The following is a 144179-nucleotide window of genomic DNA, read 5'->3' as shown; positions in this document are numbered from 1 at the left end:
AACCAAACTGCTAGTCGTAAATTGCTTGAGGCATCGGCCAGGAGTCGAAATGTCAACCAAGAAATACATGGACGTCTATGGGAGCCGCTGGGCTTTGAAGTCGGGGTCCTTTTCGCTGGCATGTTCGGGCCCGGAGGCGCCAATGGCGTCATTGCCGGAGTAATGCTATAAGTATTGCGCAGGTAGGCTAGATACGACTCATTGGTGGAAAGAGGAATCGAGTACATCTAGAGACCACTTTCCTATAACTTTCTATATCCTGTCACCTCTGCTCAAAAATAGTTGCGTAACTGAAAAACTTGTCAACCACAAAATATATAAAAATTTCATGGTGCCTGTAAAGTTAATAAAAGCCAAGACGGCAAATCTCAGCAGAGAGTGTCATTGTTGAAAAATTGCAGTAGACCACTCAATATTCACGGTACCCGCCGGAGCCTCTAATAAACAGCCGTCTACATGATGTACTGAAGAATATGACAACGCCTATCGACGCAGAAGAGCCCCCTGCAAGAGGCTCTCCAGCAACCACATTGCTAATTGGTTAAAATACAATTTCTACTGCGCATTTAAAAAAAAATTCGAAAGCGAAGGAGGAGGATAAGCAAAATTTAAAAACTTTGAAATCCTCGTCATCGAAGGCCTTGTATAGATTCATAGAATGCCATAAGAGCTCTCCACTCTCTCACCTCCCTACTTCAACTGTGGTGTCACCACAAAAGGCTTATGAAACCCTGCAGCGTGTTCCTCAGGGACTGACGTTACGTTTCGAAGCGCAGTGAAACGTCCCTTTGTGCACAGTCTCAGCCTGTTCAGATTGTATCAAGGATGACGCATCAAAGCTCCTCTCAGTCTTAGCAATGTGGCATCCTGCAGCTCCACGACAAGACGGTGTCTGTGTTGGTGCCATTAAATTTTTGCCCAGGATTTTACAAGAGAGCTCTTAGATATTGCCAATGCTTCGTTGCAAAATGCATGCATTCCAAGCATTTGGAAGATAGCGAAAATTATTTTTGTTTATGTACGATGCAGGAAAAGGATACGTCGTATGTTGTATTCGGCCAATTGCGCTAAATTCCAATTTAGTCGAAATGATAGAAAGACTAGTGCATCGTGGCATCACAAATGTTCATGACGTTAATGGTCTCAGCTCCGCCTAGCTTGGTTTTCATCGCGGATGCTTTATATGACCTGCGCATGTGTATATAAATAGTAGAATTCGGCTCAACCCATGCAGAGGGGAAGTTTCAGCTTTTGGAACTCTAGATGTAGCAAATTCTTGTGGCAATGTAGGAAATACTATATCACTTAACAGACTTGCACAGTTACATCCCCCATCCCACATTTATGGGTGGACGCCTGAAAATCTGATACAGATACTTTTACTGCACAGAGGGAAGGAACCCTGTGTTCGTATACATATTAACAGTCAAGAAGTGTGCCGCAAGGACTGGTGCTATCACCGTTGCTTTTTAACATTATGGTTGTGGGATACACTGATATTCCTCCTTGTCTCCCGCGACAGCGCCGATTGCGACTTCCACGTGCGCGCTGGCCTCCGGGAATGGGGAGAGAAGGCACTCTTGCGACTCTGCTCATTCTCGCTCCGACTCTGCTCATTCTCGACTCTCCTCATTCACGGCAGCGCACTGCCTAATTCGGAGAGGGTTGCATGCCAGAGCATGGCAGCAACAATTTTCTCCTAGGGAGGCAATGCCCGAGGGGATAAAACAAGGAACTCGTGGCGGGGAACGCTCTCTCGCTGCAGGCCTACACTTGACTGCCCCGAGGAATCCCTTCGGAGCCCGCCGGTCCCTGAACCCTACGCTGGTAGACATCAACGACATGGTGAGCTACTGAACGTCCATTTTTTTGGATAGAGCACTCTTCCACTGTGTGCTTTGCTTCGCGTTAGGATAATAAACTTTTTCCTAGCGTGCCCTGCTGTTGCCTATTTGATCTGGACCCGCCGTGGCTGCGACTCTGCGCCATGGGTTGGGGAAACATGTCGCGCACGAATAATGCCTGCGTTTAGCTGGCACAGAATTCCGTCTGAACGCAGTGACCCCATATATTTGCTCCCAACGTGGGGCCAAATAGGCAATTGAGCAGTGAACTTTGTTCGAGCGAACCACTAGCGTCGTTCCAACAAAGTATGACAGCCAACAAGCTGACTTTCAGTCTTTGTTCATGCTGTGAGACCTAGCGGCACCAAGCCAGGGCTTCCTACTAGACGCGCCTTCGGAAGGGCTTGAATTTGCGAATCTTGGGCGTTCCACGCTGAATAGCCGTGAAACGTCACCTGACGCGATGGCAGAACTTAGGGTTGGTAGGGGGAGCTCCACATCGGGCGCCTCGCCGTTCCGCGGCGCGGAGAATGAGGCACTAAGGCCTCATCCTTCGACGCCAACAGCGCCTGCGCTCAACTTCGAGGGCATTAGTCCGTAGTCACCCGAGGTGCTCTTGCAGAAAATGCAGGTTATGCAGAGTCTAGCGTGCATTTTGGAAAACAGATTGAAAATCACGGCCCAGGCACCACGTGTTAGAATATACTTGCCTACCTACACCGGGTACCATGACAGCACGGGAGCAAATGAGTACTTCGACCATCTGCTGCATTATCTGCAAGAATCAGGAATTGCAGACACCAAAATGCTCGCGCGTGTAGTGACTGCTTCTTTGACGGAGCAAGAGGCTCGCGGTACCGAGTAGCTGGCTTCCAAGGGACACCAATAGAAGAGTTTCGCGCAAGCTTCCGCGACGAATTCCTTCCCGCAAAATATGACTGGCGTTTGAGGAGGGAAATGGAGCTCCACACCCAGCACCCAGACGAGTCTCTGTTAGAGTACGTCCGAGCGATGGACAAACTTAAACGCCTCGCTGACCCTCGCACCACGAATACCGAGAAATTTGATCGTGCCACGAGGCAAGTGCACCCGACTTTCATGGCCTACCTGAGAGTAGTAAGCTTAAGAGATTTGGAGGAGTTGGCTGCTGAGGCGAAGTGCATTCAGAGAGGCATCCTCTCTGCGTGTGCGTATGGGCCGCCACCACCCCATCGCTGCCACTTGAGCTGCGCTGCGCATGAAATAGCAGCTCAGCGCTCAGTCCACCCAGAGCTGAAGCGTCAGCACAGTTTGCTGAAGAGCGTGTCCCAAGGGGTTTGGAGTTGTCTGACCGCTCTTTGGACCCATTCAGCTACGCGTTGCGAGCAGCAAACGCTGCCGCAGAGTGGAACGATCATAGGCGACATCACGAGGCCGACACGCGGCGGCACGAGCGCCCCTCGCCCTCCGCACCGCGAGTTCAAGACGACTGAACGGAACGTAGCTAGCAGCGCCTAGCCTGTTGGGGCCAGGACAACCGTTGCTACCAGTGCGACCAGCTGGGTCACTTCTGCCGCGAATGTAGTCACCTTCCCGTCCGTGACCAAACAAGGTAGGGAAACCTTCAATCGACCTTCAATTTCGCGCTTCGTACGCAGAGAACGCGGTTTGCCTTTGGTATGTCGCGTAGAAAGTTCTGTTGACTTGTCAGCGCCGGTCATTGAGCTAACGATAGCTCGACAGAAATTGACCGCGTTACTGGATAAGAGAGCAAGCGCTTCTGTGTTCGGTGACGAGCTGTTAAAGCATCTCCGTGAGAACGAAATTCGGTTGAGAGACTGCAATACCACATTTGGCCTCGCGAGCGCCACAGCGCGATCAAGCAGTGCAACTAGGATAGTTATTCGCTGGCAAAGACACGTGCGGCGACAACGCCTCGTTCATCTTTCTTGTTTATCCGCTCCTGTAATTCATGGACGAGACTTCCTAGCCAAGACAGGTATTGTGATAGACATAAGCAGCAGAGGCTACCGGGAGCGCACGTCACGCGTCTTGAAACTTTTCGCGAAAGCGCCCCCGGAATCGCAGACTATTCAGACTCCGAACATGGCGCGAGTAGGGGGAGGCCGTGACAAATCCACCCCACCAGCCCGAAAACTAGGAGGCAAGCGGGGAATTGCCGCTGAGAGAGAGAACAGAGAGGAGGCTGCCGCGGTATAAAACTGCTCTGCCATGCAGGGAAGGTCAGAGCACCCCTTGTTGTCTGGAGTGAACAGCGTGTTGGAGAGAGAGAAGGCACGGCTGTTATCGCTCCTTTACTGATTCAACGCGACATTCATTGACCGCCCTGGCCTCACTGCCCTAATCAGGCACAGAATAGACACGGGTGGCGCGCTGCCTTGGAAGTGCTATCCTAGACCAATTAGCTTCTCTAAGAGAAAAGCACTGGACAGCGCCTTAGACGAGCTTATCACACTGGCGTTGTTGAGAGGCCTAAGAGCCCTTGGGGCTTCCCTATAATCTTACATTCAAAGAAAGACGCTATCTATCAACATTGCATGGACTACCACAGAATGAATAAGGTTACGAGAAAAGATGTGGTATGCATCTTTTCTGGTTGGATGGTTGGTAGACGGTACGTCTACCAACCATTTCTTCCCTAGTGTCCAACCAAGGTGGGGCGAAGGACTTTAAAAAACTCGATGCTGGCTGCGTATACAGTCAGGTTGAACTGAATGAGCGTGATAAACGAAACCCTGATTTCACTTGTCAGAGAGGCCGTTTTCAATTCAAGAGAATGTATCTTGGCTTCGTAGGAGCACCCGTTACACATCAGAGCCTAATGGACCGTGTTCTGGGAGAGGCGCTCGCATACCTGGACGACATCCCGGTGTACTCGAAAACTTCCGAGGAACACCAGTGCCACATGAGGGACGTCCTAGAGAGGCTGGGAGCAGCGGAAATCGCTTTGAAGCCGAACAAGGCACAGATCGCCGCCACCCGAATGACACTGTCAGAGTTCACGATCGACAGAGACCGCATTCTGCCGTACGATGATAAGCTTGAGGCTCTGCTTTAGTTTCCGTCAACCACAGAGCTTGCTGGTATGAGACGCTTCCCGCAAATGGCGAACTTTTTTCGCCAGTTCATCCCAGATTGGCCAGCGCAGCAGGAGCCTTTTACAAAGCTTTTGAAGGAAGCCGAGCGCTGGAGTTGTGGTCACGAGCACGTAGATCGATGCACTGCGTAACCTCACCAAAGTGCTCGCTGACACAGGTGACTTGCAGCTACCGGACCTAAACAAAGAGATTGTGATTTAAACGATGCATGCGACCTGGGCATATGAGCCGTGTTGCTTCAGGAGCATGAAGGCGTTCTACATCCGGTAGCATTCGCGAGCCGTTCGCTGACACCGGCAGAGAGTACTATTCGGTGACGAAGGACTGTCTCGCGATAGTTTTGCTCGGCAATGTTTCGACTATTACGTCGACGGGGTGCCATTTGTGATCGAGACGAATCACATGGCGATACGATTCACAAACGACTCAGCAAGCCAAGAGGCGCCCTAGTGCGATAGTCTTTGTTGATGCAGCGTTGCGACTTTACCGTGCCCTACAGCAGAGGGAACAAGAACGCTGTGGATTTCGCACTCTTGCAAGCGCCGGTGAAGAGTAAGGGACAGACCCGAGCCGTAGCCCACGCAAGGAACACGAACCAACCTTTCATCCAGTGCGAGAGCGCGACCCACGTAGATTACGCGAGTTCCGTGGGGATCGTGGTCATCAGAAAGGAACTGCTCGAAGTTAAGCAGAGAGGTCCGTTTGGTCGAAAGGTGTTCGACAGGCGCCGGGGGAGCCGTGCGGCAAGGCTGCCGCGCACACGGAGACAGATGGTTTAGCGGACGGTGCGGAGCGCTTTGAAACAGCTGGCAGTCCTGTGAGCGCGATGGATTCGTATCTGCTGGATTCTGACGGCGCCCTGCTGAGGCATCTCCCCTCCGAGAACGACACAAACGAGGCGCTCAAGTTGGCGATACCGTGAGCATTGAGAGCAGCAATGGTACGCTACGTTTAGGACTCGTGCATCGCAGGGCATGCAAGCGGCCTCAAGACTTGCACTAACATGTGTCGCTTTACTACCTAGCTTGGCATGAAAAGGGACGTAATACGCTACGCCCTCTCGTGCCATCTGTGCCAATGTGTGAAGCCCCGAGGCGGACGACCACCCGGCCTCACGCACCGAATTAACAGCCAGACGCCCTGCGAAATCGCAGCTTGTGACATCATGGGACCATATTTTATGACACCGAGTAGGAGCAAGTTCTTGCTGGTAGTCAGGCATCACTTCAGCCTGTGGATTGAACTTTTCCCCCTTTACAATCTCACGACACGAGCGAGTGGAGAAGCTGATGGACGTATTCACCAGGTTCGGATTCCCAGAGCAGCTGATAATGGACATCGCGTCCCACTTCGCTGCAAATGTGTTCGTTGATACGTGCGCTGCACTCGGCATTAGGCACAAGAAAACGACCACCTATTATGCTCAGTCGAACCCCACGGAACGAGTCACTCACATCCATCGAGTCAATCATCGAGTCAATCGAGTCAGGCATCAATCGAGTGATCAATCGAGTCTATCGACAAGCACATGCTTGTCGCGTACTCTGAGAGGCGCAAAGACTTACTCCTATCTGCCAGATATAGTTTTCTTTGCGTTCGACCATGAACCGCTCAACTGGGTATGCACCGTCTTCTCTCAATTGGTGTAGACAGATGCTAAATCAGAGGACCGGATTCTATCGGACAGCAGGAAGATGCCATTCGCTTCTTCAGCACGAGCTGAGTACGTGACGCTGCGGTGCGCTTAGATGACGTAAGCCTTAGGCAAGGCTCGCCACAACCTTATCAATGATAGCGCGCAGAAGGAAACACAGTACGAACGCGCGCACCGGGATGTTCACTACGAAGTGGGCGTTCTGGTGCATCAACGCCAGCACATTCTCAGAGACGCAAGCAAACAGTTTGCGGCCTTGTTGGCGCCGAATTGGATTGGGCTTTTCCGCGTGCGAGAGAAAAGTCTTTCCACGCTCCTTTACAGGCTGAAGGACTTGCGGTGGAATCGACTGCCAGACGGGTGCACATATGCGACCTGAAACGCTACGTGCAGCGAGATGAGTGGGTAGAGGACAAAGCCCGACCCGCGCCGCAGTCGTATAACGAGCGCTGCGATCAGCCGGCGAACCCCACGTCCCGCTATAACATGCGCCCTGGCTAGACCCAGTACCTGAGGGCAACGCAGCAATGGACCTGGCCTCCAATCCATCGCGGCCGGCGCCAAGGAGGCGGTTGACCGAATTAACGAAAATGGCGCAGCTCCGCGCACTCGGAAGACCGAGACTGGGGACAAGAGGCCTTGCGACGGTGTCATCGCGCGGGAAAATAAGCCTTCGGAGCGAAGCAGCTGATCGGGGTAGGCGTGGCGCGGCCGTCAACTGATGCACGTGCGGGAACCGAATAACTTCGAACCCGGATCCCTGGATGGCGGAGAAAGATCAAGTAATGTTGACCCTGCTTCTGCGTTAGGGAGGCTTCTTAAGTAAGAGAGGATGTGGGGTACACTGGTATCCCTGTATCCCTCCTCGTCCCCCCCGTCAGCGGCGATCGCGACTTCCACGTGCGCGCTGGCCACCGGGAATGTGGAGATAAGGCACTCTTGCGACTCTGCTCCTTCCCGCCCACAACACTGAGGTGATGTCACGGCAGCGCACTGCCTACTTCCGAGAGGGTTGCATGCCTGAGCATGTCAGCAACGATCTTCTCTAGGGAGGAAATGCTCGAGGGTGCTAAAAAGAGGAACTCGTGGCTGGGAACGCTCTCTCACTGCTGGCCCACACTTGACTGCCCCGAGGAACCCCTTCGCGGCCCGCCGGCCCGCGAACCTTACTCGGGTCGATAACAACGGCTTGGTGAGATACTGAGAGTCCATTTTTCGAATAGAACACTCTTCCGCAGTGTGCTTTGCCTCGCGTTAGGAATATAAACCATTTAGCCAGATTCCACAAGTCGAATCGTTTAAATATCTGGCTGTTACTTATCAACCAGGTTTAGATTGGCGCCTTCGTATCAGTAACAATGTGCTTAAAGGACTACGCGCTCTAGGTCGGCTGACACGAATCGCCAATAAAAATTTTGCGATTCGCTCCGGCACATTATTGTTGCTATACAAAGCCTGCGTAAGATCAATACTTGAATTTGGCTGCATTCTGTTCTCTGGTAGCGCAAAATACAGGGTTCAATCCTAATCTTATTGGAAAAGCGCGCTCTACGTCTCTGCATTGGTCTTCCAAAATCAGTTTGAAACGCCCTACCTAATCTGGAAGCCCGTATTCCTGGTCTAAATTCCAATTTCAAATACTCATGATGCGAACATTCCTCTGGTTGTTGGACCTGGTGACCGATGTCGGTGCTCCTATTTTTTGTGTCTAAGCCGGCCTTATTATTTTCTCAGCTTTGGTCATGGCGACAAATTACGTAGCACAGTACCTTGTAGCACTGATTGGTGTTAGTATCTGTTCTTTGTAGTGGGTAGATGATAGAGAGAGAGAGAGAATCAACTTTATACAGAGCCTGCAGTCGGTATGGCTTTCCTAACATGGTTGCCGAATTTCCGCCTCCGTCAGCTGCCAGAAAGCTGCAGTTTGTATCTTTTCGCAGGATTTTGCATGGAGCTATTTTGTCCACATCCCAGAATATATTCCTATATTCTTTGCGGATTTTTTGGTTCTTGGAATGGCCCTGCACTTAAATTCATGTCATGTGTCGAATGTTATGATTCTCTTTCATTGCTTGTCAGTTTTAGTCTCCCTTGAAACTTTAAAAATATTTTTTGAGCCATTTTCTGCCATTTTTTATTTCATGCATGTTGAAGAAGGTCCGTTTTGCCTGGGTTTGTGGCCATGCAGGTAGTCATTCAAACGAGGTGGCTGATTACTTTGCAAGGTCGGCTCTTGACGGGTCAGTGATACTTCCCCACCCGAATTGGAGTCTGCTGGTGATTTCCAGGTTTCAGCGGTTCCAACACATATCAGCCAGGTTACGCGATACCTTACAAAGTACCACTGCTTATCAGCACTTAGCATTTACTTGGAACAAAGAGCGTCCGCAGAATTTTTTCCAAGGAGTGGCGCCCGTTGGTTGTTGGCGCCGGGGAGGGGAGGTGGGCAGCGGTATGTTCGCAGCAAAAACGCACTATTTACGGAGCAAATTTATTTATTTATTTATAAGTAAATAAGTATAATACACGCAAGGAAGAAAATTACAAAAAGCTAATTAACGCGCACCTTGGAGAGATACAGTGCAGTTTATTACCAAACAAACAATTAAAACGAATGAAATTGCAAAAAGATACTATCACTTCGTGGAGAAGAGTGCTCAGTCTTGCTGCATGCGGGTTCTCGTCTCACTCGAATTGATGACTAGCACACAGCACAATATGTTCACAAACACGAAACCAGTCACACTGCCAGGCTTCCTTGAACAGCAAAGGCGGACGCCTCGGATTTGTTTGGCGAATTTCGTGACGACACGGGTGATAAAGGTATTTCTGGGATTCTTTACACGTTCTCGGTGCACACTCATCCTACAAAGGCCGTCAGCCTGTCGTTTGTCATCGTTGAGCGTAGGCAGGTTTTCACTCATTGTACTGGAGGAGCGTTCAACCTTACTGGTAGTAACTGGAAAAGCCAGAGCCACCTCAATGGCTTTTGCAACACCGAGGAAGAATGTCTTGGCCTAAAGTAGAAGCTCGCAGTAAGTTAATGGGTCTCCAGTTTTGTTGCACCATGTCTCGTACCAAGAGATGGCCTCTTCCTTGAAGTTGCCGATGCCGTAAGAGCATTGGAGTTATTTGACGAGGGCAGCGAACTCAATATGGCTCAAGTGCTTCATTTTTGATGAATTCCGGTGGAGAAGTTTGAAGCTCCTGTCATTACGTTCAGAAAAGTGGCGTGCTACAGGAGCAGTGAGAGAGTCCAAGTACAGCACTTATATTGCCACACGGTGGTATTCCTCCGGCGAGTGAATCCCGCAGTTTCCTCGGTGGGCCTAACGAGAGAATCGTCTTGGTAAAGATATTACCACATTTAAGTGACTGGCTGCCTCCCTCTGCATTTACGATGTAAGAGAACAGCGTTTCTCCGGCGGCCCCGAAAAATACGTTGCAGCTCATTGATGTGGTCATGCACAGAATGGAAGTCCGTGGATAGACCTTGCTGTATATTCGTACCCGGTTAAAGCCGAGCGCTGTACTTCGCTACAATCTGCAAGCAGACGATGAAAGATGAGTTTGTTGTTGCGCAGTAGAGGATGTGAGTTCGTTGTCTAGTTTCAGCGTTCGAGCATGATTCCGTTGACGGAAGCTCCTTGAATTCTTCGACTTAGGCCCCGTAATGCTGAGACAAGGTCCTAATAGACTTGCATTTTCCAGATCATTGTCGCACACAACATCGGAGTGTTGGGCACCAATTTTCTCTTGAGTACGCCCTCGCGGAAGAAGTTTATGATTTGTTTGAATATCCCAATTGTGTTTCGAATTTTAAACACGTCGTTAAAATCGTTGATGACGAGATTTAGTTTGTGACTTGCGCAGTGGAAAAATAGTGCCTTCGCTAACTCGTTCTGTATTATTTTGTTCACTCCATCTTCTTTTGCAGCCATTGGAGAGCATCTATCGTACCGCTGTCCAACGAGGTTCGAAAGAATCAGCCCGGCATTCGTCAAAAGCTTCAAGATTGCAGCGGTGACGCCAAACTGTTCTAATTGCTCCAGCTCTACAAATCCCAAAATCTGCTCTCGAACGCACACTTAGGCTCCCGCCTTGTCAATAAAGCGAACGTCTATGAACCTGAGCTCATTTTCCTAAATATTTCCAGTTTTGTCGACAAGAACAGAAAAATCACACGCTGTGCTAGATTCGGCAACTATCTGGTCTCTCAGGATGTCTGCAAATATTTTGATTATCTCATCCTGGGCGCGGACAGAAGTTTACTTGGCATTGCCTGCAGAAGCGAAGAGCTCCTGAAGTCATCTCCAGCTTCGACACGAAAATCAAGGAGATTTATAAAGGTTCCACTATCGGAGTGCTTGCTGCGAATTAGCAAGTTATGCGTCGCGCAAAAGACAATGGTGGATACTACTGGAAATAGTTTCTCACGATTCCTTTCAACTTCCTCGTGCATTGCTCTGTTCAGCTGCTGTACAGGGGGTAGCTTTTTGCCTTTTATCACATCCATAATGTTCTCTGAGGCTGTGATTGCCTGTTGGTGTCAGTGTGATTTTACGGGATCTCTGCACGTATCTTGAATTTTTCTGTAGTTACTGAAAGCGCGCACGATAAAAATACCTTGAGAATCCCGGTGAACAACCGGAGGAAACGTGACACAAAAACGACTAAGGGAGCATTTTGCTGCCGCTGAGTACGCAAGCCAAGAGGCGTAATCTCCCAGCCATTGGTGGCGAAAAGGCCTCTTTCCAGGTGTTACAACCTTCTTAAATTCGTAAGTAAAATTTGGCGATCATTGCTTAGCAAGAAGACATAACTTCAAAAAGTCCAGTATGCCAGTGTGTTAGCTTTTCCCAGAACTGGGCATGTGATATTCTTGAGGCAAGTTAGTTATTTTCTTGCTGTTGTCTCCGCACTTGAGTCCCATGCAAAGAGAAACGGAATCGTCTCAGCTTACTGCGTCACTGGTGCTCAGTGTTGGCGGTGTACCTTCCATGAAGTTGACGACATCAGCTACTGTCCGGTGAAGAAAGCTTGCATCACTCATGTCAAATACTACACCGTCGTCACGTGTCACGCCAGAATCTTCAGGGACGCATTTGGATAACGCTTCTTCAGACAGCCGCTGACGCTTGAAGAAGCGTCGAAAGTCCATCATTCGGCACAATGCGAGACAAAGCTGGCTATACAGTTTCTCGTGGTTGATAGTGTTAGAAAATATATACACATTGATTGGAATAACAGTTCAACGCTTACGCTAAAATAAAAAAATGGCTATAATTCAACGAAAACTTATTTACAGGATAAATGCACGCTCCCAAATTCGTACACATCGCTCGACCTTGCACGCACATCCGCACAGTGGAGCAACCGCACACACACTGCTCGCCGCTCGTCGCTCTCTCGTCCGCTGCCGTGGTTGTTCTCTGGTCCGTTGACAACCGGCCGCTTGAAAACACCAAAGCACCAACACAGAGGAACGCAAACGTGCTAGGGCTTAATTGCCGCAATGTCCCCGAATGCGCACTTTAGGGGTAAAAGGAACGCTGCGCGGCTTCCGAGGAGAAGGGACCCTCGCCTCTCCGGTCGTAAAATTTGTTTTGTGTGTTTTGTGGGGTTTAGAGTTTGGCATCAGTGGTTAGTATAGCATTTAGAATAACTGGAGCAGTGCAAGCCACACGTATTTTTTCTGATGTTTTGATGTATGTTGAAGTATGCGCATACGTCCAGGCATTCTCAACAATCGTAGGATCCGTTAGGAATACGTTTCGTTTTGTGAAAAATTAAGTCTGGATTTAAGAACACTAAAAGCGTGTTGGCGTTGATACATTTCGATCCAACGTTGACTGAAGTAGCAAAATTCTCGGGCCCAATATTAAAAGAGTGTTGCCAAAGCTTAGTCATACATAGGGCTGGGGCAGCAGTGACTTCATTATCCAAATGTAGGTAGTGCCACTCGACGACACCTCCAACGATGACTCTATATGTCCGCTTTTTCCCAAAATACTCGATTCAAACAATTTCAAGAAGGTACTTGCAAGCATTTTTATCCGGGAGCGAGAAATCTTCGGCAGTGCTGAAACCTATGTCCTTTACTTCCGCCTTTCAAGAAAACAGTAGCTTTCTTTCTAAAAGTCGAGGTTTGAATCTTACAGGGATGTGACGGTCAGCACTATGCAGGTGGAGGCAGTGCACGCGTTGTAAGTGAGCAGGGTCAGCTCTTCCATGGTGTGAGGTGCACAACAAATCTTCACTGGATTTTTTAATGTGGTGCGTCGGCAGTGGTGCGTCGACAGCGGAGCACTGCGCGTGCCAGCGCCGCGTTGCACGAGTGCACGTCCGCATAATGTTTGCGTGGCGAGACGGCAAAGGGCGAGGTGAGCACGAAGAGCGGAGAGCTGACGTGTCAGAAAACCGAGGTGTGAAGGCAGACAGCGCAGCGGTCATTCACGCGTGGAGGTGGCAGCCGTCGGTCTTTCCGCCGTATTCAAGAATAAAACTTAAGTTGTGACTTAAGTTTGTGACTTAAGTTCTGAGTAAAGTACGAGTGGCGAAGAAAGTTTCAAAAACGGCACTTAAGCAACATTTATGAAAGTAGCGCTTCTAGATGTAAGTAGGCACCATGGGAACGAGGCTAAGCAATAATTTCTGTATATCTTATAAATTCATGAACAAATAAAGAGCAGAAGCGCCAGAACAGCACTGCTAATACATAGTACAAGTCTCAGGTAACGTTTTAACAACAACAAAAAGTTTTTTGGCTAGCTTTGGAGAACTATTTTTGTTTGTCTGGCCACAGGCAAAGACGTCACTATAGTAGCGCGCGTATCGACGTCGTAGTCTTTCCGCTCGCGCGCGTCCATTGGCTGCATCATCGCCAGCATCGCCAGCTCTTTTTCTCTGCTTTATATTGTTATCGCGCATTTTAATTGTAAATTCCCTGCTTGTGGCGTATATATTTTTGGTATTATATTTATTAATAGTGTGTAGTCATTTTTAGTGCGTTTTGTTTACTGTACTGCTTCATTCTTTGGTGCTTTGTTGCGACACGCGCGTGATGGAGAAAACGGAGAACAAAATAACTTCTCCGGAGTGGAGCGAGCTCTTCTTCTCAACCTCGTTGACAAGCACAAGGCCGTACTAAAAAAGAAGAAAACCGATGCCGTGTCAGTCGCAAGGAAAAGGAAAGAATGGGAGATTATAGAAACTCATTTCAATTCCCATCACAACGTGCGCCCACGGATATGACTCCAGCCGAAGAAATGCTAGGAGAACCTGAAAAATAAGTGGGGAAAAGAGAAAGCGGGCGACACCCGGGAGATATTTAAGAAAAGTAAGTCCTGTTTTCTTTCATCTGTGATTCTTAATTTTTCCTGACGAATTCAGAGGTTCTCTCCTAGATTAGAGAACTGTTCCGATTGTTTGCTGCGTGCATTTTATGACTAGCTTTCCCCTCCGCCCCTCGGAAAAAAAACAACTACAGAGAACGTTTACGAGATTCTAATCTGAGCGAAAGCATGAATTTTTGCTACGTAGAAGACGACGGTGAGCAGGCAGTGCCGCGAGACGGAACAAATAAATGTCGAAGACGACGCTCTCTAATCCACGGCGCGAGAATGTGTTGCAATTTAACAAGAGGTGCGTTCGCTCCGACGTTAGCGTAGTGGTCTCGCTCAGCAGCCGTAAAATATCTGCTCCTGCAGCCGCTGGTTCGATTCCCGTTTGTTGATAATTTGACCTCAAACTCAGCTCAAGGCAGTAACTCCCCCACTTTGAGTGGGGGGTCCAGGTTTTCGAGTTTATTTGTTCTATGCTTTCTTTAAATGTTTATTCAATTTTAATAATATTTTATATTATCCTACTTCCCTGTCCGAACCTCTATTTCAGATGGACATAAAACTTATTCAATTGAATTATATATATATATATATATATATATATATATATATATATATATATATATATATATATATATATATATATATATATATATATATATATATATATATATATATATATATATATATATATATATATATATATATATATATATATATATTGTTACGGTGTGGGAGGCCACGGGGTGGCCACGGGCCCGCCCAGAGAAATATAGCAGCAGTACGGAGGAGAGCCGGCGAAGCACGACCGGCGGCGGCCAAGCTTTCTCGTTCTATCTCCCTCGTGCTAGAGCCGCGCGCTCGCCGCTCGCGCTCGCTCTCCGCCTCTTCTTTTATTCCCGTATCACCTTTCCACCGGGGGGGGGGGGGCGGAGAAGTCAGGCCGTGCTTTGATGCAGGGTTTCCTGGGGCAATGCAATGTGGGCTCGCAGATAGGAAACGGTCACACTCTTCGTTGAATTCGAAGTGTGTGAGCTGGGCGAAGGTGTCTGCAGTCGCCGAAGAAGGTCCCACACCGGTTAGGCTAACTTCAGGGACTTTTATGCATATTGAGCGGCGTTCCGTTTATGGGACTGCATTGCGTGGGGAAGGCATGGAGCCAGCAGGCGACGACGGCACTGATGAGGACCCGGTAGCTAAGTCGGGGTCACCGCAGGCGCCGTAGACATATCGCTTCATGTTTGAAACATGCTCTGGGAAAATGTGGTGCACACCGCATGGTCGATGCTCTGGCAGGTCTTCGAGGCGGTATGTCACGGGGCCGAGTCGGGCAACGACACGGTAAGGGCCGCGGTATCGGGGCAAGAGCTTTGCGGCACGGCCAGTCGCACGGATGGTGCGGCGAACGAGGACCAAGTCACCGGGCCGGAAGGGGGGATGTGGTGGTGCTGCCGCGTTGGCCGCTTGCACACGCGCGTGAGCCGTGAGGAGGTTGCGCTGGGCGTCGAGGCGGGCGGAATGAAGTCGTTGAGCAGGTTCAGTTGGTGACGCAGTAGGATGGGGAAGGCCCAACTGCGCGTCGAGAGGGATGGAGGGCGTTCTGCCATAGACGACTGAGAACGGCGTCACATGCGTTGTTTCTTGCGCTGCAGTGTTGACTGCAAAAGCTGCAGCAGAAACAAAACGATCCCAGTTTGTGTGGGACGGAGCGACGTAGGTTGCGAGTATATCCGTGAGGGTATGGTTAACACGCTCCACGAGGCTATTGCACTGCGGATGATTGACGGATGTAGTGGAATGCGCAATGCCGAAGGAGCGGAGGGCTCGCTCGAATTCATGGGACATAAAGCAGCTCCCACGGTCCGTGATGAGGCGCCGGGGAACACCGTGCCGAAGAACGAGATGCTGTTCCACAAACGCGACGGCATGAGCGGACGACGTGTCTGGAACGGGCAGTGCTTCGACCCACTTGGAGAAGTAGTCGATCGCAACCAGAACATACCGGTTGCCGGCACGCGTCTTCGGAAACGGGCCCAAATGATCCAGTCCAACCAGCTCGAAAGGTGAACTTGGTGGCGAAAAAGCCTGCGGGGGTGGCTTGGTTACACCTGTGGACGGTTTTCTGTACTGGCATGTCTGGCAGGACGCCACGTGTTCCTTGACATCTCTGGACATATTAGGCCACCAAAACCGCTCCGACACTCGTGCGTAGGTCTTGCTGCGACCAAGGTGACCAGCCGTGGGAGCGTCGTGTAAGCCGCGCAAGATTTGCGACCGCAGTGTTGCCGGCACAACTGGCAACCAGACGGGTGGTCGACCACGGAGCCGCTTCACATGACACAAGAGGTCGTCCTTCATTCGATAGACCCGGCGTAGTTGGCGGAGGCCTGCGCCGGCGGCGGTGCGAAGGGAGTGGATTATGGCAGCGATGGCGGGATCTTGCGTTTGTGCAGTCCTCAGGTCCGTCAAAGCCGTCACGGAACATGGGTGGCGAGAAAGGAAATCGGCATCTTGATGGGCAGAGCCGCGCCGATGCACTATTGTGAAATTGTACTCTTGAAGTTGCAGGGACCAGCGTGCAATCTTGGCATTCAAATGTTTGGCGGACTGCAGCCAAGTGAGAGCGTTATTGTGACGGTGAAGTGACGGCCGTACAGGTAGGGACGGAACTTCTCGACGGCCTAGACAACGGCGAGGCACTCGAGTTCCGAAGAGTGGCGGCGGCGCTCAACGTCGGAAAGCTGGCGGCTGGCATAAGCTAGGACTTTGTGGTCACCAGACTCGTCTTCTTGCAGGAGGACAGCGCCGAGCCCATCTTGGCTGGCATCCGTGTGGAGGACGATAGGGGCCGATTCGTCGTAATGGGCCAATGTAGGAGGCTCGAGGAGGGCGTGCTTGACGTCAAGAAACGCGAGCTGTTGGGCCTGCGCCCAACTCCACGGTGCATTCTTCTTCAGCAGGGCGGTCAATGGAGCGCTGCGCTTGGCAAAGTTCGGAATGAAACGACGGAAATACGAAGCAAATCCAAGAAAACTTTTGAGCTCCTTGGCGGTGGTGGGAGCTTTGTAAGCTGTAAGCGCTTTTTAGCTTTTCAGGGTCGGGACGGATGCCATGCCGGCTCACAACGTGACCCAAGTACGTCACCTCCGCGAAACCGAAGAAACATTTTTTTGGTTTTAAGCGAAGCCCAGCAGAGGTAAGGGCTCCGAGGACGAGTTTGAGGCGTCTCTGGTGTTCTTCAAATGTAGCCGCGTAGACAATTACGTCATCCAGGTAGACCAACGCCATAGTCAACTTCAAATGGCCGAAGACTCGGTCCATGAGACGCTGGAAGGTGGCTGGAGCGTTCGAGAGACCGAAGGGCATACGGTTGAACTGGTAAAGGCCGTCGGGAGTCACGAAAGCCGTCTTTTCCGCATCATCGGGGTGAACAGGCACCTGCCAGTAGCCCGAGAGCAGATCTAGCGTGGAAAAATAACGGGCCCCCTTCAGGCGGTCAAGCGCATCGTCGAGGCGAGGCAGCGGGTACACGTCGCAATTAGTAATAGCATTTAGCTTCCGATAGTCAACGCAGAAGCGGAGTGTTCCATCCTTCTTGCGCACAAGGACGACAGGGGAGGACCAAGGGCTACAAGAAGGGGCAATGATTCCCTGGTCAAGCATGTCGCACACGTGCTGCTGGATGACTCTCCGTTCGGCTGGCGCTACACGGCGAGGTTGGTGATGAACGGGCCCGCGGTTTTCGGTGTTGATCCGGTGTTGAGCCCAGGAAGTGCACCCGAGTTCACCGGCGCTGAGAGCAAGGCAACTGCGATGCTCGAGCAGCAAGGTCTTCAGAGAGGCGAGCTCCGCGCAGGTCAGGTTGGGTCCAAAGTTAAATTCTTCCCATGATAGGATCGCCGGCGCTGGAGGGTGGCGAGGCGGGGCTTCAGGTTGCAGAGACGCCACTGGTGACCCGGGGTCCAAAACTGAGGCTGTACCCAATTGCGTGCCGGGAATCAGCGCGAGAGGTACGCTGCTGATGTTGAGTATAAATACGTGGGCCTCTCCTTTGAGCACAGGCAGAAGGCTTCGAGGGGAGGTCATCTGACGGGCTGGAGCTGAACACCGGATGGGTTCGAACAGCACGTCTGCTGTGACCGGACTGTCAAGCTTGGCATACACCCACGTTGCCGCACCCGGTGGCAGGGTCACGGCGGACGCCACAGTCACGGTAGTGACGTCGAACGGCTTGACTCTACACGGCCACTTCGTCGCGAGGTCACGCAGAGATGCTGAGGCACGCTTGGTCGCCGACACCAGGGACTGCCACAGGGCGACATTGAGGCTGGAAACCCGGCTAAGCCAGCCCGGCCCACAGAGAGTTCGGCTCGCCCGTGGTTTGGTTCTAGTAAAATTAAGGACGACTCCGGCTTGCTGGCACCACCCGCACCCGAGGACCACTGGCCAAATAGGGCTGTCTGCGACAACAAACTCGGTGGAGATGGTATTTCCGAGTGCTGTCAGGTTGATGACGACACGTCCGACTTGCTCCACAGGGGTGCCGTTAAAAGCTAAGAGCCGGGTTTTGGCGGGTGGCAGAAGCAGGTGGGGCGCGTTAGCAACAAACGATTTGTGCAGTACATTGACAGCCGCTCCAGTGTCAACCAAGGCCTTTACGTGCCGGTCAAGCAGGGCGACGTCGACGAGCACGTAAGGAGCATCAGTGGTAATCGGAGCCGACGAAAGGAGGGGACGCGGAGAACGAAGGAGTGTGGGGACGGACTTTATTCGGCGGAACGGTGCCCCCGAAGTTCCGCCAAATCGTTTCCCGACGTTGGAGGGTCGGCACAGTCCCTCGCGTAGTGTCCCCGCAGGCCGCAGCGGAAGCAGGTCATGCAGACGTCGTTACGCAGGCGTCGGATAGAGGCCGCAGTTGGGGCTGCGGACCGAGGAGCCTGCACCCGGACGCTGCGCTCGGCAGACGGTGGCGACCCCCGCGTGGCCAGCAAAGTCAATTCCGCCTCGATGGCGAGCGCCATGGCGGCGCGGACGGAATCAGGACGGCCAGAGCGGACCAAGCGCTGCACCTCGGGGAGTCGGATGGCGTCGACAAACGCCTCGGTGCCGACCAGGGCCACGGCGTTCTGAGGCGCTCCCGGCAGCGACTGCAGAGCCAGGCGCTCAATGGCGGCGGCGAGGTCCTGGTACGTCTCCCCGGGCTCTTGACGGCGGGCTCGCAGGCGGTGGTACTGCACACGGGGTTGACCTGAGGCACCATAGTGGTCGGCGAGGAGGCCCGCCAGAACAGTGTAAGAGCCCAGCTGGTCGGGCGGCACGTTCTGCAGCAGCTCGGTGGCGCGGCCCCTCAGTTTTGCAACGAGCATCCATGCCTTCATTTGCTCGTCCCAGCCTCTCGCCGCCGCAATACCGTCCAGCTGGATGCGGTAAGCATCCCACGAGATGGTGCCGTCAAATGTGGGCAATTCCACAACGTCCAACGAACACTGCGGCGAGGACGCACCCGCGCCGAGCACGCCATTGGCGGCCACGACCGCAGGCCCAGCGACGGCAGAGCCGTAAACAGCGGCGGCGGGGACGCCCAAAGGCACCTGACCTGTGCTCGGCTCGGCTGGCACCAGGCGACGGAGTTCGCGCCGGAGAGCTTCCATCTCCCCAGCCTGGGCAGTCAGACGGGCCTCCCATGCGTCCATCCGTTGGGTGACTGTATCCAGGAGGCGCTCAACACCGGCGTCCGGATGCTGCGAAGAGCCGAGCCTCAACGAGCGCCTAGGTCTAGCGGCGCCGGCCGCCGCGTCGTCGGCGCTATCGGCTGGTGGTGGACTCCTCTCGTCTGGCACGTCGGGTGCTTGATTCTGGGAGCGGGTGAGCGGCATGATCCCACCGCTGCCACCAAAATGTTACGGTGTGGGATGCCACGGGGTGGCCACGGGCCCGCCCAGAGAAATATAGCAGCAGTACGGAGGAGAGCCGGCGAAGCACGACCGGCGGCGGCCAAGCTTTCTCGTTCTATCTCCCTCGTGCTAGAGCCGCGCGCTCGCTGCTCGCGCTCGCTCTCCGCCTCTTCTTTTATTCCCGTATCAATTCTTCTTTTATTCCCGTAGCAGATTGGTAAAATAAACGAGGGACTCGTTTTGACAAACTTATGAAGGGAGCCAACAGTTAACGAAACCAAGGTGCATAGGGGAATGTTTATTTTACTTTTATTTTTTAAATGTGTAGTGCTAATCAGTAGGTTAATAATACTTAGATTAATCTATCCCTTAAAGAAATTTACTTATAAAGCAGAAGAAAAAACAATCATGCCGCCTGTGGTTTCCGAACCCACGACCTCCGAATATCGCGTCCGGTGCTCTTACCAACTGAGCTACGGCGACGGCTGTCCGATCTGCTGCTCTCGTGGGTATTTATGTTTTACGCGTGTAAGCGAACCTTGAGAGTGTTCACCAGCGCCACCCTCGTCCATAGCGGCAGACATAGCACGTCCTATGTTACCGCGAGTGTGACATGAAACGTCACCTAACGACGCGGGCGGAAACTGTGCGAGAGCCCTGTTATGCTACCTATGGCATCAAGACTGCTAGAACCGAGACCCTCCTTAAGTAATTAGCAGACAAGGTAAAGGAAATGAGGGAGTCGTTTTGACAAACCTATGAAGGGAGCCAACAGTCACCGAAACCAAGGTGCATGGGGAAATGTTTTTTTTTTATTGTGTAGTACTAATCAGTAGGTTAATAATACTTAGACTAATCTATTGCTTAAAGAAGTTTACGTATAAAGCAGCAGAAAAAACAACCATGCCGCCGGTGGGATCTGAACCCACGACCTCCGGCGCCGGTGAACTCTCTCAAGGTTCGCTTACACACATAAAACATAAATACCCACGAGAACAGCAGATTGGACAGCCGTCGCCGTAGCTCAGTCGGTAAGAGCACCGGGCGCGATATTCGGAGGTCGTGGTTCGGATCCCACCGGCGGCATAATTGTTTTTCTGCTGCTTTATAAGGAAATTTTTTTAAGCGATAGATTAATATAAGTATTATTAACCTACTGATTAGCACTACACATTAAAAAAAATAAACATTCCCCGATGCACCTTGGTTTCGGTGACTGTTGGCTCCCTTCATAAGTTTGTCAAAACGAGTCCCTCATTTCCTTTACCTTGTCTGCTAATTACTTAAGGAGGGTCTCGGTTCTGGCAGTCTTGATGCCATAGGTAGCATAAGAGGGCTCTCGCACAGTTTCCGTCCGCGTCTTTAGATGACTTTTCACGTCACACTCGCGGTAACACAGGACGTGCTACGTCCGCCACTATGGACGAGGGTGGCGCTGGTGAACACTCTCAAGGTTCGCTTACACACGTAAAACATAAATACCCACGAGAGCAGCAGATTGAACAGCCGTCGCCGTAGCTCAGTTGGTAAGAGCACCGGACGCGATATTCGGAGGTCGTCGGTTCGGATCCCACCGGTGGCTTGGTTGTTTTTTCTGCTGCTTTATAAATACATTTCTTTAAGCGATAGATTAATACTGATTAGCACTACACAATAAAAAAAATAAACATTCCCCCATGCACCTTGCTTTCGGTTACTGTTGGCTCCCTTCACGCACACGCACACGCGCACGCACACACACACACATATATACGTGCACATGAGGAGTGATCGACTGCATTAAAAGGGTTTGCCCATACTATTTCAATGCTGCTAGTAATCATGGTCATAAACAAAGCTCAGTCAATGAACAGTTTCTCTTTTCACCTGATGGATTTAGGTTACATAAATAAAGCAATTATTTATTTATTTCAAGCACTTACAGCGCCCATGAGGCATTATTGTAGGGGTAATATAGCTACATACAATACCACATGCAAAGAAGGTATTTGGAAACATGTCAGCAAGGTGACAACAATAATATAAGTAGATTAAAAAAAATACGTAACATAGATCCGCACAGCGCTGCTAAAACGTTCGAGACCTGGAAGAAATACATCGGGTCACCATTTCAACCGCACTTTGGAAATAAGGTGCACAAACCACATCATTCGGAACCTTATTCCAGTCCAGAATTATGTTAAGGAAAAATGAATACTTAAATACATTAATGCGGCATTGATAACTCTTAATCTTTTTCGTGTTGTCTAGTCTCTCCGAAGTGTAAGATGGCTGCTTTAAATAAGTGTTTTTATTAATACCGGTACAATAATTGTAAATGCTATGCAAGAGCTTCAGCCTGCAAATTTTTTCTTCGGGTTGCCAAAGTCTTCTACACAATACGCTCGCGAAGTTCTGAGCTCTTTATATAAAAATTATAATTCCCGGTCACAAACCTTGCAGCATGTTTCTGTACCATTTCTAACTTGTCAATGAGCGTACCCGTGAAAGGGTCCCATATACACAAGCGTATTCTAATATTGGCCTGACATTTGTAAAATATAATGTTTCTTTTAGTACCTGGGGAGAGCTTTTTAAATTCTGTTGGAAAAAATATAGAAGGCGAGAAGCTTTGGCAGTTATCATGTCAAAGTAGGCTATCCAATCTAGGGATGCTGTGAGTATAACACCAAGATACTTAACCTTATCTATAGTTTCTATAGTGTCATGGTTTAAGAAGTGCGATCCTAAAATTTTCTTTTTTTTGTTTGTAAATTGCACATGAAAACACTTAGATATATTCAGTGCCATGTCCTACTTCATGCACCAGTCACCAATTTTTCAAGGTCAGCCTGTAAGACGCACAAATCATCAAGGCACGTGACTGGGGATACAAAACGCAATCGTCCGCATACAGTCTGACAGTGGATCTTAGGCAGACAGGTATGTCATTGATGAATATGAGGAACAGTAACGGTCCGAGCACAGAACCCTGTGCACTCCAGATAAAACACCCACAGGCGATGATGACGCACCATTTATTACCACCTGCTGCTGGCGTGCGCTTAAATAATCTTTCAGCCAACCGAACAGGTAGTAAGGAAGGCCAAGGCGTGATATTTTTTGGAGAAGGTGGTGCTGCACAACATCAAAAGGCTTCTTCAAATCTAGAAAAATGGCGTCTATCTGAAAACAGTTGTTTATCCCGGATGCAATGTCATGAATGAACTCAGTTAGCTGCATTGCACACGTCAGTCCTGATCAGAAGCCGTGCTGCGCTGATGTGAAAAAACTGTTATCTTGAAGGTGTTTTACAAGTCCAGAAGAGATTATGTGCTCCAGGGTTTTGCAGCGAACAGACGTCAAAGAAATGGGGCGGTAATTGAAGACCTGGCTGCGATCACCTTTTTTGTGAACTGGCGTGACATTGGCTGTTTTCTAATCTTTAGGTAATTTCGCGATCTGTAGTGACTTGTTGAATAAAGCAACCAAGAACGGACTAATACTCTCTGCGCAGTGCTTTAGAATAAAGTTACGAATGCTGTCAGGACCTTCTGCGTAATGCGCATTTTGGTTTTGTAGCAGTGATTTGACACCTTGTTCGGATATAACCATATCTGGCATTGCATTCAGCTGTTCCTGCTTTTCCGTAATGTGTCTGAGGACCCAGCTGAGAAGACGGAATGAAAATATACATTGAAACATTCTGCTCGTGCTATGTCATCTTTCAATAAACGTTCGCCATCCTTGATGGCCGGAATGCCAACAACATCCTTTTTGTTTCATTTGATAAATCGCCACATTTCGTTTGGGTTCGTTTTTAATTTTTCTGCCAATGAGGATAGGTACAAGCGCTTTGCTGTCTTTAATTCGCTCTTAAGGTTTGCAGTCAGGTTTTTCAGTCGTGCTTACAAAGATGAGATTTTTGTTTTACCAAACATTTTGTAAACCTGAGCTTTCTTTCTATTTGATGCACGCATGCTTTTATTGATCCATGGTTTATCCACTCATTTATTAGGTGACATCAACCTTCCGGGAATAAACTGATCAAACGAGAAACAAGAGATTATTCCTGAATGTTGTACACAGTTCGTCTACATCACAGGAAATAGAACTATCTCTGAAAACCGCAAAAAATGAATCAAGTTTCCTAGCTATGGCTTCGTAGTTACATTTTGCATACATGTAAACTTTCCTATGACATTGCTTCGGCACTTCTATTCGTTTGCATACGACTGTTGCCGCTACCACTTCATAATCACTAATTCCAGGTGTAGATACTACGTTTTTACATTATCACTTTGATTAGAAAAGAGCAAATCTAAGGTATTGCCACCGTTCAATCAAACACGCGTAGGAAAGTCCACAAATTGACGCAGCCCGTAAGCAGTTACAATTTCTTACAGTGCACAATGATGTGCAGGACGACTCCCTTCTGGATAATGGTTGTTCCATGTGGTGTCTGGCAAGTTAAAGTCGCCCCCTCACAGGATAGGTTCAGAAGCTAGAATGTTCAGCGAGCGGGAGAGGTGAGTAAAGGATCTTTGCTAGTGGAAGTAGGCGGCTGTAGAACGAGCCCACGGTAAGACTGTTTCCGGCTGAAAGGATTAATTTGCACCATACAAATTCTGATCGGTCATCACCACAGTCCAGAGGCACACTCTGTATTCGGTTATGCACGGGAACAAAGACGCCCCCGCCATGTGCATTATGGTCCTTGCAATAAGCTGTGTACCGAGACGGGAAAACTTCAGCGCTTGAAATATCGCAGTCGAGCCAGGACTCTTTGCCAATGACAACATCAGGCTGTGAAATGTGAGCTAGGAAAGAAAAAATCCAGAAAAACCAGTGTCCTTAAATTTTGAAGCGGCAGACAGCAGGCGCTGCTTGTCCTTAAAGTGAATAAACTTTAAAATTATCGGCCTTCTCTTTTCACTGGATTCTTTGCAATTCGGTGGGCTCTTTATATTGCAGTCAGACTAATGGTTATGCAAAGGTGTTTTTCGCAAATACTGAGAACATTAATCTCTGATTCATCCCACGTTTCTTTAGCAGTGTCAGGGATACCATAAAAAAGTGAATTATTCCTGTGCGAACGGTTCTCAAGCTCGCCTTGATTAACTAGTACATTACGCATTGCAACTGCTAATTGATTACTCTGCGTTTGTAATTCTTTCACCTCAACTGTTGGTATCGGAGTCAAGGTTTCTATTAGACTATCAACTTTCGAGGTCTGCTGCTTGATTTTACCCTCCGTCACATCCTGCTGGATTTTCACGGACTGAAGTTCCTTAAGAATATTTTCGTTCTCTTCTAGCATTTTTGTTAGACAGCCCATTACTTAAACAAGCTCCTGAGCCAACATTTCTGATCGAGGACCGGGCTTTCCTTCCACATCGCCGGATAGCGGCAGGTGCGCCCTTAAACCTTCCAAAATATCAAGTGATTCACATGCTCCAATAATAAGAGATATGCACTCAAACACAACCACCCAAAATAGTCCCCTGGGTCCCGGTGCCGACCTCGTAAGGCCGTGAATTGGCCTGTAGGAGTAAAACACACCAACCTGTAGAAACAGGAGACATAAGCGTACTGCCCGCATGTCGGCACCGGAACCCAAGAAGACTGTGTGCGGCCGATGCTTAAGAAGGCTGCTGGTCGACGAAGTACGGTGATAACTGTCGGTGGCTCCGCCTAGCGCACAGGGCATCCACGTCGCATTCAGATATGGCCACTTGATAGGGTTGGTTCTAGTTTTGCACTGCTCCATGCCGACGCTGATGATTGGGAATTCCAGATATGAAGGCGAGGTAAGATGAAACTGCGCAGGCTCCTCCAGTAATGCCACTTGTCCTGTTGTGCCAGCCATGCCGCTTGCCTACAGCCTATGAAGCCAGTGAGCTCAGCTCCACTGGGCTGTACATTAATTACGCCCTAAAATTGAAAAGAATTTGAAGACTCAGGGGGGGGGGGGCTGCCCGCTCTGGAGAAAGGTTGGAGGGAGGAAACCGCAACTACTTCCCCCCCCCCCTGTAAGGGAGTCCCTGGTTGAAGGTGAAAACTAGGCACATGGCAATCGAACCACGAGGCAGTGAAGGTTTCGCTTCAAAAGTTAAATGCAGTCTGATGGCGAAACGCAAAAGGCACCCCTGTGCTGTTGTGAGATGTCAGTGCATGTTAAAGATCCCCAGGTGGTCGAAAATTATTCCTGAGACTATTACAGCACCTCTTCCTTTCTTCTTTCACTCTCTCCTTTATCCCTTCCCATAGGCACATTTCGGGTATCCATGGAGATATGTGAGACAGTTACTGAGTCATTTTCTTTCCTCAAAATCAGTTGTCTGTCTCCCTATGCATTCCCAGAGTTGTCATGAAGGCCAAAGTCGTCCATTAATAACGCTGTGCGACGAAATGGAAGCTTACAACCTATGCGACGAGCTGTTTCGCGCCTAGGTAATGCTTTACAATGGTTAGCACGGTAGCATAAAATTCTAAACAGGTGCATTAAGGAATTTCCTGTTGCTCATTCAGTTACAACATCACCATCATCAACCGAACTACACCCACTGCAGAGCAAAGGCCTCTCCCATGTCTCTCCCACTGACCCTGTTCTGTGACAGCTGCGCCCACCGTATGCCTGCAAACTTCATAATCTCATCTGCCCAACTAACCTTCTGCCGCCCCCTGCTGCGCTTGCGTTCTCTTCGATGCCACTCCATCACCCTTAAGGACCAGCGGTATCTTGCCTTCGCATTAGATGCCCTGCCCAAGTCCATTTCTTCCTCTTGAATTCGACTGGGATGTCATTAACCCGCGTTTGTTCCTTCACCCACTCTGTTTCTGGTCTTTTGACGTTACACCTAACATTTTGCTTTCCGTCGCTCGCTGCGTTGTCCTTAACTTAAGCTGAACACTTTTCGTTAGCCTGCACTTTTCTCTTGAGGGACAGTGGTACACTGCCATTCATTATCTGAGAAAACCTGCCATATGCACTCCATTCCATTCTTATCATTCTATAATTTCTGTCTCATGATTCGGATCAGCTGTCACTAGCGGCCCTAAGTGAACCTAATCCTTTTCCACTTCCAGCACCTCGCTGCCAATTGTGAACTGTGAGGTGCCGGAACAGGTACTGCCAATTTTCTTGCCGTGCGTTTTCACCGCCACAGTTAGTATCTAGCTTTCAAGCACCCGCAGTTTGGAGTCAGCATGTTTAAGGTTGTTTCACCCGGAGAGTATTACCAAACATACGCAAATATCGTGCTTCTGTCAGAGCAAAAGACTCCTGCTTGCGCGAATAAACATGTATGTTTTCGTTGCTTCATAGCGCTTAAATTCCAAAAACTACTTTGGCGTTCATATCGAATGTGCTTAGTGTTTGTGAATATTCATCGAGGAATTTTTCCAGTGGTTGTAACAGCGCTTTCTACGATAACCTAGGCGGCGGCTCAGCCTCCCCCAGCCAGCTCACTGAAAAGCTGCAAAGAATAGGCGCTGTCGCATCCCACATGGGGGTTCGCTTGCTGAACCCCTTCGACAGTGATCGCCACCAAGCAAACCCAGGCGGCGAGTCGCAACCCAAACCATCGGTGGCCGCCCTGCTTTCGCGCACTCAAGAGGCTTCTATACCAGGAGCCAGTGGTATGACCTTTATTTTATATGTATATATATATATATTGTGTTTAATCTCCAAAAACATATTTGAAATTATTTTTTCTGGAATACATATTCTGTGTATGTACTGCTTTTTTGTTTTTATGCTTAGAGGATAAGACGAAAAAACACTCCGGCAAAATGAATTGCAGCATCCCTGTCTGGCACTTGTGCCTTACCATTTTTGCCGTTGTAGGCTGCTTCTGTGCTTATTTTCTTTTTTCTGAGCATATGAGCTCTTTTGTTATTATTAAACTGTGCATAACAGCTGTAGCCATGCCCACTTTTCCGTGACATCTGTGTTGTCCTGGCCTGTCATTACAATATTGGCCTCTGTGGCCAATGTTATCAAAGCTACAGCTAAGGGGTGCGAATGCACTGGCCGAACATATTTTCCAACGTGGTTGTCAAAGAAGCATGATTGGTAGTGCATGTGACAAATGTATTCCGGAAATGTTTCCCTTCGAAGCAGGCTAAGTGCATGTTTTATGCCTCCTGTTTTGTCACATAAACAAACTATAACTGAATCATTGATTGAGTTATTGCACGACCTAAACTGGTAAAATCTCACCTAAAGGACATTGAAAGCAACAAATACAAGCGTACAAAATAGCGCACAATGCATTTCAAGTACCCACTTCATTGTAAACCATTCAAAGGCTAAGGTAGCCTACAGTACTAGCAAAGATTGAAGTGTTTCTTTATCTAAAGCGACATTGCAGTGAATTTGCCCTCGTTTCAAGGTCTAATAGCAAGCACTTCCTTCGCATTAGGTGATGTAGAGGACCCGCTGTGGTCCTGGCACTATGAAGAGGGTAGCCCGCAGCAAGATGAGCAAATGGAAGAGGAGCTAGTGGCCACGGCAGCCGCATCGGCAACCGCAGCACCCTCGGTGCTTCCTGCTGCCTCTACAGCAAGGGCAGCAGGTACCAGCCGCATGAGCTCACAGAGGCAGTCGCCTGCGGTGCCACCTGCGCCAAACGCCTGTTTAGTTCCGGCAACACCGGCAGCCGCAGCACCCTCAGTGCTTCCTGCTGCCTCCGCAGAAAGCGCAGCAGGTACCAGCCGCACTGCGGGCACGCATAAGCAGTCGCTGGTCGAGCAGGAGCTAGCAGCTCGTCTTAATGATGTTTCTGCTGAGAGGGCAAAAAAGTGTAAAGATCACCGGCTGCGGAGGCGACTCTTACGAGCAGACCACCGCGACAAGCTTGCACAGCGAGCGGCAATCCATCAGCTTGAGATGTAAAATCTTAAACTTAAGCATGACGGGAAACGGTCTAAAAGGATTCTTTTGGAGCTGCAAATAAAAGCAGTAAAGGGGAAGGGTGGTGTTGGAGGTGGGGCAGGTTGACATAATATGAAAAATTAAAGCACTGCAACTATGGCCAGGTCGCCTGACGGAAGAAATGAAGGGGGGGTATACAAATAAGGAGCCAGATGAAGTCGATATAATGCCAGACTCTGCGGTGTTCTTTAACGTGCACTGACATCGCATAGAACACAGGAGTCTGCACTTTTCCCCCTAACGAATGCAGCTGCCACAGCCAAGAGGCTAGCCCCTGGGGCCATCGCAGCAGGTGAAAAATTTGTAACCTCTTATAGGAGCTGTGAAAGGGGCTCTAATAAAGTTACGATATGCCTGGAACGTTAAAGCACGCCAGTTCATGAATATTGCGTACCAAGAATTTTTTTAATGCGCTTTGTAGCGGATGAGCTCTCCGCAGTCAAAATTTGAATTCTCTCCTCTCATCACACTTTGCACGCTGGAAGGTCGGCGCTCCTTCGCCGGCCCCACTTCCGGGGTGCGAAGCTTCCTGACCCACCAGAGCTACGCGGCTTACTGGCCGCGGCTATAGTAGCTGCCCAACGTCTGAAAGAATGTAACCAGTAGCCGTCTCTCAACATGTATACGCATGTGTGAGCGACGGAGAAGGTTGCGAGCATGAAAAAGTCGCCGGGAAGTGCTGGCCAACTTTGGCGCGTTATTGTGGGTTCTCTGCAGCGTGTAGAGGTGTATTACTTGGCTCGCATGTTCATGACAACCCAATGTAGTGATTGAGAAAGTTGATGTGCTCTCCTCGGAAGGTGTTTCACAGCGCCTTTAAGTCTTGCTTGAATTTCAACCTCATCCAGCTTCTCTTGGTTGCTTTTTACTACAGAATGTTTCCGGTGTTTAGGATAGTCAAGCTTCCGCATTTCCTCAGTTGTTATGGCGCTCGGCTGCTGACGCGAAAGCCGTAGGTTCGATCCCAGCCGTTGAGATCGAATTTTGGTGGAGGCGAAATTCTAGTGGATTGTGTACCGTGTGATGTCAGTGCACGTTAACCAACCCAAGGGGTTGATATTTACGAACCCATTCACTACTCTGTCCGTCATAACCCGACTCAGTTTGGGACATTAAACCCCTTAAATATAGCCAGTTGGTATATTCAGTTTGTAGTATGGTTTTATGCAGGGTAAAAACATGCAGATTCTGTTTTTAGCTGCCACATGGTGTGCAGTATGGTTTTAGTAATGTGTTCTGTTTAAACCAAATGTTTTGTCACTATTTTTAATCAGTAGAGTAAAAGAGTGCGGCACTCCTGCCGTGCGGTATTTCATGAGGACGTAACTGCCACTTTGAGGCCAACTTGGCACTCTCTACGGGGTTGGTTGACTGCACTTTTTAAACCTTCTTGTGGTCCAGCCACTTATTTCCCGGTACCACGGCGGTAGACTAAAAGATGGTTTAAAAAGTGCCTCTGCTACATTTTCTGTTTGATGTTTTGAAGTGTGCGTAGTGCTATTTTTTGCTAATTCCCAAGATTCCTGCATATGTAAATGAATGCTGTTTTGAAATCTACTTTTCGTCCTTTGTTTTGTACAGTCGTTTTGTAGCAATGTTTTTCTTGTTATTACTTTTGCATAGCGCATAGGTTTCTTTACAGCTTTGCACCATGTATGATCATCTGTTGAATCTAATGTACAGTAATGCCATGCTAATTTTACCCCTATTGAAAGGGGCAGTTTTTCTGGGACCAAACTTTTGGATTGTATTTATGTGTCATTCAAATGCAATGTATATGTACAGACAATGGACAGTGTGAAAATGCTTATAGCCTATTGGGACATGTATTATTGTCTTGTTATTATAGACAGCGATGACAACCAAATCCCAAGTGCCTCTACCAGATGTCCTTCCCCTTGTATTTTGATATTGATAGTCTCAAAGCTCCTGGTGATTACACTAACGCTCCCGTGTTTCCTAATTTCCTCGTGCCACTATAGCAGGCTTCAGCCATAAAGCTTTATTTAAAAAATTATTTGCTTCCTTTTCTTCAAAATTCATTATTACGGCCAACTCACTTTTTGGACATTTTTGCTGGGGAACACTGTCAAGTTTTTTCTTTTGTGTGATGTTCCTGCCCCAGTGCTGACCGCAGTGGGTATTGCATAAATAACCAAATAAAATGCAGCAGCAAGTGCACATGGGGATTTTCTTCATTTTGTAACAGTGCAATTTGCAAAACTCCCTTTAGTTGTGGAAAACACTGTGTTCACCAAACCATGACATATGCTGAACAATTTTAAGAGAATTTATAAACTCTCAAACTACACCTAAAAGAAATGGGTGGGATGGTTTTCTCAGGAGGAGAAGGGAAGGCAGGGAGGTTAACCAGTGAATAATCAGTTTGCTACCCTGCACGGGGGGAAAAGGAGTGAGGGGAGTAAAAGATGAAGGAGAAAAGACAGTTGCAGGAAATTAAAGTCACTATGTTAAGTCACAGCGTTCAGCAAAGTCAGCCTATCGTGCAGGCCAGAAGTCTTCAAAAAACGGAGCAATGCCTTGGAGGCCTCCACGGGCGGCGACCGCCGCGGCCAGTGGCCGAGAATCTTCGTTTCCTTGAGTGGGCGCAGGTCTAGATGCCCCATCGCACGGCAGAGAGACTGTCTTTCGGCGCTGTAGGCAGTGTATTCACAAAGAATATGGGCTATAATCTCATCACACCCGCAGATGGCACATGCAGGGCTGTCACACATACCTATTAAGAAGTAGTAGCGCTTAGTGAAAGCTACACCAATCCACAGGCGACGCAACAAAGTTGCCTCACGTCGCGGTAGGCCAGATGGAAGCCGAAGCTTTCGATCTGGGTCTAAGGTTTTCAAACGCGAATGCGGGAATTGACCTGTATTCCACGCGGCAAGCGTGATGTCCCGCAACAGTGCTGCGTCGGCTCTCGAGATAGGGATGGACACACAATCGCCCTCATGGTGAGCAGTTCGCACGGTCTCGTCCTCACGGTGGTTGCCTGCGATGCCGCTGTGTTCTGGCAGCCATTGGTAAATAATATTGTGCCCTTTGTTGATGGCTGTGTAGTGGAGCTCTCGGATTTCGGCGACAAGTTGTTCATAGAACCCATGACGAAGAGCAGATTGTAGCGCTTCGAGGGCTGCTTTTGAATCAGTGAAAACAGCCCATTGCTGGGGTGTTTCTTCACTGATATGACACTTGAGAGGTTCATTGATTACCATTGCCAACATTACTGGACCCATATTGCCAGTCTTCACCGACGACAACCGCGTCATTTTCCTATTCTTATTTCCAAGTTGACCAGTTCAGTCTTGCACTGGCGTCTGCTAGCCATCCTGATTAGCTTGGTTTGTAGAGAAACTGCCCCAACGGGCAGTAGTCATAGGTTTTGTCCTTGTACCGGGAAGAATTTATGCTTTGGTTGGCCATTAGAAAGATAGAACAATGTCCTTTTCACACTTTGGTACCCTTGGCCGCAACGAATGCAATTTTGTGTGATACAAAGCTTTGCACTGGCATTTTCTCATATCCATAACATAGAAGATGTACGTCCGGGAGGTCACATGAAATTAGGGGCTTGAGCTAGTGGCTTGCAAAAACCGGTTCTGTGTCTACCCTCCTAAATTTCCGGCACCACTCATGGATGGGCACAGTGAATAGTTTTTTCTAAGCTTGCCTGACAATCTGGTATCGTCACGGTGCTGGCACAGGTGTTTTTAAACGTCAAAATCTAGGCTCCAACTGCCGTTCTTCCAAGTGACATTGAAACTTGAAGGTTTCTTGGAGACAGCTGTCTACAGAGTGAGTGACATAATTCGCCATATCTTCGTCATAACTTATCCGTGCTTTGTCCAACAATTTACATACTCAAGAGTTCAACAAAGCATTCTGTGGTCTGGTATTGCAATAGAAGTGAAGGAATGCAGTCACTGACCATAATTTTTTGTAGCTTTGTGGCTAGGTGTAGGTGCATGCTAATCAGCGATTCCTGCCTTGCTTGAATCTATATGTCCTTAGAGGATTTCGCTAAGGAGTTTGAATGAAATTAGCATTTATTAGATGCAGAAAGAATTATGGTACATACGCAGTCATATGCCGCCGAGGCTATAAATGTCTGAAGGCTTTAACGGGACGCTCCGTGGATCCTTTACATATCTACAACAAGCAAGTAATTAATAGGTTTAATAAATAATAATATTATTAAAAAGAAAAGAAAATATTTTTGCTTGCCTACCATCGATACTGAAGCACCTGAGTTGGGCCAGCAGGAATAAAGGATAGCAGGCAGAATAGAGAAATGAAACGAACGAGGTGAGGAGACAGGAAGAGGGCATAGGGGGAGAGGTAATGTGCACAAAAACTATTTACACAATAATAAATATGTACAAGTTGCGCGCGTGATTAGTTCATGGTGAAGCAATTAAAACACGCACATCACAATGTTCACTACAGCTCGAGTGGGGCGCTCAGCTGTTGGTCGTCCAAGGTAGCACTCGCTGAGCATTCGGTCACTGCGCGTAACTACCTGGCGGGCAGAACAACAAATAAAGAAATAAAAACTGGTGTAGTGTAACAGTGCATAGAAAAATCATAGAATTATGATACCCTACAATACGATACATTATGATACAGATATAAGATACAGAAAATGATACTGTACAGTCTCAGTATAACACTACTAATATTGTGAAAACAAAAATACACAAGTGCAAGAAAACGGTTTTTTCGCAGGTAATAATGGCAAAACTGCAAGAACCGGAGAAGTGCACAATGCATATGTCGCACTATTCATGTCGGCGCATGTTAAACAACTGCAGTTGGTTTAAATTATTCCCAAGCCTTCCATTACAGCCTCTTTAATAACTCATGTTTTTCAGGGCATTAAACACTACAATTTAAACTTTTTATACGAATTTTAGGAAATATTTGACACATCATGTGCAATGCAACAAGAAACAACATTCTATGGGTAATAGTGAAGTCTTGAAGGGAAGGCTAGGATGTAGAGATTTATGTAGAAACAAGGCAAGGAAAAAGATAGTTGTCCTTCACACATCACTTCTGCAAGCTGTATATCTAGCATGATGATGCCTCTGAGTGAAAGTACTGGGCAATGATCCTGTCTCTGGTTGTAAAACCACTTGCCGAATCCAATAGTGGCACTGCGGCTGGCGGCTGGGCAGCTACAGAGACAGGAACAGGCGCAGTACAGTCACGAGTGGCATCGTACAGTAGAGCGGGTGGGACGGGGTCATTGAGCAGCCGGCCCAAGTTGTGCAGCGCCGCACATGCCGTAATCACGATAGGCACCGTGGCCGTCTTGATTTGTATTGTCATGTCGAGGCATGGAAACCTTCTCTTCCATACCCCGAAGGTTCGCTCGATGGTGCATCGTGTTCTTGTTTGTGACTTGTTGTACTTGTAGAAAAAAAACGTTTTCTTTATTGAGAGCTGCCTTTACCTTTGTTAAAACTAAAGCTTGAACTTTCTTGTACTGTGTACTCCCTGGTGAAACATCATCTCTCAAAGGAGTCATCAGGTATGGTCTGCATGCATAGCCCCTGTCACCAAGGAGGATGCCGGGAATTTCCGCCTGTTCGTAAAGCTCCCTGGCCCGACTGTTATCAAAAATGCGGCTGCCATGAGCCGAACCGGGCAAGCTGGCAACGAGGTCCAGAAACTGAAGTTTGGGAACTGTGATTACCTGCAAAATAAATAAATTAGCACGAGTAAGAACGACTTGACCTTCACTGCGGCCAGAATGTTTTTCTGGAGTATGGAAGTAAATAGTGTTGGGCAGCTCAATAAAAATCTGTGCCTGTGTAAACCACTTGCAAAGAACATCAACACCGCTTGTTTTGAGCAATTTATATTCGTGAACACTGGATAAGAAAGTTGCAGAAACAATGCACATTTGTCTCGTACTGTTATGTTATTTCAATGTCTCATAATACTGAAGACATGTGCTACATAAGCAAAATAACTCATACAGTAATAGGTTCCCTCTGCATTGAAAAGAATTAAAACGAAGGCTTATTTGTGATGGAATAGCACCAGGTAATTATTGTCAAAGCTTACCCTCCTCAAAAATAAGAATTAAGTTTGCATACAACACAACATTCCTATGGCCTGTACTCAGCTGCAAATCCGGAAAAAAATGCCAATTTATACATTTTTCACAGAACTGTTGGTTAGCAGCAACATATTCTTTTGTTATGCTATTATTGTTGTGGTTATGAGCAGCAACAACGTAACCATGGTGAAATTACTAATTTACCTTATCAGTACCAACATAACGTGAGAAGGCGAGAAATTTGAAAACACAATTACGGTAGTAACCCAGCCTCGGCCCCTGTTTGCGCCAGGGCAACTGAATGGCTGGTTTCTCCAAGCATGGTGTCGAAGGCTGGCTGACATACCGTCATTAGCTCATGGGAAAAAAGAGATCGCACTACTGCAATAACTTGGAACCGACTATAGCGCGAAGGATATTCCGAAGCATTAAATGGTGCCTCCCGCCGAATACTGAACATTATTTTTTCTCACCTCGCCGAACATAATTTTTTCCTCGCAGCACTTACCCAACATTGATGAAGAAGTATCCTTTCCTGTTGCGGAAGACTTCTGCGTCATTTCCTCGCGGACTCTTTATCGGGATGTGGGTGCCGTCGATGCAGCCGGTCACGCCAGGGATCTTCGCCGTTCCATAAAATTCCTCCATAACTCCCGGGGCTTCGGCAGGGCTCGGAAATTTCACGAGCTCCGCGAACAATGTCTCGGCTATGACGTGCGATATGCGCGCAATGATCCGCGACAATGTCGGTTGAGACACGTTCACAGGATCGCAGGTGACGATCTGGAAGGTCCCCGTGCCATAGAACCACAAGGACACGAGCAGCTGAAGCAGCGTCGGCACCGGGAGACCGCGTTCGTCGGTGTTGGCGCGCAACGGAAGCCTCCCAAGCAGCTCCAGCATCGCTTGCTTTGAGAAGCGGTACCTGCTCAAGAATTCGGCGTCATTGTGTATCTCCATTGGGTTTTGCCAATCCCTGAGCACCGGCCGCGGAGCGAGCGCGTACCTGTACGCTCTGTCCTCGGCGATTTCGGCGGCACGAGCACAGAAACTGACAAGTCCGAAAAACTTCGGTAGGACTCGGCCATGTCGAAATGCGCAGTGTCACTTAAGCTAGCAGAGAGCCTAGCTTAAGTTTTCTGGTCGATAAGTGCGCCTTTGATCTTGGCCTAAGTGAAAGTGCTGTTTATGAAACGCTTTAAACGCCGGAGAGTCACTTAAGTCGTACTTTAAGCTTAAGTGTCGTACTTGAATACGGCGGTTAGCAACCATCGCAAGGAGCCTGTCGTTACCGCTTCCGAAACAGTTTCGCTCAAGTTCTAAGCAGGGAGCATTGTAGCCGTCCGTAGAACTTCTTTCATTCCTTTCATGAAGGCACAGCAAGAACCGAGAGATGCCGCCGTTAGGTTTTTCATTTTTCTGGAGTAAATGAATAAAAAGGATGAACTAAAAGACTTTTTGCGTTGTATATACGCTGTGAAATTCGCAGACGAAGTCCAGAGGTCCGCCCGAGAGTCCAGGTGCTCCAAAGCTTCGCCATGGTGCCCTTGAAGTGCACTCATGCCCATTAATGCTTGAAAATTTGTAAGCTACTTCGCGAACTCAATGAAGAGCCACGCCACCGCGGCTATTGAGAACTGTAAGATAAGGCGAAAAACTGCCTCTGGCATATGAAATGCGTCAGTGTAGTGGCGCATCACCAGTGACTGACCATCTGTGAACATGATGGGCGCTTTAATGCTTGCAGACATTGCAAACGATCATGATGCAGGACACTTTAACAGCTAACACAGAGTTCTAGAATAGCGAATGCGCGTTTGCGCGCAGTAAACGTCAGCATTTCACGGGACAGTGTGCTTTATTTTACACGAATCAACGACGCAAACGCAGGCGAGACAATAACTATAATGATGGTGGTGCAATCTGGTTTGGGTAGAGTGAACCATTTCTGCAAAAAAACCAGTGGACTTTCTTAGTAGGAGGTACTGAATCGTCCGAGAACGCAGGCCAGATTTATCTACCGTCCAATTTTCTAGAAGCACAAAAAGACAAAAAGCAAGAACCCCGTACCAGATTTTATAGCCAGTTCACTTGCCGAGACACGCAGCAACACCGAAGAATTCACCCGCAAACCCGAGGCTCCGTTCAGAGCACGACGCCAAGGTGGCTGTTACCTCATTGGAGTTGTGCTGCATCTGCTACAGATAGTATAGATCGGAGTTACCACGTGGCCACCAGCTGGTGGCCACGTAGTAACTCCGATCGGCGTCTGCACTTCGCGAATCCAGATTCGCGGTGTTACTTTCCCTTGTTGCATTGCTGTGTTACCCGAGCCCTCCAAAGACCTCATACTTTGTTTGGATTTCCTTCAGGAGTACGGTGCAGTTATCACCCTCCAGGAGCTAATCGTGTCGTTATGCACCCAAGCCCCTGTCGACGACGATACCGAGCCACGCAGGGCTAAGCTGTGCGTCTGTGACGACCACGTTTTGATCCCGTCAAGACCAGCATGTTTGCTACAGTAGATTGCGACAACAGCACTAAAATCCTTTGCATCGCTGAAACCAAAATGTCGCTGCTCCTTGGTCGGCAAGTATGTGTTGCCCAAGGAATTGTTGAACTGAACAATGGCCGAACCGAACTCTTGGTGACCAATTTTGGCGGTGAACCTGAGTGTTTGCCTGGCAGAACAGCTATTGCGTATTTCGAGCAACTCAGCAAATTCGCGGGACAGCACGCTTTGTCCGGAACCCCGGCATCAGAGGAGGAACCGGCCACTCCCATAAAAACTGACGTGAACCCAAGCCTCCCATTTGATCAGAAACTCTGCTCAGAAAGCGTTATCCAGTCTTTCTGCGACGGCTTTGCCTCGACCTCCAAGGTTATGCAGACACCGCTCACAAAGCACTGAATTATCATTAATGCCAGCCAACGGCCGTTATGTCAGCCGCCTTACCAAATCTCTTCGAAGGAGCGAGATGCCATTCGCCATCAAGTTCAAGAAATGCTTCAGGACGACGTGATAAAGCTGTACACGAGCCCGTGGGCGTCGCCTGTTGTTCTAGTGGCAAAGAAAGATGGAACACTACGGTTCTGTGTTGATTACAGACGTTTAAACAAAGTCACAAAAAGGGATGTTTATCCTTTTCCGCGTATTTATGACTGTCTGAACCGGCTGCGCCGCGCCAAGTACTTTAGTTCGCTACATTTACGAAGCGGCTATTAGCAAATCGAGGTGGACAAACGCGACCGGGAAAAGACCGCCTTTATTACACCGGACGGTCTGTGCGAATTCCGGGTGCTCCCTTTCAGCCTGTGCTCGGCTCCTGCAATCTTCCAGAGGATGATGGACACCGTTCTTGCCGATCTCAAATGGCAGTCCTGACTCGTGTACTTGGATGACGTCATATTCTCTGACACGTTCGAAGAGAACCTGAGACTCCTGCGCGCTGTGATCGAAGCAATTCGGTTGGCCGCTTTTTTCCTGAAGCACGAAAAGCGTCACTTTGCTTTCGAAAAGTTGAAGTTTCTCGGCCACATCGTGAGCGCTAAAGGGGTTAGCCCAGACCCCGATAAGACTGCTACCGTGGCAATGCGCCAATTATCGGCGTTTTGTCCAGAACTCCTCCCAGATCGCTGAGCTTCTCACCCGACTCACGAAAGATTCTGAATCATTATTCTGGGGCCTGGAGCAACAGCAAACCTTTGAAGACTTCTGCACTCGTATCCAAAGTACGCCCATCCTTTGACACTTCGACGAGTCAGCCGACACTGATCTACACACAGACGCCAGCAACATAGGCCTCGGTGCGGTCCTTGTGCAGAGGCAGGATGGTCTCGAACGCATCATCGCATACACGAGCCGCACTTTTTCACGATCTGAGGCGAACAAATCCACCACCGAAAGAGAATGCCTGGTCATTGCGTGGGCAGTAACCAAATTTCGCCCGTACCTATATGGCCGCCCTTTCAGGGTCGTCAGTGACCACCTCTCGCTGAGTTCGCTGGCGAACCTCAAAGATCCCTCGGGAGGGCTTGCAAGCTGGAGCCTTCGACTTCAAGAATTCGATGTCGCCATCGTCTCTAAGTCTGGTAGGAAGCACAGTGATGCCGACTGTTTGTCTCGTGCTCCTATCGAGGACAACCGAGCTGACCCCGACAACGATTCTGTTTTTCTTTGCGCCATCTCCACGTCTATTTTCATTCAACACCAAAGAGACGACAGCAAACTACGGCCCCTCATTGAGTATCTAGAAGGAAGTGCTCTGTATCCCCCGCGAACCTTTACGCGCGGGCTGTCTTCGTTCTGTTTAAGTAACGGCATCCTGTATAAGAAAAATTACAGTCCAACAGAAGCTGTCTATCTACTCGCCGTGTCTACGGCCCTTCGCGACAAAATCCTGCAGGCGAGCCATGATGACCCATCTTCTGGCAATCTGGGTTTTTTTCGATTTTTGGCACGAATACGGCACAAATACTACTGGCCCAGGGTTGCTGCAGGTGTGAAACGTTACGTAAGAGCTTGCCGCGAATGGCAGCGTCGCAAGACGCCGCCGACTAAGCCAGCCGGCGTACTCCTGCCTATTGATCCTCCTCAGGTCTCCTTCCACCAAATCGGCATAGACATACTCGGCCCATTTTCGGAGGCCTCGCTGCGTAACCGCTACATTGTGGTCGCCACCGACTACCTAAGCCAATACTGTGAGAATAAACCTCCTCCCCGTGGTACCGCTGACGAAATTGCGAACTTTTCCGTTCAAAACACTGTGCTTCTTCACGGTGCACCCACCATCGTTTTAACTGACTGGAGAACAGCATTCACCTCGGCTCTTACGGAGGAGATAATGCGCCTGAGCAGCACCAGTCACCGCAGAACGACCACTTACTACACTCAAACGAACGGCCTCACCGAACGGCTCAACAAGACGATCGCCGACATGATTTCTATGTATGCCGATGCAGACCACTGGAACTGGGACGCCATACTCCCTTACGTCAACTTTGCCTATAATACTGCGGTCAAGGAAACGACACGCTTCACTCCATTTCGTTTAGTACATAGTCGCGAAGTCACAACCATGCTGGATGTAATGCTGCTTCAAGCTAGCGCTACCCCCCCTGTTATGGGTGCTGCCCATTTTGTTCGTTACGCTTAGCCCGCCCGCCATATCGCTCGACAGCGCATCTGGCACCAGCAAGTTCACGACGCTCGGGGCTACAACCTCCGCCACGGAAATATGCCTTATCTGCCCGGCGAACAAGTCTCGGTGTGAAGCCAAATCCGCATGCGGGGACGCTATGAGAACCTTCTACGCAGATACTTTGGCCCCTACGGGGTGCTCCGCCAGCTCAGTCAAGTTACCTACGAAGTTCTCCCCCAAGGAACAGTTCGCTCTTCTAGACGGCCACCTCCGAAGTGGTCCACTTCGGTCGGATGAAGCCGTACCACGCCCGCTAGCCGCTCTCGCGTGTCTACACCACACGCCAGACACGTGCGACTACCCTTGTGGTCCTGCCTCCAATTGCTACCACACCGAGTCGGTGTCTTTAAGTCTTTAGGAGAGAAGAGCAATGCCACACTGCTAACTCCTCTATTGGCGCAATACCGTGGCTAAATTGCATTTCCTGGCAGTTGGCAAGCTTTGAGCTATATCGGGGCTTTGTCTTCTTCATCTCTCGTGCTGCCTACTGCCTTGCGCGTCCCAACGTCTTGCACGTATAAGTAAAGCAAGTAAACCAGCCCTGCTTGCGTCAACTGTTTCTCGGGGAGAATATGCAGAAAAAAAGATTTTTAAAGTGCATGTAGGGTCTCACTTCATGGAAATGAATGCAATGCATCCGTATTTTTGTTTGAAATAAAAGCTGTCCATCTGCCATTTTCATCAGTCGTTTTTGCCTTACGGTAACTCGTTAGGGAGAAACGACACGCTAAATCGTCTTCTGGCGTGCGCCGCACAAGCCGTAAAGTCCGGCGTCCGTTAACATGGTAAACGGTAACGACACGGTAAACGAAATGCTATAACTCTCTAATTACTTCGAAAGCGTAATTTTCCAAAAGTCACTCGAGACACGTTTGGTTTAAAACACAGAATTTTTCGATAGCTCACCCCTATCGTAACACAAACCTTTTACATGGTGTGGGTCGAACAGTGTAATGCACATTTCATACCGATCACGACAAAATACCTTTGTCATACGAAAAGCGGGCTGTGTTGATCGTGATCGGTGAGATCCTAACCAGGCCTCAATATACCCGGTCGCGTTTGAGCCGCGTTTAGAAATAGTTGACTGCCATCAGAGCATTGGAATCAAACTGCCTGATTGTGTTTTAGCCGCAATCAGGAGTTGTTGATTGCCATCGGAGCATCAGAACCGAGCTGCCCGATTGCGTTCTAAACCTACTATGTGCTTTTTACGTGTCAAAGGGTGCTAGGAAACGAACAAAAAAACAGAGAAGCCTCAAATATAAAAAATAGAAGTTGTTTTAGACTGCAGTACAACAAATGCCAATACGTTTTATTCAGGCATAAATTCTCATATGTGTGTCAATGCCGCCACAATGATGTGTTTCGGAAAATTTCAGGTGATCGGCATTGATAGTTACGTTTTTTAGCGATAATATCGAATTGAAATATGTTTTCTGGAATAAATATTATACACTAAATTTTTTCTGGCAACTTGGCAGGGTGGCAACTTGGCGCTAGGGTGGTTCTTATTCCCGATTCTTGGACCGCTTTATCAGCGATCATTTTCCATCGCGATTGAAATTCGGATCCCAGTCGAGGACTCGATCACAATCGAATGTGCCCACGTGAAGGGTTATAAGAAATTCGTTGCGTATACTGTTATCTACGCAAGCATCGCGACAGTGTGCGATCACTGTCAAGCTAAACTTTATCAATGGTGCGTACCGCATATAGGTACGGTCTCGAAGAAAAATAGAGACAATCATTGATAACAGTCACTGCTTTATATAGAAAAAATCAGTTTATGTCAGCTCGCTTCCGCAAGAGATTGAAGCTAGTTAGGCAGAATGTTTCATGAACGATATGTTAACACGCTTGTCTGCGACCTTATTATAAATAACTGTCAACAGCAAGTTTATTTTTCTTTCCTATCTTTTTTGCTGCGATATATTTCCCTTCTTTTCTATCTTTTTTTGCTGCGACATATTTTCCATCGCAGTTTTCCTTCATATTTTCCTTCGCCGAAATTGATATAGAGCTGAAGCACGCACCTGAAATATCGGAGAATGAAATTAGAGGTCTGACCACCCGCCCGGGGCGCTGGCGGCAGTGTAATAGCTCAGCTGCAGGGCCCTACACGAGTGTCCGCTCTTTACGTCAGTATGTTTCTCTATGGCGGCCATGCGTGACGTCACGCGTATTAGTCGTTGTGCGCATGTGCCGATACCATGTAACCACAGAGACCCCACAAGTGCGCCGCGCGCTCCGTCACCCACGCCGCTCTATCACCCAAACCACGCGTCGCATTCGCTGCATTGCGTATAAACGTCGGGAGATATAATGGGCGGCTGTATCACAACGGTTGATGTGGATGCAGAGAAGGATAGTCGAGCCGATGCTAAACGGCGGTATAGAAAAGAGAATATTAACTCCTCCGATCCTAAGGTTGTCGCCTCAAACATGCCTACTCAACAAGCAGAGAATCAACCTAAAAAGGCGAAGAGAGCAGCGGAGACTCCCGAACAAAGAGAGAAACAACTTGCCATACAGAGATTCCAGACTGCCGAGCGCAACAGACGTGCATATCCGCCGAGACGGAGTCCAATGTCTCATTGCTAAACATACAGTGACCACAACAAACTCAGCCAGGAAAACGTACCTCTCATTACGCATATCCTGCTTTGGCCAAGCTAAGCCTCAGCCAATTTTCTGCGAGGATGTCAAGGATCTGCCGCATAGTCGACGATCCTGAGGAAGGCAAGGCATGCGTTATCAAACACGCTATGCCATATTTTAACAGCAACATTGAAGTGCTTTGTCTTATAGCACTGTCTTGCAGCAACCGGTATATCTACAAGACAGGCCAATACCTGAACGAAAGGTTACGGAAGCACCGGACAGCTGTAGCAGCTCTGATGGCAGATGGCCATTTGCTGCCCCATTACATGAAGTGCAGAATCAAGAAAAAAGGAAAAAAAAAGAGGAAGTTTGTACACATCTTTTTCACTGCACTCGAGTACTGAAGCGGCTCGACAAGCAGGTAGACAGACTGAAATTTGAGGCTTTTTCTATTAAAAAAGAAGACAAGTACCTGAGCATCCCGTTAGTAACACTCACGACAGAAGAAATAGCTTAGAAAAATTGCGCGCTTGAACGTATTGCGAATTTGGTTTTTGCCTGTCTATTGGCGTTTGCGTGCTATTGAGTTAAGGTAAAAATTTCCGAGTTTCCCGAGGATGCGTGAATGAACATTGTGCATCTTTCACCTACCTGCATGTGTAATAATCTTCAGTTGATGTCTACGGTTTGTCCCGTCGGTTTCATTTCTGTTCCTTCCGAAGTATCACAGCGTTTAGGGCCCATCTGGGCCCCATCTGGGCAATGTTGGCTTGGGAAACATCTTTTTAATCCAGCTTGGACCGTTGTGGGCAAAGACAATTTGGTCTGGCCCATGACAAGCCAATTAAGGCCCCATATTGGTAAATATGGGGCAATGTGAGCCCATGCTGCCAAGTTCAGCCCGCACAGGTCCCTTGCCGGCATCATTAGGGCAAACTTGAAAACGAGTTGAGCTCAGTGCCGGAAAACAAGGGGCAAGCCCAACTTGGGCAGCCCGTCGATCACCCCATTTCGCTCAAAATGGACTCCAAAGAGGCTAAACTAGTTTTCATCCCAAAGAAACAAAAATGGGCCCTTATTGGGCTGTGATAGGGTTGATTTGATGCAGAACTGGGCTATACACAGAAATATGATGGGCAGCCCTAATTTGAACAGCCCATCTTGGGCCCCGCTTGGACCCTTGTTGTTCATCATACGGGCAAAGGCAATTTGGGCTGGCCCGGGGCAAGTCATGTAGGACCCTATATTGGCAATTATGAGGCAATGTGAGCCCATGCTGCCAAGTTCAGCCCGCCACAGGTTCCTTGCCGGCAACATTAGGGCAAACCATAAAACGAGTTGGGCTCAGTGAAGAAAAACTAGGGGCAAGCCCAACTTGAGCAGCCCGCCTATCACCCCATTCAGACCAAAATGAAATCTAAAGGTGCTAAACTAGTTTTCATCCCCACAATAAACCCCAATGGGGCCTTAGTGGGCTGTGATTGTGCTGATTTGATGCAGACCTGGGCTATGCACAGAAACATGACGGGCTGCCCTTATTTGGACAGCCCATGTAAAAATCAACAGGGTCCCACCTAATTGGAGAAAGGGCTAAACCTAATGTGCATGCTAGGTTTAGCCCATCAAAAACCCGTGTGGGGCCAGCTGGGGTACCACGTGGGCATGTATATCCCTTTGCCCCTTTAGGGCCAATGTGGGGCCCGCTACAGTAATACATACAGTAATACTTGAACTCCGAAGAAGAAAGTTCGGGTTAGAGTTTCTTGCGCTTTTATTAGAGAACAAATTTGGTCTGGACCCCTCATTATACCTAAAGCCGTTATCTGCCAGACAAACTCGACATTACCACCCTAGTTTTCTAACTCCTATATTCGCCAAAACAGACACCTACAAGTTTTCATTTTTCCCACGAACTATAATAGATTGGAATCAAATAAACCAACCATTTCCCCATGAGGTCTAATGAACTAGTGCTATTTCTGTCTATTTTCCAGAGTTATTTCTTTCTTATTTCGCTCACTTGTACGCCCACCCTGCTTGGACTTAGTGTCCGCAGTATTTTATAAATAAATAAATAAAATAAAAAATATGCTTCCAAGGTGTTTCTGTTCGCAATATCTTCAGGCGCATCATCAGCTCTTGCTTACCCCACTGGGGCCTCACGAGCGATTACATGGGAACATGTATTGGTTTAATTAGCCTCTACGGGTCTCATGTGGAACCCAAATGAACTGGCCAAGCTCGGCTTGCCCGTGAAATTTCTTCTCATAGCACTGGTCGACACCAAGTTAGCCCATGCATATATCTATCAAAGTGCCATGTATACGTATTACATGGGCACATGCACCGGCTTGCCCCTCCAGAACCCATGAGTGACTCACTAGGGTATTATGTGGGGCAACCAAGTTGGGCCTGCCCGCGTTCTTTCTCCAGGCAGCCCAGCTACTTCACCGAGACCCCATGCGGGTATAACAGGGGACGAACCCAGCTTGTATAGCCCGTGCAGAGCCCATGTGACACCCGTTGCGGTATTACATGGCCGCTCAAGCTTTCCTACGATCTTTTAGAACCTTAGATTGACTGAAACATTATGTTTTGCAGCAAGCCCCTCGCTAATGAAACGAAACGCCAACATGCAAATTTTGTTAACTATGCACTGCATTATAAGTGGCATGAATTCAATTTACATGAAATTTGCAGAATACCGGCAGTTGTCAGGATCACGCACTAACTCTCCGCAAAGATATTAGATAACAGCCATATTTTCTCCCTCAACAGTTGACACGGTAAACCATTAAGTCAATGCATAGAGTAAAAATGAATAAATTTGTAGCATGATCTGCATTCAGCTGTGATTTTTGTCTTGTAGTTTAAACAAGAGTGTACTCCACTACCCAGAATTTTAATGAGCAATCAGAGCTGATATAATCTCTGAGTTAAAGATGCCGCACTGATAGCTCAGCAACTGAACAAAAACAGCAGATGAACAGAAATAGAGAGGGATGCCCCTTCGGATGGCGCAGATGATTACTGCTACAGTAACTACAGCATAAGGTGCTTAGAGACAGTGTGCGACAGATGCTAATCAGCTTGAGTATATTTTTACGCAGGAAACAATATAAGCATTCTAGGCATGACAAAAGTGCAGAATTAACAGCTCATTTGCAACACTCAATTGCATGACAATGTTCTTCGAGGCTAGTTCACACCTTATATTCAGAATGTACTCATAGATGTTCGCATTGTAGAAAACCAAAACATGAATCATATTATATGTTAAAGTTTATCCAAGAGAGCCACTGTGACAGGTGCGCTGGAGAGTAAGTCCCTATATAGTTTAGTAAGGCGGACACTATAGAGTCCCCTACAAATTAGACGAGTGCTACGCAACGAAGAAGCCAGGCTGGAAACCAGGTGTGAAACTGGTCTTATTTTTCTTAGCGCGTGGCTCAGCGCAGCCGGATTCAGCGCCTGTTGCAAGCCAAGACGGCGCAACACTTATGATGGAAATTTAGTGCCGGTACACTGTCATAGATCGCAAGACAGGTAGCCATATTTCTCGACAGCTGCTGGCACCAGACGAACTATATATTACACGTAAGTATGTACTTTCCTGTCATAGGTGTTTCAGTGAGTTTCTAGAGTTGCAATGTGCAGTCTGATTCAAACCATCAAGAATAATAGAATAAGTCTGGCAATTGCAGAGCAAGGCAATGTCCTAGCAAAGCAATGACATAGTTGTGAACAAAAGAATAAAGAAAAAGTTATAAAGGCAGCAGCGAAATAAGGAACTGTTTCTTCTGTATGCATAATAAATACTATAAACAGTTGTAAGTAGCTAATATGTACAGTAGGTTCCTCAGTAAAACTTCATATAAAGCAAGTTGTGTGCAATATATAATTGTGAGGAAAAACAATAAATATGCGCACAAAAATGTTCAGGCAGCTTCAGTGTAGAGTAGTTTGCAGTGATGTTTTAGCTTGTTAAAATTTTTGAAGGCCCAAAACCGTCATCTAGACAGTCATTTTATTTATCATAACTTGATGCTCTCTGAAGTGCTGAATGGGTTATAAGATGCATAATGGCGTCCCATGAAGTAACATGAATTTTTTTAGTATGAATGCTAATGTACTGTAAGCTGGTACTACATGTTTGTACTCAGTCGACCAATACCTGCTGAAGGTGTCTTTCGATGCTACAGATTCTGCATAGAAAGTTTCCTTCACAGTCATTCGTACTATGTAAAGAATTGTAAGGCGCATCGGCGGAGCACTGTCACATTGGAAAGCACAAAAGATAAAATGAAGGCATCATCGTGGCATTTATACATACTTTCATTAAATTTTCACAATGCAGGAAAGGAAACATATTGATGGGAAAAAGATGTTTTGCCTTGAACATTGCCTATAGTGACATGGCAAGAATCAATTAACACCAATAGGATCTGTGAATTTCCAATTTGCCATATCTACACTGCAAATTTTCATATTAACGCGTCAAAAACACGAAAAATATTTAGTCCCTCCAAAAGTTGTCCATAATTCGCTAAATTTGCTGGCCAGTGGAGCGAAGCCAGATCACAAAAAAATTAACTCAAGGGTGCAATTGTGATCAGTATGTGCTGACCAGTTTGCAAATCATTGATTATAGTCATCTCTTTCATGAGCAAATACTTCCAGAAAAGAAAATATGGATCAAAGTAAGGTAGAAAGAGTTAAGTCTAGTTAATATGTGCACTTGTCTCCACTAACTACTATCCTGGGCGCTTAATTTTGCCCATGTATGTCATGTAGTAGAAAAGCTTAAGATTCCGGCATGGAATCCAGATATGGTAACAGCATATTTATAGAGGCAAATTCCAATAGCAACCCTTTGCTCTGCAATTATGATGCACGTCATAGGGCTCCAGCAGGTTTTAACATAACTGGAACCTTTTAATATAATTTAATCCATAGCCTAAGCATCAATTTTTCGCTATCAGAGCTCCTCGTAATACACATATCTGATTATACATAAATATCATTCTATAAAGAAAGATTACCACTTCTGATGGGAACGAAGAAGTACAGACAGGAGTTGCAGTAAAAAGATAACTGAATTTATTACCGTGATTAAAGACAAACAAGAAGAATTCAACAGATGTACACACTGCATTTGAACTAACAGAAAAACAGAAAACATACAAAAGATATTGCTTTCTAAACACATACGGTAGACTGCCGCTGACATATCCCAACTCCGTGCGGGACAATGTAATATATCGCTTGCTAAACAATTTTTACATTCCCCATAATGTGGAACGTTTTACAGATTTCACATTGCAACTAGGCGCCTCCACTACCAAGCAGATGTGTAGCACCGTTGGTCAGCTCAAACCCGTAATGCCAGCAATTGTTTTGCCAGAAATCCACCCCTTTTTACTGTTTCAATGCCTGTCCTGTGCTATCGGAGTCCATGATTTAAGCTGTATCCTGACTATGCGTTTTTCAAGTGTTAGGTTTGTTCTTCGGTTCTTGGCTTTGACACGTTTGACTTGAGCGTCAGCCACGTGCTTCGTCAATCTTCATAAGATTTCCAGTCCAAAAAGCATCTGGTGTTTACTCATTGCTTGCCGCCATATATTTTTGTCGAAGAAAAAAAACTGCCCGAGGTGCCGCCAGTTCAACGTTTCTGAACGTGTGGTGTGAGGTGTAGCAGCGGGAGTGGCGCAGAAGTTTCGGCTGTGATGCCAAGCGAGGAGATTTCCGTCGGAAAAAATCTGAACGCTCTTTGGAAGGCAGTGAACTTACTCCAAAAGGGTGCGTGAATACAGCCTCTCGGGCGGCTGTGTGCGGGTGGATACTCTGGGCATGGGCGGCTGTTCCAGGTGATGGCATGATGCGGTTGTATGCAAAGTGTGAAATTTCACTCGATGACGAATGTGTGGTGGGCCTCAGCAGTGATGAAAACAGCACCACCAATGAGGACATCGATGCAAGTGGGGAGCTTCTACATAATAAGTTTTCATTGTGGAACTTGTCCTTTTTTGTTTCAGACATTATATTTGGTGGCCGGGAGGTCGACTTACATTTAGTTTGACTTACAACAGTAAATACAGTACGTGGCGGAAGATAAAGTGATGAATTGGACATGGCGCACAGGGAATGAACAAAGAACCCGCACTGAGCACAAAAGCAGGGAGCACTGAGAGTAGGAACACGGGCCTCTGAAACACTTCGGTCACCTTGTTGTCACTCTGATAATGCGCAGCATGGACCTCCGGGCGCCAAGCACAATCGCATGTAGTCAGATTGGGGCAAATCAGGGCACAGCGATTGGAAGAGGATGAGGCACAAGAGGAGCACAATATCAGGTTGAGGTGGGTCGAAGGTAGCCTCCAAGAAGGCCAGAGTGATCTCATAGGTGACGACAGTTACCTAGCACAGCACAGAGAGCCTGATGCAGCGAGATGGCCACCAAATCAGAACAAGGTAACTAAAGGTAAAAGAACCATGTGGCTGAGGCGGTTGTAATAGTCCTGCTGTGATTTGTTTCAGGCGAGTAGTCGGAAGCAAGCTAGATGGTCGGCTTTGTTGGAACAGGCAATCACGTCGTGGGAATATTCAGAAAGTAGAGCAGTGAAGGTAGGAAGCAGTGCCCACTGGAAACTGGGGCTCTTAGCCATACAAAATAAAGACTAGGGAGGAACCACAGCGCCATGAAGGGAAGAGTTCGTAGCAAAAGTAAAGCAAGGGAAAGCAATATCCCCGTCAGGAAGATCCAGTGAAACGTATATTGCGAGCATATAGGCAAGAGTGCTGCTAAGGCGCTAGGTAAAGGTATTTGTGCCCATATTGTGTTCGATGGTAGCACGGGCTTTGCATAAGCCGAAAGGTATTACCTTAAATTCATACAGCCCAGCAGGCACAAAAAATGTCGTTTCTCACTGTCTTGTTCATCCATGGCAATTTGCCGATAGCCAGAGCGAAGGCCAGGGGAGGAGAAAAATTTGGCACCTTAGAGACAATCAAGGGTCTCATCATTTCGTGGCAATGGCTACACAACTTTTTGGTTAATCTTATTGAGATGTCGGTAATCCGAGGAGAACAACAATGCGTCATTTTTTAGAGGATAATTGATTAGTCCGAAGGACTGCGGGAAGGCTCAACAATTTTCGTGGCAAGTGTTTTTGCTACCTCGTTGCAGATAATCTGGCACTTGGGGTGGGACATACGATAGGAGTGCCAGCAGTCATGTGGGGCACCACCAGTTCCTATGTGATGTGTGACAGCTTGACCGAGGGCAGCTTTATGCACATTAAAAATGTCCAAAAAAGACGAGAAAAATGTGAAAAGCAGGGCAGATTAGGCAGGTGAGGGGTCAGTAACTTGCATTGTAGTGAGCACGTCGGCTGAGAAAGGGAAATGCTGGCGGGTGGCATCGGGGCCGCGAACTAGGGTAGCATCTATTGCAGCGACTTGGCAACAAGAAAGGCGCGAAAGCATGGTCACACAGATTCCAGATGGAAGTACTAAAGGGCAGAAGCTGAAATTCAGAATTGGTATGAACAGTGTGTTTGCTCTGACAGCAGCGAACGTAAGCGGCAGCGCAACGTTGCAGATGAGCAGCAAGCAAGAATAGGTGCAACAATATATTCGCCATCCGGGACTGGCAGGAATGGGTACAGGGCAACAAAGGATTGTCTTCAGAGATTAATAGAGGTGAGAAACCCACAAGGCAGTTATTGAAGAATGAGACCTCAAGATGACCATCCTACAAGCAGCTAGTGAGGAGTGAATGTTCCGACTGGAAATCTAAACCGAGAATCAGATCATGGGCGTTCATGTGTCAAACCGCCAAACAAGCTGGGGTGCCGTGACCAGCAGTAGCAACACGTGCGCTGCAGTGTTGCTGCACAACACACAGACAAGATGTCACAGAAATAAGGATATTGAAAAGGCAGGGGTCAAGGTTGGAGCTCATCAAGGACTCATGCACGCCATTATAGATGAAAGCATATATACGGCGTCATATCTGGGGCCTGCATCAGCTAGTTTTCCAGATCGGAGCAAGATGAGGGGACTGTGGAGATTCAGAGCAACATCCTAGAAGCGACAACAAGAGGAAAACTCGGCGAAAAGCGTGCCTATGAGGTCTGTAGTGAAGCTCGTGGTGAGAAGCGGCAGAAAAAGTCTGGGCGGGAGCTAGACATAGGCACGATAGGCAGAGGCATACAACTGGGATAGGCACATGGGCCTCTAGTTCACGTCTCACAATCCTCGCGACTGTGTCTGCGAGGGCAGGCATTTCAGAGAGTGGACGTGGTGGTAGCTGCTGGTCCTCAGAAGAGGTTGCTGCTGTGTTTGGACGCCGAGAAAACAGCACTCCTTGATGGTGTCATTGATAATGCAGACTTGCAGGCAAGCAAATGAAAAGCATTATCCCCAATGTCATTGCAGCCCACGATGTCTGATTCAGTAAAAGAAACAACCACTTTGTGCCGAAGCGCCAGGACATCCAAAGAATAGGTATGCAGCCCTCTGTGGAGAATACGGCACGGGACGTATGTTGTTATCTCGAGGTTAGTCTCCATGCATCAGGTCTTGCAAATAATATGCGTAGTTTTTTCTCATAGGTGTCCCAGCTCATGAGCTTATTTTCCTGTGTTTTATCTTACACCCTGGCACTGCCGGTAAGTTAAAAGATGACATTCGCTGGCATCAGAGTAGTGTCCCACGTGTTATAGGTGACGACCGGCACGTATCAGCAGAGCCAGTCATCAACATCCGTGTCATCAGTTCCAAAGATGCCGGGGTAACAGGGTGACACCATGACTACGAAAGGAGCGCCAGCTATCCTCTGTGGCTCTGTGCCGGTCTGAATACTTCAAGCTTCATGGCGCGATCGTACACCCGACTCCTCCACCAACAATGTTAAGTAGCGAACGACACAGTTATGACCCTGACACAGTGCACAGTCAAAGAACACAGAGCCTGCACTAAGCACGAAAGCACCGAGTGATAAAAGCGGTTATGCGCACCACCAAAACATTTAATTCACTTAGACATCACTCTGAGTATCATACACAGCAATATGAAAAATGAAGACAACATGCTATATACGTTAACAGAAAGGTCACATGCACAGAGCCTGTATTGTGGACAAGCCTCAGCACCGCACGACTGCAAATTGCCTACACGTAGCGCATGAAGTGGAAGAGGAGAAATCATGCAGCATCACTTGTACTAGATAAGGAGGAGCTATCACGGTAAAGTAGTAACAAACTCGGCAATTTCCACCCTCACAAGGGGTATTGAACATCGATTTTGTGCAAACTGATGCTGTCAAATAATTGCAGGAGCAGAACGTATGATGGCTGTGCTCACTGAAGCTTTCCAGATAGAGATAACAACCCTAAGAGAGGAGGGCTTTGATTTCTGGCGCGAATAACCTTCATAGTCCCAGCTACACCAACAAAGCTTAGGCTGCGCTGCAATTTGAGCGAAGCAACGCTCCACGCGCATCGGCCAGCTACCGCGGTTAACACTAAGCATACAACCCACATTGCTTAGCGTGTCGCCTCTCAGTTTGCTATGCAGCTGTCCTACGTTTCACAAGGGGAAGTTTTGGGCCACTTGGTCAGGCATGATGTAGCGGAAAAAAAACCGTAACTTCAGACAGGACGCAAGACTGAGAAGTGGTCGTACGTCCTGTCTGAAGTTGTGGTTTTTTACTCTACACCCCATCAGTGTGTTCAAATCAAACACACCTATGTAGGCCAGACCGAGATAACATAACTGAGAACACGAACAAGAACACGTCCTCAGCTCAGTACACATTAGAAAGACATCAAGCACGTGCCTGTAACCTAAATAGTATAGGTAACATGTGTACTCTGTAATTATCACTACAACTCATGAAGAAGATACACAAAAGTAGCTACAGTGTTTGAACAGAATACTAAATGCTTTTTTACTGCCTGCAGTCGCCAACACTCAGTTAAGAAAAAACTCAGATAAAACAGCTATGACATAGCTATGATCTACCAGCTATGATATAACAACGCTCAAAGTACACAGCTACTACATATGGTACACTTAGCCTAGATACACTTCCGCTAAAAATGATAATGCAGCGGAAAAACAACACTAATACGCTTCTACCATGATAGACTTCTGCTGTCTATGTAGATGGAACATGATGCTCAATACAAACTGCAATCTAATCTTAGCTATTAATTACAATGAAGGAGAGGAAAAAATAAACCCAGACTTCCACACAACTTTCACACATTTCCAGCGGAACGAATCCACAGGCCACATCCTTACATCATGTGAAGCATTCTCTGTGCGGAAAATCTTGAGCTTTTCTGATGGAACCGGAGCAGAGAAGATGCTTGCATGAAGAAACCCATGGCCAAGAAGAAACTTCGGAGTGACCTATGTCACACGGAAAATGCTGCTATTGCTCAGTAAGCAACACGAGTCCTTCTCTACACCTACATTCAAGGATGATACATCTGCCGAGCGCACAGTTGGTGGGAGTTCTCTTGGTGCATAAGCCAACACGGACAATCTGTAGCCCAGCTGTTGAAGTGGCTTTCTGCTGATGAACCACAACCGTTTAACTCGCCCTAAACAGTTGTCAAATAGGAGCGCACTAACATTGTCAATCGGAGCATAAATTAAGGCCTCCTCCGCGATGTGACACAGCATGTGTACATTGTAGTTCAGAAACCCAGGTCCATAATGAACCTCACACTGCTGTGAAAAATACGTTAGGAGACCTGAGGCATACTTATTCATCTTTGTCGACAGAACATCACTGAGCAGAATACGCATCCTCTCATGAAGGCACAGCAAGTGTTTGTATTGGTTGTCGGCCAGCAAACCGGGTAGCACCACAGGGCTAGTGTAGAGAATGAAAGACTTAACTCTACGGCCTTCCATCTGTTCAATTCATCAATGCCTCTGGGCTGCCAAGTATACTGCTGCACTACTAACTCCTGTAGTGGCGACATGCCGCTGCTACACTACATTTCCTGGCAGTTGGCAAGCCTTGAGCCATCTCGGGGATAGATGCTTTGTCCTCTTCATTTCTCGTGCTGCCTGCTGCCTTGCGCGTCCCAACGTCTTGCGCGTATAAGCAAGTAAACCAGCCCAGCTTACGTCAACCGTTTCTCGGTGACAATATTCTAACGGCAGACCAGCTTGCTGCAGTCTTTCACTCATAATGCTCTGCGGCTGCGCGCTGAGACGATGTGGCAATGGTCCGGATGTCCACGACTGCAGCAACTTACGAAGCATTCCCAAGTAGACCGTGTGCATGCAATCCACCGGAAAGTGTTTCACCATGTACACATGCATCTCTGAAAGCGGACGTGCAGCGTGGTGATGGCCAGCGTCGGTCATTGTGCGGAAAGAATCATCTCTGCGATTGATTCCTGAAAGCAGCATACATTGGGAATGTTTGCCTGCGCCAAATGTTTTCTCTTTTCTGTGTGAATCGGTCACAACCGTAATAACCAGTGTGTCCCTTGGTACATTTGGCATAAGAACAGGCTGGTGCATCACAGATTACTGCAGCAAGGGAAACACTGTGACATACAACGTTGATGATGACAACGAAAGCTTCCATACTTTTCGTTTCTTACAGATATGGCCGCAAAAACGATGCAATATTTGTAGGGTTGTTTTTGCCATAACAGATAGAGACAACTAATGGTTGGCTGTCAACTGCATTCGCCACTGAACACAGCAAACCCAGAAGCCCAGCGAAGCGCTCTTGAATATCGGTAATCCGTCGATGTTCATGTGGAGGTAAGCTTTAGTACCTGCAGCATCGCGAAGACAGTTCTTCACTCGTTCAATAGTCTGACTTCGTAGGCCAAAATACACGGAGACGTTATGAACATCAGCTTTTTGCTCAGTCGTCAGTAATGTTCCAGCGTCACGAGGTAGCGGATGGCCAATTGCGACGCAAAAGCAGACAGAGGTCATTAACTGCCGTATGGATAAGGGAATGCTTCCGAGCTATGTCCGCTAGATCTCGTGCAGCATCTGTCGTTGATGGGCTTGCTTCTGTGCTTTCTTGCGCGGTAGACGGATGCTCCTGGGACTACCACAAATATTCGGCACTTTCATCAGAATCGGCTGGCGAGTGACAGCATACAGAAACACCGATTCGTCCTGGGACTGCTTCAGAGCATTCTTCGGGCCTTTTGCTCGTGTCCGCATTGTCGGCAACGATTTCACTTGCTTCGCGTGCCGTCGTAGAAGGCCCAAGAACGCCCTCGGCGGGGGAGCAAATGTCGCGGTAAAAATTCGCTGTTATAGGTAGCGCTCTTTCAGTCTCCCTCGTGCTTTTTCCTGTGTGTGACTTTTGTGCGCAATTCGTACCTACAAAAGTATGCACCAACTCGCCCAACAAGAAGTTCTTAAAAATTCGCTGACCTCGCGATTCAGCCGCCGGCATTTCTGCCACTTACTGGCCATTCCAAATGAGAATGAGTGCGATCGAGAAGACTCAAGCGGAGCATGCAACGAGCTAGAGCTCTTCGAAGGTAGGTGAGTCGACAGGCTCTGCTGCTTAGCCGGCTCAGTGGTGAGTGGCTCGCGCGAAAAAATAAAAGCGGTGGAAGCGGAATTTCGGAAGTACGTGTCGGTGGACTGAGGTGCCTGGGAAGCGAAATTAAGTGGCAAACTGAAATTCAGCTTTGGAATGTTTTCGTGCATTGTTTATGCTCACAATTAATGAGCAAAATTCAGGTCACTCGACTGCACGGTGATGGCGGTCGTAGGCGGACTTCTGGGAAGCTTGTGAGGCACGGAGTCAACTACGGGCTCTTTGGCGCGCCAGCGAGGCCTGGGCGATGGCGTCCTGATCGTAAGCAGTGGTGACGACTGAAGAAGACGGCATGAGTATGTCCAAAGCCAAGATGGGGTGCCGACCAAACAAAAGGCAGAAAGAGGAATTGCCGGTTGTGTCATGCCTGAAGAGTTATTTGCAAAAGTCACATAAGGCAAGGCAGCGTCCCAATCTCGGTGGTCTGGCGAGACGTACATTGCTAACATGCAGGTGAGCGCGCGGTTGAACCGTTCCGTAAGCCCGTTGGTTTGTGGATGGTAAGCTGTCGCGAGCTGGTGCTGCGTGGCACACGAACGAAGAATGTCATTAATCATTCGGGACAGAAAATAACGACCACTGTCGGTGAGCAGTTGACGAGAGGCGCCGTGGTGAAGAATGACGTTTTGGAGAAGAAAATCGGTGACATCGGTAGCGCAGCTGGTAGGCAAAGCACGCGTGATGGCGTACCGAGTCGTGTAACCAGTAGCGACAGCAATCCACTTGTTGCCGGAGAGGGACCTGGGAAAAGGGCCAAGAAGGTCGAGGCCAACACGGTGAAAAGGTTCCAGAGGTACGTCGATGGGTTGTAGGAGACCGGCAGGCAAAGTGGAGGGCTTTTTCCGACGTTGACACAGGTCGCAAGCGGCAACGTAGCGCTTGACGGAACGATACAGGCCAGACCAAAAGAAGCGGCGCCGCACTCGAGCGTACGTGCGGGACACGCGAAGGTAGCCGGCTGTCGGCAGATCGTGCAATTCTTCAAAGGCAGAAGAGCGTAGATGTTGGGGTATGACGAGCTGCAATGGAGGACCATCGGGGCGTAGATTGCGGCGATATAAAATTCCATTCTGGAGCACATAAAGTTGCAGAGACGGAGATCGGTTTGCAGAGTGGAGGCCATCAAAGATAGGGCGTAAAGATGAGTCGTGGCGCAGTTTGGTGGCGATGTCGGTGAGAGCAGTGATAGCTAAGAGGCAGAGAAGGGTCTCAGCGTCTTTTAGGTCAGGTGGTTCCACAGGGTACCGGGATAAACAGTCAGCGTCCTGGCGGCGACGACCGGACTTGTACACTACAGAGTATGAATATTCTTGGAGGCGCAAAGCCCAGCGACCATGGCAACCAGTGGGATCTTTTAGTGAAGAAAGCCAACAGAGAGCGTGGTGATCAGCGACAACAGCGAATGAGCGGCCGAACAGGTACGGGCGGAATTTAGCTACAGCCCAGACGAGGGCGAGACACTCGCGCTCAGTAATGGAGTAATTTTGCTCTGCGGCGGATAGTAGGCGGCTGGCATAAGCGATGACACGGTCTCCCTGTTGACGTTGGGCTAGCACGGCACCGATCCCATATCCGGAGGCGTCGGTGCAACCTCTGTACGAGACGACGGGTCAAAATGGGCTGAGATGGGCGGAGAGGTTAGCAATTGAACGAGGGAGGAAAATGGGTGCTATTGAGCAGGGCCCTAGTTAAAGGGGGTGTCGTTCGTAAGAATGTCGGTGAGGGGGCAAGCGATGCCGGCAAAATCTTTCATAGAGCGGCGAAAATACGAGCACAAGCCGACAAAGCTGCGCACATCTTTCGACGACCTAGAAAAAGGAAAGTACTTGAAGGCTTGAATTTTGACTGGATCTGGGCGGACACCAGAAGCATCAACCAGGTGTCCGAGAATAGTGAGTTGGCGGCGACTGAATTTGCATTTCGATGAGTTCAGCTGGAGTCCGGTGTTACGGAACACTCTCAGAATACTGGAGAGGCGTTCGAGGTGCGTGGAAAAAGAACACTGCAAAAAAATTCCGTACCTATAACGTAGACTATGTACGTTTTAAATACAGAACCACTTCTGCTTTCAATGAAACGTAGGGAATGACCGTATATTCAGTCCAGTATTGAAGGAAACGTCCGTGTTCCTCTGTAGTCGTTGCAGGGAAAAATACTAAACATTGAATTTAAGGGATCAAAACTTAACACGACAGGACGGTTGACCCCATCGACAATGTGTTGCACCAACCGCACTAAATAACTTGCTTAAAGGCAGCAAAAACAGAAGATGCTTATGATGTGACGCCACTTTTACATGATGAACTGCTGGCCCGCAGACTATAGGCATCACATGACGTCCGATTTTTTATTTGTCTGGTTTACTCTTAGCCAACAATGTCCGCAAACTAGCATGGCGAACGACCGTGAGCATCTCTAATGTGATTAACACAATGAAGAGCCGAGGAAGGGTGATAACGCATTACGTTGCTTCAAGGTTGAGTGATTGGTACAAATTGTGAGCAACGTTAAATAACAAAGGCCTTAATTTGCTATCATGTTAAAAGCTGACTTGATGAAAAAATTTTTCGCTACATTGCTAGCCACATGATAGAGTAACATTTAATAAAAATGTTTCTGCAACATTTGCTTTCTGTGAGAAATGCTGCGTAATGAGGTCAACTGTTTGAAAACATTTAGACCCAGACAATGGTTGGACAACTTCCCCAAAGTGAAACTGAACACCAGCTGAAAGTACATTGCAAACATGATGAAAGTGCACAAGTTGAAAGCCGAATTTCCATCTGCCATTTGGTAAGGAAATAAACAACTGAGTAAACCAAAAGCATGGGCACACAAATCTGTGAATGCAGTGCAATGTAGCAGTTACATCTTTGCTACACAACCATTAATCAAAAACACCAACTCCTTCATGGATAACAAAAGCACCGACACAACAACATATTGCTCAACGCAATGTTTAATTTAGTAGGTACCCATTGCCGCCCATTCATGCCTGCTCTTCCTGCAGATAAATGAAACGCCACCAAAAAGCAGCGAGCAGCCATAATTGCTGCAGTGACAAGGAGGATGTGCACCATCGATGCTGTTCCCCCATCCTGAGAAGGAAATAATAGCAGTTTTTTCTGGAAATACTCTGAAAGCACGAATTTTCTATCCATCGTTTACTTAGCTTGCACTGACACGACCCATTGTGTATTCGGTACCTTTGACAAACAAGGGGCCAGCCGATAGGCACACAAGACTGTAGAACCTTGCTAACTTGCAAAAAATCAATGCACAGAAAGAAAAAGCTGACAAAAAATGAGGAATTCCTTATTTGCACTTTTTATACAATACCAAGAATGTGGCTAAGATATGGCATGCACATTGTTTTTTTCTGCTCACTTACAAACTTTCCAGCCTGTGCTAGCATATTACTGTGATGTAAATAATGAAGCATGCCAGCACTGTACAATATGCTGTAACACTTATGAAATACTCCCCTTCAAGGCTACCGCATGCCTCTTACATGCGGTAAAGTTTAAATCTGCCAAACTAGCTAGTCTGCAAGATGAGACGCCAAGACTCTGACATCTGGCGATGTGTACCTCCCATTTAATTAGAGTGATTGGAGATGCTCCTTTTTGATGGCATTTCAGTTGCTGGGTGTGGAAGGACCAGATATGAAGGGCAACAACTAGACACCAACTTTTTAAGCAACATCACAATAAGCAATGTGCCTTAGCTTTCCTTCTGTCCAAAAAGGTGTTTCATTTTCTATGTTCTGTGTTCACATAACCGCTTGCATGTGCACATTTTGTCTTGCTGGGAGGTGCTTTCCTCTGTTAAACTACAGTTTTAACTCTGGCCTCAGTCTTCTGCGCCTTCTTAATTTTTTGCTAGCGTTCACCTTAAGTCGCGTACAAACTCACGCAGATCTCCACTTTTCTACGTTTCCAGCTGTCACATCTTCTCTGCCTTCGTCATGTCCACCACTGCATCCAATGCCTTCAAGTCTGCTGTGTATAATCATTTTAATTAATCTGCCTACACATGTATTTATGTTAGTCGCTCTCCTCTCTTCGATGCCAATTGGCCCTGAGAGTAAATAAGTGAAATGGTAGTCTAATCTAGGTCTGAGCAATCACGCATTATGTTGAGTTTATTTTAACACGTTGGCCAGTAGAGAGTGGAAGGAAAAAAAGCTGCTAAGTGGAGCTCGACATGCCTCTCGACCCCTACACTGGAAAGCAGCAGACACCAAGGCATACGTAATCACTAACGACAACAGAACATGACAAGTGTGAAGTAATTCAGTAACGTTCGTCGCATTAACCACAGTGCATACTCGCTGCTCAGTAATTTATTACCTCATTAGACATTCTTCAAAGAGAGTGTACAATTATGTGTTTTGTTTGAACATGGCACCACAGTACAATGACAATCATTAACCTTGTGCCAACACAACATAAAATGAACTTCTGCCCAGTAAATGCATTGGTTACAGTGCCACCACGGCACCTGTTAAGAAAATAAGCTCAAAATATTAGTGACATTAAGCTGGTACTACATGTTTGTACTCAGTCGACCAATACCTGCTGAAGGAGTCTTTCGATGCGACAGATTCTGCATAGAAAGTTTCCTTCACAGTCATTCGTACTATGTAAAGAATTGTAAGGCGCATCGGCGGAGCACTGTCACATTGGAAAGCACAAAAGATAAAATGAAGGCATCATCGTGGCATTTATACATACTTTCATTAAATTTTCACAATGCAGGAAAGGAAACATATTGATGGGAAAAAGATGTTTTGCCTTGAACATTGCCTATAGTGACATGGCAAGAATCAATTAACACCAATAGGATCTGTGAATTTCCAATTTGCCATATCTACACTGCAAATTTTCATATTAACGCGTCAAAAACACGAAAAATATTTAGTCCCTCCAAAAGTTGTCCATAATTCGCTAAATTTGCTGGCCAGTGGAGCGAAGCCAGATCACAAAAAAATTAACTCAAGGGTGCAATTGTGATCAGTATGTGCTGGCCAGTTTGCAAATCATTGATTATAGTCATCTCTTTCATGAGCAAATACTTCCAGAAAAGAAAATATGGATCAAAGTAAGGTAGAAAGAGTTAAGTCTAGTTAATATGTGCACTTGTCTCCACTAACTACTATCCTGGGCGCTTAATTTTGCCCATGTATGTCATGTAGTAGAAAAGCTTAAGATTCCGGCATGGAATCCAGATATGGTAACAGCATATTTATAGAGGCAAATTCCAATAGCAACCCTTTGCTCTGCAATTATGATGCACGTCATAGGGCTCCAGCAGGTTTTAACATAACTGGAACCTTTTAATATAATTTAATCCATAGCCTAAGCATCAATTTTTCGCTATCAGAGCTCCTCGTAATACACATATCTGATTATACATAAATATCATTCTATAAAGAAAGATTACCACTTCTGATGGGAACGAAGAAGTACAGACAGGAGTTGCAGTAAAAAGATAACTGAATTTATTACCGTGATTAAAGACAAACAAGAAGAATTCAACAGATGTACACACTGCATTTGAACTAACAGAAAAACAGAAAACATACAAAAGATATTGCTTTCTAAACACATACGGTAGACTGCCACTGACATATCCCAACTCCGTGCGGGACAATGTAATATATCGCTTGCTAAACAATTTTTACATTCCCCATAATGTGGAACGTTTTACAGATTTCACATTGCAACTAGGCGCCTCCACTACCAAGCAGATGTGTAGCACCGTTGGTCAGCTCAAACCCGTAATGCCAGCAATTGTTTTGCCAGAAATCCACCCCTTTTTACTGTTTCAATGCCTGTCCTGTGCTATCGGAGTCCATGATTTAAGCTGTATCCTGACTATGCGTTTTTCAAGTGTTAGGTTTGTTCTTCGGTTCTTGGCTTTGACACGTTTGACTTGAGCGTCAGCCACGTGCTTCGTCAATCTTCATAAGATTTCCAGTCCAAAAAGCATCTGGTGTTTACTCATTGCTTGCCGCCATATATTTTTGTCGAAGAAAAAAAAAACTGCCCGAGGTGCCGCCAGTTCAACGTTTCTGAACGTGTGGTGTGAGGTGTAGCAGCGGGAGTGGCGCAGAAGTTTCGGCTGTGATGCCAAGCAAGGAGATTTCCGTCGGAAAAAATCTGAACGCTCTTTGGAAGGCAGTGAACTTACTCCAAAAGGGTGCGTGAATACAGCCTCTCGGGCGGCTGTGTGCGGGTGGATACTCTGGGCATGGGCGGCTGTTCCAGGTGATGGCATGATGCGGTTGTATGCAAAGTGTGAAATTTCACTCGATGACGAATGTGTGGTGGGCCTCAGCAGTGATGAAAACAGCACCACCAATGAGGACATCGATGCAAGTGGTGGGGAGCTTCTACATAATAAGTTTTCATTGTGGAACTTGTCCTTTTTTGTTTCAGACATTATATTTGGTGGCCGGGAGGTCGACTTACATTTAGTTTGACTTACAACAGTAAATACAGTACGTGGCGGAAGATAAAGTGATGAATTGGACATGGCGCACAGGCAATGAACAAAGAACCCGCACTGAGCACAAAAGCAGGGAGCACTGAGAGTAGGAACACGGGCCTCTGAAACACTTCGGTCACCTTGTTGTCACTCTGATAATGCGCAGCATGGACCTCCGGGCGCCAAGCACAATCGCATGTAGTCAGATTGGGGCAAATCAGGGCACAGCGATTGGAAGAGGATGAGGCACAAGAGGAGCACAATATCAGGTTGAGGTGGGTCGAAGGTAGCCTCCAAGAAGGCCAGAGTGATCTCATAGGTGACGACAGTTACCTAGCACAGCACAGAGAGCCTGATGCAGCGAGATGGCCACCAAATCAGAACAAGGTAACTAGGGGTAAAAGAACCATGTGGCTGAGGCGGTTGTAATAGTCCTGCTGTGATTTGTTTCAGGCGAGTAGTCGGAAGCAAGCTAGATGGTCGGCTTTGTTGGAACAGGCAATCACGTCGTGGGAATATTCAGAAAGTAGAGCAGTGAAGGTAGGAAGCAGTGCCCACTGGAAACTGGGGCTCTTAGCCATACAAAATAAAGACTAGGGAGGAACCACAGCGCCATGAAGGGAAGAGTTCGTAGCAAAAGTAAAGCAAGGGAAAGCAATATCCCAGTCAGGAAGATCCAGTGAAACGTATATTGCGAGCATATAGGCAAGAGTGCTGCTAAGGCGCTAGGTAAAGGTATTTGTGCCCATATTGTGTTCGATGGTAGCACGGGCTTTGCATAAGCCGAAAGGTATTACCTTAAATTCATACAGCCCAGCAGGCACAAAAAATGTCGTTTCTCACTGTCTTGTTCATCCATGGCAATTTGCCGATAGCCAGAGCGAAGGCCAGGGGAGGAGAAAAATTTGGCACCTTAGAGACAATCAAGGGTCTCATCATTTCGTGGCAATGGCTACACAACTTTTTGGTTAATCTTATTGAGATGTCGGTAATCCGAGGAGAACAACAATGCGTCATTTTTTAGAGGATAATTGATTAGTCCGAAGGACTGCGGGAAGGCTCAACAATTTTCGTGGCAAGTGTTTTTGCTACCTCGTTGCAGATAATCTGGCACTTGGGGTGGGACATACGATAGGAGTGCCAGCAGTCATGTGGGGCACCACCAGTTTCTATGTGATGTGTGACAGCTTGACCGAGGGCAGCTTTATGCACATTAAAAATGTCCAAAAAAGACGAGAAAAGTGTGAAAAGCAGGGCAGATTAGGCAGGTGAGGGGTCAGTAACTTACATTGTAGTGAGCACGTCTGCTGAGAAAGGGAAATGCTGGCGGGTGGCATCGGGGCCGCGAACTAGGGTAGCATCTATTGCAGCGACTTGGCAACAAGAAAGGCGCGAAAGCATGGTCACACAGATTCCAGATGGAAGTACTAAAGGGCAGAAGCTGAAATTCAGAATTGATATGAACAGTGTGTTTGCTCTGACAGCAGCGAACGTAAGCGGCAGCGCAACGTTGCAGATGAGCAGCAAGCAAGAATAGGTGCAACAATATATTCGCCATCCGGGACTGGCAGGAATGGGTACAGGGCAACAATGGATTGTCTTCAGAGATTAATAGAGGTGAGAAACCCACAAGGCAGTTATTGAAGAATGAGACCTCAAGATGACCATCCTACAAGCAGCTAGTGAGGAGTGAATGTTCCGACTGGAAATCTAAACCGAGAATCAGATCATGGGCGTTCATGTGTCAAACCGCCAAACAAGCTGGGGTGCCGTGACCAGCAGTAGCAACACGTGCGCTGCAGTGTTGCTGCACAACATACAGACAAGATGTCACAGAAATAAGGATATTGAAAAGGCAGGGGTCAAGGTTGGAGCTCATCAAGGACTCATGCACGCCATTATAGATGAAAGCATATATACGGCGTCATATCTGGGGGCTGCATCAGCTAGTTTTCCAGATCGGAGCAAGATGAGGGGACTGTGGAGATTCAGAGCAACATCCTAGAAGCGACAACAAGAGGAAAACTTGGCGAAAAGCGTGCCTATGAGGTCTGTAGTGGAGCTCGTGGTGAGAAGCGGCAGAAAAAGTCTGGGCGGGAGCTAGACATAGGCACGATAGGCAGAGGCATACAACTGGGATAGGCACATGGGCCTCTAGTTCACGTCTCACAATCCTCGCGACTGTGTCTGCGAGGGCAGGCATTTCAGAGAGTGGACGTGGTGGTAGCTGCTGGTCCTCAGAAGAGGTTGCTGCTGTGTTTGGACGCCGAGAAAACAGCACTCCTTGATGGTGTCATTGATAATGCAGACTTGCAGGCAAGCAAATGAAAAGCATTATCCCCAATGTCATTGCAGCCCACGATGTCTGATTCAGTAAAAGAAACAACCACTTTGTGCCGAAGCGCCAGGACATCCAAAGAATAGGTATGCAGCCCTCTGTGGAGAACACGGCACGGGACGTATGCTGTTATCTCGAGGTTAGTTTCCATGCATCAGGTCTTGCAAATAATATGCGTAGTTTTTTCTCATAGGTGTCCCGCGTCATGAGCTTATTTTCCTGTGTTTTATCTTACACCCTGGCACTGCCGGTAAGTTAAAAGATGACATTCGCTGGCATCAGAGTAGTGTCCCACGTGTTATAGGTGACGACCGGCACGTATCAGCAGAGCCAGTCATCAACATCCGTGTCATCAGTTCCAAAGATGCCGGGGTAACAGGGTGACACCATGACTACGAAAGGAGCGCCAGCTATCCTCTGTGGCTCTGTGCCGGTCTGAATACTTCAAGCTTCATGGCGCGATCGTACACCTGACTCCTCCACCAACAATGTTAAGTAGCGAACGACACAGTTATGACCCTGACACAGTGCACAGTCAAAGAACACAGAGCCTGCACTAAGCACGAAAGCACCGAGTGATAAAAGCGGTTATGCGCACCACCAAAACATTTAATTCACTTAGACATCACTCTGAGTATCATACACAGCAATATGAAAAATGAAGACAACATGCTATATACGTTAACAGAAAGGTCACATGCACAGAGCCTGTATTGTGGACAAGCCTCAGCACCGTACGACTGCAAATTGCCTACACGTAGCGCATGAAGTGGAAGAGGAGAAATCATGCAGCATCACTTGTACTAGATAAGGAGGAGCTATCACGGTAAAGTAGTAACAAACTCGGCAATTTCCACCCTCACAAGGGGTATTGAACATCGATTTTGTGCAAACTGATGCTGTCAAATAATTGCAGGAGCAGAACGTATGAAGGCTGTGCTCACTGAAGCTTTCCAGATAGAGATAACAACCCTAAGAGAGGAGGGCTTTGATTTCTGGCGCGAATAACCTTCATAGTCCCAGCTACACCAACAAAGCTTAGGCTGCGCTGCAATTTGAGCGAAGCAACGCTCCACGCGCATCGGCCAGCTACCGCGGTTAACACTAAGCATACAACCCACATTGCTTAGCGTGTCGCCTCTCAGTTTGCTATGCAGCTGTCCTACGTTTCACAAGGGGAAGTTTTGGGCCACTTGGTCAGACATGATGTAGCGGAAAAAAACCGTAACTTCAGACAGGACGCAAGACTGAGAAGTGGTCGTACTTCCTGTCTGAAGTTGTGGTTTTTTACTCTACACCCCATCAGTGTGTTCAAATCAAACACACCTATGTAGGCCAGACCGAGATAACATAACTGAGAACACGAACAAGAACACGTCCTCAGCTCAGTACACATTAGAAAGACATCAAGCACGTGCCTGTAACCTAAATAGTATAGGTAACATGTGTACTCTGTAATTATCACTACAACTCATGAAGAAGATACACAAAAGTAGCTACAGTGTTTGAACAGAATACTAAATGCTTTTTTACTGCCTGCAGTCGCCAACACTCAGTTAAGAAAAAACTCAGATAAAACAACTATGACATAGCTATGATCTACCAGCTATGATATAACAACGCTCAAAGTACACAGCTACTACATATGGTACACTTAGCCTAGATACACTTCCGCTAAAAATGATAATGCAGCGGAAAAACAACACTAATACGCTTCTACCATGATAGACTTCTGCTGTCTATGTAGATGGAACATGATGCTCAATACAAACTGCAATCTAATCTTAGCTATTAATTACAATGAAGGAGAGAAAAAAATAAACCCAGACTTCCACACAACTTTCACACATTTCCAGCGGAACGAATCCACAGGCCACATCCTTACATCATGTGAAGCATTCTCTGTGCGGAAAATCTTGAGCTTTTCTGATGGAACCGGAGCAGAGAAGATGCTTGCATGAAGAAACCCATGGCCAAGAAGAAACTTCGGAGTGACCTATGTCACACGGAAAATGCTGCTATTGCTCAGTAAGCAACACGAGTCCTTCTCTACACCTACATTCAAGGATGATACATCTGCCGAGCGCACAGTTGGTGGGAGTTCTCTTGGTGCATAAGCCAACACGGACAATCTGTAGCCCAGCTGTTGAAGTGGCTTTCTGCTGATGAACCACAACCGTTTAACTCGCCCTAAACAGTTGTCAAATAGGAGCGCACTAACATTGTCAATCGGACCATAAATTAAGGCCTCCTCCGCGATGTGACACAGCATGTGTACATTGTAGTTCAGAAACCCAGGTCCATAAAGAACCTCCCACTGCTGTGAAAAATACGTTAGGAGACCTGAGGCATACTTATTCATCTTTGTCGACAGAACATAACTGAGCAGAATACGCATCCTCTCATGAAGGCACAGCAAGTGTTTGTATTGGTTGTCGCCCAGCAAACCGGGTAGCACCACAGGGCTAGTGTAGAGAATGAAAGACTTAACTCTACGGCCTTCCATCTGTTCAATTCATGAATGCCTCTGGGCTGCCAAGTATATTGCTGCACTACTAACTCCTGTAGTGGCGACATGCCGCTGCTAAACTACATTTCCTGGCAGTTGGCAAGCCTTGAGCCATCTCGGGGATAGATGCTTTGTCCTCTTCATTTCTCGTGCTGCCTGCTGCCTTGCGCGTCCCAACATCTTGCGCGTATAAGCAAGTAAACCAGCCCAGCTTACGTCAACCGTTTCTCGGTGACAATATTCTAACGGCAGACTAGCTTGCTGCAGTCTTTCACTCATAATGCTCTGCGGGTGCGCGCTGAGACGATGTGGCAATGGTCCGGATGTCCATGACTGCAGCAACTTACGAAGCATTCCCAAGTAGACCGTGTGCATGCAATCCACCGGAAAGTGTTTCACCATGTACACATGCATCTCTGAAAGCGGACGTGCAGCGTGGTGATGGCCAGCGTCGGTCATTGAGCGGAAAGAATCATCTCTGCGATTGATTCCTGAAAGCAGCATACATTGGGAATGTTTGCCTGCGCCAAATGTTTTCTCTTTTCTGTGTGAATCGGTCAAAACCGTAATAACCAGTGTGTCCCTTGGTACATTTGGCATAAGAACAGGCTGGTGCATCACAGATTACTGCAGCAGAGGAAACACTGTGACGTACAAAGTTGATGATGACAACGGAAGCTTCCATACTTTTCATTTCTTACAGAGATGGCCGCAAAAACTATGCAATATTTGTAGGGTTGTTTTTGCCATAACAGATAGAGACAACTAATGGTTGGCTGTCAACTGCATTCGCCACTGAACACAGCAAACCCAGAAGCCCAGCGAAGTGCTCTTGAATATCGGTAATCCGTCGATGTTCATGTGGAGGTAAGCTTTAGTACCTGCAGCATCGCGAAGACAGTTCTTCACTCGTTCAATAGTCTGACTTCGTAGGCCAAAATACACGGAGACGTTATGAACATCAGCTTTTCGCTCAGTCGTCAGTAATGTTCCAGCGTCACGAGGTAGCGGATGGCCAATTGCGACGCAAAAGCAGACAGAGGTCATTAACTGCCGAATGGATAAGGGAATGCTTCCGAGCTACGTCCGCTAGATCTCGTGCAGCATCTGTCGTTGATGGGCTTGCTTCTGTGCTTTCTTGCGCGGTAGACGGATGCTCCTGGGACTACCACAAATATTCGGCACTTTCATCAGAATCGGCTGGCGAGTGACAGCATACAGAAACGCCGAATCGTCCTGGGAATGCTTCAGAGCATTCTTCGGGCCTTTTGCTTGTGTCCGCATTGTCGGCAACGATTTCACTTGCTTCGCGTGCCATCGTAGAAGGCCCAAGAACGCCCTCGGCGGGGGAGCAAATGTTGCGATAAAAATTCGCTGTTATAGGTACGAATTGCGCACAAAAGACACACAAAGGAAAAAGCACGAGGGAGACTGAAAGAGCGCTCTTTCAGTCTCCCTCGTGCTTTTTCCTGTGTGTGTCTTTTGTGCGCAATTCGTACCTACAAAAGTATGCACCAACTCGCCCAACAAGAAGTTCTTCTTAAAAATTCGCTGACCTCGCGATTCAGCCGCCGGCATTTCTGCCACTTACTGGCCATTCCAAATGAGAATGAGTGCGATCGAGAAGGCTCAAGCGGAGCATGCAACGAGCTAGAGCTCTTCGAAGGTAGGTGAGTCGATAGGCTCTTCTGCTTAGCCGGCTCAGTGGTGAGTGGCTCGCGCGAAAAAATAAAAGCGGTGGAAGCGGAATTTCGGAAGTACGTGTCGGTGGACTGAGGTGCCTGGGAAGCGAAATTAAGTGGCAAACTGAAATTCAGCTTTGGAATGTTTTCGTGCATTGTTTATGCTCACAATTAATGAGCAAAATTCAGGTCACTCGACTGCACGGTGATGGCGGTCGTAGGCGGACTTCTGGGAAGCTTGTGAGGCACGGAGTCGACTACGGGCTCTTTGGCGCGCTAGCGAGGCCTGGGCGATGGCGTCCTGAGCGTAAGCAGTGGTGACGACTGAAGAAGACGGCATGAGTATGTCCAAAGCCAAGATGGGGTGCCGACCAAACAAAAGGCAGAAAGGGGAATTGCCGGTTGTGTCATGCCTGAAGAGTTATTTGCAAAAGTCACATAAGGCAAGGCAGCGTCCCAATCTCGGTGGTCTGGCGAGACGTACATTGCTAACATGCAGGTGAGCGCGCGGTTGAACCGTTCCGTAAGCCCGTTGGTTTGTGGATGGTAAGCTGTCGCGAGCTGGTGCTGCGTGGCACAACAACGAAGAATGTCATTAATCACTCGGGACAGAAAATAACGACCACTGTCGGTGAGCAGTTGACGAGAGGCGCCATGGTGAAGAATGACGTTTTGGAGAAGAAAATCGGTGACATCGGTAGCGCAGCTGGTAGGCAAAGCACGCGTGATGGCGTACCGAGTCGTGTAACCAGTAGCGACAGCAATCCACTTGTTGCCGGAGAGGGTCCTGGGAAAAAGGCCAAGAAGGTCGAGGCCAACACGGTGAAAAGGTTCCAGAGGTACGTCGATGGATTGTAGGAGACCGGCAGGCAAAGTGGAGGGCCTTTTCCGACGTTGACACAGGTCGCAAACGGCAACGTAGCGCTTGACGGAACGATACAGGCCAGACCAAAAGAAGCGGCGCCGCACTCGAGCGTACGTGCGGGACACGCCAAGGTAGCCGGCTGTCGGCAGATCGTGCAATTCTTCAAAGGCAGAAGAGCGTAGATGTTGGGGTATGACGAGCTGCAATGGAGGACCATCGGGGTGTAGATTGCGGCGATATAAAATTCCATTCTAGAGCACATAAAGTTGCAGAGACGGAGATCGATTTGCAGAGTGGAGGCCATCAAAGATAGGGCGTAAAGATGAGTCGTGGCGCAGTTTGGTGGCGATGTCGGTGAGAGCAGTGATAGCTAAGAGGCAGGGAAGGGTCTCAGCGTCTTTTAGGTCAGGTGGCTCAACAGGGTACCGGGATAAACAGTCAGCGTCCTGGTGGCGACGACCGGACTTGTACACTACAGAGTATGAATATTCTTGGAGGCGCCAAGCCCAGCGACCATGGCGACCAGTGGGATCTTTTAGTGAAGAAAGCCAACAGAGAGCGTGGTGATCAGCGACAACAGCGAATGAGCGGCCGAACAGGTACGGGCGGAATTTAGCTACAGCCCAGACGAGGGCGAGACACTCGCGCTCAGTAATGGAGTAATTTTGCTCTGCGGCGGATACTAGGCGGCTGGCATAAGCGATGACACGGTCTCCCTGTTGACGTTGGGCTAGCACGGCACCGATCCCATATCCGGAGGCGTCGGTGCAAACCTCTGTACGAGACGACGGGTCAAAATGGGCTGAGATGGGCGGAGAGGTTAGCAATTGAACGAGGGAGGCAAATGAGTGCTATTGAGCAGGGCCCCAGTTAAAGGGGGTGTCGTTCGTAAGAATGTCGGTGAGGGGGCAAGCGATGCCGGCAAAATCTTTGATAGAGCGGCGAAAATACGAGCACAAGCCGACAAAGCTGCGCACATCTTTCGACGACCTAGGAAAAGGAAAGTCCTTGAAGGCTTGAATTTTGACTGGATCTGGGCGGACACCAGAAGCATCAACCAGGTGTCCGAGAATAGTGAGTTGGCGGCGACTGAATTTGCATTTCGATGAGTTCAGCTGGAGTCCGGTGTTACGGAACACTTTCAGAATACTGGAGAGGCATTCGAGGTGCGTGTCAAAAGTAGGTGAGAAAACCACAACATCGTCAAGGTAGCAGAGGCAGGTCGACCACTTAAAGCCGCAAAGAATGGAGTCCGTCATTCGTTCAAAGGTAGCCGGCGCGTTACAGAGTCCGAATGGCATGACTTTAAATTGGTATAAGCCATCAGGCATCACGAAGGCGGTCTTTTCGCGGTCTTTTCATTAACGGTAATTTGCCAGTACCCCGATCGAGGATCAATTGAAGAGAAGTATTTGGCACCGTGTAGGCAATCTAATGCATCATTGATCCTCGGTAGAGGATATACGTACTTTTTTGTCATGCGGTTTAGGTGCCGGTAATCAACGCAGAAGCGCCAGCTGCCGCCCTTCTTTTTTACCAGGACAACTGGTGAAGCCCAACGGCTTGACGAGGGCTCGATGATGTCTTTTGCGAGCATCTTATCCACCTCTTGATTGATGACGGTGCGTTCAGCGCTGGACACGCGGTACGGACGTCTGTGGATAGGACCGGAATCACCAGTGTTTATGCGATGCGTCACTACAGATGTATGAGCCAAAGCACGGACAGCAAAGTCGAAGATGTCGCGAAAAGATAAAATGCACCTCAGATCGCGAGCTTGCATCGGCGGTAAGTCAGAAGAGATCATGTCGGCGTAGTCGTCCGCTGGTTCCTCAGTTGATGTGGCCGCAGGCAACAGGCTTTGATGAGTAGAAGGTAAGCAGGTGTCCACGACTGATATGAAATATTCGGCAGCCGGGCAGAGCGTGGTGAGTGAGATGCCTTGCGGGAGCGGTTGGATAGACGAGCCAAAGTTCAGAACCGGAAGGTACGCTCGGTTGGCCGACATTGTACAGTGTGCGCAAGCGCATTACTTCGGGAGAGGGCGACGTCAAGGTCCGGAGTGACTACGTAGGGACCATCAGGAACAGGAGGAACAGATGAGAAAGAAATGTAAGTGGCGGCTTTAGTCGTTAGACGGACAAAGTCGACAGCACAAAGGCGACGTACAACTGGGGACGGTGACTCAGCAGAATGGGGAAGGTCAAGCTGGACAACACCTGTGGCGCAGTTGATGAGGGCTCAATGCTCAGACAGAAAGTCGAGGCCAAGAATGACTTCATGAGGGCACTGGTCCAGAACAGAGAATAGAACGGATGTATGACGGCCGGAAATGGTCATACGGGCTGTGCATAGTCCTACCACAGGAGGCGTTCCGCCGTCGGCAACGCGGAGAACGGCTGTAGGTGCAGGGGTCAGTACTTTTCTGAGGCGGCGTCGGAGGGCTAAACTCATGACGGACACGTGCGCACCCGTATCGATCAGGGCTCTCACAGGGACTCCATCGACATTAATAGCGAGCAAATTTTGGTGGGCGCGGAGAGCTAAGCGAGGATTTTGGGACTTTGGTTGTACTGCAGCATCACCTCCAGACACTGCAGTGTCTATTTTTTCGATTGCAAGCGTACGTAGGGGCCAGCAGAGGAGCGACGGCTTAGGGGCGAACGAGACTGCCGACGCAGGGGGGACGGCGAGCGGCTGGGGCGGGAAAACTGGCAGATGAATGTAGCACTCTGCCGGGCTGGAGGGGGTGTGAAGTGGCTGCGCTGTTCGTCGTTGCGGTGAGAGCTCAGAGGATTGTATGCGCTACGGAGGGACCAATAATTGCGACAGTGACGGGAGATGTGGCCAATACGGTGGCAGAGGAAACAAATGGGCCTGTCATCGGGTGTCCGCCAGTCGTTAGGGTTACGTCGACGTGGAGCGAAGTAGGAAGGTCGGTCAGGAGCAATGGCAGTGATGTCGGGTGGGAATGAACGACATAGAGGGCTGACGGGTTGGGGGCAACATTTGCAAGCTCTGGACGGACGACAGCTTGTACCATAGAGATGGTGGGCAAGTGGTTGTCGCCACCACGTAGGTGCAGGAAGGCAGGGGACATGGCTTCGAGTTCGCGTCGAATGATGCGGGTCACATTTTGTGGAGGCGCAAGAGTTTGTCGGTGCAGCAAGTCTTCACACGAGGAAGCGGCAGCCGTGATGGGGAGGCGTGTGTAAGGCTGGCTAATACGCCAGCTTTTAGCTTCCTCTAAGCGCCGACATTCCTTAATAATGTCGTCGACTGTAGTGCAATTCTTGTAGATGAGCAGGTTGAAGGCATCGTCGGCGATCCCCTTCAGCACGTGATCCTCTTTGTCAGATTCGGGCATGTTATTGTCAACTTTGTTGCAGAGGGCCAACACGTTCTGAATGTACGAAACAGGATTCTGTAGAAGTTTGAGCTCGGGATGCAAGGTCCCTCTTAGCGGTGAGTGTTCGGCCGAGCGGCCGTCCAAACAGGTCGCGCAGTTTCTGCTTGCAGACGTCCCAGCTGGTCAAGTCATCTTAGTGAGTCTCGTACCAGACTCGGGCGGTGTCTTTTAGGTAGAAAATGACATTGGCGAGCATAATGGTTGGATCCCAGCGGTTGTATGTGCTCACGCGTTCATACATCTGGATTCAGGCGTCCACGTCAACGTTGTCGGTGCCATAAAATGTCCCAGGGTCACGAGAAGCAGAAAGAACGAGTGATGGCATGGCCGATGGTGGTGTTTTCTGGCAGGCGTCCTGGGTAATGAGCGAAGGCACGTGTCGGCCGCTGCGGAGCTCCGTTGTTGGTAGACGTAGGGGAAAGGCGCACTTCCACCAAATATGTTGCCGGGAAAGAATATTTACAACTACGTACACCAGCGAAAGAACAGCTACGAGCGGCACTCAGAACAAAGTCAGAACTTCGTTGTCGTCTTTGTCCACCCATTCACTTGCTCAGTCTCGTCGTCGTCTTCCCGCTTCAATATGAATAAACTATTAGCGCTCAACTAAACTGCATGGCAAAGCGTCACACAGTAGCAGTTCAATGCGCGTTATTCACCTTAGTGCGTCTGGCGCGCGCCGCCGTGAGCTGGTGCCACAGTATGTCCTCGCGCCCAATATATATATATATATATATATATATATATATATATATATATATATATATAGCCCTCACCGCACCACACCCGTCGCCGGGCCGATTCTACATGTTACCGAAAATCCACAAAAAGAATAAAAAGAATAATCCTGGCCGCCCTATAGTATCCGGCATCGGCACGATTACAGAACCAATTTCCAGTTACATTGACACACTAATTAGGCATACTCCAACAACACACGCATCATACATACGCGACAGAAACCATTTCCTTCGCGCAATAGCAGGTCTCAAATTCCTGGAAGGAGCCTTCCTGGCAACACTAGATGTAGTCTCTCTCTACACAAACATTCCTCATTCCGATGGCATTAAATCTCTGGTCAAAGCGTATGAACAAAACAGAAAGAAGGAAACCCCTACCCCACGTGTTTTAGAAATACTGGCAAAAATCGTACTCGAATACAAGAACTTCGAATTTAACAATGAACACGAGAATAACTAATTTTTTAGATAAGCATTCCGTTTTATCTAATGATCAGTTCGGTTTTAGACCAAAAAGATCCACTGAGTTGGTACTGCTCAAGCAAAAGGAGCTCATCATAAATGCATTTGAAGACAAGCTCCTTGTCCTCGGAATTTATATTGACTTTTCCAAAGCCTTTGATTTAATCAGTCATGACTTGTTAGTAAATAAACTAAACCGCTGTGGTATAAGAGGGATTCCTAATTCTTTGATACGGTCATACCTTCAACATCGTAAAGAAATTGTAGCACACAATGATGTTCTGTCTGATGGCCAATACATAAAATCGGGCGTGCCGCAAGGCAGCATCTTAGGCCCTTTGTTGTTTTTAGTTTACTTAAATGATACATTTTACACTAAGCTACCGGTGAACCTTACTGCCTACGCTGATGACCTTACGGGGCTCATTACGGGTAGTAGAGATGATGACTTATCCTCTAGAGGTAATGAGCTTTTGCAATACATGTGTGAGTGGTCGCAGGAAAATTACCTAAAGGTGAACACAAGCAAAACTAAAGCCATAGTATTTCGAGCGAAAAACAAAGTTGTAAAAGATATTATGCTTAGGTTTGCGAACAACTATATTGAAATCGTGCGTACTATCAAATGTCTGGGAGTAACTTTCTCGGAATCGCTTAATTGGGATATCGAAATTAATAACGTACGAATAAAAAATAAACAAAGTGAATGGGGTGCTATGTCGTCAACGGTATGTGCTATCAACAAGAATTAAACTATTATTCTACAACGCTTTCTTAGTTCAAATACTGAGCTATTGCCACACTTTCTGGGGCACAAGTACGAAGCATAATTTATCCAAGATTATTGTTACTCAGAAACGTGCGATAAGATTAATTGCTAACATACCATGGTATGCCCACACAGAAAGCTATTATTCCGAGTTTAACATCATTCAAGTGCCTAATCTTTATGCCTTCAAATTAATTCTTATGTACAAGAATGCTATTAGAACAAACAACGCCGATATGTTAATACTATTCAACCTTCAAAGCCATGTGCCCATGTACAATGTACGCCGTTGCACCGCCTGGTCTACACCATTTTGTCGGACTGTGTACAGATTTCAATCAAGCGCCTATAGACTTCCCTGTTACCTTAACACACTTGAACGTAATAACACCTTACTGGAAGAAATATCCAAAAATAAGTTAATTAGTGTTTTGCCGCTCCTGCATTAATGTATGGTGTCAATTTTGTCATTTGTCAATTTTGTCTGTTGTTAATTTTGTGCGTATATTTTCTTACTTATCTCTACTGTATTTTTGCCCTTGTACATTCACAAAATTTGCAATGTATTCCAATGTTTCCTGTATTTCTCTGCATTTGTCATGACTAAGCTGTTACCTCGTCATACTGTCATGTGGGGCGTAATGGGGCTTTTTCAAGCCGCTGCATGCGGCTTTTACCCTTACGTCCGCTCTCATTCTGTATTCTGTGGAAAGAGAGAAATAAAGATTATTATTATTATTAACACTATTTTCAAATTAATGGCACAGCCATGGGTACACGGATGGCACCCACCTACGCCAATATCTTCATGCTTAGTATTGATCCAAATTTCTGAAAGATTGCCCCATTAATCCCACCCTATACAAACGCTACTTGGATGACATCTTTTTAATATGGACTGACACAGAGCAAGAACACATATGTTTTATTGAAAACTTCAAACTCGTCCACCCCAACATATCTTTCACTTACACGTACTCCAACACCACAATTAACTTTCTAGATGTCGAGATTTCGGTAAACAAAGGCTCACTTACCTCCGGTGCATATAGAAAACCGACGGACCGCCAACAATACCTACACTTCCAAAGCTGCCATCCTCGTCACTCTAAAACAAGCATCCCATACTCTCAGGCACATCGATTTAAAATAATATGTTCTCAAGACGAGGACTTCGTAAAAAATTCCAAACGCATGCGAGAAGTCCTCATTAAGCAACGATACCCCCCCGCCATTTTCGACGATGCCATTGAAAAGGCATCTAAACTCAACCGAGAGCAAATACTGGAGGGATGTTGCTACAACGAGGAAACAGACCACCGGGCAAATCTCGTACTTACCTTCACCAGTAACCCGCCTAACGTAAACAAAATCCTCAGAAAACATTTCAACATCCTCGAACAAAGCGAGCGCCTCACCAAAATTTTCACTGCTCCCCCTGACACGGTCTACAGACGACCAAAAAACATTGAAAACATTCTAGTACACTCAAAAACAAATAACCAGCCGGTTTTGGGGTGCCGGTCCTGTGGGAAAAGTAGATGCCAGGTCTGCAAACACATACAAACATCAAGCTGTGCAGTAAGCACAGCTTCAGGCTTCAAATGGGAAATAATGGCAACTTTGATTGTGATTCCTGCAACGTAATATACCTCCTAGAATTCAGTGTGTGCAGTATGCAGTACATTGGACAAACCGTCAACCCTCTACGAATTTGCTTTAATAACCACCGCGCGCATATCTTATCCCTACCCAACCATCCCTTGTCAAAACACATTAATGAGCGAAACCACCCATTTGGTGCAATTAAGTTAACAGTCCTACAGGGTGGGTTCCACAACACCCGGGGAAGAGAACAACGCGAGTCGTACTTCCTTTACAAATTTGAAAAAAATTCTTCACGGCATTAATGAAAGTCCAGGTGTATTGTCCTCAATCCGCCCCTTGCAGGGCTGTTGCTGACATTACGAGAGCCAGCTTGACATACCTCGGTCGTTTCTTGCCAGCGACATCTTTTTCAAGCTCACACAAATTTCTTCATTCCCTACCCCATCCCGCCCCTATCTTCCCAGTTCGATTACCTTGCCGACGGGGTGCAATTGAAGAACCCTTGCCTACGTGATCACGCCATTCACAATTACCTCCCACACGACACTTGCCCGAACTCGGATGTTTTTCCACTTTTTTTCCTTTGTGGGTGTTTTCAGGCACAGTGCACGTGTGTGTAGTTAAGCTCACGGCGCCGCTGATTCGACCTTGACTCGGGCTGCCGAAATGGTTCCAGATGACGGAAGTCTCCTGTCCTGTCTGCATTTTATTCTGTTTATTTCTTTACTTTTTCTGGCCAGGGCACGCGAGTGCACGCATCTCTAATTTTTGCATGTTGGACAATTCGGCCACCGTCTGTTTCTGTACACCTTTCTCGCTTAAATGCTCCCGCCATAGTCATTTATCCGCCACACGACACTGGCATGAGCTCGGATGTTTTACTGTTGTGTGTCTGGGTGTTTTCATGCACAGTGCACGTGTGTCTAGTTAAGCGCACGGCACCGGTGATTCGGCCTTGGCTCTGGCTGCCGAAGTGGTTCCAGATGACGGAAGCTCCGGCCCTGTCTGCATTTTATTCTGTTTATTTGTTTACTCTTTATGGTCGGGGCACGCGAGTGCACGCGTCTTTAACTTTTGTGTGTAGGGCGATCCCGCCAACGTCTGTTCCTGTGCACCTTACACGCCGCCGATCTGTTGACTTGATGGGTAGCCATTATCCCCTCCCGCTCCGTGTTTTCGCCTTTTTTTCCTCGTCCAGGGTCGGCTCCCCGCGGCTGCGGGGTGGGCGGCTGGGGACAGCGCGTTTTTCTTCTTTATTTGTTCCCCCTTTTTCCCGTTCTATCTGCATCTTTTCTGGTATTCTTTGCCTCCGTTTGTTTTGTTTGTTCATGTGTCGTACATGTGTGCCAGTGCTAACTCCTTAAGAAGAGGAAGAAGACCCCTGTAATCGCAGTCTTGAGAAAGGATAGGCTCTGCCCGAAACGTCGGCTCAAAATAAATCTATGGCTAAATGAAGCGTTTTCAACTTTGAATTAAACTTTGAATATATATATATATATATATATATATATATATATATATATTGAGACTGTAGAAGACGAAGCGAGCTGTTATTGCCACTCGCAATTACAGCGGCCACTCCTCCGAAGACGAAGATGAGTGATGATGAATATTTACAGAAGACGCGTGGGTCACGCAATCTGCTTACACTTTCTCCTCCTACGGACGAAAGCGACCGGCCCGGGCGCACCCTGGAGCGAAGCAGGGCGACAAGCGAAGGGCTTTAAGCGCGACACGTGAACAATCTCTACACCGCGACAACCTCGGTCATTGGCAGGATGAACAGGGGGAGCGAGATAGTTCGCGTGGGACGTTTGTTCGAGTACAGAGTACGGACCAATAAAGCGGCTGAGAAATTTTTTGCGCAAGCCGGGGGTGCGCACGGGTGTCCACAGCAACATTTTAACAGAGAAGAATCTCACTGCACGGTGTTTGAAGTCGTAGGTGCTTTTACGGGAGGCTTGGCAGGCGTCAGTGTTCAGGCGGGCAATGGGGCAACAGGAGGCAAGACTGGAAGTAAATTTGTCGTATTAGAGTCCGGAAGAGGTTGTGGGGCAGAGAAGAAAGATGTTATCAAGATGGAAGGACGTTATTTTCACCAATGTATTCACCCGACCAGATGAGATTTCGTCGAACCTTAGATTTCATTTTTTCAGAAGAAAGATGCTTCGAGAATGAAGGTAGGGGGCGACCATACAAAAGAAAAAACTGGGAAAAGCTGGTTGTTCATTGAATGGCAATATGAGGCCAAAAGAAAGTATGAGGCCAAGTATGAGACGAAAGTATGAGGCCAGTCCTAGGAAAGTGCGCAGGTCTTTAATCCGTGTTGGGCGGTGGAAACGCAGAACTGCAGCAACTTTGTCAGGATCAGGTTTTATGTCCCTGCGACTAACGACGTGTCCGAGAACTTTGATATTAGTGGAAGCAAAGCAACATTTCGTTTTGTTTAATTGAAGTCCGGCCGCGAAAAGAGCACTTAGAATTTCATCTCAGGCGAGCGAGGTGCTCACAAAAAGTCGAGGAGAGAATTACAATGTCGTCCAGGTAGCAGAGACAAGTTTTCCATTTAAGCCCGAGGATTACGGTGCCACTCATACGTTCGAACATGGCCGGAGCATTGCACAAGCCGAATGGCATAACGCTAAATTCATACAAACCACCTGGTGTGGCGAAAGGTGCTCTTTCTTTGTCCTCTTAATGCATGGAGATTTTCCAGTAGCTGGATCATAGGTCAAGACCAGAGAAAAATTGAGCACCTTGGAGACAGTCGAGGGCGGCGTCAATCCGAGGAAGTGTATAAACATCCTTTCGAGGGGCCTTATTGAGCGCGCGATAGTCGACACAAAAGCGCACTGAACCATCCTTCACTTGTACCAGTGCAACAGGTGAGGACCAAGGACTTGAAGAGGGGCGTTTGATGTTGCGCTGAAGTGTTTCGGTTACATTATCTTGAATAATTTTGCGCTCACTTAAAGGCACGCGATACAGGCGGCGGCGTATGATGCGCGAACCATCGGTGTAGATGCGATGTGTAGCCGCCGAGGTTTGTACCAAAAGTTTTGACTGGACATCAAAAGAAGTGGCATGTTTGTTCAAGAGGAAACCAAATCTGCCTTGTGAGCAGGCGTTACATCGTTGCTGATTGTAGCGGAAATAGCTGCAGGTGAAGAATCATGGGAAGAAATGGCGAAGCTTGATGGGGGCGAGGAAAAAAAGGTGACAGGTTTAGCGGTAGGCACAGAAGCGAATTTAGTGCCTGCGCGCAGAAGGATGGGCTCTGACTTAGTCCCATTGACGAAGCGAAGAAGGGATGTGAGGAGAAGACGGGGATTGTGTGTGGCGAAAACCTCCTCAGTACGTACTTGAGCAGAACCAACGGAGAGGACATCTTCGGAGCCGGGATAACGTACGTGGTCTGCGGTGTTGATCAAGTAATGAGAAGGGACAGCAGGAGCGTCAGAAAAGTCGGATTCAGCAACTTTCAGAGCAGGAGGGCAACATGTAACGACAGCTTGCGTGGAGTGGAGGTATTCCCAGCCGAGGAGGGGGGCTGAGCACAGGCGGGAAGTACAGCGAACTCGATGTGGTGCAGGATGGCGTTAATAGTGACGCGTGCTGTACACAGACCGGAAGGGTGCATTGATTCTTCATTAGCAGCATGGAGAGATTGACGGCAGTTAGGAGTGGGCACTTGGCAAAGATGGGAACACAGAGCAGAACTGATGACGGTAACCGCGGCGCCGGTATGAATCAATGCTTCTACAATAGTGCCTTCAACATCAATGGTTAACAGGTTCGACGGTGGCGGAGGAGGAATCGAACGGTGGGCAGGTGGTGTAGCTTTACCTCCGGAAACTTCGCAATTTAGTTTTCCGTATGGCGACCAGGGATCTGAGAGGCTGGACGTAGAGGCGATGAGGAGCGGCGGCGCGACGACCGGACGTTCGACGAGCGGTCTGGAGAGGGCGACGGAGATGAGAAGCGGTGAGGATCCTTGGGGAGAAACGTTGGCCGGTAAGGATACGATGAGTACGTGTCGTTGTGATGAGGAGCATTTGCTGCCAAAGTAGGGTGGTAACCATACGATGAGTAGGTTTCGTATCTGCGGAAGTCATCAAACTGGTAACGCTCGTCGCGCTGACGCCGACAACAAACGCGGGCAACGTGTGCACGAATTACAGAGTAGTAGCAGATATGAAGAGGCGGATGCGGCAGGCCAAACCACTGCATACATTTCGGGTCGCTGGGATAAGGAGGCGACAGTCTGCTGGACGGGTGGCGAATGTGAAGCATACACGGGAGCCGCAGGAGACGAAGCAACCTGGGCATATGTGGGCACACAAAGGGGTAAAGATGCTTGGGGTGCCGCGGGGCGAGGGACGGCAGCGAACTCGTCCTTGATGAGATCACGCAATGGCGAGGTCGGAGGCCGGTGCTGATGGGATTCCACCGGCGGTAAGCTGGAGCCGTGGAGCTCCTCTCGGATGATGGATCGAATGAGAGAGCTCAAGTCCACATCGGTTGTAAGGCGGGGGTCTCAGGCGTCTTGCAAACGGAGTGATTGGAGGTCGTAAAGACGGTGACATGTGGTGCGGATATCGTTGACTGAGCTAGGATTTTGGCTAGCAAGCGTGGTAAAAGCAAATTAGCCGATGCCTTGAAGAATGTGACGGACCCGATCGTACTCAGACATTGCACTGTTAACTGGTCGACACAGGCCTAATAGATCTTCAATGTGAAACGTGTGAGATACGCCGGGCAGCTGGACACGCGCATCTAGCTTTTTTTGTAGATGGCGGGGCTTGCACCAACAGTGCCAAAAATTTGCTGAAGCTGCGAAGAAAAATGGGTCCAATCCGGAATAGTATCCTTGTGATTATTGAACCAAGTCTTGGCCACGGCGGTTAAATAGAATGAGACGTGGATGAGCTTCATCGCAGTCCCAAATATTGTAGGCACTGACCTGAGTGCACTGGTAGGGCCAGTCCTCGACGTCATCACCACGGAGACCCGCAAATGTTGGAGACTCGCGCTGAAAGGCGCTGACGGTCCATGTCGGGTGTCCAGATGACAGAGGGGCAGCAGGTGCGTTGGAGCCAGGGCTGCGGGCGGAGGGATCAGCAGGAAGGGAAGCACACCTGCTGAGGCACCGGCTGGGCCAGCAGAAGCGTCACGGCGATGTTGGTCGATGGTTTATATCTGTGGAGATGGTGCGACCAGGTGACGACCGGAACGTAGCTACAGTGTTGCGACGGAGAGGACACAGTATCGAGACGAGCCTCAACGACTTGTGAGGCTGGACGAAGCGAGCTTTTACTGCCACTCGGAATTATGGCGGCCACTCCCCCGAAGACGAAAATGCGTGAGATGATCAATATCTACAGAAGACGCGTTGGTCGCGCACTGTGATTAAAATGTGCGCTTTGCCTCTGCGGATTGTACTCGTTATGGAGAGCGCGAAAGAGACGCGACGACAGAAGTAAGCGAGGAAGAGAGAACACGCTCAAGAGACGCCAGAAGAGGGCGCCGCTTTACTCAAGAAGCGTCGTAACGAAGATGCGGCTATACGAAGTCGTGCCAGGTCCCGGAATGAGTCTTTAACTGCGGAAGAGACCGATTTGAGATCTTGAGAGCGTCAGAATGAGACGCTGTGTAGACTACGTGCCGAGGAAACGAAGCTATCGCAATTCAACTAAGGTTAACCAGAGCTAAACCCAAGCCAATGTTTTGGCCCGTCTATAGCAGGGAGGCCATGACCGCCCTGGACGCCATGCTGCCCAACGTTACCGAAGAAGAGAACGTCAACGTTGCCAACTGCCTTCAACGCGCAGAAGCCCGAAAACTTGCCCGATGAAAAATTAAAGACCAGCAGCGGAGCGACGCCAGACGCTATAACCTACGAAGACGCAACGCGGAATACAAGGCAGGATACTAAGCCTGTGTTTCGACGCCCATTCGCCGCCGTAGATGGAGTGAAAAGTTTTTCGTCGCTATTTTGCACCGTTGAAGGTTATTCGTCGGCTAGGTGAACCCTATTGTGAACTCATCGCTGCCGCAATGACTGCATCCCAGCGACGCCCTGTTCGACCAGAAGTTGTGCATGTCGTCCGTCTAAAGACCAACTATGCGCGCTAAAGGAAGCTCTGTTTCCACACTCCATTTTCGCACGATCCGTTTTATTTCTTTCTAGTCGCCTTCTTGTTTTATTGCATTGGAACGATGCATCTCTGAGCGGGGAGTAATGACTTCAATCTTTGAAGTGTTTGTTTGTTCATTCTTGAAAGCTGCGGGCACGCCGCTTAATCGCTTGGTTTGCAATGCAAGACGCGACCAGATTTACCTCGATTGATAGCATCCAGGCAGAGCTGATTCTACGCTGTTCCAGAATGTTCAAGTAACTTTGCACGCCTTGTCTCGAAAGTTCGCTCTCAGCTTTACATTGAGCACGACCGAGAGAGGCGGGCATTCTGTTCAACGACCGCCGAGCACGCTTGTTGCTGCGCCGCCACCGTCACAATGAAGGCGCAAGTCAGCCCAAGTAAAGAGTTTTGTTAAGACACCATTTTCCAAAGCATTTCTGCTCTCTGGACTGCAGTCACCATTTCGTGACAATATTGACACTGTCTCGGCTAATAAACAGCAGAAACTGCTCTTTCTGAGGAGCCGATTACGGCTTGCTGCACATGAAAGACGTTTCCTTGCTTATAAAGCTCTTGTGTGGCCAGTGTTAGAATGTGCTGTAATAATCCGTGACCCCTGCATAAGACCAATATTTACAAATTAAAAAAGGGATAAAAGAAGCTATGAATTTCATCCATAATTCCCAGGGCCGGGCGCATTTGCCCCACTCACTTTCCCAGAAAAAGTGGCTTACCTTTATAGTATTCTAGTGGCTATGATACATGCATGAGGCATTCTCATTTAGTAAAACATTTGTCAACAATTTCTAGAATATGGCTGCTGGTCATGTTGTAAGATAGAAGTCGTTGTCATGTCTAAGTCGCATCTCCAGTTATTGGTGCTTTCCGGAGAGATAATTTACTTGGTGATTTGAATTGGGCCACTGAATTCCTTAAACAAAATGTATTATGCGCTTGTGCGGGATGACACCACTGTGATGTCGTTTTCTAAAGTTTGAATACTTCTGTAGTATGGTCTAGAGAATTTGATGTTGGTAACGTCTTGCCTCTTCCATTTTTGTCTTCCTTTTCTCTTTTAATGCCATTGTGCAAACACGTGTATTATCCTCAAACATGGTCTTGTATTCAAGAACACAGTATTTATAAATATATTAACTAAATAAATATTGAGTGCTGACAAAACAAAACAGCGAACTTATCGAAAATAACAATTCAATATAATTGCAGGTTAGATTGTTAGGAAATCAAAATAAAATAAATTTCACTGAGAGGTAGTTATTTTTTGCAGAATCTGCAATACCCAGCATATATTTCGTAAATTAGGCAGAGGCTGATTCATTTTAGGTGTACTTGTCTGCAAAAACATCTAAATGGCCGATACTGTCTTAGTTGGAAAATGTGGGAGTATATACAGTCTATTAGATCGAACGGATTGATGTCCTGCGATCCAAGCATATTCTATTCATGCGAAAAGGACCAGAAGCACGAAAATATCCTCATGTAGCGACAAGCAGATTTTACTGACGTAAGACTTTCAGTAAACTGGTTTCTGGTGATTACTAGCACTTGGAGCTAGTCTTGAGGTACAAAAACATGGAACATTTCAAGCTTTGCGTTAGTTGTGTGAAGTAGTCACGGTATTAAGTTAAGGCCTTGGAACACAAATTTTCGTAAAGGTAAACGTTTATATCGTTTCTTGAGCGCGAGCACAAAGTTCACAGCGCTTCCAATAATATTCCTGCGTTTAAAACCTTAGGTAAGTCACACACAGCGCTCGCGTAGGTACCAATCATGACTTGCAAGCTTCGAGATTTGGTGAAATATTTCTATTCGTCGCATTTTGTATCTTCGAGAGGTGCACATGTTGCAGGCTATCTGATATTGTCTTAGTCCGTGAGAGTGCTCTGGTTGTCCGAGTGAGCTCGGAAATGCCTAAAATTCTTCGAAGCGCTCTCACACGGCTGTAGTTTGCATTGTATTCCACTCTGGAACATTCCAATGAGACCTTCTTGTCGATTCCGCATCGATGTGATAGGAAGGGATTCCAAATTGTATGTTGAGGTGGGCCTAGGGTGCTGCGCACGACTGCATGAAAATAATAATAAAGCAGCGGTGGGCTTGGTGAAAACCCACTTTTAGTTACCAAGGTTTATGAAAAATTTCAAAAATCATTGGTCGCCACCTTTCACACTTCAGTACATTTTTAGCAGTTCAACCAGAGTGCCGTATTTTATTGATGGATCAAGGTTAAAATTTTATTTTCCGGACCATTATGCTTTTGTAACTCGACAAAGGAATACAGTGAAAAATGTAATTACATACTTGCTCTCTTCGCTCATCGTAATGATAAGATCCTGCGTATCACACAAAGAACATACATAAGCAAACCAGCAATATCGCCTTTTGTGTATATCCAATATGACACCTCTGCAGGCCTCCTTAGCAGCGATAGGTGGTAAGAAATTCTGGCTTTGCACGGGCCACCATTCCACACCGTACTTTGCAGCGTTTAACACAAAAACAATATTTAGGGAGGCTAGCCTAGCAGTGCTGTTAGAAGCTATTGAGTATTGAATGGGATGTGAAAGGGCTTAGGTTAGGAGGACAGACGCGTATACAGTGTTAAAGGACAGGTACGCAATATACAACCGTGCATTAGCGGACCGACGAGAATTAGGTGTGGGATTCCGTATCAATCAGGATATAGCTGGTAACATGAAAGGATGGTAGGCATCGATATTAGGCACATTAGAGATACAAACAGAAAGTAGTACATGCCTACGCTCCATCTAGCTATGATTACTGAATTGTAATTGTAGAGAGCTTGTATGAGGACGTGGAATCGAGAATGATAAAGGTAAAAAGAGGGCGCTTTACTGACGGGCGACTGCAATGACAAGATACTGGAGAAACAGGCTCGAGACTTGGCAGTTGGCGACTATGGCACAGGCTCTAGCAGTAGCAAAGAATTGTTTTGAAAGGGTTTGCAGAGACAAATAATTTACAGATCATGAACACCTTCGTCCGCAAACGAGAGAAGAGGAAATAGACGTGAAAGAGCCCTAATGATGAGACTAAAACTGAAAGAGGCTTCACACTCTGCACCCACCCTGCCGTGCCATCGTGCATATAGTGAAGGTCCTCGGAAAGGTGCGTTGTAATAACCACAGGCAGAAAAGGTATCTAGTTAGCCTAGACATGAAGAGGGAACAGAAAAAAACTAGTGAAGCGGAAGCCCATTCAAGAGTTAGCAGTTGGAGGGAAACTAGAGGAATTCTCGATACCGTTGAACAAAAGATATTCGGCATTAAATGAGAGCGACGACATTAATGTTCAAGCAGGGAACAATAATATCAAAGCTACCATTATTTATTACTCGACTGAACTAGGGGGTAGGTTGGTTCGACAGGACACCAGCAAGCTATCTCAGAAAACGAAAGGTTTGATTAAGAAACACCAAGACATGAGGGCGTGTAACTCCACTGATAGAACTAGCCGAGCTATCGAAGTTAATAAACAAGCCCATGTCAGCAGACAGAAAGAGGCTTAATGCAGAGGGAATCGAGCATTCTGTAAGAAACAAGGGTTGCGTAAATGTGGCGAAGAGGAAGCTAGGAGTAGGTAAAAACGTATGTATTCGCTAAGAGAAAAAGAAGGTAAAATTAGAAATATGGATAAGACAGTTAAAGTACCTGAAGATTTCTTCACAAATCTATACAGTAACCAATGTACTCAGGACGTTAATGAGAGAGGAAACAGTGCACAACAGTACGACTTCCCGCCAGTAGCGAAAAAGGAAGCAAAATAAGCTTTAGGAGCAATGCAAACGGTGAAATCAGCTGGTGATGACTACGTAACAGCCAGTTTGGTGAACAACAAAGGGGAGACTGGGCGATAATTACTAGCCACCTGTATACGCAATGCCATATCACCTGGAGCCCATCAGAAGCTTCGAAGAACGCTAAAGCAATCTCCTTCTATAAGAAAGTGGACGTCAAGGAGTTGAAAAAGTAGATCGATTAACTTACTGTCCTTTCCCTTAAGGTGTTTATAAATGTAGTCGCTAATAGCACTAGTAGTAACTTAGATATCAATCAACCAAATGACAAGGAAGGCTTTAGTAAAGGGTAATCAGCAATACAACATAATCAAACCAAAAATCAGATAGTAAATAAATGCGCAGAGTATCACCAACTCCCATATAACGCTTTATATATTACGAGAAAGCATCTGACTCAGACGAAACTTCAACAGTTATCGATACATTCTGGAATCAGGGTGAACAAGAGGTTTACGTAAAAACAATGGACGATGTCTACAGTGGGTGAATAACTGCTGCATTCCTCCATAAATGTCAGGAATAAAATTTGCATAAGGATGCGTGTCAGGCAGGGATCACGGTCTCACCAATGCTATTCTCAGCCTGTGTACAGGAGGTATACAGACGCCTGTATTGGGAGCAGTTGGAGATAAGATTTAATAGAGAACACCTTAGTAATCTACGATTCGCTGATGAAATTGCCTTGCCCAGTGACTCAAAAAAATTTCAATTATGGTCAATGCGCTAAGCAGGCAGAGTAGTGTTGTGGGTATAAAATTAACAGGCAGAAAACCAAAGTAATATAATTACGCGAAGGGCAGCCGAAGAATGAGAAGAGATGACTGATGGCAACGAGATGTGTTTTTGGCTGCTGGCCTTGCGCAAGCGCTCCGTCTCGGGCCACTGCCAACTCCGTCGTCTTCGTCACACTACCCGGGGCTGCCGAGCTAGCGTTCCGATCGATGACAGAGACACGCGAAGTGGTGATGGGCTTCAGAGGATGGCGGGACAGGTAGCACAAAGTGGTGAGGTGCTGTGCGCCACGATGAAGGACATGGCTGAATGATTCCCGGCCCGCGAAGCTTCCTGGCGGTAGATCACCAGGAGCCGACGGCCGCGGCCCCAGGACGCGCCGAAAGGCATGGGCAGGGGAATGGTGTCGTCACATGTGGGCAGCGTCTGGGGTGGATGGGGTCGGGTCCTTGCGTCAGGTGCTGGTCATCGTGTCGGGTGGTCTGGGCGGTGGACGGGGGGGGGGGGGGGGGAGAACGGCGAGATCGGTTCGGGTCTGAAAGGCTTGGGCACGGCCGGGCGACACAGACCAATAACTCACGGCCCACGACCAATGCTCCCGCTTGCGCCAAAGCTCCCTGACCAGGATGGGGATGAACTCTGCACCTCACACCAAATGTTACGTGACGGCCAGCTGAAGAATGAGATGAGATGACTGATGGCAATGAGATGGTTTTTTCGGCCTTGCGCGAGCGTTCCGTCTCGAGCCACTGCCAACTTCGTCGTCTTCGTCACAATATGCAATAGTTTCAGAGGGAAGAGCAGTTTACAATTTATAACGTGGCGCACGGAATAGCATGGCAATACGTCTACTTAGAGCAGGTAGTGACCGCAGACCTGGATCACGTGAGTGAGATAACTGGGAGAATAATAATGGTGTAGGGCGCATTTGACAGGCTCTCAGAGATCATGAATTCTAGTTTAACAGTATCTCTTAAAAGAAGAGTAAAAAACAGTTCTGTGTTACTGGTAGTCATATATGGGTAGAAAAGTGGAGGCTTATCAAAAGGGTTCAGCTTAAGAATAACGCAGCGAGCTATGAGAAGGAAAATGATAGGTGTAACGTTAAGAGACAGTAAGAGGACAGAGTGGGCCAGCAATAAAAAAAACGAACTAATGACATCCTGGTCGAGATCAAGCATGTAATGCGAAGCAAGATAATCGATTGTCCGCAAGGGTGACAGACTGGATTCTAAGGGAAGGTAAGCGTAGCATTGGGTGGCAAAAGTTAGATGGGCGGATGAAATTAAGAAGTTTGCGTGGTGGTGGCGGCCGCCGCTGCTGGCACAGGACAAGGTTAATTGGAGATATATTGGAGAAACCTTTGTCCTGCAGCAGGTGTAGTCAAGCTGATTATGATTATTTGATCAGGACGACTACGTACAAAGCACAGTTTGAGAGTGTTGCAGTTTATCTTTTTTTTATTCGAGAAGTGTGCCATGAGGCATAGGTTGAAAAAAAAAGGAAGGGGAGAAGGAATGCGCGGTATTGAAAGTTAAAAGAAGCAGTGAAGACCCGTTGCGCTGAGGTAGTCGCAAAGGTTGCTAATGAAACGGTTGTTCATAGTCCACTTCACGTAGTCACTTTCGCGGTTCCAACGCAGGCCCACCTCTCTGAGGAGTCGTTTTTTTATAGCAGCCGTCGCTGGGCACGTCCAAAACAAATGCCGCACATCACAAATATCCGGTGCACCGCTAGAGTGAGGGCACCTCTCAGGTTCTGGCAAATATTTGGCACGCCACCGATGACGGACATATGGTGCCAGAGCCGCCCCTGCCCGAATCCGGCGCACGAATTCCTCCTCCTGCCGAGTCAGACTACGGGGGATAGGGTGCGAACACGGGGGAATTAGAGCGCGCGTTCGCTGGCGCAGAACTTCGGAGTCGGAAACATAGGACAGGAACGCATCTGGGGGAAGATGGGAAGGTGGCGGATCGTCTGATGTATGAAGATGAGTCATCGCATCCGCTTGAATGTTATGTGGATCCTGGGCATGACCGCAAATCCAGTGTTTGCGCACAGGACATGGATACTTTGTGCAGAGCACATGAATTGATTGTGAAATCTGGAATGTACGTCGAACAGCCTTAAGCTGTTGAAGGGCGGCGCGAGAGTCGGTGTAAATACGAACTGTGTTGAATGTTGAAACGAGCGGAAGGGTAGCAATGACATTATAAATCGCTCTAAGTTCCAATGCCAGGGGAGTGCACGTATCCACAGTATACGTCGCGCGAGAGTTGAGATGCGGATGAGATGGACAATACACAGCAGTTACTCCCCTTTGTGCAGAATGTGATGCATCCGTGTATAATATGGACCCTTCAGGCAGATAAGCTGCTGATTCCGACGGGGAAACAGTGCGGCGATTGTCAGTGAGCTGGCAATATGACCACGGAGGAAGTGTATTTAAACGATGAAGTTGGAGAGACTGTATATGAGCTCTATTTGCACCCGTTGATCGATGAGTTCACTGAGTGTATAAAGTTGGGCGAACTCCTGTAACACAGGCATGGGTGTTTAACGAGGCAGATATGTTATGACGCGCATAGCCTCATGATTGATAGCTTCAAGGGAGTCCCACTGTCTGCGGGTGAGACGTTGAAATTGTGCCGGACATACTGGAGGTTAGAGCACACAAACTGGCGGGCCGTAGGAGCACGTGCGCCACCAGAGCGCACAGCCATGCGACGAATCATACATAGAGTAGCGTGAGCCGATTTACGGGTGGCTGTCAGCCACGGGGTGCCAGTACCAGATGTATGGAGGAGTAGACCAAGAATACGAACAGTTTCTACCTGAGGAATGAGAGAATTATGTACCGTAAATTTTAAAGGGCGAGCTTTCCGTAAGCCGGCTTTATTTCCAATGCGAATGAAACATGATTCAGTAGGAGAGAGTGTTAGACCCAGAGGTGGGAGGAGAGATGTCAATACATCCAGCGCGTGCTGAAGGACCGACTGATGGGTAGACGCATCTGGATGACAGCACCACAAGGTTATATTGGCACGGACCTGGCTCGAGCTACCTGCGCGCTAAGCCGTGACGCGGACGAAGTGGTCGCGTTCACGTGAGGCGCACTCGAGCTGGCTCTGTTCTGGGCGATTAAAAACCTCGGCCGTTCTGCGGTCCCCCTCTACGTCTACGACTGTTCTCCGTCTGGCCTGTGACATCTGGTGGAGGTCGCTTGGGTATTCTCGGCTGATGCTCCATCCTTCCTCGGAGAGCCGAAGCACAAGCCCGGTGCCTCTTGTGCGAACCCCCGTCCATCGTGTCAGCCGCAGGCTCCGCGGCTTGTCTCCAGAATTCGGACTCCAGCCTCAAGAGAGCGCACCCATGGCTACGACCCCGGCAGCAAGGTCATACAGCGCCCCGTTCATACCTGCTTCTTTTGTGAGCCTGCAAAATCCCCGGATCCCGAAGCGCTTTCACGGCAGATACTCGGAGAACAGTCGTAGACGTAGAGGGGGACCGCAGAACGTCCGAGGTTTTTAATCGCCCAGAACAGAGCCAGCTCGAGCGCGCCTCACGCGAACGCGACCACTTCGTCCTCGTCACGGCTTCGCGCGCAGGTAGCTCGAGCCAGGTCCGTGGCATTAGAGTTTGCTCGTTTGCACATCACAGCTCAACAAGACACGGACTCCAGACGTTACAACCGGCGCCACAGGGAGGTTACCTACAACATCGGTGACCGTGTGTGGGTTTGGACCCCTGTCCGCCAAAAGGGATTGTCCGAAAAACTGTGCACCGATATTTCGGACCTTATGAGGTGCTTCGTCGTGTTGGAAACGTGGATTATGAGGTTGTTCCACGTGGAACTGTGGCTACCGGTCGTCGGCAACCACGGACTGACATTGTGCATGTAATGCGACTTAAGCCATACTTCTGGCGTGAGAGCGATGACGCTCCACTTTAAACTGTGTTCGGGTTCTGCGTTTTAATTTGTTTCTTTTTGTTCGTTTCTTTTTTAAACATTGTCTTCCTGCTTTTCCTGTTCGTTTTCTGCTTTGTACATGCACTCGCATCGGGACGATGCTCTTCTTTTTCGGGGGACTAATGCCACGGACCTGGCTCGAGCTACCTGCGCGCTAAGCCGTGACGAGGACGAAGTGGTCGCGTTCGCGTGAGGCGCGCTCCAGCTGGCTTTGTTCTGGGCGATTAAAAACCTCGGCCGTTCTGCGGTCCCCCTCTACGTCTACGACTGTTCTCCGTCTGGCCTGTGACAATATCATCGGCATACGCAAGCACGCGGATACAAGGGATGGTCTCTAGGGCTCGAACAAGAGGAATTAAAGCCAGATTGAATAACGTGGGGGCGAGAACGGAGCCCTGCGGCCCTCCTCTATTGGAAGTGAAGTTACCAAAGGGCTTTCCGTGGACACGCACGCTGAAGGTTCGATTTGCTAAAAAGGCGTGAATGAAGAGGAGGAACCGGTGAGGGAGATCAAGAGTTTGAAGGGAAGCGAGAATGGCAGAGTGAAGGATGTTATGCCTTTGTTATGTCTGTAGCGATTACGGTTCGTACAAGGTGAATCTGCGGAGAGTGGTCAAGCACGTCAGCAGCCAAAGTAGCAAGGCCGCCCTCTGTTTCAATTTTTGGACAGAAACCAATTTGGGAATCTGGGTAACAATTATGGGATTCCAGCCACCACGACAAGCGTGCGGCTAGAATGTTTTCATAAAGCTTGCAGATGGTAGGCGTAAGGTAAATTGGAAGAAGGGCCGTGAGAGATACTAGAGGCTGACCTGACTTGTATATTGGAACCACAAAAGAATGCTTGCAGTCTCCCGGCATGACGCCAGAAAGCCACACTTCGTTAAAAGTATTAAGTCGGGCTTGCAAAGCCCTCCCTTCGAAGTTACGGAATAATGAGTTGGGTATGCCGTTGTGCCCGGGAGTAGTAGTAGTTTTTAAACATTCAGTGGAGGCCAGCAGCTCTGCCATGGTGAGGTTCGAAGTAATCCCATCGGAGGGCTCTGTAACCGATAAGTCAGGTGGAGACGTAGCGGTGCAGTCAAGATTTTGAAAAAATTGACGGGCCTTTCGTTGAGCAAATGTGTCCTCATCCCCATTTAGCGCGAGGCGAATGCGCTCTGTGTGAATTGCAACCTGAGAAAGGCGCTCCATGGCGTGAAACACTCTCCAAAAATGTCGATTGCTCTACATAGAGGACAGGAGGGCACACCATGCAGCCCAGCGTTGTCTGTCTAGCCGCTTTGCATAGCGCCGCGCCCGTGCGGTAGCGCGGTGAAGAGTAGGAAGAGCCGATGGGCCATTGGGGTGACGACTAGCGTAAAGATCCGCCTGGCGACAAAGAGCCCACAGATTCAAGAGATGTATTTCCGGGTTTGCGTCGTCTTCATTTACAGTAGTGGTAATAGTGTCAGTAGCGAGAACAGCAGAGAGCGTAGACAGTGCTGAAGAGTGGTTGAATGTAGATAAATGATTGCGCGTACAGAGTCCCATGATGTTATTCGTACTGTGCGGCGTATTTTCCGAAGACGCGTAGGCGTGAGGGAGATACAAATAGGGCTGTGATCGCTACCCAAAGTATCAGAATCAACAGCCCAACGAGGGTTACCGGGGCCTAACCACAAAGTCAAATCAGGTGAATACGGGCCACCTCGTTGGCGGGTAGAAGTATTCGGGTGGTTTAAAAGTTGAAAGGAATGATCCGAAAAGTTCCCTTGGATGTGTGCACCCCTTGAGGAATTCGATGGGTAACCCCACGCAGTGTGTGCGCCGTTGAAGAACGTAGAAAACGAACCCATCCAAGATTGGGAGATGCGGAGCCAGGACGACTATAAAAAGAAACTAGAACAAGGGGTGTGCGTGCAGGTTTTACGAGAAGGGCGACGACCACTTGATGTGTGTTGCACCACCGTGAAAGGTTGAGCGGTGTGTGCGGAACGGAACTGCGAGTATAAATTGCAGATTTACCTGGGCTGAGGGAGGAGGCTGTGCAACGGCGATCAGGGATAGAGGGTGAATGGTATGCGCAGAAACCTAAAAGGCCTGGAAGTGCATTCTGTTCTTGCAGTAGGAACGCCCATGCCTTCATCTTTCTGTCGCGAAGGCGAATGTTCACTTCAGAGGCCTTATTAGCGAATCCTCAACAGTTCCATTTCACCACCATAGATGATGAAAAGCTATCTATGACGAGGCCGAAGAGCTTCCACGATGAGGGATGTTACCTACTTCATGAGCGCTAATATCTTCTCCCCTGTCGGGGTAGTCACGGCTAACAGGTGGTCGGCACCTGATTGTGGCTCAGTGCTTACTCGAGGTGATTCCTCTGATGATGATTGCTCAGTAGTTATTAGAATTCTTCGAGAGGATTGAGAACGACGCTGTTCCCGGCGCTGGGTGAGTTCGTCTAGTCGGCGGCGAGCCTCCGCGATTGCATTGTCTAAAACTGCGTCTTCATCTGTGCTATCCACATGTCATGGATGCACTGGACGTTTTGGCGGACAATTTGATCCGGAAAGGTGAGCCCCTTGTGCATATGTACGCTGGTGAGGGAACGTATGGTGAGCAGCGGGCTCAGATAAAGGAAGTTCAGGGAAGTCGTTGTCGTCACATGCGAGAGCTGCAGAGCTATTGCTTGTGGGAACATCCATTTTTGCAGGCGACTTGTGAAACATTTTCGCTTGCTTCTTCTTTGGACAAGCGGGGGAGCGAATGTCATGGTCCGGCGATTTGCACAGAGCACAAGAAACTGTTGGTTCATTCAGGTCCGCCAGAGCTGCTGGATTAGGGCAGGTATTTTGCATATGACCTTCTTTCTGGTAGTGATAACAAAACATACGACGGGGTCGGAAGGGCTGCGGTTTGTCGATCGCACTGTAGTAGGTAAGGTACTTCGGGAGAGTCAACGGGCCTTGCAGGATGAGCAGGTATGAGCCCCGGCGCCCCATAGGCCGTGCTTGCAGGACTACGTGAGTTGAGCAGCGAATATTTGCGCGTATCTCCTCGGGAGGGCTTGTGCTGTCGACATGATAAACCATGCAGCGGAGGGTGTCAGGACCAGATGCAAAATATATTTCCACCGGGGCATGCTTGCTGTCATCCAGGGGATCCGCGTAACGGCGCACATTTTCTGGGCGTCCATCAAGGACGGCAAGTTTGCCGTGATGGTGTTCGATGCGCGATGGACGACAAACCCGCAGTAATTCGAAGAGCCAAGAGCGTGGTCTATTGTGGCTTGAACATTCCGGGCAGGGATGGCAGTATTATCAAAGCGCAATGTAGAGGCTTGATGGTAACGCGGAACGAGTTCGCAGCAGGCGGAAGAGAGCCTTGACTCACGGGAGGCATCTGTGAAGGAGGCTCAGACGGTGGTGACGGCCCTTGGTGAGAATACTGAACCGGCGCGACGGGCAGTTTCTTGAGGTAGTTTGACGGGCACGGAGGCGGTGGAGCAGTCCGTGTCACAGGCCAAATTCGTAGCATCGGAAGACGGCGCAGGCTGGAGGCCCGGAGGCGCTGACGATTGCGTGGACGTGGAGGCTGCGTCAGGTGGCAACACAGCGGGCATCTCCGTAGCTGTCGACAACCTAGAATCCATGCAGACGTGTAGCGCGGGCTCGCTCGGCAGCGCCGAGCTAAGCGTAGCTTGCCCCTGAGTGTGTCAGTTGAGTTTTCTCACTTGAGAATGCGCTCACCTTGCCGGGAATTTTTCCGCGGGGGCGTCGTCAGCATTCGATCTCACGGAGGGCACTGTCCGACCCACGCCACACGCGAGAAAACAGCGAAAAGCAAAAACACAGAATTAGAAGCAGACACGTAGCAACCCACTAGGTCTTTGTGTTCTTGCTCTCGTCTCTGCAGTTTATCACGAGCCGTGGTCGGCTGCGGCGATAGCATAGTGCTTTCGTGTAGATGCCTGTGAAGCTGTTGTTCTGTTCAAATTGCACTTCAACTGGCCTTTGCCAGAGTATTAATGGGTGAGGAAACAATAAAACACAAAAAACAAAACGATTATTTGATGTGAGACCATATATGAGCAAATATAGTAATTTTTACTAAATTCAATTCAATTCAATTCAATGTTTATTTTTCCAGAAAGTGCCTGAAGGGTCTCCTTGGCTCTCATGCAGCTTGACTAAGGCCAATAAGACCGTTACATAGCAGTATCAGTAAAACACATTATAATTAAAACATACATTTACCTCTAATTTGCAACAGTAATTACAAGTTTTGTACAAAATTCGGAGCACTGAAATTATACCAGGTAAATAACACAAGTCAGACATCAAACAAAGTACACAAAAAACACATTTCAAGAAACGTGGCAAAAAAAAAATTGTACAATTGATTTGCATGAAAAAAAGCACAAGAACAGAACAGAAAAAAAACAAAAAAAACACAAGGTGTAACAAAACACAGTATACCAAGGCAAAGTATTACCACGGGAGAGCATTTACAAAAAACAAGACCTCAAACCTCTTCTATTCAAACCTCAAGTGTGAGTATTTTTGTTTAGTATAAGTGGGAGGTTATGTGATAACGCTTGATACTTATAAAAAGTTCGGAACCGTGGGATTTCCCACAAATCTTTATTTCTTGTGGGTACGTTAGCGTCGCGGCGCTGCAGTGATGCTAATGACATTAGTTGGTTTATTGTAGTAAGGGAGGAAAAGTAAAATGTTTTCAATAGTCGGAATTCATAAATATCCTCAATACGAAGTATTTAAAATGACCTGAAGGTACTTGTTGTAGTGGCCATTGGTTCCATATTGGCAATATGACGAATTATTCGCTTTTATATTACTAGAAGCCTGTTTACATTTCTTTTAGTTGTTGTGCCCCATACTAAAGTACAATAATTTAGATGAGAGGTAAATAATGCTTGATATATCTGAACTTTCGCTTTCAAAGGAAGTATACTGCGGCAGTGTGCTAGAGCTCCTGTAACTGAAGACAGTTTTTTACATAGATAATTGATATGAGTATCCCAGCCTAATCTAGAAGAGAAGTATACTCCAAGAATCTTGTGGTGGTCAACAACTTCTATTTCTAGAGTTTCGAACATAATTGTAAGGTTCGTTTTAACTTCTTTATTCCTGGCGCGAAAAATCATTGCTTTTGTTTTGACAGCATTTATCTTGAGTAGGTTTGCTTTGGACCAAACATGAATCCGTTGCTCCCACATGGCACTGGGTCGATTTCTAAACCACGTTATAGGCGTCATAAATTGCACTCTAGGTATTCATTCCTGGCAGGGAAAACAAATTGAAGCTAGCTTGTGCATAAATAGCCACACTATAGAAAAAAATTCTGTTTGCGACATAAGATATTCACAGATTGTAGCCCGAGGCGTTCTGTATTTTAAGAACAGAGGTTCTATAAAAAGTGGTGTCGGTGTGAAAGGAATACATAGAGGCGCTGTACGAATGACTCAAGCTACGTAAAACGCAACACAGAAGGATGTCATATAATCATGTGCACTGTGTAAGATAAGTACGCGCCATTCGGTTTTTTTGCAGCTGCTGATCCTTAAAATTTCCTGTTATTTTTTCCGTACTTTTTCCAGAGGACGGCAATGCACTCGGGCAGCGCTCAATGCATGCACAGTAACAACATTATCAGTGTTGCCTAACCACTAAAACGACACTATGTTGTTCATACATTGTTGCTCCCCCTTATATACTCGCTCTCTGGGGCTCTCACGCTGAGGACACTTGCACTTTCCTACTGATCCCGCTTATCGCATTTAAATTAGACACAATCCTGTAGGTTAATAGAAGGAAAACCAACGCAAAGGACGAAACCGGAGAACAGGAACACAGAACCTGGGTTCATCCAGCTCTCCACTCTAATAAATCGTGCAGATTAAGCTGCTTCTATCTCTTATTAGACCCAAATAACCGGTTATGATACGAAAAATATTAGTATGTTGCTTAATAGTGTTCTTTTTGCAAATGTATGTTTACATAGATGCAAGACTGGTTGGAATCAGCGGTCAGCAAATACTGATCTGATACCCTTGTCCTACGCTTGTGGCACGGGCCAGCGCTCAACTGCAGTTACAACAACCGCGGTATACGCTAACCGTGGTTCCTGCTGCTCACATGGCGTAACGGACCATGGTAATCACGAACAGAGCTTGGCGACCTCAGCTTGATTAGATAACCAGAAAAATGGTGGCGTCTACGGACGGAGGGCGCCCGCCGACGACCGAGTATGAAAAGAGCACGAGATAACCCGCTTCAACAATACACATTTTTAAACACGAAATCACGTTTCAAAAGCAACCGATTAAAATATTCAGTGTCTAGACTGCCGTCCGATGGCACTTTTATATAAGCTTCGAGTAGCGTCGGTCAGCGCAGTAGCAGTGCTGCACCGCCACATGGTGCTCAAGCTACGCGCTTTAGCACCGTATAAAGAAGATAATGTTCGATCCCTGCCGAATCATGAATGAGGACGGCGGTTTGCAACGCTCACAGCACCGGATGTCTTCAGCTTACCGCAACTGTGGCGCTTGCGAGCATTGTGGTCGAGGGCGCTACACAGGGCGCTACAGCCTACAAGAAGCTCGTCGCTAGGTCTCTCGGTTGTTTCGCATTGAAGCCACAGCGGATTGCGCGCTGGGATTGGCCAACGCTTTAGTAAATGGTCTGCTCATGGTACTGGCATAGTGTCAACCACATTTTGCTCGTAACAAAATAGAACCGGCGCAGAGGCTCAGTGCTTACTGCGACCTGCTGCAGACCCGAAAGGCAAGGGTTCGACCCCGGCAGCAGCGGTCACATATCGACGAAGGCGAAATTCTGTAGGCCCTTGTTCTGTGCGCTGTAAGTGCACATCTAAGAACTCCAGGTGGTCGAAAATTTTCGAGCCTTTCACTACTGCGTCCTCTATAGCCTGAGTCGCTTTGGGACGTTAAATCCCCATAAGCCTTATACCAGCATAAGAAATTAGAGAAATGATTGATTTTGGCGACGTCTTAGCAGGGGTGCTAGCATAGTGTCACAAAGTTCGGCGCATATTCGTGAAAACGGAGCTGGGCTTAAGCAATCACGCCCGTGCGTTGTAAAACAAAACAAAAAGAGGGGAGAAGGAACCCCGGAGAGAGCGCCACCTTGCGCATGCTCCTGCCCTTTCCACACCCCTTGCTGGCGCGGCGCCAAAGTAAACATAGCCACGCAAGGCATCGATTTCTCTAGAATGTGTGAGTAGTTTCTACTCATCGTCGACGGAGAAGGCGTGACCTTGTGCGCGCTAAAGTGATATCCTCTTTTCCTCGCTTTTGCGCCGATGACTTCGCGTGGCGAGAATGACCCGGATTGTTCTGGAAGGTGGTTTCCGCGCTCAGCCAATAGGGTCGCGCGCCTGGCGCGAGAGGGAGGAGTTTGTGCAGTTGATACCGCGTGTGTGTGCGCGCCTGCCTGGCGCGAAGAACAAACAGACGCGGCTGCGCCTATAAATGAGAGGCTATAACCGCTGTCTGTTATTCCGAGCCGCCGTTTAAGCTTCCGAGAAGCGCGCCCGCTCGACTCCCGGGAGAACACTACTCGCGCAGCAACGGCCTAGCGAGGCAACGTGCGCCAGTCTGCGGATCGGCCTCGTCGTAGTCCTGAGGTCGTCGGACTGCCGCAATTCCCGGTGAACAAATTGTGTTTTATTTATTTGTATCTCTCTGCGTTAGTGCACTTTAGATGCAAAAATTTTGTTGAATTGTTATCTCTCTCCATGGTTACTTTGCACGAGTTGCATTGTATTTTTAAATCACTTCGTATCTGCTCGTACGAGTGATTGTAAAATCTTCTGTAAAGTCTCTGCTGTATGAACTTTGTCTCGTTTCGTGAACATTTGGCTCCAACCCATTTTCTGAGTTGCGACCGGCTCAATCTGGGCACCAAGCGATCAACCCCCTTGTCACTTGGTAGCTGGTCTGCGGCTGAGCTTGCCACGCTGAGTCGAGGGCATCTCCTTTGTGACTGAGACCACTACCCCCACACGCTCTAAGGATGTCTGGGAGCGCACGCTAAAGTGCACGAAGTGGTGACACATAGTAGTTACGGTGAGCCAGGCCCCACTGACAGAAGCTGCTATGCGGCTCTAAACCGAGAACAGCTTGTATCGTAGTTATCACTTGTACCAGCCACTCGGTACAGGTCAGCGATCCTCAGGAAGACTATTTTTTACATTCGTTTATCCCAATGCTCAATATATACGAGACGGACATATCATAGGTGGCTTTTCTGACGCTGGTGACAGGGATGGGCAGTATAAAAGGTGTTCGCTTAGCGTCAACGTCCGGAGGTGCGTTGGTGGAAGAAGCGCACTTTTGCCATGCTCTCGGATGAATGATATAGAGAGTACACACAGCGTTATAAATAACTAAGACATCTGCAAGCATTGCTCTGCCGATCGCCATGCTACTTCGTTTGTTGTACCCAAGGGGTCATCGATTGCCGTAACAGAGCAAATGTAAGCTGTGTGAGAACGTGAACTGCGATTAGCGATTACTGCTGTTGAGTTCAGCACTGTAAAGCGCCCGCAGGAGCCCTGCAGCGAACACACGACTCGCATCAAGATTTATATAATTCAAGATAGAGAGAAAACACGGACAGAGCACTGACGAATCGTCCGCTTTCCGCTTCAAGCAAATGTAGTCGCCTAATCATAGATTCCACCGCAAATTGCGATAATTTTTAGAGTGCGTTTCTGATGATGACAAAGTAGATACTTTCAGTGGAAACAACATTGTATGAACGACAAATTGTCAAACAATGAGATACAAGTATTGCCACCACCGGACGTTTTTGCAAGCAATGTTAACTGCTCCAAAACCGTGTTTTTACCAGTGCGGATACTCGAACTGGGCTACAGCGTCATTAACTTGAGCATTCTAACATGGATTGTGTCCGCTTGAAATTGAATACGCAGGGAAGAAAAAATGTACAATTTTCATTACGCATTTTCTGAGCATTACGGACGTCTTGATGCCCTATGAACATAATATAACCACAGGCATAAAACCGAAAAATCAAAATTATCAGAAATATAATTGCACGCAGTTGCCCTTTCTGTCCATTTGTTCTTATGGATTGGAAACAGTACTTCATAAAACGTTTATAGCAAATGGCTATTAAAAATTCTGAGGTCAATGGCGCACCCGCACTGGAGGAATACATACCCCAGTAGCACAAATGGGGCTGTGAACTGCGGGCCCTTGTGGGCCCGGCACGGGCTGCCCATAGGGGCCCGACGTGGGATATGTGCGGGATTTGCAACTCAGCATCGGGGGGGGGGGGACCCTCAAGGGCTGCCCAGTGGGCTTACTGCATAGCCCCACAAGGCTCCGCGCTGGATCCCCTTGGGCAGGCCCGTGCCGGGCCTCCATGGGCTGGCCCGTGCTGGGCATGCGTGGGCTGGCCCGTGCCGGGCCTGCGTGGGCTAGCCCGTGCCGGGCCTCTGTGGGCTGGCCCGTGTCGGGCACCCGTGGGCTAGCCCGTACTGGACACCCGTGGGCTAGCCCGTACTGGGCACCCGTGGGCTAGCCCGTACTGGGCACCCGTGGGCTAGCCCGTACTGGGCCCCTGTGGTCTAGCCGTTCTGGTCCCAGTGGGCTTCCTAGCTGATAAATTGCGGGAAGTCAACAAAGGTAACCCATATAGAACCAATAGCTGTATGCCTTTGAGCCCACAGACCCAATTAGACTTAAGGCCCACCTGGCCAACCCAGTGAGGCTTTCTTCACATCATCAGTATTTTTTGTGTACATGTTACTACTGAAATTACAATGCAAGAATGCTTCTTATTTATTTATTTGTTTTTGCAAGACATTTTGGGCATTCTTGCATACAAAGCCCCAATTACTGGGGTGAAGGGTCCGCCCCCTTCGTCCGAACTTTCCGACCGCCATCCCAGTCTGTCGTCCCTAGCACGAACGCAGCCACTCTGTTTTTGCCTTCCATGGTGGCTGTTGGGATTCTGCGCTGCATAGCAGATGTAAAAGTGAACAAATAAACACACATCAAATTGATATTCAGTATGGTGGACAAAAATCACTTTCAAAAGTATTACAGTCACATATTTCAGGAAATGCTTCATAGCCGTATGCAATGCTACAATGTGGAATGCTTGAAATATCAGCAAATTTCGTTTGCTGTTAATATCCGTAACAATAATAAACATAAATATCCATAATAAGAATAACCGAAAGGTGCATGAGCCATTAAAGGACTATAGACACCTAAATTTATTGCGTGTTTTCTTCTGTCAACTGATGCATTAGATAATAAAATACATGGATTAACAGTTAGTACTTGCCTACAACCACGCTAAATAATTTATAATCGAATTCCTTCTCTCATGCTGTTTTGGCTTCATCGACCGAACGCCGACTGTCGTGAAGTTGATATTTTGGTCACATGATGCAACTAGAAAAACTAATACAATCGCTGATATGTAGCTTTAATTGACTACGACATTTAATCCAGCCTCTTCCTAGACGTGGAATGACAAAAATGGCCTGTAAACTATAATATAACCGATTTTTTATGCCTCATGTGAATTAAACACCAACTACACGTCACAGTCATCGTTCGACCGATGAAACCGAAACAGCGTCAAGAAGAAATTGCAGAAATACTGCACATTGCGCTAGTTGGTGTTGATGCATTGTGGTGGTTCAAAAGTGTAAACACATACGGACCATGTAAGAGAGGAGACACACAAACCAGCGCTGAACTTACTACAGATTTTTTTATTAGAAAGAAGCACGTCATATATGCATACACGAAAAAACAGCGCACATGCGCAGTGTCAACAAGACTCCTAGTGCTAGTACAAGGAAAAACTGCTTTAAAAGTGCGTGAATATCTGCAGAACCACTACCGACTAAATAGAATATTGATTTCTCGAAGCGATAATGTAACAGATGGCATACTCACGCACCCATTACTTTTTCTGATAATATGAAACACCCCAGCTCCTTCTCTGGTGCGCTGGTCAGAATGAGCGAACAAGACATCAGTATCATCAAAAAAATTGTCTACATTTGCACGTAAAACAATGCTTAGCTAGATTAGTTTCTTTAGTAAAGAATTAGCGTGATCCATGAGCCGCACGTTATCGCAGCGGCCAATTCGACCTTGTAGGTAAGGCCACAGGACTGAGGGATTTGATACGCTACGCCAGTCTTACAGGGAACATATCTATTTTCATGATTTTTGTTGCAAGCATTTCTTTGCGCCCTTCCTGCTTTCTTTGAACTGCCGCCCCCACTCTCCAGCTTGTTAGGTGCAGGGAATAGAACCTTTACCTCATGCTTGCTTCCCACTCTTTTTAATCCGGTGCGACCGCGTGTGGACATATGGAAAAACCCACTACCTTTCTTCTCCCTTCTTCCGAACCCTTTTCCAGACCCGAGGTACTTGCAGACGATTTCAGCTCATCGAGGACTTTGTCTGCACTCGAAACGAGAACTGAGTCCAGAACCCAGATTCCCTACATCTGTCTATTTGGGCTAAGAGACTGGGCATCACTTTATGATAAGATTTCTTTACTGCCATGGCTAAGCATCCCGTAACGATGCCACTTTTTGCAAGCTTTGAATGAAAGGACCCGTAATTCAAAACGGACTTTTCACTTCTAGGGGAATACTGCCAACAGACATGGTTGGGATCGAAAGAGAATTTTAAATCAAGGAATTGCAAGACTTTCTTGAGGGACTTCATGTGTGAACCTCAGCCCCGACCAATTATGTGCAAAACTATGAACATTTGACACAAATTCGAGGTTCACGGACCTAGCCAGCACCAGTTAATCATCCAGATATCAGAAAATGCATATGCAATAACCGGCTAGATCAACCCTGCTTAGATAAATGTTACTGAGAATGGGAACTACCTTGGCACCTATGCACACACCCGATTTTTGCATATAAAGACGACCATCCCACTCAACAAACGTGTTACTCAGGTAGTAAGATAACAGTTAAAGAAAAGATCCTGTTGTGATTCCACATTCATTTTGGAACACGCATACATCGCTCTCATCACATAGTGCCCGGCTCTCATTTCGGAGGAAATCCGCTACTGACTCAGAATTAGGTACGAGAAACGGATCCTTTACGCGAAGTGACGACAAATGTTTGCGAAGATAGGTAGACACAAACAACTGCCAAGAATTGTGCTCAGATACGCTTGCCCGGAAAGGAAATTTAGACTTGTGCATCTTAGCACTAAAGAAAATTTCTAGCACCGATTGTTCAGCTTCCTTCACTTTCTTTGCTATACCTTCATACTTAAAACTTCCGAAGTAAAGTCATCGCCTCCTCTGAACATCGGTGCCAGAAATTTTCTTTAGTGTTAAGACGCACAAGCCTAACGTTCCTTTCCGCGCAATCGTCTCTGAGACCAATTCTTGGCAGTTGGTTGTGTCTACCTATCTTTAAAAACATTTGTCATGACTTCGCGTAAAGGATCTGTTTCTCGTACCTAATTCTGAGGCAGTAGCTGATTTCCACCGAAATGAGAGCCTGGCACTATGTGATAGTTTAAGCATAAATGTGGTTGATGTGTTTTATTCTGTTCCACACTTTGAACTAATCCAGTATGTTCAGCAATGTATTACAGAGGACAACAATGAATGCGTGCTCCAAAATGAGTGTTGAATCCTCCAAAATGAGTGTTGAATCATAACACGTTCCTTTCTGGAACTGTTATCTTACTACCTGAGTAACACGCTTGTTGAGTGGGATGATCGATCTTATATGCAAAAATCGGGTGTGTGCATAGGTGCCAAGGTAGCTTCCATTCTCAGTAACATTTATCTAAGCCGGGTTGATATGAAAGCTGAGACTGATCTAGCCGGTTATCGCATACGCATTTTCTGTTATTTGGACGATTACCTGGTGCTGGCTAAGTAAGTGAATGCCGAATTTGTGTCAAATGTTCTTGATGTTTTTGCACATAATGGTTCGAGGCTGAAGTTACCCATGAGTACCCTCAAGAAAAAGTCTTGCAATTCATTGATTTAAAATTCTCTTTCGAACCAAACCATGTCTGTTGGCAGTATTCCCCTAGAAGTGAAAAGGCCCTTTTGAATTACAGGCCCTTTCATTCAAAGCTTGTAAAAAGTGGCATCGTTACAGGATGCTTAAGCATGGCAGTAAAGAAATATTATCATAAAATGATGCCCAGTCTCATAGCCCAAATTGACAGATGTAGGGAAGCTGGTTTCTGGGACTCAGTTCTCGTTTCGAGTGCAAAGTCCTCCGTGAGCTGAAGCCGGCTGCAAGTACCTCGGGGCTGGAAAAGGGTTCGCAAGAAGGGAGAAGAAAGGTAGTGGTTATGCCATATGTCCACATAGGGTAAAGGTTCTGCACCCTGCACCTAACAAGCTAGAAAGAGTGGGGGCGACAGTTCAAAGAAAGCATGAAGGGCGCAGAAGAAATGCTTGCAACGTAAATCATGAAAATAGATATGTTCTCTGTAAGACTGGCATAGTGTATCAAATCCCTGTCATTTGGCCTTACCTACATAGGCCAGATTGGCCACTGCGTTAACGTGCGGCTCATGGAGCACGCTAATTCATTAAGAAAGAATTTAACCTAGCTAAGCATTGTTTCACGTGCAAATGTACGCCATTTTTTGACGATACTGATGTCTTGTTCGCTAATTCTGACCAGCGCACTAGAGAAGTAGCTGAGGCGTTTCATATCAGAAAAAGTAATGGGTGCATGAGTATGCCATCTGTTACATTATTGCTTAGAGAAATCAATATGCTACATAGTGGGTAGCGGTTCTGCAGATACACACATGCTTTTAAAGCGGTTTTTACCTTTTACTAGCAGTAGGAGTCTTGTTGACATCGCACATGTGCGCGGTTTTTTCGTGTGTATATATATGACGTGCTTCTTTCTAATAAAGAAATCAGTTGTAAGATCAGAGCTGGTTTGTCTGTCTCGTCTCTTGGTTCGTGTGTGTTTGCACTTTTGAACCACCACTATGAAATTAAATATTAAATTATTTAGTGGTCGTACATGTATAGAATGTCTAACGCATGGTTTGAAAGAAGAAAATGCACAAGCAAAAATTTTTGTACCTATAGTCCTTTAAATTTGGATGGCTACTCAGTAATTGATAACGGAAGTGCTTAACACCACACCAGGTAGATTGAAAGTTGCTTTTTCCTGCAATTAGATGGTGTGTTCACAAAGTGTCTATAACATTCAGAAGATTCACATGTACTCACCAAATATTGCGCTGTACAGCCGTAGGTTCTTAAATGCTTCTTTTTCGCCCCGCCCCTTCATCGTGTACATAACGGCCACAGGAGTCTTCACTAGTCCTCATAATAAGTTTTGTAGCCTCATCAGCTGGCTCACTCCCAATGAGTGCTAGCTTTTCGATCTGAAATATATTATACAGATTATACAAAGTGAACTATGCCATGAAAACCATACACTAAACCATTCATAATACTCCCTCTTCGAGGAACCATGTGCAAGTCAACAAAAAATCAGAAGGATGTAGAACAGGATAATACAGAGGACTCAAAGAGACTTATGATCACAGTGGTGTGGCTCAGCTTAATGATAACAGAATTCTCTGCTGTCTTCTAAACGCCCATCTTTGCATCATCATATTAACTTCCTTTTAAGCACGACTCAATGGCATACGCTTCCCAAACAATAAGATAAGGGGGAAAAAGTGAAGCCATTACTTTAAGGCCACCTTGAACCATGGCAAAATTGTAGTCGGGAGCTAAATGAGTAATGTAAGAACATAACCGCCAGCTGCCACTATGAACAGCAAGGCTAATGCTTGTGCTAATTTCTTGTAGTAGGCTAGATATTATATACAGCAGATCCTCTTTCAAATACACTTGTACAAAATGAAGCTTTCAGTTGTACAAATCCAAATGCAACATGAGGCAATTTCGAAGTCCCAACTTAATCTGAAGTGGACTCACCATATGTAGAAGGCTCAAATTAAACTACAGCTGAACAAAACACTATGCATCAAAATTATAATAAAAGGAATCAATACGTTGCCAGTAGTTATAGGCACAACTGAAAGAAATGCCATATACCCAGTCGAAAAAAAACACCAGCCCGTTTTTGGTGTTTACACCAAACTGGCTTTTTTTAGACACGGGTTCAGGTGTGACCGTGTCTGGTGCTCCGACCAGGCCAGGATTTTCAGACACGGGTCCTGATGTGGCGTAGTGTGGTGTGCTTTAGTGTGTCCTGGTCTGGTTTTCTGTGCTGTGACCCGGTTGTCTGATACCGGCTCTGGTGTGCTTTGGTTTAGTGTTTCCTGGTGTGGTCGGTGTACCATTCGATTTGGTGTGGTTGGTATACCGTAGAATGTCTTGATTGAGATGCTGTGAGTTTGGACATACTATCGTGAGAAAAATTAAGAGATCCCAGCGAATGCATGCCAAATGGTATAAAACGCCAAGCACTCCTGATGCCGAGTCAGGTGCACTAACATCCATCAATCTCGCTGCGCCGGCCTTGATGGCACGAGCATTTCATCAGATGGCACCTGCACGCAGTTAGGTATAGTGTGGCACACACTCGCAGCATCATAATTTTTCACATGATTGTACACTGGAGCATGCACATAACCACATCATTTCTGTTCTTGCCGAAGACTAAGAGCAAGCACGTATCGTAAAGAAAGAAAACATGCTCACATTTGCACAAAACCATCCTTAGCTTCGTTGGTAGAAAAATTGGCAGAAGAGCCAAGATGGAGGCCCCTATCATCATAGCGTGCATCTTTTCTGACAAAGTCGAATAGGCTGAATTTTCCTGATAGCTGCTTGACTTCAGCTGTGTAGCCACAATGCCTGAGGAACAACAGAACAAAATCACGAATTTGTGTGAAATACACTATATTAATCACAGTGCAAAGACAACCAGCAAATACTGCTATTAAATTTAGCTCAGTGGTGCAAACATACAGTACACATTCAATACGACTTGCAATGCCTCTGCAGTAAATCAACTGTCTTCTGTTTTATAGTAAATCAATGCTACTCACATAAAGCACCCCACTTGCATTAATTTGTTTGAAATCAGTGTCTGGATGAGCAAGTATTTCACACTTTTATTCACACAGTACAACGATGAACATGGACAAGGGGGAAGACACCGAAAAACAATGAGGTGCCTTCTTTTTCCCCTGTTCATTATCATGCTGTGTGAATGAAAATGTGAATTATTGCATTGTGTTTTTCTTTTGTATTCATAGCTAACTGCATATATTTACAACACAGTTGGGTACGCCTGCATCATAATCTGAATTCCTAACATATTTTGGCATTGCAGCTGATGTTGAGCATGACAGTCCTTCTAACACAGTCAGGCTTTCTGAGACAATCAACAGCACTCTAGCATCTCCGGTAATTTGATTCATTACGAGGCTCAGAGATACTAATACTTGGTAGCCTAGAGAAATAAATTGATATGGAAATTCTACTGCTGCAGGAAACAAAAATAAGAGAAATCAAGGAATTACAGAAATTATTACAAGATGCCCATAAAGATGGGCACGAAAAGGAGATAAGATGTAGTTCGACTAAAAAAAATATCAGATGCGAGTATATTTCAGGGTGACAAAATCCATGTATTGAGACTTTTTATGTGCACAGGGTGCAGAATTGTAAAGCACTGCATGGCTGGCTGCATCTATTTAGAAGGCCATTGCTCTTCATTTCTTCCAAAAAATTGGCAGCAAAGCATAAAAAGCCGACTGCTGAAATTTATTTTCAGCTGAATGCCACATACAAAATGACAAGGGTGGAATGTTAATGATTTGAAAGGAAACCTTAAAAAGGCAGCGATGAACTCTGGCACTGGTAAAACCCCAACAGGTGTGCGAAAAAAAGCTGCCAGATTATTTTTCCTGCTGAATGTATTAAAACCAAAGCTACCTGAGCGCACATGAGTTTTGTTTAGGTATAGCTTGCTATACACATCCTGAGCCTCTGGTGCAGTTGGCTGCAGAGTACCTGCAGACACTTGCACACATACCAAAACCCACACTAGAATCTGCGTACTGTGCATTGCCCACTATAGTGCCTAGCACGCCCTGTCTTCCAGTGAGATGCACTTCTTTTGGTGCATCCAGACGTTAGGGTTCCAGTTATAAAAATGTCCGAGTTGATTATGAGTTAAGTGAATAAGCTTAAGAAGTTGACTGGTTCTAAGCAGGCAGATCACTTGCAAGAGCCGCTTCTCACAGCAAGGCAGAAAACAATAATGGCTTCAGGACACTGCAGTGCAGGGCTCCAAATAATTTTAGACCAAGTGGGGTTCGTTAAGCTTCGCTGACATTGTATGGCAGACCGGCGCCTTTTCCAAATTAGCATTGTTTCTGCCACACATACACATAACTCACAAGTCGCATGATTCCTCTCAACAAAGTATTGCAACCACTTCGAGCCATCTCTACAGGCTCCACTGGGCCGTACCTGCTAAGTGTGAAAAAAGTGGCTAAGATATGCTTTGTCATATTCAATGCTACAAACTATTTTTACAAAGCATGCAGCAAAGCTAGCGAAAGAGTGCTCAAGCACATCTATGCTTGAGTAAAAAGTAGCCAAAATCTTTTTACATGTAAACTGAAGTAGCCGAAGTTAGAACGTGATTTGTAAAACTGTATGCATAACAGCTAGACAAGAGAGCAGAGAAAGTAAGGGCAAACAGGGGCTCATTATGGGCTATATGATGGACTCTAACAGTCACTTCCATCATGGCATCTGGCAGTGAAACAATAGGCCAGCTAGCATTCAATTCAAGCTTATTTCCATGCAAAATGCTTTCAGTGATGGCTACAAGTTATAACTTACAAATTTTCGTTGTTAAGTAGAGGCAACCAGATGATTCATGAACGATGGCAAATGTGGCGGCACCCACGAATGCCTATACAGAATCAGCATCACTTAGGCCTCAGTACCTAAAATCCAAGCTTCAGGCCAAATGACTGCTAAGTACCGTCCGTCTTCTGTTTCCATGGCATGAGAAGTACATATTCACTAAAAGTTGTTCATTATGAGTTTTCCTGATCATGCACTGCCGCACTCCACATAGAGCCTAGGCTTTTAAGCTGCTTTTATCCTCACACGAGCTAACTGAACCCATCAATCAACCTCCTGTAAATAAACTTGTACATGAAGACAACATCTACAAATATTTGATCACGTCTTGTATGTTTGGCATTATCCTTTGTTTGGCGCTTTCATATTATAAACCCCTAACAAACCTGAGTCGTAATTCTCACATACACTGATGGAGTGAGTATATGCCTCTGAGATAAATCCAGCTACAGCTAGCAATTACCTCTCAGTTCATTCATTTTTCACACTCCAGCGCACAAAAATACACGAACGAAGAGGATAGACACCACGGACACCGGACATATTTTTTGTGCGCTGGAATGATCTCTCATAATTCTTCCCAGAACCGACTATCCCAGCCCTCTATGCTTAGCCTTGTGTGGATTGTGTAAAAATTAGCGCTGTTTCTACTTTCCTTATACAGTGAGAGGCCACAGAAGAGAAGCTGTCAAGTCCAATTAATGTTTTATCTTTGAGGTGCATTCATGGCTGCACTATATAACACCATTCATAATCTTTTCATCAAGTGAAATAAGATGTATTTGCTGGACCAGTCTCTGAGGAGTGCCATGTGACACCGGCATTACTGCAGAAGCTTGACATGGTTATCCTTCTACTATGATCGTCTATGAGGAGTGCCATGAGAGATGGATACTAGAGGAAAAAAGAATAAAAGCAATGTTCTCATGCTGTAATATCACCTTAGAATGCTGCCCTGTAGCCCATTACTTCATATTGGCATTTTTTAAAGCCTGGCTGCATTGAAGGGGTTTCTAGTGACTCGAGAACAGGTGGGGAGGGAACTAGAGAGGGAGAGAGAGAAAGCGGCTGAGCTAAGGCTATGCCAGTGTGCTCGTTGTTGCTGTGTAGCCTTGGAGCTGAGCGGCCAGCTCTGGACTCAATCATGGTATGAGGGTGCGGGTTTCCCTTTTTCTTGCACCCTGTGTGTTGTGCTGTCAACGTTGCATTTTTTGCGTCTTGGCTATAAGAAAACATGTTAATGATTCTTGCTAAAAATCACCACAAAATTTTAAAAATGACAGGAGAAATGTTCCAAAAACCACTAACAAGAAAAAGAAAATTGGTTGCTTGCTTCGGATTCATACGCTCCCTACATTCTAGTACAGGGAGTCTCAAGATTCCTCGCTAGTTCTGTAAGGGTTCCGAGGCCAGCCGAGACCCCCCTGTATTTAAGCACTGCTTCTTTCTGAGCATGAAACTGGCACTATCTAAAGATGACCTATTGAGAAGAGACACACACGTTATTTTTAATAGGGGAATGCAAATACATGCCATCACCGTTCTGGTCTAAAGCAGACATTGCAACACACTGATAACAATGCAGAGGTGAAAAAAAAACAGATCTGAGAAAATTCGACACATACTTGTGCTCTGCAATGTACGCTGAACGGGCACAGACAAGAACAGTCCAAAATCTGGACAGTGGAGACATCTTCTCCGATGAAGCTTTTTTCAGACCTCTTCACTACTGAAGAGAAGGCACTTCACCTGCATAACATCATAATTTCCAGCTGTGTATTTTGCACCCACAATGCCTGGCACTTCCTGATAATTATTTGTATTGCTGGCATTTCACACAACCACAAGAAAATGTTTAAACAGCCAAACTTCAAATACATAACGCCACTTGCTCACACTAGTTTTTATGATAAGCTCTGTGCTATATAGGTTATTCTAAACCACTTAATTTGAAAGGGCTAAAAAGCGCTCTTTTTCTAGGGCTACTTCTTCGTATCATTTAGCAATGATTTTTATTCACGGCCGCCAGCAACTAAAAGAACTTTACAGCTGCAGGAAACGTTACCAATGCTACAAAAGTGATTGAGCAGGTAGCTACCTATTGTGGTATCGCAGTGACGCGTCGCTTCAATTCACTCAGTCGCTTGCATGCCTTGACGCGTCACACCCCTCCCACTCTGACCTTTACAGCTGGTGTAATCAGCTCGTAGAGGTGTGTTCTAACCTTCAGACGCCACATCAGACCACGGTAAAGACGCACATACGCGTAGCGAATAACAGAACGCTAAACAGACCGAGCGGCGCACGCTATCGGAAGTCCGCAACGGGCCGACACTGGCGTCAAAAACACGCGTGAAGGCAGTGCACGATCACGCCCCACGTCGAATAATGAACAGTAAGTCGGGCAACCACTTTAACGAAAGCCCAAAACATAGTCACTCGCCTTGCTGGGCGGTACACAATTGCCACATTTACATTTAGGACTCCTACGCGTGCCTGCCATTAAGCAAACGCATCTATGCATACACCTCGGCGCTCGCGTCGCAACGCATACACTGTGAACACTGACGGACCAGCAGTTTGATGATTCGATGTGGAATGCACTTTGCTGCCGCGGAAACAACCAGTGACTCACGCACAATGCCGAAGGGAAACGAACAGGACAGAGCTGACAGAGCCTCGTCCCTTACGCTTATTCTCGCCTTTGCGCTCGCTCGTTTATTTTCGCGGTCGCAAATTGCACGCACTCTTGCACTACACTATGGGTCTCACCTGGAAACGAAGACTCTACGCATTCCAGTAACCGCTTTCTTCTCTTGCTTCGAGGCGGCTACGGTTGAAGCCGAACGTGTTGTCAATATGAAACGGCTCCATGCTTCTCGGCGTGTCACTTTTCACAAAGTACGCGAACGGCTGCATTGCTGACACGTGGCGCAAGCTACGATAAGCAGGAAATCCAAAAGGAAGTTTGAAGGAACGATTTTGAAATCATACACAAACAGCACACGAACAGCAGCAGCACGGAGCACGGCACGGCGCGGCGTAAGGCCTAGCCGGATATCACTCCGGAATGCACCGAGGGAGAGGAGGGGAGGAGGGTGTGCTGGGTCCTGCCACGTGACCTGGCAGCAGCGCGATGGATTTGAATGGCGTTGGGAAGCACGCTAGGCGCTGGCGCGTGGCTATTAGCGTGGCTATTAGCGTCATGGTAAATATATACTGCGAACTATTACAAAATTGCAGTTAGACTAAGGCGCTCCGCGCCTCCGTGCATCATTTCCGTGCAGTTTTCATGTCAAAAGCAGGCGACAATGTTTCAGCTCCTTGTAGAACAACTTTACAAATTGTTTTCTTAGCTTTTCTCTTTTCTTTCTGGTCTTTTGCCGACCGGATTAACAAGCTTTCACTGCATATTTTTTAGCTCAGCACCAAGTTTCTCGTAAACCACATTTAGCCTTATGCTACAAAGATATGATCTGCAGAACAAGTCTGCTTTACTCAACTTCAAAAAAAAAGTTAATCTCGAAGGTGCTATTGTAGATTTCAACAAAATGTGCATTACTGCAAAATCTCTTTAAATCGAACATCAAGGGACCATAAAAAAATTCAAATTATCAAATGACCCCCAACAAAACTGACAAGAACCATTTGTACCAGGTCGGAAGAGGGGACCGCCTCAGTTATTGCTGGCAGCCGGAATTCGTCTACCTATATGCTTTGCGATTTTGAAGCGCATATAACTTAAATTACATGCTTAATTGCATATTCTATGCAGAATATATTTAGCTTGAACGCGGAAATGCAAGCTATTTGCCCACATTCGTCTGGCTTCATGAACGTGCTGAGTGGCAGCCCACATACAGAGGATATATATATATATATATATATATATATATATATATATATATATATATATATATATATATATATATATATATGCCCGCACTTCACCCATGCGCCCATGCTCCATCGCTGTGGTACCCATGCAGCCCTTTTACATGTAATGTACGATATGCAGCCAGGCTAATGTAAGTGGAACTACATGTCCATAGGAGTCGCCGGGCAACGATCGGTAACAATACGCGTGATGTTTCTGCACTGCAAACTCCAGAATAATCGACGCAGGACTTACGAAGGCTACAGGCTGAAATATACTGCTGTTTCCACACACAGTGTCGTCAGAGTGATGCACGGCTAGCCCCCATCGCGGTTGCCCGCAATTCACCGTCGTATAGCCCAGGTTCACGCACACACATTTTGCCTCTGCATAGTCGACACATAGCCCTTTTCTACCAGATATGTAGGCGGGGAAGGTGTGGGAATGGCTGATATATGCCCATGTGCCACCCACGTATTTTCTACGCAGTGCCTTTGTAGGCTGTAGGCGGGAATATTGTGTGTTTGCCCACACGCAGCTAGCCTCCTTGGATCCTTGAGGGTGCTGCAGGGGCCGCCTCTATTCGGTTTGCCCGCTCTTCACCATCATGTAACCCCATACTTTATGCACACGAACTGCATGCAGCCCATGCTTAGCCCTTTCATACCCTGGTTAGGATAAAGGCGGGGAAGATGCGTAAATGACAAACGTGCCCACGCCTAGCTCATGCGGGACCAACGTAGGCGTTGCTCAGACAGCCCAAACTGCATGCCTACAACGCTTTGCCGCTGTGCAGCCCAAAGTTTAGCCCCTGTATTTTCCACACAGGACCCATGTAGGCCGAAGGCGGGAATACTATCTCTCTGCCCACACAAAACCACCGTGGCTCCCTCAAGGCGCGGCACAGGCAGCCCCAAGAGGGGCTGCCCACACTGAACAATGATAGAGCCCGCACTGTTGCCCGCATGTATCTGTGGCGGCATGCATACAGCCCATACTTAGCCCTTTCATACCCTGATTAGGATAGAGCCGGGGAAGATGCAGAAATGACAAATGTGCCCACGCCTAGCCAATGCGGGACCAATGTAGGCGTTGCTCAGACAGCCCAAACTGCATGCCTACAACACTTCGCCGCTGTGCAGCCCAAAGTTTAGCCCCTGTATTTTCCACACAGGACCCATATAGGCCGAAGGCGGGAATACTATCTCTCTGCCCACACAAAACCACCGTGGCTCCCTCAAGGCGCTGCACGGGCAGCCCCAAGGGGGGCTGCCCACACTTCGCCATGATAGAGCCCGCACTGTTGCCCGCATGTATCTGTGGTGGGATTCAGGTGGGCTGGCCGCTCTTTTTAAGCCCATGCGTAGCTGACGAGGGGCCCACTCAGGCATAAAATGGGCAGCCCAAACCTTTTTTGCCAGCACTGCGCCCACGAGGGACCCAGGAAGGTTTATTGCGGGCAGCCACCAGCCCTCATTGCCCATGTAGGACCCGCATGGGCCCGCCACCTTGTGCTACTGGGGTAAGTATTGACGCCTCTTCGCCCCTATTTGGCCCTCTTTACTGAACTTCAAATTTGGCGCAACGCTTCAGCTCCGCCCACTCCCAGTGTTTTCAAATTTGGCGCCACTTGTGCTTCGGCTGAATCCACTTTTTCGACATTTTTGGCTCTAATTATTTATCTAACTACCCCACATGCGCCTCATCTGTTTCTATACGTGATTTGTTATGCTCCATTGAACGCAACTATTCTTCTTCTTATAACTCATTTTGTTCAAACGTTATCGTGATGACAAGCTCGTCATGACACGAAACTGCAAACAGCCATAAACGCATACGCAGTAATAAAATTGCGCGACTGCATAAGGACGCTAAAAACTCTTCAGAAAGCAGCATTAAACGTGGCATGTAGAGATGATGAATATTTATTGCGCAAGTGCATCTATGGGCATGGTATTAGTAACTACACTGAGATAAAGGTGACTTCTGTGTCCTGCCAAAATTTATCTTTGAGGAGCTCCTGTCTTGTTTTTCCTTTGCACAAACGAAGATAATCCCGAACGTAATATGGTAACCGTTACAGCCGAGCTGACCTTATAGTTCGGCATAGATATCCAAATAGGCGATAAATAAAGCCTCAAACCAGCTTCCCTAATGTAATATCAGGGAATATCTTTCTATACTCTGGAAAAAGGATCTCCCGTTGTTGGTTACAAGCCAGTATATGTTACTTTGAGGAAGTATATTGTCACGTAGTGGTGACAGCAGTCGAAGCAGCGATGAAGACGGCCAAAAGGTCTTCTAAAAGAAAACTGTTTATTGGGCTGACTTGCATAGAAAATGGACTGAATCACTCGGAAGCGGCGAAGTGAGAAGCGTGCTCGGTGGTCGTCGAACAGAATGCCCGCCGCTGTCGGCCGTGCTCAATTTAAAGCTGATAGCGAACTTTCGAGATAAAGCGTGCAAAGTTACTAGAACATTCTGGAAAAACATACAATCAGCGCTGCCAGGCTGCGATCAATCGAGATCAATCTAATCGCGTATTGGGTCGCAAACAAAGCGATAAAGTTGTGTTGCTGCAGATATATAGAATGAACAAACACTGCAAAATGTTCGCGGCGTTCATCGAAGCGATGGCTTCGTCCGTCGAAAGCGTGATCAAGTTGGATCGCAGGTCGGTGATTGCCTGATGCTCATTAAGGAAATCCATACCCAAGATCACTTCGCGGAAGCATTGCGGTAGCAGAACAAAGGTCGCAGGATAGGTATGTCCTTTGACAGTCAATCCCGCTGTGCATCGTCCTGATGGCGTAATGAGGTGGCCCCCTACGCTGCTAATTTGTGGACCGTCCCAAGCCGTTGTGACTTTTCTCAGCTGCGCAGCGAATGTTCCATTCATCACTGAGTAATCGGCTCCTGTGTCGACTAGAGCGATAACTTTCCGGCCGTCGATAGTCACTTCTAAGTCGGAGGTCCTGACTCTTGCATTGCATGTCGCTCTGGGCGTCGGGTCACGACTTCGTCGCGCATGCGAGTCGGGGGAGGGGCGTGTGGTCGAAGCTTTACTGGGTGGCGGCATCGTTTTGAAGGCAGTTTGCGTCGTGGTCGGGGTTGTCATTGTGTGCGGCGTCGGTGCAGCGCGTGTCGGTTCTTCATGCGGCGTCGCGGGTGCCATGGGGCGTGGTCGGTTGAGGATCTTCGGCGTTCGCTCGTGAGCAACCTCACCTCCAGAGGTTGCTGTCTTTAGTTTCCCCTACGGGGGCTTGGAGACCTTCCTTGTACCGCGGCTGCGTAGACGCCGCGTGGCGACGGAAAGCGCGAGGTTGACGTCGAAGGTGAGCGTGAAAAGCGGTTCGGCGTGTGCCCCTCTCGACGCAGGTACTCGTCGATTTCCTGCGGACGTTGGCCGAAGCGTGGTCGTGGGGCGTTAACGGCAAATCCTCGAAGACCGATACGTCGGTACGGGCAGTGACGAAAAATATGGCCGGGCTCACCGCAATGGAAGCACAACGGCCGGTTGTCGGAAGCCCTCCAGGCGTCGCATTTCCTGGGGCTTGAGCGTCTATCGTAGGCTGGGCGGACGGGGGCGGGGGCAGGGAGGTGGCGTTCGGTATCAAGTTCATGCTGGACACGATGCAGGGGTTGTTGTTGGGGCTGAGGACTGCTTACTGCAGCGGCGTAGGTCATGGCTTGGGGTTCTGTGGCCGTCGTGGTGCCAAGTGCCTGTTGCACTTCTTCCCGTACCACATCCACCAGAGTCGCTGCTTGTGGCTGTGGGGAGAATGGCAGTAATCAGCGTAGCTCCTCTCGGACGATTTCGCGGATAACTTCCCGCAAGCTGTTGCTGGTGATAGCCGTCGTGTCAGAACAGATTGCACAGGCAGAGAAAGGTCGATTGTACTGCCGAGTTCGGATGTCGAGAGTCTTCTCAATCGTGCAGGCTTCTTGCATGAATTCCTCGACTGTTTTTGGCGGCTGGCGGACGAGGCTGCCAAACAGTTGCTCTTTTACGCGGCACATTAAAAACTTAACTTTCTTTTCCTCGGTCATCTCGGGGTCAGCGCGGCGAAATAGGCGCTTCATCTTCTCGACGTAACCACGGACGGGCTCATTCAAAAGCTGGATCCTGGACTCGAGGAGTCGTTCGACTCTTTCTTTCCTTAAGACACTGGTAAATACCTTAAAGAGTCTTCCCTTGAATAGCTGCCATGTCCTAAGGGAGGACTCGTAGTTTTCGTACCACGTGCGTGCAGAGGCATCGAATGAGACATACACGTGTCCAATTTTTGCCGCATCATCCCACTTGTTGAATGACGCTACGCGCTCAAATTGGTCCAACCATTCTTCAGGGTCTTCGCCTAGAGATCTATTGAAAGTTGGCAGCATTCGCGGCACCTGCAGTATGATCGGTGTCGACATCTCCGGCGAGGTTGCGGTGCTCGTAGCAGCGTCTTTTCGCTGTCTGCTGCGGTCCGGCAGGGTCACGAACTCAAGATCCTCTTCCTGGAGACGTCGGCTGGCTCGCTGAGCTGCTGGCTCGTCCTCGGGTGCGAAGCGCTGAGGGCCTGCTTCACGACTTGAAGGGGGCGTCCAGAACATGGAAGGCCACCCCGCACCTCCACCAGATGTCACGTAGTGGTGACGGCAGTCGAAGCAGCAATGAAGACGGCCAAAATGTCTTCTAAAAGAAGTTTATTGGGCTCACTTGCACCCAAGATGGACTGAATCACTCGGCGGGGGCGATGCGACAAGCGTGCTCGGCGTTCATCGAACAGAATGCCCGTCGCTGTCGGCCGTGCTCAATTTTAATCTGATAGATAATTTTCGAGAGAAAGCGTTTAAAGTTACTAGACCATTCTGGAACAACGTAGAATGAGCACTTCCAGGCTGCGATTAATCGATAGAATTCTAGTCGCGTCTTGCGTCGAAAACAAAGCGATAAATTTGTGTGGCGGCAGATTTGAAAAATGAACCAACACTGTAAATGTTCACGGAAATATAGATTTAGTGGCACTTTAAAGATTTTTTGATTCACTGGGGACCAGGAGTACTTACACGCCTCATGGTACAAGCAGTGTCGAAGTGAAGTTCGGTGTTAAGGATCTAAGTTAATGTCCTGGTTTCGCCCGGTGCGAAAATACATAGGCTGTTAAGCTACTCCCATACCTCCTCCACGATGATCCACGAAGAAATGTCCGAATTCTTCCAGTCAGATATCTGTTTTTGTTAGATGTATCGCTAAATGCGACTAACGAGGTAGGCTAGACAGGGAGCACGGAGACGTATATCACTTCGGAATATTGGAATAGAGACCGAATAAAGTTCAGGAGAGCTTACCTTAGCTTTGAGGGTTGCTCAGTGCCAAGCGATATGACATGAGTGGCGTTGCTGAGGGATCCAGACTTGATATCTTGCCGGTACTGGTATTGGCGAGATATGTTAATTTCGCACATCTTTTTGGAATATAATTAAAAACAAAATAATTCTGAAAAGCCCAAAATATTTAAAAACGGTTCATTGCAACGGCTTTTAAGCGTAGTATATCAATTGCCCGAACCACTAAACTGCTTTGTCATGAACATCTGAGTGAAATAATTCAATTCAACACGATGCACAAAACTTCTAGTCGCACGCAAACGTTGGTACCATTTTTCGCGTCAGTCGTCTCCTTACGGCCAATAAGGAACGCCTATTGAATAGATTCTTTGAGACATCATGCATGAACCGTAGGAGCAGCAAAAAGATGAGCAACAAATCACAGAAAGGGCAGGTGCTGCTTACGTGCTCTCCAAAAAATATCTCCTATGCAGGAAGTTTTGTTATCTTCTAGAAAACGTGACCGAGTTGTTGCTGACTCACTTAATGGCTAACTTATTAAATCTATGTGCTTCTAAGGTTTCTCATTCAACCTGTGTTTTTGCGCTGCCAAAAAGTTGGAGGCTACTAAAAAGGGTCGCAGTGTTTACACCTGCGACAATGTTCACCTGATTTGCTGGGGTGAACCGGCTTCAGTGAGGCGGGGTGCAGTAATAAATGTTCGTTAATGTATCTTCGAGAGTGGCTAAAGTAGGTCGTCAGCGCGTGAGAGAAGACAGCACGCAGCAGAGGCTGTACATCTGGGCAGCGTATTTCGTTCGTTCATGTAACATATCTCTCGGCTTTTATTTGCAGAAGTATGCGTACGCAACCACGAATCTTTTGCGGGTGCTGGAAATACAGGCCTGAAACAATATCTTGTGGCGACCTTTTTGAAAACATGCGGTATTTTGTGATGTATGGTAATACAGCAGGTCGCGCTTCTTGCTTCGTTCTTCTTTCAGGAATCAAAATTAGGCAAGTACAGTGAGAGGACTTTAGTGTCATTCATGCGCCTGTCAAGAGCTCTCGAACCGCACACTGTGATGTTCATTGATGACAATCGCTACTGATTGGCAGTCCCAATATATATTTTCAAGACTTGGGTGGTTAAACATAATTCATAGGAAGGTGCAGTCACGATGAGATATTGTTTATAGCACTAGGCGACTCAGATTTGACGCATGTGTACTGCCCTGAACTCTGATTGAGCGCTCTAGACAGGTCTGTGGGCGCATTTATACCGCGTTCGAGAAAAAACATTTTGACATATGTAGTAGGACAGCTGATGCGCAACCACCGAAGATACGTAGCACTGGCTAAGCTGAGATTGCCCTAACTCCTGTTCTTCAATTATTACGCCGCCGCTGCACGCCCTCTTCCCTTGCTGTTGTTGTGTGCAAGCTAGAGATTCAAATTGGTCATGTACAGGCATGAACGAAGCTATGTACAATGGCCAAGGCTTGGCAACGAGAAAATGCGGCATTGCGCTCAATCCTGAGCCACTAAGAGAAACCCGTGAAAGGCTCAATTTCACTCTTCGGGGGCACCTGTGCAGTGAAACTATAATGACCCGCTTCATCTGGTTGCCATGGATGCCTACAGAGAGTGGGTTGACGAACTGCAGGCATCAAACTTGAAGTCAACTGATGTCAGAGATGTGCCAGGACGCCACTTAGCCGCATTTGGGATTACACGCAAAATTGTGCCATACAGCGGAAAGGCGTTGGTCTGAAAAAGTACCAGAGATGAGGACAAATCTGAGGGCGTGCAGATGATGCCTTCATGATTTATCATACCGCCACTGTAACACCTTCTGAACGCTGTGGAGTTCGCTGACCTTTCCGCTAACTCGTTGATCTTGTGTTCGCAAAGGAACGCCGCTCCAGCGGGGCCGAAAGTCCCTAACAAAGGGGCCCGTCCAGTCCCTGCCTCCCCTTTGTGCGGCGGGGGTCCTCGTTTACGCCGCGCCGTCACGGGGATGACCCGCCGGGAAAAACGCGAACCAAGTACAGCTGACTACATGTGGTTGTTAAGGGGTTGACGAGGCTTCGGGGGCGCACGAGGTATTAGCCGAGTGACCGGAAACCCACTATTCCTGTAACGACTGTCTACTTCCCTTAACGACTGTCTTCTCTTTGTTGCTGTCAACAACCTGTGTCATCGCCTCGTCGGCACATGTTTCTAGCATCTGTGGTGCCATGGGTGGCGTGGGAACGGAAGTCGCATTTGTAAGCCCACTATTCCTGTAACGACTGTCTACTTCCCTTAATGACTGTGTTCTCTTTGTTGCTGTCAACAACCTGAGTCATCGCCTCGTCGGCACATGTTTCTAGCGTCTGTGGTGCCGTGGGTGGCGTTGGAACGGAAGTCGCATTTGTGTTGTTTGTGTAGTTATTTGAAACCTCCTTCCCAAATGTTTTAATCAGACCTTTTTCCCCAATCTCTGATCAGTGGGCGGACCTTATTTTCCTTTCCCTAACCACTGATTGGCGAGATGGGTCGTTGGTTATCTTATTGGTTGCTGTCCCCGCTAAGGGCGGAGACAGAGGGTTTAAAACCAAGCGCTCTGGGTTGAGCGGGGGCTGAATTCGTCTGATCCACGATTTAGTCATGTAAATAGTTTTCTCCTTGCTTTGTTTCTTCTCGTTTTTTACCTATGTTGTAAATAAATAGTTAACCTTCTCCTTTCCTTGAGTAATGTGAATGTTTGCGAGTAGAACCACCGGGTCATCAAGAAACCCCGATTTCATCATCAAGTAGTTTCCTCTCATCGCCACCTGGAGGCGGAAATTCAACTGGCGCAGTCGAGACAGGATCTCAACTGGCGCAATCGACACAGGAAACTCAACTGGCGCAGTCGACACAGGATCGCAACTTCTTTCTACTCAAGGCATTGGACGGAAGGTGAGAAGAACAAGTCGGTGGACAAGCTTTTTGTCCTAAAGGAGAAAACGTGAAGCTGCGTCGCAAGACTGACGTCGAAAGCTTCGGGATCACGGGTCTAGTTCGAGAGGACGTCGGAGGCTCAAGTCAGCGAGGAGCTGAAGGAGCCGGGCAACGACAAGCCATCGGGGGTCGAGTCAGCGAGCAGCTGAAAAGAACCCAGCATCCACATCGAAAAAGTTGAGAACCAAGCGACCAAGTCAAGCCAGTCAAACAAGGCAGAAGTCAGCGTGCTGCTGAGAGATCCAGAGCTCAAGTCGTCCGCATCGAGGAGCCTGTCGTCATCACGGAGGACGACGAGATCACCGGGGCAGAGAGCAACCAGTAAGGTAGGAGACCTTTCTGCTTTCTCCGAATTCACCATGTCGGTGTAGTGTTTAGTGCTAGAAACGATAGCACGGAAAACGGAGATGGCTGCCGTACGGTATGATCAGGAGGGCAGGATGCGACGTGTTGAGCAGGAGGAGGCTGAACAGCTGAGTGAAATTGAAAATTTGAAACTCCAAATTGAACTAGAAAAGAAAAAACTCTCACAGATGCAATTGAAGTTAAGGCAGGGGGCGAAAGTTGATAGCGAGGTCTTATTCGCAGCAGTTGAATGTTATACCTGCATGAAAGTTGGACACTCGATGATTGACTGCCCGAATTCAAAGCAAAAACAAGATGTTCCCGCGGTGAGAAGAGAGGTGTGCGAGCTAGTATCTCATGTGGAGATACCGGCGCCTGATAAACCGAGTTTCCAGTCGGAGATGGCTGTTGATAAGGTCAGTCAACCAGATAGGGTAGACGACCTGGCATGCCGCGACTTGGAATCCGAAGGTCAAAATTCTGAAGCCTGTGTGGATTCAGGGACCGAAATTACGAAATGGCAGTGTGCGGTTCTCCAAAGAGCACAAGCTGATCTAACGTTGTGTGCCGTGCCAGAACAGATCGCTGAAGGCATAGAGGCGTTAGTCACACCTGTGAAGCACGCGCTTTCAGAGCGAGCAGATATAGAGCACACCCAGGAGGCGCAGGAGTGTACTTCTCGCAAACAAGCGTTCAGCATTGTGCAAGATCTGGTCGGAGCTAACTCTGAAGCAGCGGGAACGCGCGAGGAAGAGGTAAATCAGGATATGATAGCGGGCACACTCCTTGCAGGTGATGGTAAGCTAGCTACCACAGATGAGTTGGTTATCCAGCTGGAGCTTACACTGTGCGCAGCGACAGAAAATGTAGGTGTAGGTGTAGGGAAGTTGATAACACTTAAGACTTCCGCGCTGCTAGAGCAGGCAGAAAGCGTGCAGCTGCAGGAAGTAAATGAGGAAGCTAATGTCGAAGAGCATTTCAAAATTTCGCACGAATCTGTTAGCGAAAAACGTGAGGCTTCAGTAGAGCTTCAGGCTGATCCGGAAGCTGCCGATGTTTATGCAGCAGATTGGGAGTTAATAGCGACAGCTGCAGAGAGTTTCAAAGCAGGCAGGGAACTCCGAGATTCGGATACTGCATTCATACCTGCAAGTCTAAACATGAAGCATAATACCTCATTGCCAGAAGTGCGGAACCAAGCTGGTCAAGGTAATTGTGGGACAAGAATGCTTGAGGAGATGGTTTTCCTTCATGAAAACATCGGCTGCAAGCTCTGCAAAGAGCTAGCCTCACCTGAAACCCGATGTGAAGCTGCACGTGCGGCAGCAGATCTCAGATCTAACTTTAGTGCAAGATTCAGAGAACGGGAGAATGCAGACGCGATTACATCAGCAATCTTTCTGGAGTTCAGGGAGCTGGTGAGCTCTGTCGATTTTGAGCAAGCTGACAATGCAAATCCGAAAGCGGCGGCTGCCTTTACAACCGGCGATGTGCCGGATAATTCGAAATGTAGAGCCAATCTGGTTGACGAAGCTAAAAACAAACATAAGCTTCTGTTTCGAGATGTAGGCGGCTAGAAATCATTTCTGCCAATTTAGTGCACCGATCTGACATGGTGAATTATGGAATGTGCAGATTGGTGTCCTAACCTTGTGTGTGCGGATTGAATTAACCGCAATGTGCGCGCGTGTGTGTACGTGTGTACGTGTTTGTGGACTGATGGAACAGCCGAGCATACATGGGCGCGTGTGTGTAATTTAATTTTGTGTTCCGGCAAATTGTGACTGAACTTTTATGTCACACTGACAGCAAGTGTCCGCGTGACATTCTTGGTTGGGAGGTGTGGAGTTCGCTGACCTTTCCGCGAACTCGTTGATCTTGTGTTCGCAAAGGAACGCCGCTCCAGCGGGGCCGAAAGTCCCTAACAAAGGGGCCCGTCCAGTCCCTGCCTCCCCTTTGTGCGGCGGGGGTCCTCGTTTACGCCGCGCCGTCACGGGGATGACCCGCCGGGAAAAACGCGAACCAAGTACAGCTGACGACATGTGGTTGTTAAGGGGTTGACGAGGCTTCGGGGGCGCACGAGGTATTAGCCGAGTGACCGGAAACCCACTATTCCTGTAGCGACTGTCTACTTCCCTTAACGACTGTCTTCTCTTTGTTGCTGTCAACAACCTGAGTCATCGCCTCGTCGGCACATGTTTCTAGCGTCTGTGGTGCCGTGGGTGGCGTGGGAACGGAAGTCGCATTTGTAAGCCCACTATTCCTGTAACGACTGTCTACTTCCCTTAACGACTGTGTTCTCTTTGTTGCTGTCAACAACCTGAGTCATCGCCTCGTCGGCACATGTTTCTAGCGTCTGTGGTGCCGTGGGTGGCGTGGGAACGGAAGTCGCATTTGTGTTGTTTGTGTAGTTATTTGAAACCTCCTTCCCAAATGTTTTAATCAGAACTTTTTCCCCAATCTCTGATCAGTGGGCGGACCTTATTTTCCTTTCCCTATCCACTGATTGCCGAGATGGGTCGTTGGTTATCTTATTGGTTGCTGTCCCCGCTAAGGGCGGAGACAGAGGGTTTAAAACCAAGCGCTCTGGGTTGAGCGGGGGCTGAATTCGTCTGATCCACGATTTAGTCATGTAAATAGTTTTCTCCTTGCTTTGTTTCTTCTCGTTTTTTTACCTATGTTGTAAATAAATAGTTAACCTTCTCCTTTCCTTGAGTAATGTGAATGTTTGCGAGTAGAACCACCGGGTCATCAAGAAACCCGGATTTCATCATCAAGTAGTTTCCTCTCATCGCCACCTGGAGGCGGAAATTCAACTGGCGCAGTCGAGACAGGATCTCAACTGGCGCAATCGACACAGGAAACTCAACTGGCGCAGTGGACACAGGATCGCAACTTCTTTCTACTCAAGGCATTGGACGGAAGGTGAGAAGAACAAGTCGGTGGACAAGCTTTTTGTCCTAAAGGAGAAAACGTGAAGCTGCGTCACAAGACTGACGTCGAAAGCTTCGGGATCACGGGTCTAGTTCGAGAGGACGTCGGAGGCTGAAGTCAGCGAGGAGCTGAAGGAGCCGGGCAACGACAAGCCATCGGGGGTCGAGTCAGCGAGCAGCTGAAAAGAACCCAGCGTCCACATCGAAAAAGTTGAGAACCAAGCGACCAAGTCAAGCCAGTCAAACAAGGCAGAAGTCAGCGTGCTGCTGAGAGATCCAGAGCTCAAGTCGTCCGCATCGACGAGCCTGTCGTCATCACGGAGGACGACGAGATCACCGGGGCAGAGAGCAACCAGTAAGGTAGGAGACCTTTCTGCTTTCTCCGAATTCACCATGTCGGTGTAGTGTTTAGTGCTAGAAACGATAGCACGGAAAACGGAGATGGCTGCCGTACGGTATGATCAGGAGGGCAGGATGCGACGTGTTGAGCAGGAGGAGGCTGAACAGCTGAGTGAAATTGAAAATTTGAAACTCCAAATTGAACTAGAAAAGAAAAAAACTCTCACAGATGCAATTGAAGTTAAGGCAGGGGGCGAAAGTTGATAGCGAGGTCTTATTCGCAGCAGTTGAATGTTATACCTGCATGAAATTTGGACACTCGATGATTGACTGCCCGAATTCAAAGCAAAAACAAGATGTTCCCGCGGCGAGAAGAGAGGTGTGCGAGCTAGTATCTCATGTGGAGATACCGGCGCCTGATAAACCGAGTTCCCAGTCGGAGATGGCTGTTGATAAGGTCAGTCAACCAGATAGGGTAGACGATCTGGCATGCCGCGACTTGGAATCCGAAGGTCAAAATTCTGAAGCCTGTGTGGATTCAGGGACCGAAAATACGAAATGGCAGTGTGCGGTTCTCCAAAGAGCACAAGCTGATCTAACGTTGTGTGCCGTGCCAGAACAGATCGCTGAAGGCGTAGAGGCGTTTGTCACACCTGTGAAGCACGCGCTTTCAGAGCGAGCAGATATAGAGCACACCCAGGAGGCGCAGGAGTGTACTTCTCGCAAACAAGCGTTCAGCATTGTGCAAGAGCTGGTCGGAGCTAACTCTGAAGCAGCGGGAACGCGCGAGGAAGAGGTAAATCAGGATATGATAGCGGGCACACTCCTTGCAGGTGATGGTAAGCTAGCTGCCACAGATGGGTTGGTTATCCAGCTGGAGCTTACACTGTGCGCAGCGACAGCAGATGTAGCTGTAGGTGTAGGGAAGTTGATAACACTTAAGACTTCCGCGCTGCTAGAGCAGGCAGAAAGCGTGCAGCTGCAGGAAGTAAATGAGGAAGCTAATGTCGAAGAGCATTTCAAAATTTCGCGCGAATCTGTTAGCGAAAAACGTGAGGCTTCAGTAGAGCTTCAGGCTGATCCGGAAGCTGCCGATGTTTATGCAGCAGATTGGGAGTTAACAGCGACAGCTGCAGAGAGTTTCAAAGCAGGCAGGGAACTCCGAGATTCGGATACTGCATTCATACCTGCAAGTCTAAACATGAAGCATAATACCTCATTGCCAGAAGTGCGGAACCAAGCTGGTTAAGGTAATTGTGGGACAAGAATGCTTGAGGAGATGGTTTTCCTTCATGAAAACATCGGCTGCAAGCTCTGCAAAGAGCTAGCCTCACCTGAAACCCGATGTGAAGCTGCACGTGCGGCAGCAGATCTCAGATCTAACTTTAGTGGAAGATTCAGAGAACGGGAGAATGCAGACGCGATTACATCAGCAATCTTTCTGGAGTTCAGGGAGCTGGTGAGCTCTGTCGATTTTGAGCAAGCTGACAATGCAAATCCGAAAGCGGCGGCAGCCTTTACAACCGGCGATGTGCCGGATAATTCGAAATGTAGAGCCAATCTGGTTGACGAAGCTAAAAACAAACATAAGCTTCTGTTTCGAGATGTAGGCGGCTAGAAATCATTTCTGCCAATTTAGTGCACCGATCTGACATGGTGAATTATGGAATGTGCAGATTGGTGTCCTAACCTTGTGTGTGCGGATTGAATTAACCGCAATGTGCGCGCGTGTGTGTACGTGTGTACGTGTTTGTGGACTGATGGAACAGCCGAGCATACATGGGCGCGTGTGTGTAATTTAATTTTGTGTTCCGGCAAATTGTGACTGAACTTTTATGTCACACTGACAGCAAGTGTCCGCGTGAAATTCTTGGTTGGGAGGTGTGGAGTACGCTGACCTTTCCGCGAACTCGTTGATCTTGTGTTCGCAAAGGAACGCCGCTCCAGCGGGGCCGAAAGTCCCTAACAAAGGGGCCCGTCCAGTCCCTGCCTCCCCTTTGTGCGGCGGGGGTCCTCGTTTACGCCGCGCCGTCACGGGGATGACCCGCCGGGAAAAACGCGAACCAAGTACAGCTGACGACATGTGGTTGTTAAGGGGTTGACGAGGCTTCGGGGGCGCACGAGGTATTAGCCGAGTGACCGGAAACCCACTATTCCTGTAACGACTGTCTACTTCCCTTAACGACTGTCTTCTCTTTGTTGCTGTCAACAACCTGAGTCATCGCCTCGTCGGCACATGTTTCTAGCGTCTGTGGTGCCGTGGGTGGCGTGGGAATGGAAGTCGCATTTGTAAGCCCACTATTCCTGTAACGACTGTCTACTTCCCTTAACGACTGTGTTCTCTTTGTTGCTGTCAACAACCTGAGTCATCGCCTCGTCGGCACATGTTTCTAGCGTCTGTGGTGCCGTGGGTGGAGTGGGAACGGAAGTCGCATTTGTGTTGTTTGTGTAGTTATTTGAAACCTCCTTCCCAAATGTTTTAATCAGACCTTTTTCCCCAATCTCTGATCAGTGGGCGGACCTTATTTTCCTTTCCCTAACCACTGATTGGCGAGATGGGTCGTTGGTTATCTTATTGGTTGCTGTCCCCGCTAAGGGCGGAGAGAGAGGGTTTAAAACCAAGCGCTCTGGGTTGAGCGGGGGCTGAATTCGGTTATCCACGATTTTGTCATGTAAATAGTTTTCTCTTTGCTTTGTTTCTTCTCGTTTTTTTACCTATGTTGTAAATAAATAGATAACCTTCTCCTTTCCTTGAGTAATGTGAATGTTTGCGAGTAGAACCACCGGGTCATCAAGAAACCCCGATTTCATCATCAAGTAGTTTCCTCTCATCGCCACCTGGAGGCGGAAATTCAACTGGCGCAGTCGAGACAGGATCTCAACTGGCGCAATCGACACAGGAAACTCAACTAACGCCATGTCTCAACGCTAGACAGAATATGAACAGAATGAAACTGCCACCATAAAATGCTCAATCGCCTGTTTCCTCTTCGGGCAGTATAAAACAAAACACTGTTTCAGTAAAAGGAAAATCCGCAAAACCTGCGTTTGCGTAAGAGTTACCGTGCTTGCTTTATTATCTGAAGCCCACGGCAAAGAGTGCAGTCTCAAGACCTTACATGGTTTGAAAAAACGCTCCGAAGTGCAGGAATTATCTCACGGCCTCAAGTCTGCACGACTACCAATTCTTCATGAACTGTCAATAATCGAGCACGTAACGACGACCTTTTTTGTTTCTCTGCGGTCATTATTGAGCGACGCAGCTCAACTAAGCGTTGAACGGTCATCAATTTCACGCGCGCGTTGTTTAAGACCACAGTAGAAAACAGAGCGCTGGTGATCGTCCTCTTTCTAGTCCTGGTCTGCAAAAACGTTATTTTTAGTTTTCGCTGCCAAGAATAGCCAAAGAGATCAATACGCCACGCTCGGAAGTCTGGTTACCTGTCGCAGTGTTCCTAATTTTTTGTTTGTCAGCTCTTTTCTAATTTTTATTGAATCACGCCTTACTACATGTAGCCTCAAAAACAATAGAATCTTGGTGCTCAACATGGCAAATGAAAATAAATGAGAAAACACAGTAGCCTTGATGATCATCATCATCATCATCATCAGCCCTACTACACCCACTGCAGGGCAAATGCCTCTCCCATGTCTCTCCATTTAACCCTATCCTTTGCCAGCTGCATCCACCCTTTGCCGGCAAACTTCTTAATCTCATCCGCCCATCTAACCTTCTGCCGCCCCCTGCTACGCTTACTTTCTCTTGGAACCCACTCCGTTACCCTTAAAGACCAGCGGTTATCTCGCCTTCGCATTACATGCCCTGCCCAAGCCCATTTCTTTCTCTTGATTTCGACTAGGATGTCATTAACCCGTGTTTGTTCCCTCACCCACTCTGCCCGCTTCCGATCTCTTAACGTTACACCTATCATTTTTCTTTCCATGGCTCGCTGCGTTGTCCTTAACTTAAGCTGAACTCTTTTCGTTAGCCTCAACGTTTCTGCCCCGTAGGTGAGTACCGGTAAGATTATGCTGTTGTACACTTTCCTCTTGAGGGAAATTGGTAAACTGCCACTCATGATCTGCGAGAATTTGCCATATGCGCTCCACCCCATTCTTATCCTTCTAGTTATCTCCCTCTCATGATCCGGATCAGCTGTCACTACCTGCCCTAAGTAGACGTATTCCGGCACAATTTCTAGGCTCTCGCTGCCAATTGTGAACTGTTGTTCCCTTGCTAGGCTGTTGAACATTACCTTGGTTTTCTGCATGTTAATTTTTAGACCCATCGATCTGCTCTGCCTGTCTAACTCGTTGATCATGATTTGCAGTTCACCTCCTGAGTGACTCAGCAAGGCAATGTCATCAGCAAATCTCAGATTACTTAGGTATTCTCCATTTATTCTTATTCCCAACTGTTCCCAATTCAGGCCTCGAAATACCTCCTGCAAACATGCGGTGAACAGCATCGGCGAGATCGTGTCTCCTTGCCTGACGCCCTTCCTTATTGGAATTTTATTGCTGACTTTATGGAGGACTATAGTAGCTGTGCAGTTGCTATATATATCTTCCAGTATTTTGACATAAGGCTCTTCTACCCCCTGATTACGCAATGCCTGTATGACTGCTGAGGCTTCCACTGAGTCGAATGCTTTCTCGTAATCAATGAAAGCTATATATATAGGTTGGTTATATTCTGCGCATTTCTCTATCACCTGATTGATAGTGTCAATATGATCTACTGTAGAATATCCTTTACGAAAGCCTGCCTGATCATTTGGTTGATTAAAGTCTAACGTTGCCCTGACTCTATTAGCGATTACCTTAGTAAATACTTTGTAGGCAACGAATAGTAAGCTGATCGGCCTGTAATTTTTCAAGTCCTTGGCGTCTCCCTTCTTATGAATTAAGATAATGTTTGCATTCTTCCAAGCTTCTGGTACAGTCGAGGTCATAAGGCATTGCGTATACAGGGTGGCTAGTTTTTCTAGCACGATGTCCCCTCCATCCTTCAACAGATCTGCTGTTACCTGATCCTCCCCAGCTGCTTTTCCCCTTTTCTTTGCATCTAAGGCTTTCTTTACTTCATCTTTCGTTACTGGCGGGATGACGCATTGCTGTGCACTGCTGTCTTTCTCATTAGCGCTCTGATTACATTGGCTACTGTACAGGTCTGTGTAGAACTCTTCGGCTACGTTAACTATCTTATCCATATTGCTAATGACATTGCCCTGCTTGTCTCTTAATGCATACATCTGGTTTTTACCTATGCCTATTTTCCTCTTCACTGCTTTTAGGCTACCTACGTTCTTTATAGCATGCTCGATTCTCTCCATATTGAACTTCCTTATGTCGGCTACCTTGCGCTTATTTATTTGATAGCTCCGTTAGTTCTATTCTATCGGTAGTGTTAGATGCCTTCATGTTTTGGCGCTTCTTAATCAGATCTTTCGTCACCTGAGATAGCTTCCCGGTATCTTTTCGAACTGTCCTACCGCCTAATTCTACTGCGCACTCCGTAATTATTGATGTCAGATTATCGTGCATTGAATGAACATCAAGATCGTCTTCCTCAGTTAAAGCCGAGTATCTGTTTTGAAGCGCTATCCTAAACTCCTGTGCTTTCCCTCTTACGGCTAACTCGTTAATGGTCTTCTTCTTCGCTAGCTTCTTCCGTTCCTTCTTCAAGTCTAAGCTAATTCTTGACGTTACCATTCTATGGTCGCTGGAACGCACCCTTCCGAGGACGGCCACATTCTGAATGATGCCAGGTTTAGCGCATAGTATGAAGTCGATTTCATTTTTAATCTCACCATTGGGGCTCTTCCAGGTCCACTTCCTGTTTTCTCGTTTGCGGAAGAAGGTATTCATGATCCGTAACTTATTTCTATCCGCGAATTCGACAAATAACTCTCCCCTGCTATTTCTAGAGCCTATCCCATAGTCACCTACCGCGTGGTCGTCAGCCTGCTTCTTGCCCACCTTCGCATTGAAGTCGCCCATCAGTACAGTGTACTGCGATCTTACTCTATTCATTGCTGATTCTACGTCCTCATAGAAGCTTTCAACGGTCTGGTCATCATGGCTGGATGTGGGTGCGTAGGCCTGCACCACTTTCAGCTTGTACCTCCTATTCAGCCTAATTACTATAGCTGCTACCCTCTCGTTAATACTGCAGAACTCCTCTACGTTGCCAGCTATATTCTTATTAATGAGGAAACCCACACCTAGTTCTCGTCTATCCTCTAACCCGCGATAGCACAGTATGTGTCCTTCCTTTAGTACTGTATACGCCTCACCTGTCCTCCTAACTTCGCTAAGCCCTATCACATCCCATTTAATTCCCGCTAGTTCCTCGAACAGCACTGCTAGGCTAGCCTCACTAGCTAAAGTTCTAGCGTTAAACGTTCCCAGGTTCAGATTCCAATGGCGGCCTGTCCGGAGCCAGAGATTCTTAGCACCCTCTGCTGCGTCACAGGTCTGACCGCCGCCGTGGTCAGTTGCTCTGCAGCCGCTGGGGACTGAGGGCCGAGGGTTAATTGGTTTGATCATGGAAGGTTGTGGCTAAGTACTACACCAGGGTGGCCAAATCCTGCTCTGGTGAGAGAGTGCGTTGTCGGTTCTGGTCACCGAGATAAGGCCGCACTCCAGGCCTGGTTATGCAATTTCATCGACACGCGGATTTTTTTTTTAAACCCGGTGGAGAATTGCGCGGCACCAGGGTTTGAACCCCGGTCCTCTTGCACGCAAGGCGGATGTTCTACCTCTACGCCATCGCTGCATTGATGATAAACAGGTGAAAAGCTGCCTTCAGCCTTTTCATACAGCAGTAATGGGCAGCATTTATCCTCAGTAGATACTTATAAATACCTAGGCGTCGTAATCGCAGCAGCTGTTAAGTGGAATGACATTAATATTTATATCCAAAAGAAAGCTATGTGTAGGCTAGGTTTTCTATGAAGATTCCTGCAAGAGTCCACACAAGAAATTAAGCTATTAGTCTATAAGATGTTCATTACGCCAATACTGAAATACGCAACAGTCGTTTAGGATCCGTACACTTAAGCCAAAATTAACGAAACTATAAAATGTTCAAAAAATGTCAGTTAGATTCATTGATAATTCATATAGGTGGAAAACATCACCGAAACTTCTTTTAGACGGAACAAACCCAGAAACACTGCAGGAAAGAAGACGCCGTGAAAGACTGAATACATGCACTTGATATAATAAGATTAATTGAATATAAATTGAAAGTGGTATGTGTAAGAGGTCTTTCGACGATCAACGCGATCAAATCATTCTAAAAACCTAAAGGACTTTACTTGCAAGACTGATGGTTTCAAAAATTCTTTCTTCCCACCAACAGTTTCAGAATGGAGTAACCTGAGCCTCACTGCCATGAAATGGCCAACACTCGAGTCTTCCTTTTTCGAAGAAACTTTAAAATAATTTTAGCAACAAAGTTGGTTCTTCATTGTCCTTGCTTGTCAACGTGCATTTTTCTTGTCATCGTGCATTTTATGTGGAACCCACTTCTCTCAAGAGCCTTTGTTCAAATGCTGGTAGTATTACTGAAATAAACATATTTTACCCTGCTGGTGTTAATATTGTCACGGGGCCCAAGGCGATGGAGATGCGTGAATAACCAGGGCACAAAACACAGGGCGCCGACAGCGCACTCTACCGAGGCACTATTCACTTCATTATGCGTAATATGCGTTGCACAGCCTCCTGGCTGGAAAGACGCTGTCTCGGTGTAGACTGCAGCGTTGCGGGCAGGGAGAAAGTTCAGGCTTCAGAAAGAGAAGTGTACCACATCACGTTAAGTAGTAGGGAGGGAGTCTTGGGGAGCCCAGAACAATCTTGTAGGGGACAGCGGTAACCTCGCGCATATACGGCACGAGCCAACTTGAATGGAGAGAAGTTTTTCGGAGAGCCCCAAGCAGCAGATGGCGACTAAAGCAAGGAGAGAGAGGCAGAAGAAGAAGAGACCATATGGTGGCGGCAGTTCTAGGAAACTTGCTTGGAGGCCTGCGAGGCTTGTATTTGGGAGCGCACTTGGCGCGCATGGTCGGCAAGGACAACAGCGCCGATGGCGTTTGCAGAAGGCGCAGCATCAAGGGTTCGAAGTAGCATGGCCATTCATTTGGCGTTCGCGGCCGTACACAAGTTAAGAAGGAGAATAACTGGCAGCATCGCGGCAGGCGGAATTGTAAGCGAAAGCAGCACAGGAGAGAGCGATATCCTAGTCATTGTGATCCGGTGGAAAACATTGCAAGCATATTGTAGCGAAGAGAAAGTTGAAGTGCGATTGCCGCGTGCCGAAAACGACGCTATCCTTTGTAAGACGGTAAAGTGGCGCTACGATCTGAGCGCAGTTGCGAACGAAACGTCTGAAGAACGCGCAGAGGCCGACAAAGCTGCGGACAGTCTTCTTGTCGGATGGTGGAGGGAAGGACTCTACGGCAGCCGTTTTCCCTTGATCTGGCTTCACACCCATTTGGCTGACGACATGGCCTAGGAACTTCAGCTCACTGTATGCGAAGCGGCACTTCGAAGGCTTGAGCATGAGTCCGGCGGTTAGGAGAGCTTGAAGAACCGCTTTACTGCGCACAAGATTAGCAGCGAAAGTGCTGGAGAAGATGGCAACGTCATCCAGATACACGAGACACGTCTGCCACTTCAGTCCCGCGAGCACAGTATCCATGACTCGTTGAAATGTCGCGGGCGCTGTACACAGGCCGAACGCCATGACCTTAAACTCGTAGAGCCCATCCGGTGTTATAAATGCGGTATTCTCGTGGTCGCGCTCATCCAATTCAATCTGCCAGTATCCACTCTTCAAGTCGATGGACGAAAAATATCGGACATGACGGAGACGGTCGAGAGTGTCGTCGATACGAGGTAATGAATACACGTCCTTCTTGGCACCTTATTGAGTCGCCTGTAGTCGACGCAAAATCGAAGGGTCCCGTCTTTTTTCTTGACCAGTACTAGAGGGACGGCCCACGGACTGTTGGATGGCTGGATGACGTCGTCGTTAATCATTTCGAGCACTTGCTCTTGTATGGTTTCCCTCTCCTTCAAGGAAACGCGGTATGGCGGTTGGCGATTCGGGGCGTCGCGGTATCGACAATAATTCTATGCTTGGCGACGGGCGTCTGGCGAAATCTGGATGTCGTCGCGAAACGGTTGTGGTATCGATGCAAAAGCGAGAGCAGTTCGCGTCTGTGAGAAGGCTCAAGCTTGAGATCGATGTCCAGGGGCAACGTTGTAATGTCACATGACCCGGGCGGGGCCTCCCCCTCAGGCAGCGCAGCAGCTTCGCGAACGTCACTAAGTTCATCCAGTTGGGCTATAACTACCCCTTTCGTCAGGTGCTGCGGCTCGTTCCTAAAGTTGGTCACTAAAATGTTGGCACGAACACGTTGAACATTGGAGATCCCTCGAGCTACCCCAGTGGCCCGCGAAAGTTGCATCTGGGCACTTATTTCAAGAACGCCTTCGCCACATGCGGTGGTATCGGCTCGGACCGGCAGGAAAACGGTCGACAACGACGGCAAGTGAACATGGTTGGCATCAACTTTCATGGCAGCGCAAAGGGTAGGGGGGAGGGGGGCCCGAGGAGGTATTGGTGACGAAGAACGTGCGCGGAGGGTCAACTTGTTCCGCCCTACGTCGATTACAGCGCCATACTCAAGGAGAGAAAGTCCATGCCAAGAAGAATGTCTTTAGAGCAATTCTCCAGGATCATGAATATGGCTGGGCACGCCTCACCTTGAATCTCAACGCGGGCAGTGCACTTGCCAACAGGGTTTACGAGGTGGCCTCCCGCGGTAGGTATGGGCGGGCCGTCCCACTGGGCGGTAACCTTGCGAAGACGCCGAGAGACGTTGCCGCTGAAGACCGAGTAATCTGCGCCAGTGTCGTCAAGCGCCGTTACTTCACGACCGTCGATTAAAACGTTTACATTGCTAGAGGGCACAGAACAGTCTTAGCTTCCAAGGGTGCCATTAGTCGAGCGGAGACATTCCAACGTAGGCGGAGGTTCTTTACTGCGTGAAACACCGGCAACACCACATCCAGGCGTCGCCGTACTTTGTTTTCCCGACGTGGCGAAAGGCTCTCATTGCGAGATCCACGAGAAGGGGGTGATGATCGGCGAGGGGGCGGCGACCGGGAGGTGCGAGACGAAGCTGACACTGCCGATTGAGAGCACCGAAGGTATTCCTGTATACCGCGGGGATGTTCACCGTGGTGGGGGCGCGGATCAGCCCAGTTGATACCTCGAAGGCCGAGTTCGCGGTACGGGCAGTAGCGGTATAAGTGGTCAGGTTCACCGCAGTGGAAACACAGAGGCCTCCGGTCTGCAGTCCTCCAGATGTCGGTTTTTCTGCGGCCCAGTGGTTCCAGGTCCAGGCGTGCATCAGACGGGGGCACGAACTCGTGGCGTCGAGAGCCGGAATCGGCAGCGGCCTGAAACTGACGATGTACGGGAGGTGGACGACGGACGGCGGCGGCGCAGCTCAGAGATGGTTGGTCGGCTGCAGCTACAACGGGTACGTCTTCGGACGCCAGCGCATCTCGCAGTTCTTTCCGAACAGCCGTCCCGATGGAGACAGATGCAGGCTAGTCAGGATCTGGGAACAGCCTTTTCAGCTCCTCTCGAACGACGTCGCGGATAATTTCGCGAACATCGGCCAGGCCACCACCGCTCAGGCCGGACGAAGCAAGACTTGAGACAACAGGAAGGGCGCTTAGTCGCCGAAAGTGACTGGTTCTTGCCGCCAATGCGTGCTCGATGTTGGTAGCTTCAGCGACGAATTCGGCTACTGTGGTACGAGGATTGCGGACGAGGCCTCCGAATATGTAATTACGGATACCCCTCATCAAGGCCCGCACCTTCTTCTCTTCAGTAGCCTGAGGGTCAGCGCGTGCACTCAGACGCAGTACGTCTTCGACGAAACTTCTCACGCTCTCGGTGGGATCCTGGATACGAGCGTGGAGCAGATCTTCAGCATGCTGTTGCCGATGCTGGTTTGGAAATGTGCGTACCAGTTCGCTCTTGCTTATCTTCCATGATGTTAGCGACGCCTCGTGGTTCTCGAACCAGTATTTCGCTGTGGCATCTAAGGAGAAGTACAGGTTCTGCAGATATTGGTAGGGTGTCCACCTATTATGTCGAGCTACCCGTTCATAGTGCTGGACCAAGTCTTCAACATCATCAAGTCCATCGCCACAGAAAGGAGTGACAGATCTTGGGGTGACAGGCACGTAGACGATCCTCGGCGTAATCACGGGGTCGGTTTGTTGTAACTGGGACGGCATGGTGGCGTTGGTCGTCCTAGATGTCCTCGATTCCGCAGGCAAGAGTCCGAATTCCGGCGCATGGCCTTGCTGCCGTCGGCTAGCGCGAGTCTGTTTTTCCCGAGGGCTCCAGGAAAACCCGACGGCCGGAACTTAGGACCGGGCTCGAATTGCGAGGCGGGGTGTGTGGCATGAGATGCGTACCCAGCAGCTCCACCAAATGTCACGGCTTGCTTGACGTAGCGGCCGGCGGCGAGCACCGCTGGTGATAGCCGGAGCACAAGAACTCACGAACCAGAACACAGGTCCGCCAGCAGCAGCGTCGTCTTCGGCACGCGGCAATATCGAAATATCGCGTGACAATATCAGTGAGAGCGCGATTGAGGCGATCGCTGAGGTGGTGTCTTTAGCATGCACATTGCCGTAATAAAAAAAAAGTGTTCAGTTAAGGGTTTATAGCCACGAGTCAGCTTATGTTTACTAAATCTGGAACGCACGATGTTGTCGACACTTTGGGGAGAAAGCAGCGGCCGCGGCGCACAAAACGTTCGTGGGAAGCTCCATGACGACGGATGACGTCATTTAGGAGGAGGTAAGCAAAATATGTACTGTGCTAGGGAAGTACTGGCGTGACTGCGTAGCTGGCATCATAGTCCGTGGCAACAGCTGCCGAACACTTTCCGGAGGTTAGCCTAGGAAACGATCCCAAAACGTAAAAGTTTGGAGGGGGTGAAGGGGGCCGTCTATATGTTGCTGCATATTCATTGAGAGACCGGCAGGGCGTTTCCGGCGCTGGCACTGGTCGAAAGCAGCAATATCAACGAGGAGAGGGGTAGAGACGGCGCCAAAAGAAGCTACGAAGCACAGAGTAGTAAGTACGCCAGACGCCCAGATGACCAGCAGTGGGGAGATCACGGAGTTCGTTCAGGACAACTTTGCGAAGGTGCTTGGCAACAACGTGTAGGACGTCATGGCACCGGGGATAAGGCTTCTTTAGTATACACTCTCGTTGCGGAGCGAAAAGCGGTGCATCGGAGGGTGACAGGAGACGGGACAGAGATGGTCGAAAATTAGGCACAGCTCTGCATCGCGGCGCCGTTCTTCGCTGTTGTTCGCGTAGGGAAAGAACTTGAACAGGCCTGCGTCGCCGTCGGTGCCACGATTGTCACAGACGCCAGATCCGGCCAGCCGGATAAGAGGAGAGGCACTGATATCGCCAAACTTGGTCTCAGGCCAGCTTGGCCTTGAGAACCGAGACTCGTACCGAAACTGAAACCAAAGGGAAAACAGAAGTGCTGGTTCAGCTAATTTGCATTTGCCATAGCTACGCTTAATCACCCATTTGATTCTTGATATGGATGCCTGAAGATGTCCAGGGACTGCAGCAGCTTTCGATAATGCCCTTAGCGACATTTTTGTAACGTCAGCGTTAAATACCTGTCGCTTGCCGTGGGAGACAAAGTATGGTAGGCGGCGGACAGGGGCGGCATCTACGGTGTCGATGGGGCGCCTCACGGCGATAGCTAGAACCAGAAAAATGCAAGAAAAACGTACCGGAAGGTATCGAATTTGGGTAGTGGGAACGGCACGAAGATCGATGGCATAATGATCGAGAATGCGTCTTTCTAAGGAGGGGGATGCTGGCACGGGGTTTCTGTTCGCGAACCGGGGTGGCGTCTAATGCAGCGACGTGACACAGACTGAGGGGGAACAGGTAGGTATGCATATGCCAGACGGAAGTGCATGAGGGGAGTAGCCGAATTTCAGAAAAGGAAAAGACAAGCTTTTGCTTGACGGTGCTGATGGTGTGGGGAAGAGTGACAAGGAGGTCAAGAATGGGCGTGACGAAGTGGTCACCATCCAGTGCTGGAATGGACAACTCTAATGGAACGAAGGAGGCGTCTTGGCATTGTAGGCGAGCACAGTCGGCCCAGAACAATCGGATCAATTGTTTTTTGGGTACAGATTATGAAAGTGACAGTTCAAGATGAAGGGCACCCTAGGAGCAGTCGATGAGAGCGGAACTGTCTTAGAGAAAAGCAATGCCAATAATAAGATCATGAACGCAGCTGTTCAGAACGATGAAGTGAACGTGGGCGACGTGGCCCGCAATAGCAGCGAGAGCGCTATACAGTCGGTCCGTCGACAGCATGCGTGCCTCTATGCGCAGCATGCACACGGCACGTTGCAAGCGCAAACACTTTGCGGAGACGACGGCAGAGGGCATCACTCATTACGGACACGTGAGCACTGGTGCCGAAACGCGCACAAGAGCACCGTTAACATTGACGTCGAGAACGTTCGGCTGAGTGATAAGATGATAATTTCTGGTCGAGGTAATTGATGCAGTGTCGTCACCAGGAGCTGCAAAATATAGCTTTTAAATGAGAGCGGCCGCAGCGCGAAGCATACGAAGCGACTTCTGTGAGGCAGAGGAGCTATCGCGCGGTCAAGGCGAGCGGGAAAATTGGCTTGGATTATGAACAAAGTGTTCAAACCACTTGGGCTGGGGTCGGGTCGAGAAGATGCGCTGCGGTCTATTACGTCAGCCGGCGTAGGTGTAGTGTACACGAAATGGCTATGTTGGGAAGCGTGAACAACACGTGAGCAGTGGAAGCAGGTGGGTTTGTTTTTGTCCATGCACCGTTCCGCCGGATTATGATCACGCCGAGGGAATTAGTAGGGTGGGAGTGTAAAACGGTGGGAAGAGGCTGGCTGGCGGTGTGTGATCAGGCAGAACACAGTGCAGAAAGGAGCTTTAAGTTGGCTTATTATAGCGATGACTGATTGAGCGATGTGACCTGCAGTGGCTATCTGGGATGCGGTTTCTGATGAAGATTTCAGAGTTTCTAGCGCCTCAACTCCACATCGGATGATTCTTGTGACGGCTTTGGCGAAGGCAGGAGACTTTGTGGGTGCTTGCGATTAGGGTCGCTGTTCATTACAAGATGATGTCGGGGCTATGTTCGGACTGCGGAAATATAAATTAATAATGCGGCGGCTTTTGACTTACTTAAACTACGACCCTCCTTAATAAAGGATGATGTCAACTGAAGAGCAGAATTTGCAGACGAGAAATTCGGAAACATCATCAGCCCTTCCATTCAAAATGTAGCCCACCTTGTCGGTGTCAGTCACGCTTACGTCGCCTATGCGTCAAATAGCCAAGAAATTTTGCAAAGACCACGTAACGTTCCGTTGAAGAGAGGAAGAGAAATGCTGGCTGTTTTCCTGCGTGCTGTCGATCTTCTATACTGAAGTATAGAACGCGACGCGAAACGGCGTTCATATATTTTCTTTGGTGGTGTCGTAGGCTACCACACACTTGAGTGCTATTGAGATAAAGGTGACATTGCCGAGCATTAAGATGGAGTCCCACCTGGCACAGGTGGTCCCTCGTTCGTAGAGGCTAACCATGCCTTACACATCAAAACCATCAATGCCGGGAAAGCTGTCGGCGTCGCGAAGAAAAGCCATGACCACGAAAACAGTGGCATGAGTGTTCCAAGACTCACCGTGATGAGATATGGTAATAGCCCTAGTTTGTCAAGCACTCCGAAGGTCAAGGTTTAATTACTGTACAACCGACGCCTCTATCAAAGATGTTACATGGTCCTAGGCGAGAAAGACGCAAGGACAACCAGAGCACAGTAGTACTCAGCCCCCATACCGTTAACAGCGCACAGTGCAGAAAGTACGCCCAGTGCCGAGACACTTCGTTCACACCGTCATAAGTTTTATCCGTTGAAATTTTACCAACGTCACCTTAGGCCTTTACGTTAACCGTTTTCGATTTTTTTAATTGCATCGTATTTTGCGTGGTGGCCTTCCCTCCATATTCAATACTCAGTGATGGGAGTCTTTATAGATATTTTAATAAAAATGAACAGAATAAATTCTAGCCGAGGGTGCTTTTTCAAGGCGGAAAGAGTGGTTACGCGCAAATTTCGGTCGAAACTACCGTCGATAGCAGGCCAGCCTCAGCTCTGCCTCATACCACGTTCGTGGCTTGTAAAGTCCGGAAGCATTGAATTGACGTAAAATCGATCATTTTTTCCAAGACGCACCAAACTATAGAGACGCAATGATAAGAGACATTTCATGTTGACGCTAACTTTTTGCATTAAACTTTGATTCCTCGAGAGACAAACGTTCAATTCGAATTGAAAGCTCAGGATATACCACCACCGTAAACAGACAGGTCGCAGAGTTAATTAAATGTGCGCCCTTCAGGGTCGTGAGATTTGCCAAACAAATGTATGAATTCCTCTCAAGGCAGGTGGCCTGTTACATCCGCTGTGGAATGAATCGGACGTTTCCGTTACGCAACATCTCGTGCTCTCTGTGTGCATGTTTCACGGGATTGCTGCCGCTGGCCACAGTTCTATAACAACAAATTCCTTTCGCTCTTGAATACTTTATCAAATATGAAGCCCAGCCGAACGCCTACTGACGGCTGTGCCGATTTAGCACAAATCATTGCCACATTTATTCTCGCATACTTCGTCGCCTTTTATGCAGTACGGAGATTGCATACCTGATTGCCTCTCAGTGTAACAGATTATTCCCAGGGGAGAAAACATAGCACCAGCAGTATATTCCGCGTGAGAAATGAAATTTCCGCAGAAAAAGGTGGCCGAATATGGCGCAGGGAAGGTCATTTGGAGGTATCTGAAGAAGGCCTCGGCCTGCAGCAAAACTATTTGGATTAAGAGCACGATAAAAAAGAGAAGGGTAGGAGTTGAAGTTCGGACGAGATATCCGGCCTTAAGCATATTTCGAATGGCAGAAGAGCAAGTTCGTCCTAGGCTTAACAAGTTCTTCATCACAGTTAATGTAGCAACGTGAAATTATTTCGCAGTGGAAGACATGCGTAGTTGAGTTCAGAAAATGTGGCCGAGCGAGGTAGGAATCATTGGTCACAAAAATACAACCCAATGGTATAAGCAACGCGGCTCTCAACAAATATTCGTTGAGCTATTAATTTAGGGTCAACACAGCGCATTTTTCATATCTTGTTTAAACATTCAAGTCCAGCAGGCGCGGGCAGCACCTGAAGTGCACAAAAATGTTAGCGTTACCTCATGCGCATGACAAAGCAGTGCGATACGTTTTTCTCACAATGACTGGAATGACACAATGCGTCTGATGTTTCTTCGTAAACATAGTTCTCAACTGTATTCATTCTCTATGCTGTACATACGACAGCACATCTGGATACCGAGCTTCAGAGGATCTTACAGTTCACGGTGGTGCATCATTGTGAGCGCTGGCGTTCTGACACAGCTTGAAGAACTCGACATTCTGAACGCCAGGGTTCTCAGACAGGAACTATCGGCCGTTCATTGTCACAGATATGGCCCATGGCATAGTCGGTGTCGAAAAGTCTTTCTAGAGATATTTTAATAGATCAAATGCGGCCTCCTGTGACAGGAGAACACAGCACCAGGAGGACCAGTAGGCCTTACGACTGAAACACGCCTAGCTCACCTTCAATTCCTCGATTTTTCCCGCCTATTCCTTCCGTCGTCATCATCTTTTGGCTTCCTTCGCTCTTTGCGAAGCAGCCAGGCATCATAGCTCGAGCTCGTTTTTCCCGCCCGACGGCCTTCTCCAGCTCTGGCCCGAAATTCACTGCCATGAAGAAACATTTAGATGCCTTTCATATTTTTTCCTTCATCGCGCTAGTGGGGGGAGGGGGAGCACCTGTAGCGGTGCTGGCATTGCTAGCGGCGCTGATGAAGATGAAGCTTGTAGCTCGACCTCGCTCGAGCATCAACAGAACGCATTCGGCAACCAGCCTGGCCAGCAACGTCGACAGCCCGCTCCGCCAGCTAACCAGCCGCGGCTGCCGGTACCTCCAAAACATGTGGATCACCTTCCACAACACCTCCGACGATGGCCCTGCTTGTCCGCTGTTGCCCCATATTGTTTAGACCTGCAATAATAGCCCTGTTTCAACGCTGCATCCCTCACATTGGTAATGCTGCTTCATGAGACCTCCAACGATGGCGCCATTTCTCCGCAGCTACCCCCTATTCGCAATGAAACTGAATTACAACTTCGACAATGGCTCTGCTATTTTCAACGGCGATTTTTGCCGAACAATTTCTTTTTTGATATTTGCACTTTTATAGTTACTTGCAAACAGACGCCTTGTATCATGAACAACAACATCAAACATTGACCTGAACTTACTCAAAACTGCGACGTAAACGTCAAGTGATCGAAAACTGAGCAGGGGTCCGATTCATTCCACAAGGCAACAATTTTGAAAAATTGCGACTTTTGCCAATACGCCATGTGGTGTAGGGGGCAACTAAACTTGTTCCTTCGAATCCTCATCCAACAAAGCTCAGAAAAGTAAAACAGAGAAACGATCTTTTCGTGTGCCTAGAAGCTACATCACTAGTATCGGTCTTTGTTCGTTTCTTATGCAAGCTTGGTGTTCGTGTCTGTCCTTCAGTTACTGATGTCGGATCACAATTAAGCTTGGTGACTATGTGCAGAATGCAGCAATTATAATTTGTTACGATTTTTGGTTGCAAATGGGGTATCCAAGTTTGTTACAACTTTCGTAATTCCATGCCAACCATTCATTTAAAAGTGTAAAAGCTTTTATTTTAGGAAGGTTCGATTACATATACTCTTTTCTCATTGCCTAAATGCGAGTGAAAAAATTACGCACTTTTTACCATTTCTCTTATATTTACAGTAAACATGCATTTTTGCAGCCCTTCTACTTAATAAAATGCTGCTTGAACCATGAAAGATAGACAAAAGTGAACAACAGATTCAAATAGCTTGAATAACTCCCCTCATCAGTGAAACCACAACATATCAGACCAACATGCCGTTATCATTGCAGTACGGCATGCACAGCCAGTGTAGTTTTTATTTCTATACACGATTTCTTCGAGCTTTTTTTGTTCTGTTAGCATTTCGATTTAGGCAGAGAACACTTTTGGTTTTAAGGGTGCGCGTTTTTCAAGCAAGCAATTACCCCACAGGAAAACAGCAGCATCGAAAGGGGAGCGCTTCACCTGCACCGGTGTCTTATCAAACACTGCGCGGAAACCTTACTATTGCGCACTGCCTTTTAAGAACGACTTTCAAGTGACATCAGAACATACCAGAAGAACATCGTTGCCTGATGCCTAAGAACACGCAGCCATCGGCCGAATGGCAAGCATATTTCATGTAGCCGCTATTACTGTAAAGGATACGGTGTGAATAAAGTGGGTGTATAGTTCTACCACAAACAAGAAAAGACAAAAAGATTCACAACTTGATGGGCATTTGATGCGTGCAAGGGACAGTGACGCTGTCAACTGCACCGAGGGCAGTATAAGAGCGGTAAAAGAATGGTTTAGGTAAACCGAAATAAAAATTCTTGATCCAGGTTTAAAGCGGTGTTGGCAAGTTTTTTTCTAAAATATGGAGATTGAAGGGCTTTAGCAATGCTGTTGCTTGAAAAGAGAACTAAGTAGGCGAAAACAAAGGCGCGGTAACATGAGCCGCCACTCTCCATAGCCGCGTTCACACCAATACCAGAGTGGCGCATCGTTTCTCCTTGTCTATATCGCGGACGGGCCATGCCGTGCTTACATATACCACATCAAGTCAAGTACAACTACGGCCCCTTGCCCAGGGCACGCGGCAACGAGGGGGGGGGGCAGCGGCTCTCATATTTAATGTGGTCTGCTTTGTTATCCACCTGAGGGGGTATTGTGCAGGCGACCAGGGAGGAGGAGGGTGGCCCGAAAGCTAGGGTTCCTCGATGCGCGGCGGGATTGTGGGCGGGGGGTGACACGCACAAATCTAGGCTCCCCACCCACACCTCTTTCCATTCATCCCAGCAGTCAAATTGCACTTGCCGATCTGATCCCCGCCTGGGGATTTGTGCATGTTCCTGGCGCATTTTTTTCCGCTGTTTACATGAGTGCGATAGACCAGAAAGTCGATAGCATGCGCTGCTGCCGCATTCATGTAAACGCGTCGTATCAGCCGCCCAATTGCTATGTACTTTTCTTTCAGCTCAATTAATGATTCTGCCCACTAACATTGGCAATTAAATACACCACAATTTTTTACCGTGCAAATGCCTTCGCGTAACTAAAAACGCACTACTTCACAGCTAGGATATTTTTCAACTGCATCGTCTGCGATTACAAGGTAGTGAAAAAATATGGCCGTCAAAAGAAACAGTGGCCTTTACACTGCCTCGTTCGCAGCTTAAACCTATACTCATAAAACATGACACGATATTAGTACTTGGAGGCAGCTGTAGTTAATTGCAAAATTTCTAGATTCCATCGGAATTCTGCTGGGTGGGGTGTTCGAGCTCGCTCAAGTATTCAA

The 144179-nt window shown here is 47.8% G+C and overlaps 1 pseudogene; it reads right to left on the bottom strand.

Moving 5' to 3' along the window:
- Window positions 1-35333: 35333 nt before the first annotated feature.
- LOC144129562 (uncharacterized) lies at window positions 35334-135839 on the bottom strand (annotated as a pseudogene).
- Between the last annotated feature and the right edge of the window lie 8340 nt (window positions 135840-144179).

This window comes from Amblyomma americanum, chromosome 4 (genome assembly GCF_052857255.1).
Source record: "Amblyomma americanum isolate KBUSLIRL-KWMA chromosome 4, ASM5285725v1, whole genome shotgun sequence".
NCBI lineage: Eukaryota > Metazoa > Arthropoda > Arachnida > Ixodida > Ixodidae > Amblyomma > Amblyomma americanum.
The sequence above is the reverse complement of the archived record's forward strand: the minus strand, read 5'-3'. Positions and strand labels throughout refer to the sequence as shown.